General features: G+C 42.5%; 7 protein-coding genes across 12 annotated transcripts in view; 5 read left to right on the top strand and 2 right to left on the bottom strand.

The window, feature by feature from the left end:
• Positions 1–7,767, top strand: part of far1 (fatty acyl CoA reductase 1) — a 20,929-nt gene extending 13,162 nt beyond the window's left edge. For 2 of the 3 annotated variants that reach the window (XM_069715144.1, XM_069715145.1), the window contains exons 10-13: positions 1,500–1,671; positions 5,812–5,941; positions 6,629–6,756; positions 7,267–7,767. In XM_069715144.1, coding sequence (XP_069571245.1) covers positions 1,500–1,671; positions 5,812–5,941; positions 6,629–6,756; positions 7,267–7,426 — 590 coding nt within the window. In that variant the 3' untranslated portion in view covers positions 7,427–7,767. Of the gene's footprint in view, positions 1–1,499; positions 1,672–2,474; positions 2,647–5,811; positions 5,942–6,628; positions 6,757–7,266 lie in introns of all 3 variants that reach the window. The other variant, XM_069715146.1, reaches the window with a different exon arrangement.
• A 5,711-nt stretch (positions 7,768–13,478) lies between these two features.
• Positions 13,479–25,286, top strand: LOC138630711 (ovochymase-2). Its single transcript, XM_069715205.1, has 16 exons — positions 13,479–13,760; positions 13,878–13,975; positions 14,659–14,756; positions 14,869–15,041; positions 15,142–15,237; positions 15,334–15,512; positions 16,039–16,240; positions 17,267–17,296; positions 17,506–17,596; positions 17,796–17,929; positions 18,838–18,981; positions 19,440–19,564; positions 19,665–20,013; positions 21,187–21,264; positions 22,236–22,291; positions 25,113–25,286. Exons 1-16 carry the CDS (start codon positions 13,691–13,693, stop codon positions 25,173–25,175), a joined length of 1,986 nt encoding a protein of 661 aa, XP_069571306.1. The 5' UTR covers positions 13,479–13,690; the 3' UTR covers positions 25,176–25,286.
• Positions 25,287–27,051: 1,765 nt separating this feature from the next.
• cyb5r2 (cytochrome b5 reductase 2) lies at positions 27,052–33,730 on the top strand. Its single transcript, XM_069715147.1, has 9 exons — positions 27,052–27,096; positions 27,326–27,487; positions 28,058–28,130; positions 29,037–29,143; positions 29,881–30,010; positions 30,171–30,254; positions 30,644–30,729; positions 30,854–30,953; positions 32,496–33,730. Exons 1-9 carry the CDS (start codon positions 27,082–27,084, stop codon positions 32,666–32,668), a joined length of 930 nt encoding a protein of 309 aa, XP_069571248.1. The 5' UTR covers positions 27,052–27,081; the 3' UTR covers positions 32,669–33,730.
• An 81-nt stretch (positions 33,731–33,811) lies between these two features.
• poglut3 (protein O-glucosyltransferase 3) lies at positions 33,812–38,086 on the top strand. The gene is made up of 6 exons (XM_069715157.1): positions 33,812–34,084; positions 34,474–34,671; positions 34,882–35,165; positions 35,269–35,482; positions 36,722–36,918; positions 37,207–38,086. Exons 1-6 carry the CDS (start codon positions 33,856–33,858, stop codon positions 37,645–37,647), a joined length of 1,563 nt encoding a protein of 520 aa, XP_069571258.1. The 5' UTR covers positions 33,812–33,855; the 3' UTR covers positions 37,648–38,086.
• A 1,435-nt stretch (positions 38,087–39,521) lies between these two features.
• On the bottom strand, positions 39,522–42,420 carry rep15 (RAB15 effector protein). Its single transcript, XM_069715199.1, has 3 exons — positions 41,098–42,420; positions 40,480–40,813; positions 39,522–40,390 (listed from the first exon to the last, which is right to left on the bottom strand). The coding sequence occupies exons 2-3, from the start codon at positions 40,759–40,761 to the stop codon at positions 39,845–39,847; spliced, it is 828 nt and encodes a 275-aa protein (XP_069571300.1). The 5' UTR covers positions 40,762–40,813; positions 41,098–42,420; the 3' UTR covers positions 39,522–39,844.
• Positions 42,421–42,512: 92 nt separating this feature from the next.
• On the bottom strand, positions 42,513–117,119 carry ppfibp2b (PPFIA binding protein 2b). Of its 3 annotated transcripts, none has more exons than XM_069715183.1 (31): positions 116,941–117,119; positions 97,570–97,666; positions 92,804–93,012; positions 80,956–81,042; positions 79,058–79,171; positions 71,693–71,845; positions 64,696–64,929; positions 63,671–63,763; positions 61,705–61,833; positions 59,910–60,021; positions 57,942–58,003; positions 57,790–57,865; positions 57,610–57,692; positions 57,395–57,462; positions 57,066–57,131; positions 56,394–56,454; positions 56,024–56,071; positions 54,363–54,510; positions 53,773–53,805; positions 52,483–52,515; positions 51,284–51,419; positions 51,047–51,166; positions 50,384–50,534; positions 49,953–50,064; positions 49,778–49,866; positions 49,564–49,686; positions 48,726–48,851; positions 48,434–48,622; positions 47,082–47,282; positions 45,121–45,186; positions 42,513–43,480 (listed from the first exon to the last, which is right to left on the bottom strand). In XM_069715183.1, exons 2-31 carry the CDS (start codon positions 97,649–97,651, stop codon positions 43,418–43,420), a joined length of 3,267 nt encoding a protein of 1,088 aa, XP_069571284.1. In that variant the 5' UTR covers positions 97,652–97,666; positions 116,941–117,119; the 3' UTR covers positions 42,513–43,417. The 3 variants fall into 3 exon arrangements, with proteins under 3 accessions (XP_069571284.1, XP_069571286.1, XP_069571285.1); XM_069715184.1 differs by lacking the exon at positions 42,513–43,480 and adding an exon at positions 43,491–43,758; XM_069715185.1 differs by lacking the exon at positions 61,705–61,833 and having other exon boundaries at positions 116,941–117,118.
• Positions 117,120–119,852: 2,733 nt separating this feature from the next.
• LOC138630668 (basic helix-loop-helix ARNT-like protein 1) lies at positions 119,853–140,171 on the top strand. Of its 2 annotated transcripts, XM_069715139.1 has the most exons (20): positions 119,853–119,963; positions 126,904–127,094; positions 128,163–128,226; positions 129,391–129,538; positions 129,970–129,990; positions 130,223–130,255; positions 130,973–131,002; positions 131,763–131,920; positions 132,304–132,383; positions 132,844–132,936; positions 134,142–134,259; positions 134,887–135,036; positions 136,186–136,432; positions 136,877–136,983; positions 137,122–137,272; positions 138,111–138,190; positions 138,312–138,420; positions 139,019–139,112; positions 139,734–139,827; positions 139,917–140,171. In XM_069715139.1, exons 3-20 carry the CDS (start codon positions 128,181–128,183, stop codon positions 140,072–140,074), a joined length of 1,917 nt encoding a protein of 638 aa, XP_069571240.1. In that variant the 5' UTR covers positions 119,853–119,963; positions 126,904–127,094; positions 128,163–128,180; the 3' UTR covers positions 140,075–140,171. The 2 variants fall into 2 exon arrangements, with proteins under 2 accessions (XP_069571240.1, XP_069571241.1); XM_069715140.1 differs by lacking the exons at positions 119,853–119,963; positions 126,904–127,094 and adding an exon at positions 128,371–128,434 and having other exon boundaries at positions 128,162–128,226.
• The last annotated feature ends 2,064 nt before the right edge of the window (positions 140,172–142,235 follow it).

Here is a 142,235-nt window from a genome sequence, read left to right on the forward strand (position 1 = left end):
CTTCAGAAAGTAAACAACCATTGAAATAATTACAGGGAGACTGAAAGTCTGATGTTGACTTCAAAATGAAAACGTATTTCATGAATGAGTATTTTTTTGCTGCCTAAGCAATCACGCCTAAGCTGTTTTTTTTTTCTATGATAACTTGTGCAGTGCAGCTCTGCTTATTTTAGATTTATTACATACAGAGAGTTTCAGACAGGAACTAAATTGGGGAATTATCTCACTATAAGGTCCGAGCTTCTGATCATATCTGTTTCCTCGTCGCCTCCATTTTGGGGCACATTTTCAAAAGGAACAATACAAGTTTCATACAAATCTTTGAGAATATTATTACATATTGTGTTGAGAAACGTTGTATTAATCCTTTTTAAGCTCCAGTGGGAGTTGCACAAAGTCTGATCAATTGCCAAGGCTACTATAATAACACGCCTACTTCTCCAGTTACATTTTTGGTGTACACAAAAAGATTTGCAAGGATTTGCGTCAAAGAAGAATACCTTGTGTTAAAGACTGAAATGCTAAATTTAATTTTGGGTATTGGGAGTTCTCTTTGAAGGACTTCTTGTCCATTTTGTGTAACCAGCTATTTCTCTTTGTTAATTTTACACTGTTCACGCAGGAAAGGTTCCACAGGGTTCTGTGTTAGGTCCAATCATTTTCTCGTCTTAGGAAGCACTGCCTAAATTTCTATGCAGATGACACCCCGCTATATTTATCTATGAAGTCAGATGAAACAAATCAGTTCATCAAACTTCAAGTATGTCTTGAAGACATAAAGTCCTGGATGACCAGGAATTTTTCTTACTTTTGTAACCCAGAGAAATTTATTTTATTTGGCCCAAAACAACTCAGGAACTCGTTGAACAAACAACTTGGTTATTGTTTGATGGCTTTGACTCCTGAGTTATTTTTGACACGTCCTATAATTCAAACATAAAGATGAAGTCCCAACGACAGCCTTTTCAGCTTCAGAGGGTTCGAAGTTATTTCTTTTACTTTGTCGACTTTTTACTGTTGGCAAAACGTCGGAAAAATTGGGAAGCATTTTCATGACTCGGGGAAATCGAGTGATATGAAAAATATCATTATAACTACCAGACCGTGTTGTTGGAGATTGTTGTGCCAAAGAACTGCTCAAGTCTTCAGTGAAGCTTCGTAAGTATCGATTTAACTGGCAATTTAGGGATGTAGGTTTATATTTGCCTGCAACATATTGTGGGTTGTTTTCGTTCGGCCTTGCAATAAAATTGAGCGTTGAAGGAACAGATCGGCACAAGGCCGTTAATATCTGGCTTCAGAGAATTGAGGTGAAATACATCAGTTTCACCAGACGAAGCCCTGACTTCTTTTTTTTTTTTCCCGGTAGATGTTTTACCAGTTTGGAAGATTTATTTATACAAACCTTTTAGCCAAGAATAAAAAAACAAAAAGCAATGTGTCAAATCTTCAAACTCTGCTCTCTGATTCCTTGTGTTGAACAACCTTCTGTTTCTTAGAGTACCATGTAATATCCACATTCAAGAGGAACCCCCTTGAGCAGGCCATCCGTCGGCCCAATGTTAATCTCACATCCAATCACCTAATCAATCAGTACTGGATCGCCGTGAGCCACAAGGCTCCGGCCTTCCTCTACGATCTGTACCTGAGGGTGATTGGACGCGAGCCCAGGTAACCTCTACTGTTCTAACCAATGCAAACACCCCCCACCCCCCAACACTCCCCTCCTCCCCCGCCTCACAAACAGACACAACAACATCTCTGTCGCTTTACTCCTGTCACTTTTCTTTCTTTTCTCTCAATAGTAGTAGTAGCCTAACGCCGTAGCTGCGATGTGTTTAGAAGACGCTTGTGTGCGGTTTTGTCGGTGTTGGAAGAATGTATAACCCAGCCGCCCCCCCCCCACCCCTCCCCTCCCCTCCCCCTCCTGGACGTCGGAGGTGGTTTACCGATGGGTTCTGCAATCTTTCCATCTTTCTTACTTGCAATGTTAGTTAGTTTCGGTTGGGTTTCCGAAATGTCGGCACTGAGGATCGTCTCGGTCCAGTGTCCTGAACGGACCGAGGCGGGCTTAAGTCCGCCGACGCTTTTGGGGAATTCTGCTCAGGTGTCGGCTCTTTTTTTAATTTTATTTTTTTCCCCGCAAAAATAAAACCTCTGCTATCTGCTACATTTCCCCCGACCAGTGAGAACCAGTGTTTTTTTTTGGCGCTAATGACGGACTAGCAGAGACCGAGCGACGACACAGAGGGGCGGGGGGTGGGGGATGGGGGTTACGTCCGGGGTCTCCAACCAAGTCGATCGCGATCTCGCCGGTAGACCTCCTCAGAGGGGTAAAAAGGTCGGAGACCCCCCCCCCACACACACACACACCCGCCCCCCTTTGCCTTGTACCAACATGAGAAGGACGGTCTTCTTCATCTCGTCCTCTTCTGTCCTCCTTGTCCCGTCATATGTGTATCCCTCTCCTACAGAGTACCATATAAACATGTCCTTCAAGACCAATCCCTTAGAGCAGGCCTTCAGAAGGCCCAATGTCAATCTGCGCTCCAACCCCTTCGCTTATCAGTACTGGACGACCGTCAGCCACACGCTACCGGCGCTGCTCTATGACGGCTATCTCAGGCTGACGGGCCGCAATCCCCGGTAAGGTTTGCAACAGACCCCACCCACCCACCCACCCACCCCCGCAACCACCACCACCCCTCAACTCTTCTCCCTCCTGCCAGTCAGCAACCAATCCCCCCCTCCCCCTCCCCCACACATATTCCCACCCTCCCTCGCTGTTTTTAAAAAAAAAAAATTTAATTTAATTTTTTCTGGTCGGTTGTCGTGCGGGATGGTGGGAACAACGGATGGGTCAAGGGCAGAAGAAAAACAACAACAAAACAATGTTTGCAGTGTCTTTCCTTGACCTCATGGCATCAGCTGGACTTTGTCAGTAAAGACGGCGTGTCATGACGACACCGTTTTGGTTTCTGTCCGAGCATGCGTCCTTCTACGCTTGACTCTTTTTTTTTTTTTTTTTTTTTTGCGAACGAGCCACGCTGTGAACATGACGTCCATTATTCAGTACCTCCAGGAAATAAATAACACAAGCTCCTCAATATTTGCGGGAGCTTGCAACCTTTTTAAAATTCCAGCGATTAAAAAAAAAAATATATATATTTTATCTTTTCCCGCAAAAAAAATGGCATCAACGGAAACTCTGCTGACAGTATTAACGGCATAAAGTACGTCTTTTCAAACAAAAGTCGCTTTATTAACAAAAATAACTCCTTCATTTCCAATCATAAAAGTCTGTGCACCGAAGGAAACCGGAAGTGACGGGGTTTGTCGGAAATGTGGCCTTCACAATAAAAGTTTTGAATTATCGACAGAAGTGATTACGTATTACTGTATGCTGAAAAGAATTTATACACGTCAAGTTGTGAGAGAATGCACTTCGGTTTTGTGCGTACAGTAGGTCTATGTGTTGAATTAACATGAATTAAACAGCATCGAAAGCTCTTATTTTGACAGCAGGTGTAGTCGTTGTTTCTATATTAGTTGCAGATTGTCCATTTTGTAAAGCTAAGTTAATGTAAAAAAAAAAGTTACTTTTAGCCCCTTGTTTTTTTTTTTTACAAAATATTGCTACGATGTGCAGCACGATTATTATCACAAAGTGATGACATATTTAGTTCGTTATCTGCTTCAAAAAGTAAAAGACGACAATTTTCTTTCTCTACTTGCAATTTTTTTCAAATTCCAGCAATTTCACGCAAAAAAACAAAACGAACTTAAAACTCATTTTTCATCGCAACAATCAAATCCTGGAGGGACTGATTATTCCCCACTTCTCCCCCAGTCATGGAAAATCTCGAAGGCACCACGGGACGTTTTCGCCGGTGCAGAAAGTTGCGTTCAGTCGTTCTCGCATCCCGCTGAAAACAACGCCGTTGCGTGTTAAATCCATTTGCTCTCCACATTTCTGACTTCTTTGCTCCGGTGCGTTCTCTCGAGCCAGATGGTACTTCAGACGCTAAATGTTTCGCAATACCAACCCCCCCCCCCACCCCACCCCCCTCCCAAGGGCGAAAAGTTAATCGGCCAAATTTCACACCGCGTCTCGGCTGTCTTGAAATGAACTCGGCTTCGCTAACTCGCGCTGTCGGGGCGGGGCGGGGTGGGGGGGGGGGGGGGTGATGTGATCCTAATTGGGTTTGTCGCCAGCTGCGAGTAACGATTGTCCCTGCCTCTGTGTGCTAATCAACCGCGCATGTTTGTCACATCCTTTTGAATCATTCGCCTTCACAGAAGGAATCTGAGTCATCTCCGGCTGCCTCCATCAGTGGGAATGTTTAAAAGGACAGGAAGACATCCAAAATATAACGGGCCTAACAGTTTAGATAGGCCTGGGTTTTTTTTTTTTTTTTTTTTTTTACCTCCGAGATCAATTGAAAAGGTCGCAGCCATTCGGTACGAATTGGATTCGTTAGAGAACATTTGTATTTACTTGAATAGTTTAAAATGTGCAGTTTGAGAACTCAGATTCTTTCAAATTCCCCCTCAGCGTTTATTGCTGTTTTCACACGAATTACCACCGCAATGACATCAATTAACTGGATTCGTTCGTGTTCCCAGGAGGACAGTATCTCTAGTGAGTTAATGTCCCGATGAGTTGAAGATGTTTGTGTCTAGTTTTTTTTTAATTTTTTTATTCGGGGTGAAAATATTGAATCCGGCTGAGCTACATTTGGGTCACGGGTCCATTTTATCCTCCTGGGCTGCACTCCAACGAAATCCAGTTAGTCTTTGGTTGATTTCTGTGGTCAGGGGTGAAATCACATTCCTGACTAGTTACAGTGCTATGAATTAAGTTTGGGAAACCCTTTTTGATTATTTAGCAGATTTCCTTTGACGTAAAAAAATTGAATTGTAGCGTGTAAATAACCTCCAAATCCAATGCTGCCGTTTATATATTGTTGCTGTCGTCTTGAAAACCAACTTTATATTCGTTTTCTGGTGGAGAGTTTGATGAGAAAATTGGCATTCATGCCTCTATATGGTTAAAAAAAAAAAAAAATGAAACCACAGGAAGGAGCCAGTTTGGTTAGCTTAGCCTAAAGTGTATAATAAGATAGCGTGGATCTGCCCAAAAGCTCCAATAGCTTCTTTAAAACTACCCGAGTGTAGTTTAAAACTCTGCTGCTCAAAAAGGAAAAAAAAAAACAAGCATGAATTATAACTTTAACGCCTGTTTTTTTTTGGTGTGTGTTTTTGGAGCAGCTTCATTGTCCACAAAACAACCAAAAAAAAAAAGCTCCCGACGACGACATTTTTCGAGGTTTTTTCCCACAGGACGGCAACAATATCGAAGCCTGTAGCTACAACTTCAGATCCTTTTTAAGAGGTCTACAAACTCATAGCGCTGTACAGCTCAAATGATCACTTACTGGAATCAAAAACCTGCTTCGTCAAACCTGCTGCTGTAATTCAGTGAAGTCGTGCCCGCGGCATGAAAATCGGAACGACCGATTGAAACACCTTTTTTTCTTTTTAAGTATTGACACATCCTGTACTGATCATTTTCTTTGTAGTTAAACACTCCTGTTAGATTGTCCAACATCTCCACCCCCCCTCCCCACCCACCCAAACACCTCATCTTTACTTTTCTCTCCCGTTCTTTACCTCTTCATCCCACCTTGTGTTTTTTTGTTTGTTTGTTTTTTTATCTCTACTATCACTTTTTTTTTTACTCTTTGGATTGCCGTCTCTGCCTTCATCCTCCTCCTCCTCCTCCTCCACGTTACGGCCCGCGAATCGCAGGATGATGAAGACGATCACCCGCCTCCACAAAGCCATGATGGTCCTGGAGTACTTCACCAGCCACTCCTGGGTGTGGAACACGGACAACATCGCCATGCTGCTGGCCAACATGAGTCCCGAGGACAAGAAGGTAGGACACACACACACACACACACACACACACACACACACACACACACACACACACACACACACACACACACACACACACACACACACACACACACACACACACACACACACACACACACACACACACACACACACACACACACACACGACAGACCTTTTCCACACTGTTGGAGATGGCAGACACAGATTCACCCTCCCGGTGCGTTAACGTCTGATAGCGGGGCTGACGACAGCGGAGAGTCATTCATTCCTTCCCGGCTGACGTCGTCGGTCGGTCGTGAACGGGGGACATTGTTCGGGAGGAATCTGTTGGTGTCTGAAAAAGCCACGTTGGCGGACTCCAGTACGAGACAGTGATATTTTGTCCTTGGCCTCCTTTTATGGAAGCAATTCTGCTGAGAAAAAAACGGTCCAGTTCTGTACATTTTTTTTAGTTCAAGACTGCAGCTGCAGATACTCCAGAAACGGTGTAACATTCATTCACACAGCTGAGCTTCCACCCCAAATATGACCTTATATGACCAATATTGGTCAATATGTAGCTTACAACTGGATTGATGGTATTTTTGGCTGATACTCAATTTTCAAACCCACAAAAATCACTCAAATATCAAATTTCAAACCATAAATAAGCGTCACTGTCATCTTTTTTTTTCTTTCTTCTTTCTTCCCACCATTCCTGCAGATGTTTAACTTCGATGTGCGTCAGCTGCACTGGGCGGAGTACATGGAGAGTTACTGCATGGGCACCAAAAAATACGTCCTGAACGAGGAGCTGTCGGGTCTGCCGGCCGCACGCAAACACCTCAACAAGTAAGAAGTGTGCGGTTTTTGTCTCCGCACACACACACACACACACACACACACACACACACACACACACACACACACACACACACACACACACACACACGCGCGCACACAGGAAGTGTCGTACGCGACGACCTCTCCCTGACATCTGTTAAATCTAGGACACCATACAGCAGATAAATCTCTACATTAATACCTAAATATCATCTGGATTTTCAAGTACTTCACTTCATCCTTCCATTAACCCCTCATGTCTTTTTTTTTGTGTGTGTGTCAGGAATCCTGCCAGATTATTATTATTATTATTATTATTATTATTATTTCTAGTGCATGATATTTGAAACGGTAATCCTCTCGTGGGAATATTTTAAACGAGTAATTAAAAGGGAAAGAGCACTCACGAAGGTTGTGAGGAAGCAGGGCATGCTGGGATTTTGATTGTTGTTTTGTTTTTTTTTTTTTTTTTTTACACATTGAATTACATTTTTTTTTCTCCTCCTCTCGTTCCTCCAGGCTGAGGAACATCCGCTACACCTTCAACACCGTCCTGGTGGTGCTCATCTGGCGCGTCTTCATCGCCCGCTCCCAGATGGCGCGAAACATCTGGTACTTCGTGGTGAGCCTCTGCTTCAAATTCCTGTCGTACTTCAGGGCTTCCTCCACCATGAGATAATGAGGCGGGGTCGGCGGGGGGGGGGCGGAGTCACGGCGGGTGGCGGTGGTCGCGGAGGGGCGAAGAAACGAAGAAAAACCTGCTTGGCCGTGGACGAGGAGCGGCGGCTGAACTCGGAAGCCCTTAAAAGCTGTTTGACTTCGGCGCCGTGGTTTGTTTTTTTTTGTTTTTGTTTTTTTGTTTTTTTTGTTGTTGTTGGGTTTTTTTTTGAACGCAAGACGAGCCTGGGAGTCACCTGGGATCTCTCTCCGACCCCATCTCATCAAAACCCCACCGGGGCATCGTGGATTTAACTCGAAGCCTCGTTCTGGAGCACTTCTCTCCAAAAAAAACTTCGCTCCGCTTTCAACCAACAACAATAACAACAACAACAACAACAACTGGAAAAGTTCTTGGCTTGTTTTTTTGTGTTTATTTTTTAACCTGGTCCAAGGCTTTGTTCCCTGTTGGTCTAAAGTGTGTTTACAACTGCAGTTGTAAATTCTCTGCTGTCACTCCATTTTGTTTCCTTTTGGGTTTTTTTTGTTTGTTTTGTTTTTGTTTTTGTTTTTGTTTAATCCCTTGCACTCGTCAGTTTTATGGTATTCATTTAAGAGTGTGTAATCGGAAAGCGGCGTTTTGTTCTGTAGAGCTTGGTTGTTGTTTTTTTTACCCCCTCCACTCCACCCCCACCACCTCACCCACCCAATTCCAACCAAGCGCAACGTAGATTGTAAAACGACGGCTTTAACCCAGTGCCTACAAACTCTTGGATTTATTGTCGCGTCAGCAGATTCTCGCAAAAATCGAGCTTCTGCAGGTTCCTTTTTCTCGTCACGTCCGAAAAGTCTTGAAGCTTCTTCTTCTTTTTTTTTTTTTTTCGTCGTCGTCGTCGTTATTCGCCAAAGTACCTCTTAGCTAGCCCGACTCGTAGCTCAGTTTGAGGACGAGACGTTTGGAGTTGAGAGGAGAAATAACGTCACTTTCTTTTTCCTTTTCTTTTTTTTTTCGCAGTACGCTTGGAAATTAAACGCTTTTTTTTTTTTTTTCCCAGTTCTGTAATCGATGGTTAAACGTAGGCGATGGTGCTCGTACGCTAAAGTTTCAGGTAGCATCAACTGTAGCTAACCGTCTCGTTTTTCCTCCCCGCGAATAACTCGTGCGGGTCGTCGTCAGTCGCGTCATCGGTTCCTGCGCCGCCCGTGCTGCTTCTGTAAATACAGGTTCGATTTTCCTCGCCTCCGTGCTCCCGGATCGTCCCGTCTTGTATTTTTGTATCGCGACGGGAAAAAAAAAAAAACCCGTCACCATCCACGACACGATTTCAAGGCTTGTTACAGAGCTGAACACCAACGTTTTCTTAGATCGAATTCCTCGTGAGTTTTTATAGGAGTTTAACCCTCAACGCCATATCAAGTCTTATATTAACATGACCGAGGTTCACCTGTGCACTTTTTTTTTTGTGTCGTCATATTCTGGCTTTTCTGTTACTGCGACCGCGGTTGTGCTTGCATGCTTCGAGTGTCTTCGACCGCGCAGACGTGTTTTGTCCCGGAGTCATTAACGAATGTGATTTATTTCTTTGTTTTTGTTTTTGTTTTTCCCCTCGGCACTAGCCGTTTTTACATGCGTGATAAGCGGAAGAATAAAAAAAATAAAAAAAAAATAAAAAAACAACCTGAATCGTGCCTGAACCTTTCGTCGACAATGTGAAAAGAGAGCAAACCGGATCTATGTTTTTCTAATTATTTCATGTACAGTTCTATTCAGGTAGACTTCCAAATATATTAAAAAATAAAAAAAAAGCAGATGTATTTTTATGCTGACGACATCGTGTGGATATTTTACCGTCGGAGCTCAGTTTCACTGCAAGTCGCTCGTCATTATACTATAATGTGTTTGTAAATGCGCCTTTTCTCCTTCACAGAATGTAATAGAATAACAGCCTGATATCTTTGCACATCCAGATTTTTTTTTTTTTCCCCCCCTCTGACTTCGAAACCAGAAACTAACAATACTGTAATTGCCTGTAATTTTTTTTAATATCAAGCAAGCGTGTACATTTTCTTGTTTTTGTTTTGGGGGAGGACTGTCGGTTTTTGTTGTGGTTGTTGAACGGACGTCGTCACGCTCTTTTTGTGTTGTGCGTTGAGGAAGAAAGTAAGCGACTGGCTTTTCTTTCATCTTGTTCTTATGATTTTTGAGATGTGAGACGGATCAGTGGGTCCTTTTCATGTTCTCGCTTTTGATGTCGGGAACTCGGGACTACTGAATCGCAGAGGTTTGTTCATTAAAACCGTTAACATCGGCATCGACTCCCAAATGCTCACATTCGTTATTTAAATCATTTAAAGCCCCTGGAAGCGCGGTTTAAAATCTTTAAATATTACGTAAAATATTTATGACTAAACTATCAAAGTTGAAGGAATAATGTTAAAAAAAAAAAAAAGCTGACAAAACTGAAAAATGACAGCGCCTGGCCAATAAATAATTCACCACGACACATTGCTGAACCTGAATGTGGAAATTTATAATTTGGCTTTCTGTATGGATTAAACTGGGAGATGGTTTTATAGGTGCTGTCAAACCGGCTGCTTCCCGTTTGCAGTTTTTATGTTAAACTAAGCTAAGCTAACGGGTTTCTGGAAAAATAAATATATTTTTCCCAAAATGTCAAACTGTTCCCATTTTAGAGTTGGAGCATTAAACATAATAATATCATAGTATTTTTCAACAACAACAACAACAACAACAAAAAATGGCTAATGCTAATTTAGCTTCTCAGGACTGTATGGGTGCGGCTTGATCAGATTTGATTGACAGCGGTCTGAACTTTGACCTTTGACCAGTAAGAACAACAAAATTCTCCAATGTAAAATAACTAAAACGGCCGATCGACAAAAATATTATTTTAGGGCCCTTTTTATGAAGGCTTTATTCAGATCTGTCGTTTAACCGGGTTCATCTACAACGCTAATGATAACTCTGTATTTTCTTGGCTTCACATCGTTTCTTACAATTATTAAAGAAAATGTGTTTTCCTGCTAGAAGCTGTGTTGATGAACTGTTTTCATAAAGTAGAAATGTTACCCGTCTCAATTTTATTTTATTTTTGTATTTGTTTCTTTCCTCCTGTATGTTTTAGATTGGACGGCCTGTGTATTGATCACGTTACATCAAAGTAGGAGTGCTGGTTTTTATTTTTTTATTTTTTTTTTTTTTCCTTTTTACTGCTCAAAACTTTGTGTTTGCTTCTTCTTCTTCTTCTTTTTTTTTTTTTATTTTTTTTTATTTTTAAAGGTCAACAGAACGTGTTTACGAGGAGATGTCCTCGTTCGTTCGCTCCTACTTCGAGCAGCGTGATGAATATCGGCCACAGTGATCACTTTAAGGTGGGAAAGGAGTCCTTGCCGGTCATATTCAATGTGAAACCCCCCCCCCCCCCCCCCCTTATCCACCCTTCCCCAAATAATAACAAAAACAACAAAAAAAACACATCAATGGGTGCCTTTTTTTGTTTGTAAACCAAATAGAAGGAATAAACTGTTTAATCCTCCTGCTGATCCAGAATTTTTTTGATTTGATGTTTTTTCGGTGGCATCATCCGGAGTCGACGGTGCGATTTGACGGTGAAACCAAATGAAAAAGCGTCGGCGCTCGATGACCCGTTTCCTCCGGTGCGTGACGGATCTGTCCGCCACTCTCGCTCGCCGTACGTGGAAAAGCCAGATTAAAAGTGGAAGCTATTGAACGGCTCCATTAAGATTTAATGCCGGCGTTCGGGATTATACCCGACGCCGTGAATGGAAGGATTCGCCCCGTGCTCGTTTAAATTTTCTAAAAAATAAAAAAACGGGTTGTATTTCTGCTAAAGGAGGAAAGTAAAGAAAGGACATTTTAATCTTTGACTTCTGCGGATTTTTCCGGTTTTGTCGTCTATAAGACTCTGACTGATCCGTCCGTGGCTGCGGGTCCTCGCCCGGGTAGCGTAAATACCGGTTCAACATGAACGGTCTGATCTGTCGCCCTCGCTTGACTCCGGTTGCTAAGGAAACGGGACGCTGGAGATTGGGTCTGGATTTTGTTTCACGCTGGAGAGGTTGTGTTTCGCGGGTGAAGGACCACAGCCGTCCCAACCGCATTTTAGAAAACAAAGATTGTATCATCCGAAAGTGATTCTTGGCTTAAGTTTTGGAACAAAACGCCATAAATACACGCAGTCCAGGCTGAGATCAAATAAAAGTAGTTTTATTGGAACAATTAGCCTCAATGCCTGTCTTTAGCTTTTATTTTACGGTCTTCTCTGTGTGGCTCTTAACTGCTCGTTGGCGTCTCTCCAGATCGGAGAAATCAATTTTTAACAAAGAAACGAGCCTCTAAAAACTAACCGCCTCTCAATTAAACATAAATAATTAATGCACGTTAAACGGCTTCCTTTTAAAACCGTCTGATTCTCAGGAGGAAGCTGCTCTTGACACCGATCTGAATTCACCGCGCGATGGAGGAAACTTCTGGTTCCTGGAAGAGAGGTAAAGACAAAAGGCGACTGAACGATCTGTCGACGGGATGGCCTCGTTCTCGAGTACGGGTTTTTATTCCCTTCGTCCCGATGCTGAAAAACACTCTGTATTTTCATGCAACGCTTGGCAACAGCCACGCCGCCCTTGGCAGCTGTGGCCCCGGCAACCCGTGCCAAGCGCTGAGTCGCATCCAGCCGTGGGCACCCCCGGTGGGGTCGGGGGCCACTGGGCTGCATAAACAGGAACCTGGGGGGGGGGGGCTCAAGAGTGCGAAGCCACTGTGTGGAGTTGGGAAAATAACAAGAAGATTTACAATACAGATATTTAAATCGTTGTTGTTGTTTTTTTGTGGTCATTTGATTCAATGTCGATGAAAGATGATGTCACTCGTATAGCGACGAGCCCGCAGACAATCATCGTCCGACTCCACAGTTCCCCCCCCCCCCCCTCTCGGAGCCTTTCAGAGCGTCTTTCAGCCGGTTGTTTTGGTTTCCAGACTTCACCGCTCTCATCCAGCATCTTTTCAGATGCAGCAGCTGAACTCTGGGACAAAGATACGTTTTTTTGGGGGGTTTTTTTTCCCCGAGTGAAGAAACTCAAATATCTCGCAGCTAGGAGTCGGTGGAGCCCAAAACGGAGCCGAAAGAGGAAATCATGTTTTGTTTTTTTACTCACAAAATTGCCGCACGAGTCAATTTCACGATTTCCACCTTTTAAAATGTGAGAATTTGCTTTGATTTCTTTTGAATAGTTTTTATTTTTTTATTTTTTTTACCTTTTTCTGTAATGTTACAAGCTTCCATTCGTCTTTGTTCTTTTCTTTTTTTTATGACATACCAGAGAAAAACATTAAAGTGCAAGCGCCTTAAAATTATACTTATTTTGTTACTTTCTGCCACAAAAAAAACACAAAAAAAACCATGTTGCAGCCGCTTATCTTATTTCCCAGACGGAGCCGGGCGGACTTCTTGGAAATTTGTGTATCTCGGAAGAGCGGCTCAAAGATCGAAGGCATTAATTTGTAGAGAGGGTTTTCGAAAAAAAAACAAAAAAAAAAACACTTCTCGCCACAGAGAGCTGCTGCCTGGTGAGTAAAGACGACTTTTCATTTGTTGGCGGTCAGATTTGTCTTTTGTGTCTGACTCGAGCTGTTGTCCTTTCACAGATACAAAGCGGTTTAATCGTCACAAAGTGAATGCGGCGAGGGCTCCGTTTCCTGCATCTCATAAAGCTCTAACCTCAAATGTCAGTGTTTCACAAATGGGCTCTTTGATGGGAGCATTAACAAAAAAAAAAAAAAAAAAAAAAAAAAGCATTACAAGTGAAAGTCTTTGTTGAGAATAACACATTTGTTTGGACGTAATCTTTCATCTCGGATGTTTAAAAAATAGAAATACAAAACTTCAACCCAAAATTGATCAGATTTTCCACGTTTTTCTTTTTCTCTTTTATCTGCACGTACGTCACAAGCTCTCCTCCCTCGAATCTTTGTCTGCATTTTATGACTGTTTCTCTCCCTTTTGAATGCTTTTTTTTCTCTTTTTTTTTTTAGTTTTTACAGCAGCTGCCCTGTTTGTGTCTTTGAGGTAGGAATAAAAAAAACCTCCACTGGTTGACCTTGAGCTCACAAACACTCTCTTCGTTTCACTGCCGCTTTTGAACTCTTTACAGGCTCGTTATCGAGGACACCCTCGCGCACATAAAGGTGTTTTTTTTTTTTCCCCCGTGTCCCCCACTAAGAGACACTCTCGATGCGTTTTGAGTGATGAGGACCGCCGCCGCTCTGCTCTCTCTCTGTTTCTGGCTGAACGCCGGCCTCCATGCAGCTCAGACAAGTGAGTGACGGGATGCCATTTCCTTTCCCGAAATGAAATGAAATTACTAATTAGAGTTTTTGTTGTTGTTGTTGTTGTTGTTTTAAATCATCCTGCTCCTCCCTCCCCCTCCGTCAGGTCCGAAGTGCGGCGTCCCTCGGGTGTCGAGCCCGGCGGTTCACTTTCTGAGGGTCGTGGGAGGGACCGAAGCCGCGCACGGATCACACCCATGGCTGGTCAGTTCGTCTGCTTCTTTCAGTTTTTTTTTTATTTTTGCTGCAACTACTTTTTGTTTTGTAATTTTTTTTTTTATCTCGTCACTTGGGGAAGTTTCTTCACTTGTTCTGCTCCGATGTTATCAGGCCGACCACTTCCTCTGTAATTGTTGTTTCCGGTGCACCACGTGGCGATAAGAAGTACGGTAATGGACCTCGCGCTGAATCATCACAGTTGTATCAACTCACACAGTCATAATGTGGACGTTTGTGTTTATAGTTTGTGTGCGTGTGTATTTATTCTTTTTATTTATGTTATTGTCTACGTATTTGTAATTGTTTTTTTTAATTATTGTGTGCACCTTTTTCTTCCCGACTGTGTTTCTATAATATGAAATGCGGTTCGTTTACACATTTTATTCGTAACTGTATTGTAATATTGCTTAAATATAAACTGTGCGCACCGTAACGTGGCAACAAGCCGTTGTGGCTTCACAATATCATATTGTTGGCGCGACAAACTGCACTTTTTTTTTTTTTTAAATGGATGTGGGTATCAGAATGGAACTATAGTGTAGTATAGTGTTGTGGTGATGACGGATTTAAGTGTAATTATTCCTGATTTTGCTGAACTGGCAGAAAAGTGCTCGCTTGCTTAGCTGTTTCTCTTGATTTACTTCAAAATCGGTGTTATTTGTGTTCAGGTTTCCCTGCAGAACCGAGGCTCTCATTTCTGCGGAGGATCCATCCTGACCGACCGCTGGATCATGACGGCCGCTCACTGCTTCACGTCCCTCTCAGAGTATTAGATCGTTGCATCGTCGCAACATGTCGATACGAGTATTTCAAACGTGAGTGACGGGAGCCCGAGCGTTTTTCTTTATTTTATTTTTTTATTTCCTCCCCCCGTCTAGAGAATTTCTGGGTGGTCTGAGAGTCGTGGCGGGAGAGTTCGATTTGAAAGCAGACGACGAAGAGGAGCAGGTCTTCCCCATCAAGTCCGTCTCGGTCCATGAGAAGTACAGTCATGCTGTACCGATGAACTACGACATCGCTCTGGTAGAGCTGCAGCGACACATCCAAATGGGCAAGTTTCCCTTTTTTTTTTTTTTTTTTTATGATACGTTTCATATAGTTTGGTCTCATGATGAAATGGTGGAAGTCACTTGTTTTTTTTTTCAACGCAGGAGCTCGTGTCCAGCCGATATGTCTACCTCTGCCTGATGAGAATATCCCTCCTCTGTCCGGTTGCGTTGTGGGTGGATGGGGGAGGATGATGGAAAGTACGACAATTTCTCACGTTCGCCTTAAAAAAAATACAAATAAAAAAGGAAGGCTGAATCTTTTCCTCCGTTCGACCGTTTTCTGCTGTTTTCCAGGGGGTAGTCTTCCTGCGGTACTACGAGAGGTCCGATTGGACTTAGTGGAGCCGGCCAGATGTAAATATGTCCTCCAGACGGTCAAAAGTTCGATTCTGAGCCAGAGACTCGTCCGGCATCTGCCAGCCATGACCGTCGTGTGCGCCGGGCCGGAGAGAGGAGGGCGAGACGCCTGCCAGGTGCGTAAAGACCGATACCTTTCTCAAACAGGCGTCTCCAACCGGTGGCTCGCGAGCTACCGGGAGCCCGTTCACCCGTTTCCGAGTAGCTCGCGGGAGTATTTTTTTCAAACAATATGCGGTGCTTCTCACACGTCGACTTACTTGGGCAATCGATTTCTGCATTTTTTTTTTGGTCATTTATTTAGTATTTAATCTGTCCGAGAGAACGCATGAAAGCAAACGTTGTCAGTGCGGCTGAGGTTAAGCTCCGCCCATCGTGTAACACACAGAGATCAGAGGACACAAACGCAGTGGCGACTCTCTAGAAAATGTGTGTTGAGTGTCAATTTGTTATTGTTCACACGACAGAAGCTTGTTCAGCTAGTTTTGGGGTGGAGTTCAGCTATGTGAATAAATGATACACGCTTCGTTTTGAGCCCACTTCGGCCTGGAAGCAGTGGAGCTTTATTAACATGGGAATCAGCGGTTGTATTCCACCGGGCTGTTTCTCTGCTCGTCCCGTTACTCTCCGTCCTCTCTCCAGGGAGACTCCGGGGGTCCTCTGGTATGTCCGGCCGGGTCGGGAGGCGGTCTCTGGGTGGTGCTGGGCGTCACTTCCTGGGGTAAAGGGTGCGGTCGGAGCTGGGGGGACAACAACGGCCTCCCCCCCTCTGTCAGAGGATCTCCGGGGATCTTCACCGACGTCAGGCTGCTGCTGCCCTGGATCAAGAGTAAACTGAGAGATGGTAGGTTTATCGTGCGATTATAATAATCAGTCAGGAGTCCCAGATTATGGTTATATGTAAATATTTGACACTTATTTATTAACGTCCGGATCGCATGAGACAACATGAGAATTAATCCATGTTGATACACACTGAGCATTTGACTCTGTGGTGACCCGCGTAAAGTATTGAATGTCCGTGTTGAGGATCGGGTCGGTTGGTTGGGTTACTGTTGACTTGTAGACTCGTGAGGGACATTTTACTGTCAGACTAACGCTGACATCTTATGAACTTTTGAAGTTTGGATGGGAAGCTGTTCCTTATTTAACATCCAGAATTTTTGTTGTTGTGTTTGTGTCACCGACTTATGTCCAGTCCATTTGTGTCTTCTGTTGTTTAAAAAAACAACAACTTAAACCTGTTTCTCCATCTTGTTTTAACATTTCCTTTAGTATTGACATTTTATTAGTATTTACAGTTAAGTCCCTTTTGTGATATGCTTTTTTTTTTTTTTTTTGACGGATATTTTAATCAGGCTGTTCTTTGTGTTTCTTTTAACATTTTCTAAATTTAGTTCTCATTTTTTGCGTGTTTTGTTTAAGTGTAATGGGATCATGAATTAACTGTCACCACAATTAGCACAGTTTTTTTTATAAAATGAAAAGAAGGAGCGACATAAGAAAATACCGTTTTAACTGTCCAGCAATGCATGCTGGGATTTATGTAAATATGCTTGTTTTGCATCTTTAAAAACGTATTTTTCAAGACCTCAAATTAGAAGAATTATTTTTTTTGATATAATAAAAAAAAAATGCACATTTTAAATTAATAAACCATATCTTTACATAAAAATAAAATGATAAAGGAGTAGTTAACGCCACTAACTTCCCATATGATGCTTTAAAGAGTAATTTGTAGAATACATACAGCATCTAACGCAGGTGTTTTGTACGCAGTTAGACCAGGAAATACTCATTCACTGGTAAAAATATTTTTTCTTCCTCACATTTAACTTCTCTTTTCCTCCCCGTGTGTTGTTCGCTTCAGCCGAGCAGCAGCAGGGAGCGACTTCATCCGGTGAGTTGTTTTTCCGTCTCATCACAGCAACTCTTATTCATCTATATTTCATAATGTGCACATGCTTCTTTGAAGTATGATACCGCGTGCATGTGTGTTTATGTGTGTGTGTGTGTGTGTGTGTGTGTGTGTGTGTGTGTGTGTGTGTGTGTGTGTGTGTGTGTGTGTGTGTGTGTGTGTGTGTGTGTGTGTGTGTGTGTGTGCGCCAGCACTCTGCAGTGCGAGAGACGGGCCTGCATCTGACAGCGAGGGGCTAATCAGAAACCCCACCCACCCTGGCGATTGCTATGACAACAACCAGTGAGTGGCACTTCAGAGACGAAGACAGTTGTGATTGCAACTTAAACACAATAAAAAAAAAAACAACGATATTATATGTCATTTTACACCCTTTAACGTTTGTAACTTTTGGAAATGGAAATATGAAAAAAATAAACATCCAGAGAAGGAAATTGTATGAATAAAAAAAATAAAAAAAAGATCGTGCGTCTCTCCGCAGGTTGTGTTTGTGGAGCGTCAGTGTTCCTCCGGGTTTTAGCATCCTGTTGGAGTTTGATCATTTCCACCTGGAGAACGACTCGTACTGTCGCTACGATCGGCTCACTGTTTCCGTGGCGACCCACGGGCCCGTCGGTGAGTCTCACATCACCACTTTTGCGTTCACACTTTAACCTTTTAACCTTGTTCTGAAATCTCAGCGGCATCATTTAAATCACTGCCTAAAACTTCAATCTTTATCAAAACGCCTTTGTTGCAGCTTTGTCTCTAAAACAATATTGCTTCTGTACTTATTGCTTGGTTGCATTTGCATCCTGTACTTTTATTTGCCTGTTTTGATTTATTTCATTGTTCTGAATTGTTTCATTTAAATTTTTCCGATGAAAAACACTTTGTAAGATTTTTTTTTTTAAAGTAGTTTGTTATTTATTTATTTTTTTTACAATTATCAATCAAAACTGAACATTATTCTAACCTTAAACCAAGTCTTCATCCTAAAATGTAACTTATAATACGGGGACTTCAGCAATAGAAGTGAAAAAAACAAGAGTGGCACTGGTCAGTTGCATAAATACCTCTGGAAACGCAACACTTTAGGATATACACCTATTTGCTTTATTTCCATAAGAGAAATGAGGGAAAAATATATTGTCAAAAATAGTGATTTTAGAAATAGTTTGGTGTTTTAAAAACAAAAAACAGTTTATCCTTTCAAAACCAGTCAAATGCGATTTGAAAGGTTTTATTTTGACCGTATGAAGCCGTTATATTTGAGACTCCAGTTCCATATTTATTGCACCGGCAAAGGATTTATATCAATTTTGGGTATTTTACACATCATCGGAAAACAAAAAGGGGGGTTTGTTTCTCGAAATGTTCAACTCCAAAACAACCGAGCCGGACGTTTAAATATCTACAAATGCTAAGAGTCCATTCACCGAATCTAAAAAAAGTTTCAACGACATTTTTTTATTTTTTATCCTCTTGCCATCTTTGTTGTTGTTGTTGTTGTTGTTGTTGTTGTTGCTTTTTCTGTTTTACAGCGGTGTTCTGCGGAAGCGTCCGACCCGGTCCGGTGCTTCTAAATAATTCCCAGAATGCCTCGCTTCTCTTCTCCTCTGACGTTAGCGGAGCCGGGAGCGGCTTCGTAATCAGGCACCGTGCTGTCAGGGGACACGCTCATCCCGGTGGGACACGCAACACGCAACACACACACACACACGCACACGCACACACACACACGCACACACACGCACACACACACGCACACACAGTGTGTACATCATGCTCAGGGCAGTTTTTACAGTGTGATAAACTTTAAACTATATAAAACTACTTACACGGGTCACGCACAGTTTTTACACTTTTATTGTGTCTGTTGATTGCGGTTGTCGTAGCAACCAGCGAGTTGGGCGAGGCGGAGGCCCCGTGACACCATAATTAGCTGTACAAGACAACCGTAAACACACACACACACACACACACACACACACACACACACACACACACACACACACACACACATTGTCTGTCTTCTCTAAGTATTATTGCTCAGTGTGGCTTGTGTGTGTGTGTGTGTGTGTGTGTGTGTGTGTGTGTGTGTGTGTGTGTGTGTGCGTGTGTGTGTGCGCGCGCGTGCGACCAGGATGCGGAGCCGTCGTCCTGGTCGTCGATCAGACCGCCGTCCGCAGCCTGAATTACCCACAATCCTACGGCAACGACTGCGTCCTCCGCTGGGTGGTGCACGCCCCGCGCGGCCACGTCGTCAAGGTGACGCACGCAACTCATCCCCCACCCCCCCTCCCTCCCCTGAAACTCTTCCTCATATGTAACAGTTGGTGAAGATTTCATGAATTTTCACTTCTTCCAGCTGGATTTCTCTGATTTCGACCTGGAGGAGTCCGACGGGTGTTTGTACGATTCCCTCGCCGTCCTGGGAGACGTGGAGGGAACAGAGGAGATAGGCGAGGACGCGTTGAACCTCGATTCCTCTCCCTCATTTGCTTTCTTTAAGTTTTTTTTTTTTTATTATTATTATTATTTTGTATTCATGTATTCATTTCTGTCCTGTTGCTGTCCAGCGGTGCTGTGCGGCGGCGGCGGCGGCGTCCCTCCTCCCGTCCTGTCCTACCACAGCGTCATGGTGCTCCGCTTCACGTCAGACAGCAGCGTGACGCGCCGCGGCTTCAGGGCCGCGCTGACCTTCGTCAGCGCCGCAGGTTTGTTCCTGGTGACGCGTGCCGGGCCGCTTAACGAGTGACCGCTGAACTCACGGAAAGTCCGTTAGTCTGGGTTCAGAGAACGTGACGACGTGCTGCTGCACCCCGACAAGGATAAAATGTCATTTTTACAGTCTGGTATGTACATGTATAATAGACCCATCAATATAGCAACTGTTTTTTTTATTTATTCATATTTATATCCATATTATTTAGAATTTTTTTTCTTTCATAAAATTCAATAATTTCATAATTCATAAAATGACAAATTAATATATTTTTTTATTAAATTCCCAGTGAAGTTTACTATTTTTTTTTTTATATATATACTGTTTTACCCAGTGCATATATATATATATATATAAAACCATTTTTTTTGCAAGGAACCCTCAAATTTGGTCATCAAACACCTTTAAAACTTGTGACAAAGATGTTATGAAGGCCGGATATTTTACATAAGTGCCCTGAAACATCGGACGATATATCGATATCAGAATTATTATTTTTTGTACTCTAATATTGGTGTCAGCCTCAAAAACCTAGTTTTAGTTGGTCTCTGATGATAAATAACCGAATGGAGAAAAATGTACGCCTCGTGGAGCAATAAAAGTAAAACTGTCAAATGAAAATGATTAACAATAATGTAAATACTGTTATTGTTTGTGATTAGGGTATTTGTATTTGTTTTGCGAATACAATCCTGTTTCCCCAAAACATTTGAGACGCTGTGTGAAAATGTGATGACTTGCAAATCACGTAAACCCAAATTTAATTAACAAAATAGACCAAAAGCAACATATCACATATTGAAAGAGACATTTTCATAGTTTTATGAAAACCATGTGCTCCTTTTTGAATTTGATGACAGCAACACGTTTTTATTTACATTTTTCACACAGTGCCAATTTTTTTTGTTTTTTTTGGGGGGGCGTTATTTTTATTTTCACCTTTTACAAAAATCCTACTTTTTGCTCGTTTAAACTACACACCTGATATCATAATAAAACGTGCCTGCGCTACCTTCGAGCACCGACATGTTGGCCTCCATAAAAGTATTTCTTACCGACCTGGCAAACCCAAACTTTAAAATATTTAGACATAAATTAAAGTAAAAGCTAGAAATGAATAAAACTGCTGAATCCTGTTTTTAACTCTTTTTTTTTTTTTCTGCAGATCTTCATCGGGACAAAACAGACGTGGAGGATCCTCCAGATGTTTCGACAGCTAACCAGCGACACGCGACATCCGACGGTTTGTAGTTTGTGTCATCTTTGTTTCTCGGAAGAAAGAAAACGGTCAGTTTATGAGCAGGTTTAGTGTCGCTGCCGCCGAGGAGTCCTCGGGCAAGGCGTTAACCGTTCAGCCGCTGCGGGTGGAGCTGCTCGTTTGGTCTCCGGGCGGAGTCAGTGAACGGTAGTTTGACGGCTTCGCCGCCGCCGCTGTTACGCGCCCGGCGAACGCTGCGTCGGAGGCATTTAGGACGTCGGTGGGGAATTTAACGCCGAGTCGTGAGAACACGGCGGAGCGTTCACCGACACGCAACCCTCAAAATATTGTTTCTACCGTGTGTTTTTTTTTTTTTTTTTATTCATTTCAGACGGGATCGTTTCCTTTTTTCTATCTTTATCTCCGTGTTTTCTAAAAACAAACGTGTTCCGCAAACTAAATATTTCAAGTTTGGGCTGTTAAAAAAAAAAAGAAAAGAAAAGAAAAAAGACACAAATATAATTCAGTCTCCACATGGGGGGGGGGGGGCCGTACCGTAACGCCACGGCTAGTCGTATTTAAAGTCCTAGCGGCGGCCAGCTTGACCGGTTTGGCTTTTAACACGACACAGTGATAAAATCTTAAAAACTTATCGATATCTTTTTTCATGATATCTTACTTACAATGAGACGGAGCTAGCTGAGCAGTTTAGTGTTTCTTCAGTTTGAGAAACCATCTCCAGAAAGCAATAAAACAGACTAGATCTCGTCTCCGTTGCTAGGGTCGTTGTTAAGGGTCCCCCCACCCCTCCCTTCAGCCCTCCATCGTCGCCCTCGCCGCCCCCCCTCCACCCTCACCCCCCCGCTTATTTTCAAAAGCGTTTTCCACATTCACAGCTATAATTGTAGGTTGAATATGTCTAATTAAAAAAAAAATAAAAAATAAATAAATAAATACAATATTTGAATTGTCACGTTTCAAGACACTCGTACAAAACATCAACTTTTTTTTTTTAGCGTCTAAAATTCTTCGTGTGAGATCCTCCTCCGCGCCACCTCTGGATCTGCACACTGTAAGTACACAAACACACACACACACACACACACACACACACACACACACACACACACACACACACACACACACACACACACACACACACACACACACACACACACACACACACACCACACACACAGCATAAGTCAGTCATTCATTACAGTTTTTTTCCCCTTTTCAGTAACTGTACTGTTCATTCAAGGTGTTTCTGCTCGTCTTTATTCCTCCCAGAAACACGTAATCCCCTCGGCAGGCTGCGACTGATGACAGCAAGCCCTGAGAAACAGGTAGATACACGTGTGTGTGTGTGTGTGTGTGTGTGTGTGTGTGTGTGTGTGTGTGTGTGTGTGTGTGTGTGTGTGTGTGTGTGTGTGTGTGTGTGTGTGTGTGTGTGTGTGTGTGTTTTCGTTAAGCAAATTCACTTTTATCTCCTCTTCAATATCGTGCCTCCTCACTGATTTATTATTTATCTTCCTTTTAATTAGAACTCAAACTGGGTTATATTACTCTGCTTGGTTTCTGCATGATACTTTTTTTTTTTTTTTTTACCTTCAGACTCGTCCTGTTTGTTTGTTTTTCGTCGCTTGTTTTCCTTCGGTGTCTCTCAACGCTCTTTAAAACCTCGACGCTCGTCTCCCATGTGTCTCCCAACGGTTTCGAACCTCACCACGCCCTGCACAATACCTCCGAGATCACAATACCTCTGCTTTCCCAGTGTGTGAAACTGGAAGCTCCTCCCACTCAGGTGTGCCCGACTCAAAACGAGAATTAGGTCTAAAAAAAAAAAAAAAAAAAGCCCACATACGCACTAACCGGTCTTTGAAGTGTCGCCGGAAAGAACCTCAGCATGTGAACGCATCACCCGCCAAAATATCTGCAGCTTTAATTATTTTACCCAGAAATCAACGTGGTTTTGTGTTCTTTAACACACTCAATAAACACAACGACTTTCTTCTGCCCAGCAGCAGTTAGTGAAAAAAGAAAGACTTCTGTGTGGCGTTCAGGAGCAGCTGCGGCTTCCTCAGACACCTTTAATTTGAAAATCCTTTACGTCGGTAGGCCCCGCCCCCTCTTCCTCTAAGCAGCCAATATGCCGTTTTAAGGGGGAACGTGTTCAGCGTTTTCCCGCCGTTTTGATTGCGTCATCCTGTTTCTTGTTTCTGTACAAGAAGACAGTTTGAACGCACTTATGTGCTCAAAAAAGTGAGCGTTAGTATACAAGTGCAACATCTGGAACACAAGTACAACATCTGGAACGCAGCATGTGAGTGCAGTTCGTATCAATGAAAACATATGCGATGCTTTTGCTTTAATCTGGATTCGTCTAAATTCATCTTAAAACACACAAAAAGGGAAAAACAACAACAACAACAAGCATGATACTAACATGGGCCCCCAGGGCCAAACAAACACAACACTTCTCTGTTTTACCAGCCCCTCAGGTGCCAGTGAACGCAACACACGTCTGGACGTCCTGCAGGCAGAGATGAATATCACATGATGCAGCAGCACGGCCGTAACTCGTGTGTTTTTTGCCCGAGCGGGGTGTTATTGCTCTCTTAATTCAAGGATATCACAATATTCGACTCGAAGAGAATTCTGTTTCATCGTCCCATCAATGATTTATCATGCTAGTCAGTAAAACAGCCCGATAAACACCTTAAAATATGAAAAAGTGATGACATTCTTAAAAATATTTTTAAAAAAATATATTTTTATCGTTTAATTCAATTGTTGTGATTTTAACACGTTGGGGTGGGGGACTTTTATTTTAGTCAGATGTGATTATTAAGGACACATTAACATCCACCACCATCGTTAACACAAAGCAATAGGTTAGGTTAGGTTAGGTTAGGTAGTTACTTTATTAATCCCCAAGGGGAAATTTTTTCCGCTACAGCAGCATACAGGAAGCAATAAGATAATATAGAATAATAAAAAGCAATAAAAAGCAATAAAATAGCAGTAAAATAACGGGCCTGTTAGGTTATAATACATATAAACATTTGGTAAATGTCACTAAATGTGACCTTTGACCTCAGCAGAGACTCAAACTTTGGATGTTAAACACAACTTTAGGTTCTAAAGTCGGTCGAAAAATTTGTTCCAGGTAATGAGCATTGTGTGTATGTTGGTACAGGGCACCCTCTAGTGACACTTTATAGAAACTACAAGTGAAACCAGTAGTAATAAAAATGACATAATATGAATAATAATAGAACGACTCCCTGACGTGGAACCATTTATATAGAGTTTATTAAAAGTAAATGAAATATTCTTTTAATGTTTTATTTCCACTCATCTCACATTCCTTTTCCTCTTCCTGTGTATTTTGACCTCCAACCCCGTCTCACACAAACACGCAGTTGCTGCTGCTTTTTTTTTTTTTCACTTATCATTTTTGCTTTTTTGTTTGTTTTTGTTTCTTCAGATAGATCCGATATAAAAATGTCAGCATGTACCAACTGTGTTCACACGGGAGCTGCCGACCGCCGAGCAGCTCCAGCCGGAGAGCAGTGCCTTGCTCAAAGGGCACTGTACTGTGGCTGTAAGAGAAGGGAGTGTTGTTTTGTTTTTTGAATGAAAAATTACAAGTGATGTATTTTTTCATTACAAAATACAAAGCAGAGATATCATATACTGTTTAAAACTGTATGAAATAGTTTTACTTTTTTAAATTTTGATATTTGTCCCATAAAGTGTTCAGATTATTTCTAGTAAAACATTTTGCAAAATGGAGGGCTAACATAATGAGCCTAATGGATTATTCCAGGGTGACGTGGTTTATCCCGCCTGGGCCTGTTTATTGAGATAATGGACTCATTTGTTTCCAGGATGAAGTGGACCGCGAGACCTCAGAGGATCCCGGTCCTCACGTGGTCCGGGGGTTCGGATGACGAATGCTGCAGCGCTGGATCCTCAGAGACTTCACAGTAACCTGGAACCCCGAAGCAGGCGCCTCGCCTCCACTCTTTGGACCGCTTTTTTTTTTAGGGGGGGGACAGAAAGCCGGACATTTCAGTCATTTGTCCAATTATTTATGTGATTCTATTTTTCCGCTTGTTCGCAAACTACTTTTCAACATATTCAGATTTTGAAGCACTATAGTGGCAGTTTATTGGAGCTGGAAGTTCATAGTTGATTCATGTGAAAATAAATGAACCAAAGTTTAACCTCAGACCTGTTTCTCCTCCTATTATTCGCCAAGCCAGGTGTGTCTCCTTTGTACCAAAACTCCCATTACAGACTAAATGAGTTGTTGAATTGATTTTAAGCGAATCAACACGTCTGCAGGGATCAGCGTCATTTGTCGCCCCCGTTTTTAAAACCTGACTGAAACGTCTCAATAATAATCATAATTTTGGTGATTATCATGATTTTAGATGATTACGCCAAACAGCCAATCTGAACTAGATTGAAGTTTAAACAGCTGGAAATGGGAGAAAATAAAAAATGTCCATCAAAATGGACTCAGACAAACTTAAAACATCAGGACACGTTATCTTATGTTGAAATAGATTTGTAAAAAAAAAAAAAAAAAAATACTGGAAAATGTTTGATAAATTCATGAATTTAATCCCCCCCAAAAAAGAACCTTTTCAATTAAATTGAAACATATTTCACTTAATTAACAAATCCAAATAAACCAAACTTAATACAAAAGGTTTTACACAACAACGGTTGTTCCATCAAGATAAAAACAAAATCTGTTAGAAGAACAAATATTTTTTTACTTCACGTAAAATGAAGGCAGCTCTTTCGCTCGTATCTTTAAATTGAAACGAGTTTGATTTTGCAGTGCAAGGTTGACATTTGAGGAGCTGAATGTGTATTTGTGTCATACTTTTAATTTTTGACCAAATACCTACAACAACAACAAAAAAGACGCTCACATCAAAAATACATCAAAGCACAAGAACCACACACCGAAGCACAGATTCGACTCGACTTGGTCGTTTCCATTTCATGCTGCTGATGTTTAACTCCCCAATATTTAAATTTGTATTTAAATTACCAGGTTACTTTACAGGTTCTGATTTCACGAACAAAACACAGAGTGGAGCTGATAAAATATGATGCAAATTCAGTAAATCTATATCAGTAAAATGCTTTTTAATGCATCACTATGAGACTTTTGCATTAGTTATTGTTATTTTTCACTGCAGGAAAGTTGTACTACTTTTACAGTAAATAAACTGAATATTTCCTTCATCCACTTCTCCTCTTCAAACAATTTAAAAAAAAAAAAACATGATTTGTGACAGAATTATTTTTGCACCCTACTTTGCTTTTATTATTTATGTAGAATACTTGATCTGTTATTCTTTACAGATAAAGTTTGATATGATCGTTGGTTTTAAAAGCAATGGGAGTCTCTCGAGGACATCCTTCATGTCTAAATTATGCTTTTACACACATACAAATAAACTCTTTGAAAAGAAACGGATTGTGACATTTCTTCTAATAGTATTTTCTCTCCCCGTCGGTCTCAGCAGTGACATCGTCGTTATGTAATCCTCTCTCCCTCCCCCCTTTTCCCTTCCCTCCCCCCTTGTCCCCCTCCTCTCAGTGGTGTGATTTTGCACTCTGGGCTCTTTCACTTCTCTGAACACCACCTCTTGTACCATGTAGTGTCATGATCAGATCTCTCTCTTCCTATTGGTGCTTCGCGCAACACCGCTCCCCCGCCCCCCTTTCCAGCGGCAAGCCACGCCCCTTTAAAGCCCTGAGGTGTGGACTCTGGTCTCTCAAGTTGTGTTGGAGGTGAAGGAATCTCTGCCACACTTTACTGCAGGTTAAACTATGGAGCAGACTTTGGTGAGAATACGTTTTTGCTTAATTTCTTCCATTTTTTTTTTTTTAAAACATCTTCTCCTGAAAGTCCAGAAAACATTTAAAAAACAAAAAAAGATATTCGCCTGCTCTCAAACCGATGGTGAATGTTAAAATTGGCAAAATTTCAATGGACCCTGGTGGGGAAATCGTTTTTGCTGTTTTTGTGCAGAACTGGAGGACCATTTAGTGTGTGATGTTTTTGTCCATGCAGGTGACCCCGGCGGCGGCGGCGGCCCTCTTGGTGGTGGCGGTGACCGCGCTCTACTTCTTCCTGCGAGGCTCTGCAGAAGAAACGAAGAAGACGAAGAAGAAGCTGCCCGTCACTCTGCAGGATCCCACAGTGAAATATCCTCTCGCCCTGATGCACAAGCAGGTGGGCTGCAACTCACACACCTTTACGATCACACGCATCTTAGAAATAACAGAATGAGGTGGAATATTTTCTTCTTTTTTTTTTAGTTGGCTAACCATCAATAAAAGTAAAATCTATTTTTTGGGGGGGAATTCAACTACATGTGTGAAGAAAGTTTTGTGACTCAAAAAAAGTGAATTGTTTGTGAAATCTGACAAACTGAAGAGGACACTTTTAGTTGCTCTTCGTGACACCTGCAACTCTGACTGTTGCATTGTGGGGGAATGTAGGATCCAAGAATGAATGAGATGTAAAAGGCAAACCGTTTTGGACCTGTTTTAAAAAACAGTCTTATAATATTTGTCCTCGTGTGTGCATTTTGAATCCTTTATGACATGTTTGTTTTTTTCCCCCCGGAGAAATAAAAGACAGTTTAAAGAAATACCAAATCCGAAAAGACTTGACGTGTCGTATTTAACTGTTGCAATAAAACTGGTTTATCGTCGGACAAATATACATGAAATATATCGCGTAAACACAAATTTTGTTGACTTTGTGCGGACTGTTTATTTGCTTTTTGTCCTCGTGCAGGAAATCAGTCACGACACCAAGAAGTTTCGGTTCGGTCTTACGTCCGGGACTCACATCCTCGGACTGCCCGTCGGTACGGAAACACCGATCTTCTCTCTGCTCTCGTAAATATCTTCAGGAGAAAGAAAAAGAAAAAAAGAAGCGGTTGTAGTTCGACTCCCACATTTTCAGCAACGGCAGTTTTTTTTTTTTTGTATTTCTTTAGTTGCGTCTTCTAAATCTCTCGGCGACTGTCTTGAGCTTTCGTTTTAAAAGTGTCGTAAGCGACTAAAAACAATTATGAAAATGAAAAATGAACGATTTCCCTGATTTAAACACACTGATGATACTTTCTTAATAGTAAAAAGTCAAATGTGGAGCAATAAAAAGTCACAAAAGTTACATATTTTTTATGATTTAGAGATGCTTTAAATGATGCTCACAATGATGCTCCTCCCCTTTATCCTCCCCTCTGGTCCTCCCCTCTGTCCTCCCTTCTCGTCCTCCCCTCCTCCCTATCCTCTCATCCTCCCCTCTTGTCTTCTCACCCTCCCTTCTCGTCCTCCCCTCTGTCCTATCCTCTCTTCCTCCCCTCTGGTCCTCCCCTCTTGTCCTCTCGCCCTCCCTTCTTGTCCTCCCCTCTGGTCCTCCCCTCTGTCCTCCCCTCTCATCCTCTCGTCCTCCCCTCTGGTCCTCCCCTCTGTCCTATCCTCTCGTCCTATCCTCTCTTCCTCCCCTCTGGTCCTCCCCTCTTGTCCTCTCTCCCTCCCTTCTCATCCTCTCCCCTCTTGTCCTCTCGCCCTCCCTTCTCGTCCTCTCCCCTGTCGTCCTCTCGTCCTCCCCTCTGGTCCTCCCCTCTGGTCCTCCCCTCTCGTCCTCTCCTCTCATCCTCCCTTCTCGTCCTCCCCTCTGTCCTATCCTCTCTTCCTCCCCTCTGGTCCTCCCCTCTTGTCCTCTGGTCCTCCCTTCTCGTCCTCTCGTCCTCCGTCCTCTCGTCCAGGTCAGCACGTGTACCTGTCGGCGAAGGTGAACGGCAGCCTGGTGGTCCGAGCCTACACTCCGGTCTCCAGCGACGAGAGCCAGGGACACGTGGACCTCGTGGTTAAAGTAGGACAGATAACCGTCACAGGAGACGTTCATCAGAAACATTAACTGACACACGACAACATATTCAGAGTCAACTGTCAATGAAATCTGCAAGGAGATCATGAATTTAAAAGATAATGTGTTCTCATCACTTTAACAATCAGTTTACAAGGGGGACAATCATCACAGATGTATATATTACTTTATACGTGGCTAATAAATCATTATAATACTTTATATATCAGTTATAGCCAATAAAGTCTGCAGATATAATCATTAATAAATCCTGTGATCCATCGGTTCTTTTCTGCTCTAAATTTCTGATTGTTTAAAGAACTAATATACAAACTGTTACACAACCATAGCTCCTATTTATGAGTTATAATCTTTATGACAAGACAAAGGTCGTGATTTTTTTATTTATTTTTTTTTAACTTTTTTTGACTTCTAAATGCAAATTGTAATTTTTGGACAATACTCTCTCAAAGCTGATGCACTAATATATTAATATATATATTAATATCAACAAATGCCTAAAATGACTAAATGTAATGTGAAAAGGAGTCGATCGCAGTGATTAACTGAAAATGATCACAAACCTTGTAGTTGTTATTAAAATTTGTGTCCCTCTCATTTTTGCCATATAATCTTAAAGTGGTAATAAAAATCAGTGTTGCGTTTTTCATTTTAATGCACTATAGAGCTAATGGTGAAAATTAAATAATTCAATTTCCTGTCCTTTTGGGTGATGTCTCCAGGTTTACTACAAGAACTCCCACCCGTCCTTCCCCGACGGAGGAAAGATGTCTCAGCACCTGGACAACATGTCCATCGGGGACACCATTGACTTCCGAGGACCCAGTGGACTCCTGGTCTACAAGGGCAATAGTATGATGTTTGAAAAAAAAAATATCTAAAAATGAGTGAAAACGCTTTTGTTTTGTATGCAGTACATGTTACCTGCTGTGACCAGCAGGGGGCGCTGTGATACAGTTGAAGTCTGAACTGCTGCCATAACACTGAATGTTTTTGATCTCTTTTAAATCAGGTCAGTTTTCGATCCGACCCGACAAGAAGTCAGAGCCAAAAGTTCGGAAGTTCAAGCACGTCGGAATGATCGCCGGTGGAACAGGTTCATTTACAATTCAATTAAACCGTCGTGAATACATTATTATATCAAATAATGCATGTGCTTTGTTCAGAGGCTGAAATCCCTGCAGAAAGTGTATAAAATACCCTATAAAAGAGAAAAAGAAGTGATTCCAGCGATTGCATCGAGTCATATTTATGCTGTGTTTTAGATAACGTGGGTCAAGACAAAAAGAAAACTTCTGTGTATGTCGGTTTATGACTCAATCCTGCAATGAAGTTGAACTTTTAAGAGTTTTTACAGCTCCACAGTTGACAATTTGACTTTATTGAAAAATGAGAAAGAGACTCCATTTTACTTCTCCGTCATGCCTTCGGTTCGAAATAAATCTTCCCGTGAGACTTATTTCAGTGTCTCTGTCTCCGCCCGAGGTATCACTCCGATGCTCCAGTTAATCCGCCGGATCGCAGCCGACCCCGCCGACGGCACCGAGTGCTCGCTCATATTCGCCAACCAGGTCAAGCTGCGTGCTGGCATATTGTTCTGGGAATATTATTGTCTCATTGTTAAAGACTATAAACTGCACATGAATTGGGAAAACGCCTTGGAGAAATAACGCCTTTTATTTGCTCCTGTCTCAGACTGAGAAAGATATCTTGCTGAGGGAGGAGCTGGAGGAGGTGAAGAAGAACCATCCCGACAAAGTTAAGCTGTGGTTCACGCTGGACAGACCTCCACAGGGTAAGGCAGATGTGGCATTTTTACATCCAGAAGTGTGTATTTGACACCGTTGTGGTGTTTTATTTGCAGTCTTGATATCCATAACCGACCTGGTATCACGGTAAATAGACACGCCTGTCCACTACAGCAAAGCGTGAAATAGACACGCCTGTCCACTACAGCAAAAGGTGAAATAGACACGCCCGTCCGCTACAACAAAACGTGAAATAGTCACGCCCGTCCACTACAGCAAAAGGTGAAATAGACACGCCCGTCCACTAAAGCAAAACGTGAAATAGACACGCCCGTCCACTACAACAAAATGTGAAATAGACACGCCCGTCCACTACAACAAAACGTGAAATAGTCATGCCTGTCCACTACAGCAAAAGGTGAAATAGACACGCCCGTCCACTACAGCAAAAGGTGAAATAGACACGCCTGTCCGCTACAACAAAACGTGAAATAGTCACGCCTGTCCACTACAGCAAAAGGTGAAATAGACACGTCCATCCACTAAAGCAAAACGTGAAATAGACACGCCCGTCCACTACAACAAAACGTGAAATAGACACGCCCGTCCGCTACAACAAAACGTGAAATAGTCACGCCTGTCCACTACAGCAAAAGGTGAAATAAACACGCCCGTCCACTACAGCAAAGCGTGAAAAAAACACACCTGTCCATTATAGCAAAACATGAAATAGATACGCCCGTCCACTACAGCAAAACGTGAAATAGTCACGCCTTCACCCCAATTTTTTTTAAATTTTTTGTTTTACTCTCTCTTCTGATTGGTCGAGTCCAAGTCAACCATAAATCAGACGAAAATGGATCGCTGTGTTTGCTACATGATGCACGACAACGTATCTAATGTCTTGTTTTGTATTTAATGTGTGCACGTAATTATACAAGACATTTTCATAACGGGGAACATTTTCCATGACTAATTTGTTATCATCACGGGAAGCCGAGCAAAGTCTTTAAAACTCAGGTCTTTCCGGTCTCTCTCTGCTCGTCATTCATCCCCTTGAATGAATCTCCGGGACGTAACACTGCTGAATATTCAGAGCGAGAAGAAAACCAAACAAAAGGCTTTCTCAGCTGTGAGCAAAAATCCCCGCCGAGGCCGAGGAGGTAGGAGAGAGAGACTTCCAACAACGGTGTTACAGTATAGCTTCCTTTGCATAATCCTTAAGAAGCGAGCGGAAATTAACGGGCATAATATAGTTGCGTAATCTCAGTCGTGAGTTGCTCACTTGTGTTTTGTCTCGTCGTGTCTTCACTAGTTTACAACACAGAATAGAAAAACGCCGCAGCGCCCTTGATCATTATTCATTTGAAGGAGGTGTACCTGGTGTACCAGGGATTTATGTTTATATATATTTATTTTCAAGGGAAGTCCAAAGGGAAGTTAAAGATGCGAATAAACCATATACTTGTAGACATTTTTTTACAGTTTTTTTTTTAAATTGTGGTTGTTTGAATTTTTGCAGCTCAAAAAAAACAAACAGCAAATAACTGAAAATCTGTTAAAAAAAACAAAACTTTGGTCTTTTCCAGACTGGAGCTACAGTTCAGGATTCGTGACCTGCGACATGATCCGGGACCACCTCCCCGCCCCGTCGGCCGACGCCCTCATCGTCCTCTGCGGCCCTCCGCCGATGATCCAGCTCGCCTGTCTGCCAAATCTGGACAAACTGGGACACAAAACGGAAAACATCTTCGCGTACTAGTGTTAACTTCCACAGCAGTTTTTTTGTTGTTGTTTTTTTTGAGCCACAAAAATCAACAATTAGTGATCAAACTACTTTTCAAAATCACAAACAGGTGTGTATCACCTGCCGGCTTTCGTTTATGCATGTGTGAGTTTTTTGATGCAAGCAAAGCAAAAAAAAACAAAAAACAAACGCTGTCATCCAATGTTGCCGTCAAAATTTCAAAAGTTATGTTTCGATAAAAATTTCTACAGATTCAGGTTTTCTTACATTTTTTTTTAGTGAAATAAAGATGCAAAAACAAGTTGTTTTTAATACATTATGCTACATGTGTTAGGACAACAATTTTTTGCAGTGCAGTTTTTAAGGACATTTTTAATGCTGAATTGCCACTTTCTGTTTGTACTTAAGTTACTCACAAAATTCAGATTTTTTTTTTTTTTTTTTTTGCATAGTTTTCTCTTTTAATGTTTTTTTTTTTAATCTTTAATGAATTAAACTAGCTGACAGTTTGCAAATAGAACGTCAACAAATAGTCGAGTACGTTATCCGTCAAATGAAAGAATTGACTATTTTGATAATCAATCGTTACTTTTTTGCCCCATAATTGTAATGATTTAAAACTATCTTTAATTTATGGTTAATAGTTTTGGGTTTTGGACTTGATTGAAAGTTATGAAATACTTTTAAAAAAAGTAACAAAAAAAAAAAAATAGCTGCTTTTGTTTTATATCGTATATTTGCAGACCAAATCATCTTGTTGTCAGTGATCAATGTTCATGTAATCTCCCATTTCGTTGACTTTGAGACGCTGTATTAGCTCTGTTTATGGATTTCTTTTACATAAATCGCTCACTATTTTGTCGAGTACAGTCAAAAGCTCCCAAAGCAAGACATTGCTTCAGGTCATTAACTAAAAACTGCACAGTATTTGGGTGTCTCGTGGGGCGTTCAGAGTCTTAACAGCGACATTTCCGACGTCCCGTGAAGGCATCACCGGTCAAGTCAAGTCAAATGTATTTGTTTAGCATTGTCTTGAGTCCGATATTTCCGACGTCCCGTGAAGGCATCGCCGGTCCCGGATAATGGGGCGTGTCCTCAACCAACATGTCTGCCTAGTGAGTTTCCATCCCCAAAAAAAACCAACCCTTTTTTTTTTTTATTTTTTTTTTTTAACGTTTTTAACGCGTGGCAGTCGGCGGAACATGGCGTGCAGACGACGGGAAGACTCTTTTCGGAGAGGTTTCCTCTGTCGGTTTGTAGTTTTAGTCGCGTGCAGCAGCGCAAACTTCCCGGTTTTTGTCTGTGCAGGAATCAGCCCGGAGAGGTGCCTCGTTTGGGGTCCGGGGTTGAACCCCGACGTCGTTTTACCGGTCCGCTACTTCTACATCCAGGCGGCTAATTTAAAAGGAGACAACCTGACGTCATCTCCAGGTAAACGAGGCGCTGAACTCCTGTTGCGTCCTTTTTCTTTTTTTTTTATTATTATTGAAGCGAGAGGAAATGTCTTTTTTTTTTTTTTTTTTTTTTTTTAAGAGCAAGAACTTTATTGAACAAGATGTAAATTTATAAACGGTGTAGACAAGTACTCATTATTTTGTACAGAAAAGGTAGCAATGTGGAATTAACAGGACAGTAACAAAAGTCAAATAAATACATAAATTCAATTAAAAAAATATATATATTAGATGGATTTAAAACAACCATAAAAAACAATTAAAACAGTATAAAAGAAATGAGTTGATAATTAAAATCAGCAAAAAAAAAAGTAGTTTAAGTAATGTACATGTCACTAAAAATCCTCTTCTCCCTGCGCTGTCCAGGTAAAGACACCTTCAAAGTGAAGATAAGTGCGCTGGACAGTGACGAGCACATCCGCATCCACGTCTCTCCACCCCTGGACCGAGGAGACGGGTCCTTCCTGATGAGGTACCGGCTCTACAGCACCGTCGCCAAGGGCCTGAAGGTGCAAGTCCTCCACCAGGATGCGGCCGTTGCCAAGTCACCTTACGCCGTCCAAGGTTTGTCAAAAAAGTGGACGAAGTCCCATTTAGGATTTTGACATAAAGGGTCGTCGTCGGGGGAAAAAGATTCAAACTTCCGAGTGTTTCGCGTGTCCTCAAACGCATCATCTGTCAGGAGGATTCTGAAATCCTGATTATTTTACCTGATATTTTTGCTCCCCTCCTCCCCCCGCCCCGCCCACCCCCACCCTCCCCCCTTTTCGTCAGGTCCCGTCTATCACGAGTACTGCGACTGCCCCGAACCCGACGCGTCCGTCTGGCAGAGCGTCATGCGGTGTCCCGCCGAGGAGCCGCAGATCGAGGAGGACTTCAAGTCGTTCCCCGCCATCGACCTGCAGCACCTCCGGCGCGAGGGGCCGCCCCGCTTCGCCAACAGAGGCGGCTTCATTCACTACGCCGTCATCGGCCACCGGCTGTACCGCCGCACGCTGGGGAAATACACCGACTTCAAGATGTTCTCCGACGAGATGCTGCTGTCGCTGATGAGGAAGGTAAAGGTCTCAACGGGCGCGTCGGCCTCACGTATACGTACAAAGTGTTTTTTTTATTGGTGTGTGTGTGTGTTTTTTTTAAGCGTTTGAGTTCCGTCTGAAGGTGAGGCTGCCCGACGCGGAGTTTTACGTCAACGTGGGCGACTGGCCGCTGGAGACGACGAGGAGGACGCCGACGGACGCCGTTCCGGTGCTGTCGTGGTGCGGCTCCGCGGAAACGCGGGACATCGTCCTCCCCACCTACGAGCTCACGCACTCCACGCTGGAGACCATGAGGGGCGTCACCAACGACCTGCTGTCCATCCAGGGACACACGGGTAACTCGCACGCACGGCAGACTGCCGGCAAGTTTTATGGGGTCAAAGTTCATTTTTTCTTTTTTGTTTTGTTTTGTTTCCTGTGCTAAAAAGTTGTCAAAAAAAAAATGTATGGACGGTATTTTTAAAAAGAATTTGGCAGCACTGATTTATATCTTTTAATACTTTGGACCGCAGTAGCTGAAGATATTTATTGGCTCTGAACTGATATTGAACACGGACCTAAAAATACGCACGAGAGAATATACAAGGGGTCACTGTAAAAAGAAAAAAAAAGTGGAGTTGCTTCAGAGACCAACATTTTACAGTGTAATGTGCATATATTTCCCATTCAGTGCCACAGGGTTCAGTATCAGGCCCTCTTGTGTTTACGCTGTTCATAATGGATGATGTAGACCATCATCTAACTGCTTCTTTAATCGATTAGCGGATCCAACGATCTGTAGTTGGAAACGTCTGAAATTATACTTCTAATTTTAGCAAGACGGCCAAAATGTACAAATATACTTTGTCTGTCCAGTTGCCGATGTTGAAGAGACTTACGTTTTTAAAGTCCTGTTTTTAATTCATAATTAATTCTAGTAAAAGATCGGTGGGTTGGAGAGACGAGGAGAAACTGGGTCGGTCACTCTGTTTGGTAAAGTTTTAGTTATTTTTAAGGACTGAAACAAGGACGCGCATTTTTCACAACACATTTGCTGAGACGCATTGTAATTTAATTTGTTTTAAGATTTAACTTTTACATTTTGACCAGGTCTCTTTTCATTTACGCTCTTAAGAGAGGACCTGATCAAAATAGAAAAAAAGGAATGAAGTTCAAATCAATAAATAAAGCAATAAACACTCGTAGGATGATACTTTTTTTTTGGTCATCATATAAATACTTGAAACTATGTTATAATTTGCAGTCATAATTTGTGTGTGGATTTCTTTTGTCCTTTGACTGGTTTTGCCTCGTAATTGAAAAACACTGAATAAATTTGAATGAACAAAGGAATAGGATGTGTCCGCTCGTACCTCAGGCTTATCTCGTTCTATTTGATTGATTATTCACTTACAATTTCTGCATTAATATCTGCGCTCCTTCACACACCTCTTATACACCTGGGTCAGTTTAAATATGTCCTTTTTTATTTTTATTTATGTCAAATCATTATAAAAGTTCACCTCAAGCTTTTTGGACCTCGTATCCTCACATTTCTTGCCTTTTTTCTTTCTCGGGTAATATCCCTCTGCCAGGGCCTCCGTGGGCTAATAAAAGCGAGCGGGCGTTTTTCCGCGGGCGGGACAGCCGAGAGGAACGTCTCCAGCTGGTCGATCTGTCCAAGAAAAACCCGGAGCTGCTGGATGCCGGCATCACGGGCTGGTTCTTCTTCAGGGACCGGGAGAAAGACGTCGGCAAAGTGCCGCTCGTCGGATTCTTTGACTTCTTTAAGGTGAGGAATTAAAATACTATTTATACTTTTATACTTGTAGTCTATTTATTATATTTCTTGTTATGTAATTTTTTTTTAATTTTTTTTTTTATCGTAACTTATAGCTGCAGTGTGCAACTTTTATTCTATAGAAAGTGTCAAACAAATTCCTCGATGTTCCTCAAAGCAAACGCCGACAAAATAAATAGGTGAGGGTTTGATTACTAAACAAAACACGTATATTACAAAGTAGTGACCTTTAATCCCCCCTCCCCGCCCTCCCCGCCCCGCCCCCGCCCCTCCTTTCAGTACAAATACCAGGTGAACGTGGACGGCACGGTGGCAGCGTATCGGTTCCCTTACCTGATGCTCGGGAACAGCCTGGTCCTGAAGCAGGACTCTCCGTATTACGAGCACTTCTACGGCCGCCTGAAGGCCGGCACGCACTACGTTCCCGTGAAGAGAGACCTGTCGGACCTCTTGGAGAAAATCGAATGGGCCAAAGGCCACGACGGCGAGGCGCGGGAGATGGCCAGGGCGGGCCAGGCGGCGGCCCGAGAGCTGCTGCAGCCCGGCCGGCTGTACTGCTACTACTACAGGGTGCTGCGGACGTACGCCGAGCGGCAGGCGGGGCGGCCGACGAGGCACGAGGACATGGAGCCGGTGCCGCAGCCGGACGACCACGCCGCCGCCTGCGCGTGCGAGCGTACGAGCCACGAAAAAGAACCCGAGGTAAAGGACGAACTATGACGGACTCTCTTTTACTCTTTTTAGTCTTTATCGACGTATTTTTTTTTTGTTTGTTTGGGGTTTTTTTCCTGGAAAAAAAACATTCCCGACACGTGAAACGTGAAGATAACTGAATGTTCCCGGTGATCTGAGGAAAATGTGAATTTCACAGTTGACGAATTGACTTTACGATCACAGCCGTTACTTTTATCGCGCGAAGGAAGCCGCAGGAGGGATTTACAATATAAAAAAAAAGAAAATTAAAAAAAAGCGTGAGCCATTTTACCTGCTGGGACCTTTGACATTTAAATACTGAGTGTTGTTTTGTTTTTTTCTACCTTTCGGAAAGCTCTTGTTAGTCATGTAAGAAATGTAATTACTGTTTTGGAAACGTGCCTTTACAATAGAAATGTGCATACTGATAGTTATGTCTTAAATAAATCTTATTTTTTTGACAGAACATGAAACTTTCAGGTTTTTATTTTATTTTATTTTATTTTTTTTACAAAGTTCAGGTCTTTTACAGTTACACAGTTCTGTAAAGTTGCAACTAAAGCGTCCGTAAAAGATTAAAGGTTTTATTCAGTTATGCTGTTGAACCATTTGTCAAAACTAAGACGAATTTATTTTGGCAAAATTATATTCAACAAGTTGTTTTTTTTGTTACAAAGCTTTGAATATACAGTCGTGTAAGCAACTCGCTGACACGTCAATGTTTAGAAGGTGATATCTGCAATCGCAACAGCATACTTTAGCTTTTTAGCATGCTGACATTTGTTAATTAGAACAAAACATCAAGGTCACTTGAGACTGATGACGGTGTCGTTAGTTTTATAACTATTTGGTCTTAGAGATGCTCCGAATCAAGAGTTATTGTTCATCCTGAGGGGAACATGAAAGTTTGTACAAAATCTGATGGCGAACGATCAAATAGCTGTCAAGACGCTTCACTCTAAAAATGTTCGCGCAAAATTTTTGTGCCTCGGGTAAATGTTCGAGATATTTTACAAGTTTAGTGGCACCGCAGGGAGGGTCGAAGGTCACCAAATTCATTAAACTTCATCCTCTGGACACCCTCGGTGTCCGTGCCAAAGATGGACAGGCAAGTCAACATTGTTCTCCCTAAAGCTACACTGTTAACATCGCAAAAAATAATTTAAAAAAAATGCTGATTTAAAATTTTTACTATTCGAAGCTTTTGGTTTCGCTGCAGTGAAATCTGTTTAAGACTCAGAAGAACAATTTAACCTTAAATTCTGTTGGAAAAGCTTCGTGACATTTATGCACACAAGTAAAAAAACAAAAAACAAAGCGTACCAAATCAATTAATGAAAACATGTTAATATTTACATGAAATGTATCAACAATAAGCTTTAGATTTAAAAAACAACAACTTTGGTTTATTTCTTGTGAATGATGTTTGATTAAAAACGAAAAGATATTTAAAATTGTGTACTATTTTGTTTACTGGTGTCCTACGGCAACAATATTCAAACACTATCATGAAGAGGACAAAATCTTGCTTTCCTTGACCGTTCCATGTTATTTTCCACGTCGGTCAATTTCATCAACAAGTCCCGACGTATAACGGCACTCAAAGCCAAATAGGACACCGGTTCCCATCGTGAAGAGCAGTTTCAGGTCAAAGTTGCCACGCACTTAATCTCTCACCTCTTCCAGTAGTTAAAACACGTCATGCTAAATCACTCGGCTCACTCCTAATATGCAAAACATTCAAAAATGCAGCGGCTTGTTTGAATTTTTTTTTTTTAAACCAATCACGTTCATCCTAGATAATACTAAAGTTGAGAACTATGTCCAACTTCTGATAAGACCTTCACAGACACATAAAGAACATTTAAATTGGAAAAAACCAACACATCTTTTCTTTAACATGCATTCACAAACTGCGTTGGGGTGTATTTTAGTTACCCACCAAAACTTTCAAAGTCCGAGTCCAAATGTAACTGCGCCTATTTGTTCTCGTGTTGAAATACGTTTAATGAGCGACTGGATTACGTTGTTAGAAAGCAGGACTGCCGAGTAAAAAGCAGAAAGCTCGTCAAATATAAACGGATTTTCTGTCGAAGGCCTTTGACTCCATCCGACTCCAGAAGACCGAAGACGGCATCGAATAACCTCCAGATTTCTGTCGCGTCAAGCGTATCGCTTGTGTTCGTCAATCGCTGTCTTCACCGTCAGCTGTTTACGAGCTGGTTCAGTTGAATTTAACCGTGAGCGTGAGGGGATCGTCCTGTTTTTGGGTGACAATCGCCTGCATCATTCCCATAGGCGTGTGAAGGTACTTGGAATCTTTGAAGAAGTTCTCGATCAAAGCTCTGTCGATCTTGTTGCATTTTCCGACGGCCGCCTCGAAGTTGTTGCTGAGGACGCCGTAGATGTTGCCCTTGTCGTTTCTTTTCCCGAAGAACAAGAACAGGGCGTAGCAGTCCTTGCCGACGGAGGCGCAGAAGTCCACCATCCTCTGCTGCGCGTTCTTGTCGCTGTACTCCATCTGGGCCATCTGGACAGATTCGCTGCGAGCCTCCGGGGAGGCGGCCTTCGGTTCTGCCGACACCGTCTCGGGCAGATGTGGGACCTGCACGGCGATCTGCATTTTAGGGTTCTCGGTGGGCTTCTCCAGCAAGGCCCAAACCCAGTCGGCACCCAGGAGGACGCGCTGCTCGGGCATCATGGCCGTGCAGTTGAAGGTGTCTCGCTGGTTGAGGTCGACGCTCTGTGCGATGTAGGTCATCAGAAAGACCTGTTGGGAGGACGAGATGTTTTAACGGTTACTTGAAGGCAGATTTTCATGGATCATGATCGAATACGCCGACGATCAAGTTTAGCTACCTGAGTGAGCACCCGGGGGCTCGGGTGGAACTTGTCCTCCGGGTCTTTGAAGACGAGGTACTCCTGGGTTCTGGTCGAGGCGGCGGAGATGCAGCCGCTGAAAAGAGGGATGAAGTCGTTGGGCTTGGCGACGGTGGGCCTCCTCAGCGTGGCGAAGATGCTCGGTTGGGGGAACGCGTTGCGCTCGAAGGTGGGTGGCCTGGCCGAGCGGCGTTTGAAAGAGGACAGGAAGTTGGAGTTGTGGAAGGGGTTAGTGGTGGGTTTGCTGATTTTCTGGCCCATGGTGGGCTGAAGATGGGAGAGCAGGAGATCAGAGGTTGGTCTCCCTGATACACTGGAAAGACAGAATTTGTACCGTCACACCGAGTATAAAATGTTTGCTGAAATGAACATTTGGTGGGTTAACAGTTGATTCTAGTATTTTGATAGTCGGGTTCTTGGGGAAGGTCTGTCTGTATTACTGTTGTCCCGCCATATGGAACCATTTTTACCATCCTTTTTTTTTGGTCTATTTACCAACAACAAAATGGCTTGGATACCATTTAGCCAATTCAAGACGCTACGAATAACACGGTCTGTTCGCTATAAAACTCTAAACAAATTGATAGAGATACTCACCAGTACGGGTCTGGACGTTTCTGCAGTTCCTAGTCCCCTAACCGCCGTCCACTCCTGTCCCCTGCCCTGCCGAGATACACAATGTCTCTACGCGTTTGCGTCTGTATCAGCTCGGTCTCGGGTGTCCTGCCGTGTTTCTGAACTCTCGGTAGAATAAAGAGCGTTTTCCAGCGGTAGGGGAGTGGCTGTTTGTAACTCGTCAAATTTGAAGGCAAGTCAACAAAACACTCGTCTCGGTAGTTAACTGGCGGTACGAGCTGGAGGACTGGGGGGAGCCTGAAGGGTTTGATGGGTAAACAAACCGGTCAACTGTCTCTTTTTCAGAATAAAGCTCGAATAAGGACATGAAAGTGGCCACTTCCTGTTCGACCCCCTTCACTTAAGTTAACGAGAGGGAAGTTTTGCATGATAAGTTTTGACTTTGTCGTTTTGTAAAGTTGTCCAACTACGTCAGTGTGTTATCGCAGTAGTACAGTATGATGTCCATTCTTGTATTAGCCTTTTTTCTTTTCTTTTTTTTTTTTTTAAATCCTGAAATCTGATCTATTTACCACTCGGACGACTCAATCTGTCAAAGTTATTTTAATTTTGATTATACTTTCAACCAAATATCACAATCTAATCTCGTACTGTAACAGTTTCTTGTCATTTGTGCAGTCATATGTTTACTTTATAAAAGTAGTTTGATTTTTTTTTTTTTAATTTGTATTTTCTCTTCTTCCCGAAGCTGTTATAATAACACATGCATCAAAACGGTGCTTTACTAGAGCATATCTGTACATTGCATACTACGGTAGAGGGAGAAGAGGGTCAAAGGAACCTTCATTTCTGCTGACGCTGCACAGTGTTGCCGTCATGTGTAAATAGTTGAACGCACAAGACACAAGTTCACAAAATGTTTGATAAAACAGCATTAAAATATAGTTTCTAGCCACTTTGGGAGAAGGTTGAAAAATCTAAGTTTTAGCACCTTATGAAAGTTGAACAGATAATTAACCATTTAGCAAACAACTGTTTATTTATACAACCAGCAGACAGAGAAATGTTAGCATTCATTTAGAATTGTGTTTTATTTATTTTTTAGCTCAATTTTGGTCAATTTCAGAGGGAAATATCTGTCTTTTGAGCTGCTAAATGCACCAACACCTTCACCAGCTAGTTAACTTTGGCAGTCTGCTGTTTAATAGCTTTATCAGAGCCTTTTTTTTTTTTTTTTTTTTTGCTTGAAACCTGACTCCTGCTGTGGCTAAAAAAAACAACAACAACAACAACACTTACAGTAAAGTTGTCATCCGTAAAACCGAAACAATTCGCTGAAAGATGCTAAAACTGGACTGTGTTGACAGGTCATCATTGTAAATGAGAATTGGTTCTCAATTGATTTTACCTGGTTAAATAAAGGTCATATATAAAATGCCCCGTAGAGCTGCTGGAAACCGATGGGAGATAAAATTAATTGTGGGGTATTACTATAAACAACACCTTTGGCATATCTGTATTTTCACTTATTATCAGCAAAATATACGCAGACACAGTACTTTGAAATAGTTTTAGGCACTTTAGATGGTTCACGAAAACATTTGTCTCGGGCGGTTATTTCATATGTTCTCACATATTAGGAATTAGATTTTTTTTTTAAATCCTTAAGTATATAGATATTTGGGAGCTGTTACAGTAACAGACCATTTTCCAGAGTTTATTTTCCAGAATTTGTGGCGTCAATACATTTTTTTTTGTCCCATTCAGTCCGTTGTCATTACGTCTCCTTGAAGAAGCTCTAACGGTTCTAATAACTTATTTATTTCAGCGTACGAGGTGGTCGTTTTCTTTTTTCTTTTCTTTTTTAAACGATAATGTAGTGTAACAGTTCTCATTGTGTATGTGTGTTTGTGCTTCAGGTCATTGTGGTTTTTTTTTTCCTCCAGACATCCTGTGCGCTACTTGGCATATAGTTAAACAGGCGATAGTTCATTTGACCCTGTTCTCCCGTTTTGGATAAAACGGCACTATATTTACAGTAAACAGTGGTCGGTAGGATCATTAATGGGTACATTGCATAGGGAAACAAGGAAAGCAGTAAAAAAAAAAAAAAAAAAAAAAAATTCATAATGACTTATAAGTAGCAGTTCGGTTCATTATTATGGGAAGAAAAAAAAGATGCCCCTCGATTGTTCTCAGCATTGTGTCGGTCCATTTACGCGTACGTGGTGTTATGTGCGACATCGGCGGCTAGCAGAAGTGAAAGCTACCAGCTGGGTCGCCGCGGTGTTAGAGCCTGACGACATTAGTGAACTCGGCACGGCGTCCCGTCGTCGTCCTTTCAAACGAGCGCCGTCTGAGACCGCCTCAGGTCCTTCCGCAGCTCGTCCCGGCTGAGCAGGTACTGCGGGTGGAGGGGGGGGGGGCAAAGCATCATGGGAGTGGCAAAGCTTTGGGAGTCGGTGTTCGCTTACTGAGCTGGGATCAGTCCATACATTTTAATATTTTTTTAATTTGATTTTTTTAGCACATTTCAGAATATTATAATATCGCTAAATCAGAGAGTGAGATTTTCTTTATGGTGCTACAATATCTCTCAAGATTCAGCTCTGCTCTATATACCACTTATCGGGATGTAAAGTATGAGGAGAACTGATCCCAAGTCAGAGCGAAGCAGCTTCACTGCAGAATAAGCAACAACAAAACAAAACAGGCGTCAGCACACAAAAAGAAAAGCACAGGTGGAGAAATGAAGTAAACAGTTGGGTGAAGTAGCTCAGTTCATTAATTCAGGGGTCCCACTTGTGCAAGTTTCGTTTGTCTAATACGTTACACTTTCATTTCAAAGAGACCTTGAAGTATTAATACTTGTTTTACATTGAGGCATCACTCCTTTTTTTTTTTTTTTTTTTTACTTCTTCCCGGGAGTCAGACGGGACGATCCGCCTGGTCAGCACCTCCAAAGCTCACCGATTAAAACTCAGCTTAAGTTATTTGACAAAAAAGGCATTTGACATTTACGAAGTATAGATTTTTTTTAAATGGCGAAGAACGCGTCCACCTAAAGGACCCGTCGTTAAATGTTCCTGATGGTCTTTCCTGCTAAAAGTTTGATAAGACAGCTGACAGCTTTGTCACTGGAAAGAGCCACGCTAGCCATTTTCCTCTTTTTCAGTTCTTATGCTAAGCTAAGCCTTTTAACTTGTATTTATTTTGAATTGTGGTTTTACTACTTTCACTCCGGTTAGAGGGTCTGAACACCAGTTCACCTCCACACGCCGTTATTAATGGTATTAATTGCGCGGCAGCAAAATATCGGGTGTAGAAAAATATCTTGCTTGATTAATTTAGGCCAGAGACTTTTTATTTGTTGTCCCATTAGAGCATAATAACGGCAATCATTTCTGAAATGCATAAATAAGAGGCTTAATTTAATATTTAATAATATTCATATATTTTAAATCATTCAATCTTTACAAATTGAATATTTCACCTCGGAATCAAACTCTTCAAATGATAAATAATAATAATAACAATAATAATAATAATAATAAATGTGGGTTATGTTTTGTTTGACGTCTGTTTTCTGATTCTTTCTCCGATATTCCAGGATTCGGAGATGCCTCTTTAGGCCGCTACCAGGAAGTGAGGGGTCCATGTTTGTTATCCGAAAGCCTCGGGGTTCAATTACCAACATGACTTCAGCAAACACAAGCAAAAGAACCATCTGCGTGAAAACAGCAAGTCGTAAAACAAGTAAGTACCAGCGAGCCGGTTTCATGCGGTGTTTTTTGTTTTTTAGTTGTTTTTTTTATGGTGTTTCTCCCTCAGATTATACATGTATCTCCACTTTTCCATCCGAGTAGCTCAAACTTCTGTTAACAACAGACAAGGAGCGGTCACCCCAGTGACACGAGTCGTTAACCGGCAGCTCGTGTGTGTGTGTGTGTGTGTGTGTGTGTGTGTGTGTGTGTGTGTGTGTGTGTGTGTGTGTGTGTGTGTGTGTGTGTGTGTGTGTGTGTGTGTGTGTGTGTTGGTGCTTACTGTGAGGTTGTTGATGCTTTCAGACAGAGCTTCAATTTGCAAAATGGTACCCTCTGTGATCGCCATCTGCAACACACACACACACACACACACACACACACACACACACACACACACACACACACACACACACACACACACACACACACACACACACACACACACACACACACACACACACACATTTGTCCTACTGTATGAACCCATTACGGGCGACAAGTATAGTCACACTTTCAATGCAACAATTATAAGTCTTAATATAATTTTTTTTTGAAATAGCAAAACATTTGCATTCATGTCGATATTTAATGGTACTATTGTACAACAAGTAGCTCCAAACCCAGCGATCTGATTGGTCAGCTGTACATTTGGAACAAATCATCGTGACATCACACCTTGCTCATCACTAGAAATATCACTCCGCCTCCTCGGAGTTGCCCCACAATATGAACACGTCGTAGTTGCATAATTTGTATTTAGTTGGCAACTTGTTGTACGGCGACGCAATATTTACACGTGAGTAAATATTGCGTCGCCGACCGAATGCGTGAGGATTGTGCCGGCAGCTGCACGCCGAGCCGCACTCGCACATTGAAACCTCCCGTGTCACCTTTAACAGGGTTACCACGGTGACGAGAATCAGACGATAAATCTCGGCTCGGGCCGGTCAGGCCGAGGAAGTGTTGGAGGGCGGGGAGGAGGAAGCTGGCGTCATAAGCAGCCATGACAGCCATGATGATGACGACGATGATGATGATGATGATGATGAAAGCAGGTTAGTGAAGTGTTACTGCAGGCGTCCACAAAGCAGCGATTGATTGATTTCCTTCTGGAAGAAACATACGTGGCCCCTAATGTGTAGATGCATAAAGAAAATGCAGTCTTTTTTTTTATCTTTCTACTTCTACTCGGACTATTTAGTCTTTTGTGTAGAAAGAAGCAACCAACTTTACACACGTATAATTTCGTTTATTAAATGATTCGATAAAATCTTTTTGACATTTACATGATCAACCGTGTAAAGTTTCCGTTAGCAGATTTTTCTTCGCTATAAAAATACTATTACAGTTAAATATGAAAATAAGCGTACAAAATAACCACCTCAGGTTGTCAAAAAACAAAACATGCTATTTTTTTTTATTTTTTTTTTTTTTGCATACTTTGCTCCGCAGTGACATAAATTATTAAATAGAAATCTCTCCATAATATTATGCAAATATTGCACAAAGTTCATGTCAACCACGTTACAGAAAGAAGCGTATTCCAAAACCGGCGAGGAAAAAAAAAAAAAAAAATCAAAAGGTGTATATGATAGCTGACTCACACACATATATATATATATGAATATATATATATTAAAAAAAAAAATCCTCTAGTGGTGGTGCACAAATGTTATAAACAACAGCTTTAATACTGTACAACAGGAGATGTCCGTATATGCTGTGTGGATTTACAGGAAGTGATGTCACGGGACTCCGGAGAGAGAGAGAGAGAGAGGCTGCGTTCTCTCGTGATGATGTTAGGTTCATGGCACAGGTTTGAGTCTGAGGTCGGGTTAGTTAGGCATCTGAAATAAAAATTAAAAAAAAAAAAATACTTCAAGTGTGCTAGATTCATCGTCTCAGTTCGCCCCTGCAGCTGGCTGTATGACAGTCAGGCGGGTTTGAATCTCGTCGGGAGTTAAGGCACAGGGTCGGGCTGATGGGGGGGGGGGGGGCTTAAAGGAGCAGGGAGAGGGCGGGGGGGGGAGGAGGGGTGTTGAGGTATATACGGGGCTGCAAGCAACAACAAAAAAAAAAAAAAAAAAGGAAGCAGAGCAGTAGCAGAGAGAGCGCTGATTGGCTGATGGCAAGCAGTGACAACACAAGTCGTCCATGGCGTACGGACGCGGCAACGCCATGTTGTTGTTGTCACGGTTGTTGTCATGGAGATGAGTCAGCTCTGCTGTCCTCGAGCCCCACCTGGTCCCTGGAGCGGTCGGGCTCTCGGTCCAGGATGGGGCTCAGGCCCCTGAAGCCGGCGTAGGGACGCATCTGCACGCCGTTCGCCGCCGGCTGTCCCGACTGGGGCGAGGACGACTCGATGGGACACACGTAGTCCGTGGATTCGTCGGCGCGTCTCCTCCGGAGATGAGTCAAGTTGGAGAAGCCCAACTTCTTCGGCTGCAGCGAACATAAGAGAACAAAAGAGCACGGATGTCAAACAGGACGACAAGTTTGATTGACAGGCCCGTGGTGCAGTCAGGTTACAGCTATCGCTGGGCGGGACGTAGTGTCGGAGGGTTTCCAATCAGATCGAGTCAAACAAACAAACTCCAGGCAATATGAGGTCAATATGAACATTATGACAATAAAGGAAAAGTACAGTTTTTGATTTGTAGGTGTAATTCAGCTGATACACACCTCACACTCCGGGTGTTATTTCCTGGTTAAAGGTCTTTTTGTTTTCCATTTTTCCTCCCAAACATCACATCTGTATATTTAACAATTTTCTAATATCCACACTTCTCTCTGCCTTTTTAGTTCATGAGAGGAATAAGTGAAACCCGGCAGCGGCAGACTGCAGCTTTTCTATAAATGTGTCCTCTAAGCTTGCTTTTGCTGACAAAAGCCACTGTGATATTATCACAAACCACTATAGGATACCACTCGGTAGCTGGCTGGGCCTGAGGCAGGAAATACACACACACACACACACAAATCTATTATTGTGGTTGTTGTTTTTTTTTGTTTTTTTTAGATCTAATTATCATACCAGCTTATGTTTGTCCACGAAAATATTTATTGCATCTTCAGGAATTTAAGATCCCGAGTGTCCGAGGTCATAAACGGGCCAACGAAGTGCGAATTGTGTTTTTAGGGTGGATTATTCTTCCATTTAATTTTTTTTTTTTTCCTCCCCCCATTCATTGCAGAAGGAACTTAGAAGCCGAGTCTTAAATAAAAAAAAAAAAAGCTGTGAGGAAGAGCGGAGCAGCGCCGCGTTTGACTCTTCCCGAGGCTTTTAAACCCACTGAAGGGGGCTTCGGGGATTTAAAAAAAACTGAGCTGACACACCGAGGTCTCACCAGGGATTAAGGTGCTTCCTCTCACACACACACACACACACACACACACACACACACACACACACACACACACACACACACACACACACACACACACACACACACACACACACACACACACACACAGGTTAAACTGCGTGTGTGTTCTCATAATGCAGCGTGAGGTTGCCTCTGCCCTATATATATATATATATATATATATATATATATATATATATGGCTTTTTTTTCTCCTGCTTCTTCTTACCTTGACTTTGGCTGCGATGCTGAGCGGGGTGTACCCGGGCGCCTCCATGTACTCCCTCTTCTCCTGCTGCGCCTGCGTTCCCACCAGGTTGTTGAAGTTGGTGGCCAGGTGACGCCGCAGCAGCGTTTTCTGAGCGGGGATGTTCAGCAGCATGGCCAGCGAGTCCGAGTTGAACCGAGGCTCCAGCATCTGTCAAGAGGGGAGGAATGACGTCGGAGGTTATTTTTCACTACCTTTTTTTTTTTTTTTCTTTCTCGCCATTAAACGTAGCACCGATTTACGCTTGACTTACGATCAGCCCTCCGTGGACGCCGCTGCCCCGCAGGTTCGGCGCGTACTCCGCCAGGTCCACCGACCGCAGCCACTCCATGACCCGGTGGTTGGACCACTGGACCACCTCGTTGGGAGTGAACTGGTTCTGAAACGCACAGTAAACACTGATGATTACAGAATTGTATAAACGGAAAGGAAAAAGTCTGGATAGATAATATAAAGGCTCAAAAATAGGACTTAAGAACTGACAAGATTTACACCTTCGATAACAACATAGTAACAAACATAAGTTTGAACATCAATGCGTGTTTTAATGGCATTTTGACGTTTTTTTTAATGTACTTTATATTGGGTATTTTCAAAGTTTGTCAAGTCTGCTTTACAAAATTTTAGACAAAAAATTCCACAAGCAAGTTCAAAAAGTCTAAAACCAAATTTCGATTTTCTTTCTTTTTTTTTTTGATAGAGATAAATGGAATGGTAAAAAAACCACTTGCATTTAAAAGTTGGTTAGAATTTTCTTTTTAACTTTACATGATTTGGAGATGAAGGGAGGTTTATTTGTATAGCACCTTAAAAAAAAAAAAAAGCAATTCAAAATGTAGCATATGGGACGTAAAATGACATTAAAACAAGATAGAAAAGAAACAAAATGCACAAAGGAATAAGATTTATAGATAAATAACAAAAAAATAAGTTCAAATTTGAAGAAGGTAGAGTAGCACAATGAAATTGTAGCACAGTTGCAATGAAAATAAATATACGAATATATAATCTAAAGTTTAAATTAGAATTACAAGTTCGGAAACTCGTGGCTCCGATGCCGTCTTTGTATTTTAACGATAATTTAACCGCACCTCGTTGCTGGGCCGTCGTTTGAGGCCGTTCGGGTTGAATTTGTTGACGTGGAGGACGTGAATGGCGCACTTGACGCTGAGGTGGTGCAGCTGGCTGGTCACTTTGAGGAACAACAGGTCGTTCTGAGAAGAAGAAGAAAGAGACGAGTGAGCAAGGTTTTGGTGCATCGTTCGTAATCCCGTTGAACCGAATACCAGCGTTTTTAAAACTCACCACAGTGAGGTACTGCAGCATGTGTCCGTCCACTCGTCCTTCGTTGAACTGGTCTTTGTACTGAGGGAGGCCGATGTCGTCGAGCCAACCTGGAAGAGAGAAAAAACAGTCCGGTTTTCACACGGCAAGACACTTCGTGGTGAAGTTGTGCCGGCGGGCGATCCCAAGCACGTACGCGTCACCCAGACGTAGTCGAGCTCCGCCGATTTCTCCGGCTGTTTGCCGCCGAACGTCTTGACGGACAACTGGAGTTTCTTCCTGTGGAGCGGATTCTTCATCGCCAGCTCCTGCGTAAAAGACAAAACAAAACAAAACGTGGTTCACCTGAGGAAAACGAAGACGTGATGTTAGGTTGAATTATTTAATTAAAATGGTCCCGGTGAGAGAGACGGGGAGAAAAAAAACAAAAAAGGTTGGAGGGTTCAGCGAGGTGCGCGATGTGACAGCGTTGAAGGCGAAACTAAAGAGCGGGTGGAAAAGCAGAGACAAGCGTTACTAAACGGCAAACAGACGGACGGACGGCGGCAACGGTCGGACAGGTAGAACCGAAACGTAGGCGGCGGGGTTGGATGGAAGTTTACTTCGTCAGGTGAACTGTGCGCGTACCTTCTCCAGGTCTTGCGGCGTGGCCGACAGCAGAGTCTGACCGCTGGTGACCCAGTGGCGGGCGAGGATGCCGTACTGACCGAGTCCGATGTCCTCCAGCCAGTCGCACACCTGCTCCGCGGTCCACTTGGAAAACGGCGTCTTCGGATCTCTGACGTGGAGGTGAGAAAAGAAACATTACGTAAGCGAAGCAGGTTTTTACACGACGGACCCAAACACTCGATCCGATTGGATATCTGACATTACGACCTCCCGCCCACCGATAGCTCTAACCTGACTGCACCACAGACCTGTCAATCAATTAAAGATTATTTTCTAATTAATGACGGGATTATTTTTCAGATAGACCGCCAGAAAACGAATAAGAAGGAGGGACATTAGCTGACAACACTGAAATAACTTGTGGAAAAGAATTTATTGACTTTTAATTTTATGGGACTGGTTGAATGGGAGTCTATGGAGGCTTTTTGGAGCCACCCTCTAGTGGTCCTCTGCGGTATCGCACCTTAAGGCGCTTCCACATCGGCCTCATTTTCCAGACCCGGAAGCTACGTCCACTATTATATACAGTTTATGCTTCATCGATCCACATATGGCCCCTTTAGATACTTTTATTCTCTATTACACATATGCACTCGTTGGTGTATAGATGTGTTTGTGTACCGTGTTTTCCCTGAACGGGCCAGTCGCGGACCAGCTGTAGCTCTGAAACCTCCCCTCTTGAAGTCTCCGAGGTCCGGGTCGTGGATCTGGACAGGACTACCTGACTGACTGCGGCGGATCCTGAAGACAACAGACACAATCAACGAGTATGTCCCAGAAAAATGTAAAATACTGATTGGATGAAGATTCAATGTGAAGAATGTTTCGTACAGGACGGATATCGTCTTCAAAACTTACCTCCCCCAGAGTTTCTTGATGCCTCTGTGAGTCTTCCTGTTCTCCGGTGAGACGGGGGACTGTTGTCCTGAGTCCACTCCGGAGGACAGCGGCGACTGGTCGGACAGGACGGACTCGTCCAGCTTCTCCGAACGCCCTGACAGGAAAAAAAAAAAACACACGGAGAGAATCACCGACGCTGCAGTGAACCGAGGACAAAATCTGGGATCCAGAATAAATCTGGTGCTGTTTGACTTTGGAACAATGAACATCAGCTGCTCCGAGATAAAGCACACTGATGGAAGATTATCCCGTTTGGAGAAGTGATTGTCTCACATTTATACCCTTGTTTTAAATACGAATGACATGCAGCTGTTTAATAGTAAACCGCTTCCTGGAAAACACTCCACCAGAGCAGTAATAAGACATTTCCCGTACAGTCACAATAACACCGTATTTCTCAAACTCCTATTCAAACCTAGAGCGCCTTACGTTTAAAAAAAAAAAAAAACTGCTTTCATGACTAACTATACAGCTGCTACCGTGAAAAGATTACTGATCAGGCGTTACTCGGCGCAGCCCTTTAGGCACAAAGGCACCGAGGAGTCCTTTGTTTGAAAATGACAATTATCATTTGTTGTCAACAGAACACAAACGGAGACCAAAAACAAAAATCAATAAAAAAATTAAAAATAAAAAGCTTCAGAACTATGACAAATAGTTGCAAAAAAACAACAACTGCAAGGACATGCAAAATATCCAGCAAGAGATGCAAAATGATTTCAAAATAGACACAAGAACTGCAAAGAAATGCGAAACAACCACAGAGAAAAGTTTTAAAAAGTGACAATGAGACACAAAGGAACTACCGAGGGGATAAAAAACGACCACGCGGAGATGCAAAAATAACCACAAAGGAAAAAAGACGGTAAACAACAATAATATACCTACTATCGATCAATATGGCATCTGTGTTGTTAAATACGTTACATAAAGTACGCCCACTTTGATAGGAAATTGGTCCACTGACAAAACCCCCCCCCAAAAAAAAACACTGATTCTCGTTCTTTCAAGGCAACAAAAAAATATGAGTCACTTAAATATTTAAAGATGCAAAAAAAATACTAAACAGAACAGCTATTTCTACACTGAACCATTTTCACTCCTCTCAACGGGTTGGAAGATTATTTACACACCAGCGGTTGAATGAAAATACCCACCAACATCATAGATGTCGTGTTTTCCAGGAGATCCTGAGGCGGAGGAAGGTTAGTCGAAGTGAGAAGAAAGCAGGCAGAAAACAAAGCAAGCATTAGTCACACCCTCTTTTATCTTTATGTTGAGATTGTTAAGAAAAACGCTACTCTGGCGGGGAGGGGAGGGAGGGGGGGCAGGTGCCGAACGGGGGCCAGAAACTCAGCTAAGATTAAAAGTCATCTCGTTTACGTGAAACTTGTAATTGCAGCGCAAAGGATTGTGGGTCAGAACAGGTCGAGTTTGCATGCTCGGCCTGCATACTGCAAAATACGGCCGGGTGTAGTAGGACGTCCTGGTACTTTTGGCATCCTACGTTTAACATGTACCTATTGGGACATACTAAATCTACATAGTACGGTAGTATGGATACTGGAACGCAGGGAGAGTGGTAGAATAAAAAATTTTTGCAAACTGAAGCAACATAATGTGAAACAAAAGGTCCAAAAAATGGTCCTTAAAATAAATAAATCTTTTTTTTTTTTTCTAAGAAAATTTTCGTAATCTGAAATGCAGCTTTGGGATAATGCAGCTACGTTTTGAGTTCAAGCAGATTAAACAAAGTCTCGTTTGTGAGCATTAATAGCCGATTCTTTGAGATTCACTATTTTGTCATCATACTGTCAATTTCCATTAATTTAATAATCGGGATCGGACCTTCAGTGTATAGGCCGTAGATGAAAGGCCACCTGACGGGATGAACTAAAGAGGAACAAGGTCTTACGTTTAAAATTTCTTAGCATCTCTTCAAGAGCCAGGCCGGAAGAGAATCTCCTTCCTTGAGGAGTTTAATGTGCTAGAAAAACTCCCACAGTGGGAGCATTATTGCTATTTTCACCTCGAGTGTTTGAAACAGGTGACCTTTTTGTTGTCTTTTTTTTCTCCTGTTTACTTTGTGACGTCGTAGCTATAGCTGAAACCGCACACATCTCTGATTAACCCTCCCGCATTAAAGCTCCGGCTCCGTGGAGGCGGATACACGAAGTCGTGCGTTCGTTTCGGCGAACGCTGACGCGACAGAGAGCAGCCAGGCGTTATCTTTCCGACAGCTCTCTCGAGTCACGAGGGAGTCCTGATAATCCGGGCTTTAAAGCTTGCTTGATCCTCAGTGAAAACAGTTAGTCATCCTGACTCCGCTCACCTCGGAGCATTTTTTTTTTTTTTTTTTTTTTTTCCAGTCAATTCTTCTGGAAGCGTTTTTTTTTCTTTATCTTTTCAGCGTTGACATTTAGAGTTTCTGTGTGAGCGTACTGTACCTAAAGCCGGAGCGCTGGCACTCCTGCAGCGAACTACAGCCACAACACAGACGGGGAGGGAGGGGGGGAGCAAAGCATAGACAGGAGGAGGAGAAAAAGGACACGGGAGAGGAAGCGGTGGGAGCAAAGTTAGTCGACAAAAGAGTTATTCAACATTTGCATTCATTGTTTTTTTTTTATGTTAAATAATACCACTTTCCTATTTCAAGGAATAGTTCCAAGATTTACGGAAAATCCGAGTGTGCGGATCCGTTCCGAGACCGCTCCAATTACGCGTGAACGATGCGCAGCACCGTGACGCGCGCCGAGCAGGAGGAAGGTGCAACCCTCATGAGGAAGTGGGACAAATTTCACCGCTTGATCAAAATCGGCACCCGAGTTACGCAACTTTTAGTGAGCAGTGGTCCCGCGCGACAGCAGCAGTCTCGGAACTTACTGATCCACGCAATGAGACGACCGCTGCCACCACGAATTACACAACAGTCTTTTACCGGAGTATAGAATTATTCCTTTCACCCATGCGGTATAAAGTCATGCCGATGTTTTGGGTTTTAACAGCGAGATCTCCTTCGCTGATGTAGAAAACTCACCCAGGCTGTAGTCCTGGTCGTGGCCGCGGACGGGAGATAAATACTCCCCGTCTCTGTCTCTGTCTCCGTTCAGCTCGGCCTCCGGCTCGCTCTTTTTACTCCGTTTCCCCGGCAGAGTCTGGTACTTGCTCAGCTCCGTGTGAGAATTCTGCAGAATATTAAAAAAAACCAAAAAACAGTGCGTTAATTTTTTTTTGAGCTACGTCTAGGAAAACAAAAACGGCGAAATAAATGACTGTAATATCCAGTAAAGGTCTTCTTGTTGCGGAAAAGAACTCAAATTCAAATAAATGCTCTTGACTGTATCTCAAACACACTCAAACCCAGTGGGTTTTCGAGTTCTGCGTATCTTAACTCTTTCGTAAGACAACAGTCGGGGGGGGGGGGGGTCATTGAAGTCATTCGCCCTCTTTGCTCCGTTGTGTAACAGGGCGTTCCTTCGGAGGGCGAAACGTCTGACGGCGGTCGGGAATCCGACCAGGCATCAAAGTCGCCGGGGCTCCGAGAGAATCGCCGGAGAAAGGCCAGCAGAAAGAAACAGCTGGGAGGCAGCGATGATGCCGAGCACTACCGACAGCCACTTCAGGTGGGTCCTGGCCCTTCTCTCTCCGTGTGTGTGTGTGTGTGTGTGTGTGTGTGTGTGTGTGTGTGTGTGTGTGTGTGTGTGTGTGTGTGTGTGTGTGTGTGTGTGTGTGTGTGTGTGTGTGTGTGTGTGGACGCGGTGTGATTATGTGTTTTGCAGCATGATCGTTGGAGCATGAGAATATGCGGGCCGCGATGCACAACAGGCATCTTTTTTTTTCTCTTATTCAAACTCCTTGCAGAACAAGAGGTCAAAGGGCAAACCGGAGCGTTACATCACCGTGCGCGATAGGAGACTATAACATGCACACGTTTTTTTTTTTTTACATCACTCTCCGGGACATCTCAGCGTCTCTTTTGCTGCATTTTTCTTTTTTTATATTTTTTTTTACACAATTACCGGCAACAATTTTACAAGTTGCTGATTTTTTTTCCAGATAATTTCCCCTTGAAACTTTCCATATGTGTTTTTTTTTTTTTCAAAGAATCAGCTGGTAATTTATCTGTAAATTGCAAAGATATTTCTTAGAAAAGACAATTTTGGTAGTAACTATTAGGGAAGTGGAGAAAATGTTAGTCTCTTCTTATATTAGTGTGTTAAAGAAATGATGTGTTAGATAAATTTAAAAAAAAGTTCATTAAACTAATATAAATATACAATCAGTTTCCTTAAAAGACATTAAAAAAAAAAATCTTAATTTCGATTCTTGTTGATTTTGAACTGCTGTCCGTTATAGATCCGCTCGGCAATCAGAAAATATTGATTTAATCGACGTTCACGCAGCGTACTGGTCGGCTTCCTTACGTGCAGTTTTTGTTCAATCTTTCAAACTTATTTAACGATCAACAAATATAACGCACTATAAACTAAAACACGATCACAGGTTCAGCAGCGATACTTCCATTTCCGAACTCGTCATTGATCGACGTTTATCAGCCTGCGAGATTTTCATGTCGGTAAATAATTTGACGCTTTGAAGTTTCGTTTCCTTGGACGAGATCTCCACACGAGATTTCTCATTTGATTTGTAACGTGATCATACGATGTTGTTCGGGGTGTGCATGCAGCAGATCAGTACCTCTGCCACTACATCTGACTCCGTTTCAACTGGCTGGATCTCTACAGCCTACAGCCAACACAGACAAAGGAAAGACCAAAGAACACACACACACACACACACACACACACACACACACACACACACACACACACACACACACACACACACACACACACACACACACACACACACACACACACAAAAACCAGAATTAGCAGGTTAGCAATCACTCAATCACATTGAAAGAACGTTAGTTTAGTTAGGAAATAGTTAGTTTTGATGAGCTATCTAAGAAACGGGATTAGATTTAGTCGGTCGGATTAGATGAATATTAGTTGACGTTGACACAATTATGAAAGCTAATCTGCGGCAGCGAACGCTAGCAGACCTTTTGTCGAGATCCGCTCTGCAGCTCTTCAAGGCTGCTGGACAGCAGCCTGCGCTGATGCCTGAAAAAACAACAACAACAACAACAACAAAAAACAGTAAAGATCAGCCAATCGTGTCGTCGCAGTGCTAATTAATGACGTTAAAGCCCGCCCTCTTGTGTCCGCCACGCAATCACGGCAACAACAAGGAACCGACTGAATAAAATACGTAATCAAAATGTTTTCGTATTGCGGGGCGATTCGCTCGCGCGAGCTGTACAACTTTTTTTGTCCGTTCGATCTCCGTTTCCAGGGCAACAGATGGGGTGTGACTAGCAACTGGGAAACAATCAGTCGCATCAGTTGACCCTTATGCGATGTTTACCGCTCCAGGAAGTAGGCCGACCCTTGGCAACGACAATTGACTTTTATAGACATAAAAGTGAACGTAGCTTCCTCGCGCCTTAAGGACACGTAGTGCCTTAAGCTGCAATACCACCGAGTGCCACTAGAGGTCGGCTCCAAAATCTTTTTATGTCTCATAAATTTCTAAGTCAACGATTTCTCCTCGAGTTATCTCGCTGTTGTTAGCTAAAGTCGCTCCTTCTACCGTGGACCAATCGGATCGCCGGGTCGGAAACCACCTGTTGTGTAACAGATCATTAAAGTGTTGCGTAAATATAAGTACTTACCACGATCCATTAAAGAAACTGGTGTCGCCGGCGAAGAGCAGCGATGTGTCCATCGAGTTCTGGAAACTGCAATGAACAAGTTAAATCTAAGTTGTGTGTACAGTGTGTGTACAGTGCGTGTACAGTGCGTACAGTGCGTGCAGTGCGTGTACAGTGTGTGTACTGTGTGTACAGTGCGTGTACAGTGCGTGTACAGTGTGTACAGTGTGTGCAGTGCGTGTGCAGTGCGTGTACAGTGTGTACAGTGTGTACAGTGCGTGTGCAGTGCGTGTACAGTGTGTACAGTGTGTACAGTGCGTGTACAGTGTGTGCGTGCCGTGCGTTCACACCTGCAGTCCAGTTCTCTCTGATAAGACGACGAGGACAGCATAAGCGGAGAAGATCCTCTCGACGACATCTTCAGCAGAGACGGAAGACACATTTTTAAGAGTTTGATCGCGCCTTTGAATTTTCACAATAAAAAGAAAGAAAGAAAGAAAGAAAGAAAGAAAGAAAGAAAGAAAGAAAGAAAGAAAGGAAGAAGGGATGTAGTTCGTAATCTCACCTCTGATCTGAGGATGTCGGAGTGGGCTTTGTGCGTGATGGCTCGGAGCTTTAAGCTGCCGCTCAGCTCCTCTTCGCTACTCCCTGGCAGGTACAAACAGAAAGAAAAAAAAAAAACTTGTTCGTTTTTTTTTTCCCTCTTTAAATATCGAAAATTGCCGTAAAAGGACGTAGTCCTTACCTTGCGTGAGCGCCATAACCTCCCTCATCTTTCTGTATTGGCCGAGCAGGATGGTCAACTCCTCTATGCGACGATCCTGTTGTCACCAAAGCACCAATATTCAGGCTTTCAAATTTCAAACTAGAAATAATTAAAAGAAAACGTAAACGTACCTTTTCGTCATTGGAAGCTAACAAAGACTCCATCCCCACCTTCAACCTCTGGTATTCCTGGTCTAACAGAGAAAAAAAAATAAAAATATGAGAAAGTAAAAATAAAAAAAATAAAAAGGGCCTCGCGGTGAACTGGTGCCAGTTAGTTTGAGGGCGTCTGGTGGGCGCCTGAAGCGATGCTGGCGACAGACGTTGACAGCCATGCTAATACGAATAAACAAGCGAAACAAACGCACTCTGACAGCACACGACTACCCGGACACCATCACCTGGGACCGACACGGCAGCTTTACGTGATGCGCTACCCGTGTGCGGCGATGGTACCGAGAGAAAAGAAGAAAAAGAAAAGAAAGAAAAAAACCCCACAAGAGACACAAACCCGCAACCGAAGGACATTCGACATCCTTTCAAATACAGAAACGTCTCTTAAAGGGGAACTTTAAGGGGGTTTTCTGTTTGGTGGAACAGAGCGATGCTGTTGAGTTGCATTGTGGGAAATGTAGGAGCGAGTCGGAACCCGTAGTCCTCCAACCTCATAGAAAAGTGCGATAATAAATTGGTACAGCGGCCCTTTAAATTGTCTGTTTTTATTACGTTTTATTCGATGTGTTTTATTAAGGGAAAATAAAAACAAACAAACGAAAAAGATTCAAGCTAAAATCTTGACACGCTACATGGCGCTGATGTTCAAGGAAGTTTATGCACGCTGAAACCACGCCCACTGAGAGTTCTCTAATCTGATTGGCTAGAACGTGCTTGGTTGACACGTGCTTTTTTTCCAACTTCAGAAAATACGGTGCCGGTAAGAACAATATAGTGGGCGTTTCAGCTAAAGAGCTTGAAGCCAGGGTTTGTAAAAAAATTTAAATTAAACAGATTTTTTTTTTTTTTTGTCTTAAAGAGGGAAAAAAAACCTCTTTCCAATAAGCAGGACATCAATTTTTGTTTCAAATATGACTGATGTTGTGCAAATCTGTGACGCCAAAACAACTAATCAGAGCAGGAGAGTGAGGAATCTTTTTTTTTTTTTTTTAATGAAAGAGGGAAGAGAATATGCATGTCTGTGTCAGAAAGAGCTCTTAGTCAAGTTATCTCTGCTAGAAATACAGTTATAATAATATTATGTGGCAGGATATCCTTCTCTATTCTTGAGAATGAGATCATGAGAAATTCCCTTCCTCTTCTTGACTCATCAGCATTTTAAAACTCACGGTCCAGCGTGAGCCGTACATGTAGTTTAAAAACAGTACAGCGACATCACATCAGATCAGATTACATCAGTAATATGAGTAAATAATGTCGATATTCGTTAACGTGACGGCATTTTCTCGGCATACAGGCAGACGCCACGTTTTCCGACATTCTCCGAGATGCTCTTTTTTCATTTGAAAGGATGGAGATGCTCACTGCGTTTTTGATTGAAATGTTTTTTTCCGTGACACGCGCGCACACACACACACACACACACACTGAAGCTCGGCCGTTGGTCCGATCTCAAACCGAACACGCCAGCAAGACGCCTGATCAGGAGATGACTTCAATTAAAACACAAAAAGTGGTCACCGTTTTTTTTTTTTTTCAGATTTGCTGAGATTTCAAATCTGAATTGCAAATTATTTTTTTTAAAAAGTCAAACTGTCAGGTGTCTGTACGGCGCCGGGTTGGAAATCAGACCCCAGTAAACACACCATGCCTTACATTTGTTAATCAGCTGCTTGATATACACCTCCTCTACAGCAGAGGGCGGCAGAGAAGCAGAGAAGGGGACATGTTGATTAGATGTTACAGCAATCAGAGCTGACAGACATGCATATCTCTCTCTCTCTCTCTCTCTCTCTCTCTCTCTCTCTCTCTCTCACACACACACACACACACACACACACACACACACACACACACACACACACACACACACACACACACACACACACACACACACACACACACACACGAGTGGCTGTTGCGTACCTCTCTCCGCGTTGTCGTTGGCGCTGCCGCCTCTGGCCAGCAGCTGCGTCTGCAGGCACTCGATCTCCACGTCTTTGGAGGCCAGGAGCTGCTGCAGCTCGGAGATTTCGGCCTGCGGAGGAGACGGTTCGTGAGAGGGGGTGTAGGTTCGAGGAGACTTGGGGGGGAGGGCGAGGGGGGGGTATTGTCAGATTACTTGTATACCGAGTACATTAGATTGTAATTGCTGTCCAATAACAACTCGTCCTGTTGAGCCACGTTTCATTTTGACATTCATCATTCGAATCGATTTCCCATACTTCCACAACGTTTTTTTTTGTTGTTGTTGTTTTTTTTAAACCAAAATCCACCACAGCTCCCTCCACTACTTTTCATACCAGCATTTTATTTTGAAGGAGGAATCCCTCCGTAATCACAGGAATCACCGTCCCTGACATGCACCGAGCCCTCTGGCATTCAGTTGGAAGTTTCTCACGGGACTGACATGACGTGTCTTGTGACTAACAGCTCGGTCACACTTCAACGGTTGTCTAAAGACTTTTTCTTTTCTTTTTTTTCTTACAATTTCAGGAATACCTGCATGTTTTCTAGCCTTGTATCTCCGTTGCATGCATTTCCACTCTGTTTCAACACTCTTATTTACCGCTAACTGTCCGATAAATGTAAAAACACACCAAAAAAAGTCCACCTCTATTCGGTGACCTAGACGTTAAAGTGCCAGACTGGAATTGTAACATTTCAGTTTGCGGCTTGTGTTGCATGTCAGTCCTGTTATCTCTGTACCCGCAGCGGACAGATAAAGGCCCCCAAAAAACAATATTTAAACAAGAACATACGATATTAATGCCTGTAATATGTACATATGGTAAACACAAACCTCTTTTCTTGCATTTTTTTTTTCCTGATGAAAACAAGAGGACTTTGGCATTTTTCTGACAACCTAATCTCAGTTAAGATAAGAGTAACAAATGAAAAGGAAATTACGGCGATAAATCTGCCGAGGCAGCAGTTGCTGACAACAGGTGCCAGACGGCAGCAGGTGTGAGCACGCACTGGCACGTTTATCGCGCCGTGCTATAAATGCAAACCTAACACCTCCCGCAGCTGCTTTGCAATAAACGATTTTAAGCTAAAAGAGAGTAGAGTAGAGAGGAAGTAACTCAGAGAGACGCCGGGGTTGAGACTAAAAGCGACCCATCAGCTCGTTGTGCTGAGGCTAATTAATACTATGGAGCTCCTGAAATGATCTACAACGTGTGTTAAACTCCATTAAAGCCATCGTTAATCAACCCGGCGTCACTGTGAAACGTGAAATAGACACGCCGGTCCGCTTCCGCAAAAGCGTGAAATAGACACGCGTTGGCCGCGTTTCCTGTTAAACGCACTGCATGCAGGATCCTCCGTTACGTTACTTTTACGTGCAGCGTGTCTATTTCACGCTTTGCCGTGATACCGGGTTGCATCACCTTAAACTGTGTCTCTGTCTCTCCGGGTCCCCTTTTTAAACAAACCGTCACAATACCAACAACGACAACAACAACAACAACAACAACAACAACAAAAGAGCTATAATCAAGAAAGGAAAGAAAAAGAAAAGCTGGCCAAGCACCAAAATACGGAAATCAGGAAGAAGACGAAGATAGAAAAGAGGAGGAGCGTGAGTGCGGGTTTGAGGAGGAACTGAAAGGAGGGCAGAGGTTTTAGAAAAAAAAGAAGAAAACCGACACGGACGGGCGACACGGCGGTAAGAGCAGGAGAGAGAGGAAGAAGGGGAAACAGGAAGTGGGAGAGGCACCTGTGCGCCGCGCCAGCGCTCCTCCCAGTGCTGCTTCTCCAGCTGTGTGTGCTCCACAGTCAGCTTGAGGCTGGACAGCTGGGTCATGAGCGACTGGTAACACACATGGAGAGAGTAAGAGATGGAGAGCTGGAGAGAGAAGAGGCAGGAAGAGGTCGATGATCGAGAGATGTGGAGAGGGAGAGGAAGAGGAGCGAGTCGCAGAGGAAAAAGGGGTTAATGGAGAGGAAGATGCAGAGCGTGGAGGAGGGGAGAGGAAGAGAGAGGAGGAAGGAAGCAGTGTAAGCACAGAGGAAAGAAAAAAAAAAAGCAGTTTGACTTCCTTCAAAGTTTAACCAATGAACCAACAACGTGTTAGGAGGCGGACGCTTAAAGGAAATTAATATCTACGAATTCAACGTTAAGATGTGTTTATACTTCAAGGTGAGATGTAGAAAAAAAATAATATGTCAGGTTAACGCGGAAGGAAATGTTTATAAATTAATACAAATCGGTCGTTGATTCGATTATTTAATTCGGCGTTGGGAAAAATGTAAAATTTGACAGAAAAGTTGAGCATTTAAAAGGTTAAATCAGTAAGCGAGACGTCTGTTTGTGTTACTAATAAACTGAAGCTGAGGGAAGTTCACGGTGAATTATTTTTAAAATCACATTTGTATCATGACAAAGGCGTCTCTTCTTTCCTCGCTGCATGTTTCTCTAATTAGCCACTTTATCACCCTCTGCTGTGACAATGTGACACACACACACACACACACACACACACACACACACACACACACACACACACACACACACACACACACACACACACACACACACACTTGTGTGTCAGCTGCAGGCCAACGCTGGAGTGTAACCAGCTCACTGCCTTTTTAAATTTTTCTCACTTCAACTCGTGGAATTATTTACGATGTTGTTCTGCTGCGTGTAATGATCTCTACTTTCAAACAGCTGTTCTGCACATCGCAACGATGTAGTATATTGAGTTATTATTATTTTTTTTTTATTTTTTTGGGGGGGAGGGGGGACACTACGCTCTGCCCACTGGTAGCGGAAACCTGTCTGTCAAACAGACACGCCCCCAAAATGCGTCTTTTTTGTTGTTTAATTCCTAATTAATGACGGGATTATTTCCAGAAGGGCCGCCAGTAAACTAATAAGAAGGAGTGACTTTAGCTAACAACACCGAGATAACATTTGAAAAACATTTATTCACTTTGTATTTCATGAGAGAAGTTGAATGGAAGTCTATGGAACCGGAGGCTTTTTTTTTTTTTTGGAGCCGACCTCTAGTGGCCCTCGGTGGTATTGCAGCTTAAGGCACTTCTGCATCGGATACATTTTTCCGACTCCGAACACTTTTAAATGCGGTCAATGGTCGCTGCAGAAAACCCGCTGTCAGCTGGCTATTTAAAGGAATAGTCTAACTAGCGCGGCTAGCTTAGTTTAAGACTTGAATTAGGCGGAACAGCGAGCCTGGATTTGTCCAAGCTCCGCCCACCACCACCTCTTGCTCCCAAAATGAACACGCCACATCTTGTGTTTTTATTCCGTACAAACGGTAATTAAAATACTACATTTTGTGGTTTTAGGGGCTATTTATTGGTCTTGAAATATTTGCCTGGCAACCTTGGTTTTGTCAGTTTGATTGCAGCAGCTCCGTCGTCCACCGGGTGCTCTTTTCAGATTCACTATATGAAACCTGTAGTTCGACTCGTGCCAGCGCTGCTTACGGTCACATTACTTGTTAAGCTCTGTTAGAAATCTGATGGAACGAGACCACGTAAACGCCGCAGCTGCATTTCATTTTGATGTTTCTAACAGCACCACAGTGCCACTTTTCCACCCGTATTCCCCTCCGGGATCTGTAACACTAATACAAAGCCGATATTTATTCCTTATTCTACAGCTGTTCCTCGTAAAACGCACGAGTGCGCTTGCATGTTTGGTTTTTAACAAGTACCTTGGTAGCTCTTAGTTTCCTCTCATACTGGTTCTTCTCTCCCTCCAGTTCCTCCACTTTGTTCTTCAGCTGCGTAACTTCTTGAACCAAATCCTGCAGAACAAAAACCCCCAAAACACACGGCATCGTTTAGTTCGTTAAAAGCCAACGTTTTATGTAAATGTCAGAATCAACAGCGGGTTTGTCTACGTCACTGGGATCTGTGCATGCCAGCGTATAAACGGGAGGGTATTCAAACATCAGGTTTCACATTCAGCGCAGCTACAAAAGGTCTCCGGGGCCGGACAGCACAGCGGTTAAAGACGGAAACACGATCCTCCTGAAACAGACACCACAACGTGCAGTTATCCATAACCAGGAAAGGATGAACCCCAGAACTGGACTGAAAGACGTCCGGGCCGCGCGTCGCCACTCGTCCGAGGGAAACCCTGTACAGTAATGTAGGAAGTATTCAACGACCCATCCACCTGGTCAGTGAAGGAGGAAGCCGACACGTAACCTTTTGTTAGTAAATGGAGGAACCAGCGTCATGCAAGCAAACCACATCAAATCAAGTAAAAAAAACCACGATGCTGGTCCGAAACATCCTGAAAAAAATGCTCCAAATGTTTCAAATACTTGAGGAGTTAGACGGAGAAGGATTCCTGAGCATGGGGCGCTGTATGTCGCACCGCTCCGAGCTTTCCCGAGGGGGTCGATTAACTCCTCAAATGTATGCAAGCATTTGGAAAATCAAAACAATTAAAAAAAAAAAAAAAAAAGTTTCCATTTCTGCAAGAACCAGAGCAGAGCATGACACCTCCTCCCCCCCCCACACACACCCCGCCAAGCATCCTGTAGGAAACATGCAGACACACCGCAGACACACTCCAAAGAGAGGTTGTTAGCTCGATTTCTGTGGAAAATTCCAAATACCGGGTGGTGTGTGCGTGGACTGGTTAGAAGGGAGGAGGAGGAGGAGGAGAAGAGGAGGAATATGATGGGGAAGGAGGGGAAGATGAGTTCATCCATCAAGGCTTCCCTACGTGTACAGTCTGTCCTCCGTTGCGTTTCCGGACGTCAGAGCCGGACAGGCTCAGGTCGGAGCCGGCCGGCCCGACTCGAGGGCCGCGGCCCTGGGCTCGGCCGCATGCGGGCTCCCCCTGCTGGGCCGCCGCCTCCTTCTCCTCCAGGGCCCGTTTCTCCTGGATGCGAGTGCTGATCTCCTCCTGAAACTTGCACATCTGCTCCTGGAGCTCGCTGATGAGATTTACCACACACTGGGAGGGAAAAGGGAGGGGGGGTGAGGGGTGAGACAAATGGAGGGTGGCAGGAGAGGTGAGATGAAAAAGGAAGAGAAGAGGAATAAATGAAGGTCAGTGGAGAGGAGAGGAGAGGAGAGGAGAGGAGAGGAGAGGAGAGGAGAGGAGAGGAGAGGAGAGGAGAAAGAGGAGAGGAGGAAGAGGAGAGGCAGACATGAACTTATTTGTTAATCAAGTCAGATGGGAAATGGATGTTGCCTTTTCTTGATCGCTGTCGGCTGTTACAGTGAAAACGCGTAAAAGAAAACATCTGACCAAGTAAAAAAAAAAACATGATTTATTAGCAGCAAAACACAGAAAAGACCAAATAAAATTGCAAGAATCCCCCCCCCAAAAAAATGTCCAGATTAAGGAGAGAAAACAACACAATCAGCAGCACAAATAACAAGAAATCCATGACACACCGCTGAGGAACCCGAATGCAACTTCCCCCGCAAACATAAATTGTTTTGTGGTGATCCGACGTCGACCTCCTCGTAGAGAATGAGTCAGTGTTTGGGCGGTGAAACGGATGTAAGGCGAGGCGTCACGCCTCACCGTCTCACATTGTTGAAATAGTGTGAGAAATAGATACGAATACGCAAACTGAAAACACACACACACACACACACACACACACACACACACACACACACACACACACACACACACACACACACACACACACTCCGAGTCTTTCTGCCCCACTTCTCCATGTGACGATGACTTGACGGGGGAAATGAGCGGTGAGTTTACTCGCAGGTTATTCGGAGGTCAGTCGAGGAAGCTGTCGGTCCGGTGGAGTTTTGGAGAGGAGCGGCGGAGACGCAAATCCCTTGAGTCAGCAGAAATAGGAGCGGGGGGGAGAGGGGGGGCTGGTTTCGAGATGGGTCGTGTTTTCTTAATCTTAACGGGTCACAGTCCAATTAAATCAAAAGTCCAAAGGTCCCCAAAATGACAACTTCGTCTTACGGGGCTTTTGCAGGTCTGATGGCGTATTAAAACCATCCGGTGTCGGCACCTGGAAAGAGTTTGGAAAAAGTGGCGGGCGCTTTCAAACCATCGGCATATCGTCGTCTGTCCAGCCCGATGCCGCGTCCCTCAGTCCACTGGAGGGCACCATGGCGGTGTAATGTCTTCTGAGACCTCAAGAGAGGGGGAGGGGCGCGTCTGTTTGATTGACAGGTCTGCGGCGCGGTCAGTTTTCCACTACCCGGGCCCGATGCAGCGTCAGTATCGAAAGATTTCTAGCCGGCATTCACATTATCTTCCTTTTCGAAACTGCGGGGTTTTTTTTTTTTTGCACAGCGCCAACATGGAGAACATTTGAGGAGTTCATCATATTACTGTACATGTAGACGTGAAAAATAATGAGCAGAAAACACGGCGGGAACCGAGCTCTGTTAGTTGGACTTCAAAGCTTTTCCGGGGTCGGCCGCTAAACTTACTTTACATACTGATTATCGCTCTCGTGCGCGGGCTTAGTTTCATCTCGCGTACGCGTGGCATTCATTTGCGAGGATGTGCATAATCAGCGCTCCAAAAGAAGGCAGGTTACAGGAGAGCGTTTGAATTACAAATTGTACGCGCAATTGTGTTGTGGAAAGCGGTGTTTGCAGGTCGTAATGGATTCTCTTTTTGTTGACGTGCTCTTCCTCAGCGGCTGCTATCAGGTTATTACAGCTGCTAAAAGGCCCCATAAGAATTGCAAATGGGTGGCATACGGGCTTTTAAACCGGTCTTGTAAAAGTAATAGACCCACCCTGAGCACCTGTATAAGGTACAGCCAAGTCTGGTCGCAGCAGAAAACAGGACCGGGACCCAGAAATTTAGACAGAAGACGCTGGTGAAAGACAGAGGACAAAGAACACGTACGATCTCGTTTTTTGTTGTTTTTGCTTTATTGCAAATAAAGGGGTCTAAAAACTCCCAGCTGGAAACCTCGTCATCTAAAAAGCGCATTCCTGAAAAGCCGTCCCTATTTCGAGGTGTTCGTCAGACGGCGGCGGATTTGCGTGTCGGTGTCGTCGTGGTTTCCTGAGGTGAAAGTGCTTCGGCCCCCAGGAACGCTCTGAGTGGATGCCGGCCATTCCTCCCGCCAGCCAACCGGAGCCTCGCAGCTGTTATTAACCGCACGCACACGCACACGCACACACACACACACACACACACACACACACACACACACACACACACACACACACACACACCGACTTCCCTGACAAAAATCGTAACACGACCAAAGCAAAAAACAACAACTCCACAGCTGTAACATCGGATATGTCGGATTTGGACGGGAGCGTCTCGGTATCTCGCGACTAAACAAACTGGGCGTCAACCTGTCAGCGTCGGAACGGCTCGGCCGGAGACGTCGAGATTTACAGTTCAGGAGAAGCGGCCTCGTGATTTCCCCGAACCGGCGTGAAAGTCGAGTGCTTGCTCTTTCTTCCCTGAACGAGCCGCCGGGGAAGCGCCCTCGAGCCCCGACGCACGACAGCGGATGTGCTAGACGCCTGTAACAGTACGCCTGTAGAAAAGAAGCAGTACCCCGGGATGCCCCGCAGCTACCGCACCAGGTCCGCCTTCGCGTCCGGGACAGTTCAGTCTTGGGTTTTAGCCGCGCCGGCAGCGTGGGGTGGCTGCGTGTTCTCCCACTTTGATCGAGCTTTAAAATATACCAACAACGAGGCTGCTTGATATCATTTTGCACGTTTGCAGACAGGTCTTCGTGAAGCGTCGCGACAATCGAGGCCTTGTTTTCGTAAAAAAAATGTTTGGCATCGTTCTTACTTTTTCTAAATAATTCATGAAATTATAGGGGGTGAAAAAAAGTCAAGACGCTGGACAGGAACGGGACTCCTCAGGTGACCTGAGTATTCGGAGAGATGTTAAGGTGAACGATCTCCGTTTTAAACAAAACTGAGGTGGTTGAATGTGCTCTGAAATGAGAACAAAAGGTAACTCATTTTTATTTCCTTGGTTTAACTTTGGCACCGAAAACCTTGCCGACAATTGTCCTTGGGCAATGAAGGACATTTCGGGGGCTTTAATTTCCTAAATTCCCCCCCCCCCCCATACACCTCTCTCATCCCTCCCTCGCCCCCCCCCCCCCCTTCCTAAATCAGACGTGGCCGACAGTTGAAAAACGTCCTGCAGGATTTGCGGTGTGCGTTTCCTTTTGCATGTTCACTTTGTGTGTGTGAGCGCCTCAAAGGACAGAAAACAATATTTCCCCGGCACATCCTGTCATGTTTTATCTCTCCGTCTGTCCGTCCGTGTCTTTCATCTCTTCATTTTCTCTCTCTCACTCTTTTCATCCCCTGCTCCTCACTGCTTCCTCCTGGCTGTCTACTTCCGCTGATGCTTATCACGCTCCATCCATCCATCCATCCATCCGTGTGTGCGTGTGCATGTGTGTGTGTGTGTGTGTGTGTGTGCATGTGTGTGTGTGTGTGTGTGTGTGTGTGTGTGTGCGTGCATGCATGCAGAGTACGGGCCCCCGCATGTCAAAAATGCTGTATCGTGTTTATTCAATCAAAGCACGGCCCCGAATGCCTTGTGATAGCGTTTTACACACACACACACACACACACACACACACACACACACACACACACACACACACACACACACACACACACACACACACACACACACACACGCGCGGCGAACCGCAAGAGCAGCTTCGGTATCTATCGGTGCCAGTGGGGAGCAGCTGGGTGTCACAATGAAGCAGAGTTCACACAAAGAAACCAGTGAAGACAAGCGAAGACTGCTCAACCCGGACTCGGCCGAAGTGCGCGCGTACGTGCGCGCCGATATTTTACGTATTCTGTCGGCGAGAAATGAAACGCGTGAACTGCGAGCGGCAATTTGCTGCCGACCCGAACTGAAAGCGCTAAATTAGAAAACACGCCGCACCCCCTTCGCGATAAAAAAAAAAAAATGAAAGTATCTTAACGGGTCGTTATGACTGCTGTTTTTTTTTTTACATCCTCACTCAGAGAACCGAGGTTACAACGTAACCACACGTTGCGGATGCGATGCACGTTGTGAGACAAATGTTACAGTTCGAATGAGCAAGATTATTGAGGCTTATGATTTTATTTTATTTGTACTCTTTCCAGATTTTTTTGAATATTCTTAAAAGGTTTCTTAAAAAAACACAATATTTACAAGGAGGTTACAAGGACGAAATATATTTTGAAGGCCTTCAAAATAAAAGAAGGCATTCCGTTTCAAGCAGTGCGTCGGACTTCACTCGACGCTCCGAATGTCTACGTGAGTTTTTTTTTTTTTTTTTAAGGTGGATATTTTTTTTCGGAGCGTGAACGTTACAGTTTGGTGTCAACCGTCGTCTGCGGGGTGTTGTTGAAACTGTCTGGAGAGACCGTTTGATGTGTTCTGGCTTGTTTCAGAGGCTTCAACGCCGAAGCTTGTATCTCATCCAGACACATTTCGTTATAACCTCTGCCAGTGAAGTGGGGTGGGGTGGGAAGAGAAAGAGGGAGGGAGGGAGGGGGGGGGGCATGTTTCCACTGTTTGATCCTTCATCTACTGATTAGACTGCTGTATGATTTTCACTTAATGATGGCAAAGAGCAGTGTGTTTGATTTGCTGATTGGCTTATTGGGGAAAACCAAACCCGAAAGACGACAACTGTACGACAACTTTTTCCATGACTGCAGTCTTTAAAAAAAGGAACTAACACTTTGTGTTTCTAGTGAAAGCTGAGACCGTTTTTTTTTTTTTTGCCGGTGCTACGCACGGCCTGAAGAACCAGATGGTTTTGCATTGAAAATGCAGTTTTCTTCCCCGGCAGTCTGAGCTCGTTCAGGGTCTTCGTCAAGTCTGCGTGACGCTTCTCTCTCTGCAAATACTCAAACACAAGCTTTCGTGGAGTGCCACCTTTCTTCTTCTTCTTCTTCTTTTTTCTCTGATAACTGATTCGATTTTTTACACAAGAGCCTCATTTTTGTCCGTCAAGAAACCATAAGATATATTTTCTTCCGTGAATGTGCCAAAAAAAACCAACTGAAATATCCCTTCATTAACTTCACCAACATCCAGCTTGACAAATTGAAACGTTGGCTTTTGGGCTAAAATGTAAAAGTCGTGAGGTTAAAATGCTCAAATTTAGAGGAGGTTTTGAAAAAAAAAAAAAGCTCCAACCATTAAACACATCATATCTACGTTGGATTATTCACTTTAGTTAGTGTACAGTGTTGGATTCCTGCACAGTCTAGACCCGGTGTGGATTAGCTGTTGCCGCTGTAATGACCAGCTGACAACCCCGAGGCTGATAACAGATCTGTGAATAGACCCGGTTAACATCAAACACACATTCCACCAATCACACTCCCCCATTAGTGCGATCATCTGCCACCAGCCAACAGGTGAGTTCGCACCAACTAGACAAAAGGTGTGTGTGTGTGTGTGGGGGGGGGGGATTGTGTACGCACTTGTATTTCAATACATACATTAATACAAGAACATTTGTTCCTGGCAACGACCCTCTGGGAGAAATCGACCGTGTGTTTTCTAGCGGTAGCCTCTTCATAAAAAGGCTGGCATTGAAAATGTTACAAGATACAAACAAAAGACGTCCACATGTTCAAAATCCAAAGAACAAAAAGTACCCCTTGTTCGAAATCTAACCTCTGAAGAACCACAGCTTAAAAACCACGTCATCACCATAGTAAAACCTCAGCAAAAATAAAAGTTAGATGCAAGCCAGAATAGTTTTAACATTTTGTGAATCAGCCATTCCCCCCCCCTCCTTCCCCCTCCAAAAAAAATAAATCCTGAAGGGTTGTGTCTAGAGAACCGGCAATTTTGGTTAGCGTCGTGGCGGATTGCTGGGACCACAGTAAGGCAGCGGTGAACGACTTAAACCTTGGAAACCAAACAAAACAACCGACATGGGCGACATGTTGACGAACGCCCAAGAAGAACCCTCTCGGCGGAGTGTTTCCCGTTAGCATTCGCTAATTCGCACTACGCACACCGCTGAGACTGATGGAAACTTTTATTATTATTATTATTTTTTTTTGGAAGAAAAATAAACTATTTGCCAATAATGTTTTTAATCTGTTGATAAAACCAGATAAAACAAAACAAAAAACAAAAATCAAAGACGGCGCCGGACCGTCGTTACTACTTAGCGGCCAATGCGGCTAGAAATTTAAGAAACTTTTCAAAAACAAAAGCTTTTTCTGGCTTATTTACTTGACTTGATACCTGATAAATCAAGTTACGTAATCACACCGACGTGGAAATATTGTCAACACTGCCAATGAAAGCCCGATCAGACATCCTTAATCTCTCCTGTCAAGTTGGGTTAAATAGGCATAAACAGCATTAAACCGTCTGTTGTGTGATACTCAGGTTTTTCAAAGAAAACCAGGGGAAAAACATTTTTGATATTTTTTTTTCTTGCAGGTTGTGCAGATTTATCCTCCTTTTTTTTTTTTATTCAGCATTACGGTACATCAATAGCACATATGCAAATTTGGAGGGGGGAACTTTTTTCATTCGGGCAAATGCAGCCGGCATCATTTATAACTGTTAATCCCGACATCAAAGAAGCATCAGTCAGTTCTCACATCTTTGTGAATGAGCTGAGGAGCATTAGCTCAGCGACGCGCACACACACACACACACACACACACACACACACACACACACACACACACACACACACACACACACACACACACACTGGTTTGTTGACTTTTCGTACCTCTGCTTTGTTCTGCTCAGCGTCCGCCGGGTCCTGCTGGTGCGCGTCGTCGCCGTGCGTCTCCTCCATGCCGACCAGCTTCAGTTTGAGGTAGGACACCTCGTCCATCAGGTCCAGCTTCTGGGTCTCCAGATAGGTCCGGCTCATCAGCTCCTGTGACACACACACACATTAAAAAAAAATAAAAAAAAAAAAAAACCCACAGTAAGTAAGATCCAAATAACGCCCGAACAGCTTTTTAAAAAAAAAAAAAAAAAAATCAAAACAGACAGAAACATTTTAAAAACGCACACATATCGGAGGTCGATGGAGTGAGAATGAAGCATGCTTTACACCGACCCGGCACAATGTTCTTCCCACACTACACAGAGCAGGCTGTCCGGCCCGAAGGGGGGCCCAGACCCCACGATGCTAAATATACACAGTCACACACAATCACACACACAATCACACACACAGACAGACACACACACACACACACACACACACACACACACACACACACACACACACAGGCGTTTCTGCGGACTCTATTAATATATCCCTGTGCTCCTTTGGTATGGGAGCGGAGAAAAAGAAAGCATGTCTGAAAGAGAGAGAGAAGTGAAATCCAGTGGACGTCTCCTCGCCCCAACTCTCGGTCAGCTTTCACTTCCTCATGGGAACGACTCCTAATTCCTCATTTTGCTGAACTTGAGTGACTCTGAACGGTTGTTTTAAGACTCCCGTCTTCCCGAGTAGAAATGGAAAAGAGAAAAAACATGAACCTGCGAGCGAGTTTCGCGTCGCTCCAGTTTGATCAAATTAGGTTTCAGGTGGTGATTTTATAACTTAAAATACTGATTACAGCTTCATTTATTCAGCTGAAATAAACAGACTTTCTGGATCTTTTTGAATCGCAGGCAGAGTTAAAAATGGTGTGTCATGAAGGGAAAAAACAGATGGGAAGCTCGTTAGTAAAGTTGCAACGGTGACTTGATTAATCGGCAGCTATTTTAATAATCAATTATTATTATTTTTTTTTAATTTAGAATGACCCTTTAATCCTCCATGATGATAAACTGAGTATATTTATGTTGTGGACTGCTGGTTGGATTTGGTAAAACAACATTATTATTATTTTTTTTTGTTTTTTTTGCATTGCCGACTAAATTAATGGGGAAAATAATTTGAATTTTTTTTTTTTGAGTATTGAAATTTGAGTCGTTCAAGTCGTGTGTGGAATCGATGAACTGAAAAAAAAAACAGCAACCCTGATATATACAGAATTTTTAAAAATCTTATTACAGTGCACATTTTTATACGCGCACCTGTTTTTATAAAGCTCTGAATGTACAGGCTTTTTTTTTTATTGATATATAGTTGTGTCCTTGAAGATAAAAAAAAATAAATCAGGATCATCAAAGTTATTTAAATTTGTTCCTCGATGTCCGATCCCTCAGACGAGACGTCAATCGGAGGCGTTTCACCAAAAAAAAAAAAAAAAAAAACGTACCGACCATCCAAAGACCTGCGTAATCGGTTAATTGCCGATTTCTAAAATGCTCGTAGGTGTAAATCAGAACGTGAATGGTCGTCTGTCTTTCCCTTATGGGGCCTGTGATGATGAGTCAGCTGGAATAGGCTCCGCCCCTCCCCACAATAATATAGGTATCATATATATATATATATATATATAATAATCGCCATAATAATCATAATACTTATAATAATAATAAATACTTCAGAGCATGTAAGTCGCCTCCCTTTGACCACAGCAGGACACCGCACCATCCCAAACGGGAACATCACATGGTCGACAAAATTGTGTCAACACCACCGCCACGAAGACAGACAAGCTAAAACCCCCATAATCACTCCCGCTCAACACACACACACACACACACACACACACACACACACACACACACACACACACACACACACACACACACACACACACACACACACACACACACACACACACACACACACACACACACACACTCTCAGAAAATCTGCTTAGTTATGGCAGCTGACTGTCAGTTTTGTAATCTAACACCAGTGTCACTTAGAGAAGGATAAGCCGCCCCCCCCCCCCCCCCCGCCCCACCCCCCCCCCCCGCCCCGATCTTCAGAGGTAATTCATCACAACCCGCTCGGCTTCAGCTGCCCCGCCGTTCGTTAATTGCGAGGAGCGGCACGTGACAAATTATCTGACATCGTCTCCTCCTAAAACCGCAGACGTCGTGTCGACATGTTTGTCGCCGAGCGTACCCAATACGTGAGTTTCCTATTTAGAAAATTCGGCATAAATGGAGCAACATTAATTTTTGTAAGTTTGCTGGCGGTTTGTAGTTAAGTGGATTTTTTTTTTTTTTTTTTTTTCAGCGACGTGAGACTAAACCGAACCAGTAAAGTATGTCGCGTGCAAAAGCTTTCACGTTGCACTGAAGTCATTTGAGCCACTGTTAATGGAAAAAAAATAAATCAAAAAAAGATCAGTACAAGCTTGAAACAACTTGTCCATAAATGTCGTGCAATCATTGCACGGACGTACGACTACAAACAAAACAGTACGATTTCTGAATGATCTGCTTTGAAGTTTCGCATTAACGAGTTATGCAGCTACGTGACGTCTAAACCAGCAAACAAACAAAACACGGCAGTTGGAAGTCGGGTAATTTTTGAGATTGAAAATGCATCAGTGCGTTATGTCATAATGGAGTGAATGGAAACCAGAAATGTCCGGCATTATTAAAGAAGAGGGAGGAATTCAAACTGCTGGATTGTTTTCCAAATACGAACGATAAAGAAAAAAAAAATCTCCCGGTGTTTGATGGATGATGTGGAGTCGGTACATTTTTTTGTAATGAATACATCAAGGCGCGAAGAGATAATGACTCGTGACTGAATTCCTTATATATATATATATATATATATATATATATATGTGTGTGTGTGTGTGTGTGTGTGTGTGTGTGCTGACTAAGGACTATTTCTTACTAGATTAGTTGTGTTTCCCAGAAGCCCCTGCAGCTCTGACACAGTTTGACGTCACATGGCTGGATGGACTCTCTCACGCTCACACACACTGTTTTTTTTGTTTACACATGTGTACATAATATCTCGATTGTGCCCGCTGGAAATAATGCTCCCTTACTGTTGCATGTGTGCATCTTCCCCCGGTTTCTTTTTTCTGACATGACCGAAGGCCTCCTCTTCCTCCTCCTCCTCCTCCTCCTCCTCCTCCGGAATTCGGCATCTTTGCTAGTTCGGAGCGGTTTTGGAGCAGGAAGTGACCATATTTGGACGTGCCGTGGGGGAGGGGCGGAGCGAGCGGTGGATTCTGACTCGGTCTGATTGGATACTACGTCCCGCCCACCGATAGCCGTAACGTGACCGCACCACAGGCCTGTCAATCAAACAGACACGCCCCCCCCACCCCCAAAAAAAACAAAAACACGTCTTTTTGAAGATTATTTTCAGATGAATGAGGGATTATTTTCAGATGGACCTCCAGAAAACTAACAAGTAGGAGCGACTTTGACTAACAACACCGAGATAACTCGTGGAGAATTTTTTTTTACACACTTCGAATTTTGTGAGACTACTTGAATGGGAGTCTACGGAGACGGAGCCTTTTTAAAAAATTTTTAGAGCCAACCTCTAGTGGCACTCGGTGGTATTGCACCGAATAAGGCCTCATTTTTTCAGACCGGGAAGCTCCGTCCTACTTTCATATACGGTCAGTAGTGGAAACATCGCAGGCGCTTGCACAAACACCGCGCAGTAAGTCAGTAACTTTCTAGGATTAGAAGAATTAATCAAACCCGTGAAAAAAATAAAATAAAATCCTGACCGGGACGCTCACAATCTACAAAAAACACACGGAGTGACATCCTGCTGCAGGAGCAGACACGCTGCCACCTTTTAAATCCTTCAAACTTGCCTTTGTAATTACACGTTGAGAAGATTTACAAGGGGACAGATTTGGAAAGTTGTAAAAACTCCAAAACAGAATAGCGCACAGCGCAGCAGACGCAACCTCCCCCCTCCTCCACCCTCCTCCACCCTCCCAAAAGAAAAAAAAAACCCACAGACAACCGTTATCTTTTCTGCTCCACCTCCGTCTTCCTTCAGCCAAACATCTCGTATCGCATCGGCTGTTTGACCAGCGGGTCGTTAACGGGTGAAAAGGGAAGATGGGTAAGGCGGGGGCGGAGTGGGGGGGGGGGGGCGCGGCGCTCCGGACAAACACCGACGCACAACGGCTGCAAAATCGGTGCAGAGAAAAGCCAATAAAAACTGCTCATAACTTGTCACGACGGATTGTTAGCTTTAAAGCAAAAATGCTGACGAGGTGAATAGAACAATAGCGCAATTTCAGATTTTCATTTCAAAGTGGACACGACGGCTCGAGCGCAAAATTGACTTTCACTGTTTCCACTGAAGCTGTTCTTACTGCTGCAGATAGCATTCATTACCGGATTATAAAAAAAATTTAAAAAAAATTAAAAAAAAAGACGGCCGGATAAAGGAGGAAAAAAGAAAAAAAGACGTCACGGCCCCGGTGAGGTATTTCTTTTGGGGCTGCGGCCTTTTCATCCTCCGTGTTGCACAACAAGGAGGACAAAGAGGCCGTTGAGGGGCGTCCAAACAGAAGCCCGATTCTCTCCTGCTCCTACACATAAACTGTGGTCCTGCTGTGCCCGGGCCTCGGCGAGAGCGCATGAGCTTGATTCGGTGACGTCAAGCGAAGAACAACTGGAACCGCTTGGAAGACATTTCGTGGTGGCAAAAGACACATTTTTACCCATTTTCCACCTCTCGCGTAAAAAAGTCGCAAAATTACTGTCCAACAGAGCTTTGAGCTAAGTGCTGCAGTCGGCATGCCAACTGGCTCACCGATGGGTCGATTTCATCCCCATAAATTTACTCTCCCCCTCCAAAAGAAAAAGGGATTAATTCAATTGTGGGGGGGTTATTAAGGTGCAGTTTTCAAGGTGTCCACTAGGGGGACGGCGGTAGTCATCTGCAGAAAGAGTCTGGCGGCCGAGGTCATGAAAAAAAGAAGTTATTTAATAAAGAGATACTGTGTTTCGGTACTTTGTTGTTCAGGAGAAAGTTACAGAGGAACAGAAATATTTTGTATTTTACTTTTCGGTGCCAGCTTAAAACGGACTGCAACTCGTGTTTGTTTTCCTGACAGCGAATGAAAAACAAAATACAAAACGGTGGAGAGACACTGAGCGGTGAACAGAAGCAGAACTGTAGAAGAGATTTAAATGGGACCTTTTATTGCTTCAAAAATATTTGTCTTGTGACAGCAGAAACTGAACGGTGGGTAGTTTAATTTCCCCCCTTGTTTCTCTTAGTATCTGAATAATAATTACGAATGAAAGGGACTAATCTACGTTTGTTTGTTTTTTAAGACGTGTGAATGGAGAATTTTGTTTACATTTTCTGACATAAATTCACTGTTTTCACATTTTTATCTGACTTATCGTCCTCCTTATAGGACTTAAGATACCAATGTACAATACTGTATAACAAATAACCTTTTTCATTTTTGTGATTTCTCATACCCACATTTGCTATTCAGCGCCAAACAATGAAAACAGATGAGTCAGCACTTACAGTTTATATATATAATCAGGCAGGTTAACAGCCTCATTCTCAGTCAATTTCTCTCAGGTTTTCTTTTTAATGAAGGCTGAAAGAAATGCACAAATATGACTTGACCACCAGTCGCGTGTTCAAAAAAAGATGTCTCACGAAAGCCAAATGTTATATTTCGTATTCTAGTCCGAGCTTTATTTCTTTGATTTGACTTGGAGCAAATCCCTACAGGGCCAATAACAATTTTAGTGAACCAAAAACAGACCCGGCGAAACGTAAAGCCGATATCAGCGCATCAAACCGACAAATGGGACAACGCCGGTAGCAGAACAGCCCGGAGTCTTTATCCCAAATAAAGGTCACCTTGGAGCTCAGTTTGTTGTAACGCTAAACTTTGTCTCATCTCGTAACATTTAGAGAAACGCTGAGTAACGTTGAGCTTTTGACCTGTGAAATCGACTTACTTTGACGAGCGCGTTAAAACCCGCCACGCAACCGAGCCGAGGACGAGTCGGAGGAGGTCTAAAGCCAAGACGGAGTACACTCAATGAAAAAAAACCAACAAAAAAACCACTCCTGCCATTTATTTATTCACTCCAGCCGCTCCTTTATTTACTCATTTACAGACGCTGGTCTTCAACCGCTGTTTTTTGTTTGTTTTTTTTACATCTACATCCTGTTTGACGGTTGGCAGAAGTACAAACATTTTTTTTTTTTTTTTTTTTAAACGACACTGCTCGTGCCATCGCTCGACGTCATCGGCTTAATGTTTGTTCAATGGTAAAAAAAAAACAACAGAATTCAAATATGTCCCATTGATAATTGTTGCACCCGTTATTCAGTTGTTGTAATTTAATTTCATTCACAATATATAACTCAGAACCAAATTAAGAACGTGTGCAATGTTTCAAATCTGAGGAAATTCATGTTATTTAGTTGTTATAACTATGGATGTGCGTTTCAAGCAAAAACTACTGTTCGAAATTCGCTCTGAACTATTTGATTTTTCTTTGAACTTCCTGACGGGAAGTGTACGTTTTGAATAAACCCCGCGGGGGCGGGGCTTAATGCTAACATTCAGCACATATAGAGTGAACATATAAGTAAGTAAGGAAAAGATGCATTGTTGTTCTGAGGTTGCAGATTGCATCCAGACAAACCTTGTAAGGAAAAAAAAAAAAAAAAATCTACGGTGGCTGTTAAAAAGCGGGAAAAGTAAAAAAAAAAAAACATTTTCCTCTGAGAGCTAATTTTATAACATGAAAGTATCCCGAGAGCTGCTATGTGACATTTCTTCACATAGCTGCGCTCCACCAAACCAGCTGAATAATAATCTAAATTATAATATTCATAATATCAATATATTCCGCCCCAATGCATTACTCTTAATTCCTACAATGAACCCGTAAACGCATTGGTGAATAAAATAAAAGCTACCTGTCAACATTTCTACTTCTACGTTCCACCTCTTTACAAAAAAAAAAAAAAAAAAGCCCTTTGGAGTTTCTGATTACTAGAAGTGATATAGACAAACGTTTTGTGTTTTGTTTTTCTTTCTCGTGGACATTCGCTCACAACAGACAACAGCGATAAATCACAGCCAGCGGGTTTTGAGCGGTAACATTATTCCCCTGCGTGAAATGCATAAATCCACCAGAACGGAAACAATCCAGGGTTCAAAACTGATTCATGAGGTCTTCTAACATGGTTGTTAGACCTTTTTTGTTTTTGTTTTTTTGAGTGATGCGTGTTTTTTTTTGTTACCTGTTGCAGCATCTCCTCCGTGGAGGCCAGCTTCTGCCGGTGCTCCTCCAGAGAACTCTCCAGGTCTCTGATCTTCTCTCCCTGAGCCTCCACCTGGTCGGTCAGCACGCTCACCTGAAACGCAGTCGATTCTCCGTTAGGACCACACACACCAAAAAAAAAAAGGTAAAATCCCCCCCCCCCCCCCCGCACACACACACACACACACACAGGTAAGAGATGCAGAGACACCCGAATGTTGCTGCACGCGGAAAATTTGCAGCGATTTAGTTTTTAGTTTTTGTCGTCGTTGAAGGTACAGTTCACGTTTGGTGAAGACCTCTCGCGCACACATTCTTTCTCTTCCTCACAGAAACAACACACGTTTTCGCCGCGTCGCTCAGGAATGCGTTGGCACATTTACTATAATCTCCCTGACAACGCATTCCCCCCTCCTGTCCAACGCACCGGAATTCCTTCCCGATCCGCTAAACTATGCCAAATCCATCCGACAGCCGCCGAGTCTCCTGTCACTTCTTTAGCTTCTCTGATTTGTGTGTGTGTGTGTGCGTGTGTGTGTGTGTGTGTGTGTGTGTGTGTGTGTGTTTTTTTTCCACCCCTACGGCCGGCGTGCTCTCTCACAGCAGAGATGAACACAGAATTGAGATTACATAAAAACAACAACAACAAACAAAAAAACATCTTCACGATTAATAAACAACGAGGGAAGTTAGTCAATGAATGAACGAGCACGTGAATGAGTTACTTCCTAAGATCCCGTGCCTGTGCCGATTTCCGACAGACGCGACGTATTATCTGCTTTGCAGTGTTTTACGTGTCGGATTGGGTTGTACCACAAAGTAAACAAAAGTAAACAAACTGTATCAACTTTCTTAAAAGTTCAAAACAAGATTTCTTCTTACCGCACGCTCCAGGGAAGTTGGATACTAACAACACACACACACACACACACACACACACACACACACACACACACACACACACACACACACACACACACACACACACACACACACGGGGTCTGGAGCGAGACAATACCTCACACAAGCAGCTCTGAAGGACAGGCAGGTGAAGAGAAAGTAAAGCGAAGAACCTCCACGTTGGGGTGTTAAAACTGTCAACAGCCAATTAAATCCAAAGGAACAATAAGCCCCGGTCACTTTGGGTATCAGCCAATCACAGCGGATGTCGCAGGAGGAATGGGTAAACCAGTAGTAAACCACAGGAGTGAGACACGGAGGTTGCGATGACTTTACGGCTCATCATTTCTATTTTTTTTTTTTAAATTTTTTTAATAAAACATCCCCTCACATGGGGCTGACCCAGAGCATAAAACAAACACACACACACACACACACACAAGAGAGACCCGGGGAATGTAAAAAAAAAAAAAAAAAAAAAGGCAGATTGTGGAAACCGCAGCTGCATGAAGTGGCTATTAAAGCAACAGACAACCTGTTGACATCATACAGAGATGTATAATCACGCTGTGAGCCTCCGCGCTCGCACGAAAGGGTTTCGAAGGTGTCCGGGCACGTTTTTGTTGTGATTTGACACAAAATATCTGAAGTCTCAGGATTATAGACGAGAAGATTACAATGGCTGTTGTTGTTGTTGTTTTTTTTAAGACAGTGTGGCGCAAATCCTTTCCAGACAAAAAAGAAAAACGCCGGCTCATTTACTCACAGCGGGGATTCGAATAATTAAGTTAAAAAAAAAATGGATTCACAGTGTTCTTTGGAACAAAACAAAAAAATAGACAATATGGACGTCCCACAAAAATAAAAGCACAATGTCGGGAAAGGAAATGTGACTTTGTTTGCAAATGATGACTTTTAAAAAGCTTTTTATTGTCTTGTTAAAATGAGAGTAAGAAAAAAACAAAATTCAGTTCTGACCTGCAGCACCAGAGACTCCTTATCTCCTTCTAGGCGAAGCAGTCGTTCTTGGTAGCTTTCATTGTTGGCTGGAGAATACAGGTTCACCTGGACGAGACGCACACAGAAAACACACACAAGGTTCACGGAGGGGACGAAGGACGAAGGACAATCTGTGACTTTAAATGTGTCCAAAACAGATGCATCAGAGCAACACGACCTTTGACCTAAATCTTATTCACAGCTGGCAGGATCGTGATTTTATTTTATGTTTTTGAAGTAGCTCCACATTCATTCAAATTATTTTTTTTAGATACAAATGAAAAAGAAAAAGAAAAAAGTTGATAAAAAGTTTAATTTACACATTAAAATATTCCACCATCTGCACACAAATAGATTATAAAGAACGTTTTACATGAGAGCACAATACAAATTTTTGTCCTGGACCCTTTGAGCAAAAGACATTAATTATAATTAATTATATTTATCTATGGAGATTTGTCAGTTTAAATACTACAATTAAACAACTAAACAGTTATATCACAGATATATAAAATAGACCAGCGGGGCCAATTTTAGTAGTTTTCACAGACAAACGCTGTTATTTTGAAGGAACAGATTTAAGTCAAGATCATTCTGCTTCTTTATTTCATATTTTCATACTTTAAACGTCTTGAAACGCGTTGAGCATCGACAGTTTAAACCTGTCTGAACATCATATGTGATTTAATTTAAGATAATTCTGCCTTTTCATTTGGGGGGGTTTTCAGCCCCGGTTGCACTTTTTTCGTGCTTTCTGCTTATTTCACATTTTTAACAGAGCATGAAATGATTTTGTATTACTGCTTCTTCTTTTTTTTTTTTGTAAGAAATTGAATGGCATAGAAATTTCAATAATTTGGGTCCTGACTTAATGATTGAGGAAACAGGCCTGTTGAGATCCACTTTATATTAATTTCTCAGACTTCTAGCAATGGGAGGGAGATACAACAACAACAACAACAACAATAATAATAATAATAATAAACTATTTGTAAGAAATGCAGCTGAGAATGCTTTACAGTGAGAAAAGTTACATGCAGTGTTTCACACAAAGACAGATATAAAGGAACATTTCAATATATAGAAAAAAAAATAAAAGGCATAAGAAACAGATTAAATGCATAAAATGAACACAATTAGAGTTGAAATGTAAAACATATCGACATGCATTTTAAAGGCGAGATAGTTCAACTTCGGGAGTAGCTGGTTAGAGGCGCTGACACAGAGTACCCGAGTTACATCCATAACCACCGCCGCTTTGCTCTATTGTCCCGGGATGATCTGTGCGAGAACTGCTGACTCCCGGCCACAAGGAGCTCCTTTCAGCGAGCCCCATGACACCGAGTTATGAAACATCATCTGACTCCCATTCATATGGACCGCCGGGCGCTGAAATCACCGAACGAGCTCGTGGTTCAATTTTTTTTTCACAGTGACCGCGCCGACAAAACACGTCTTACATAAACAGGATATATATTCTAACACGGATAAAAAATAAAAAAAAAACACTGAGTCAGGCTCTGTCCAGAAATAAGAAAGTGATTTCTACTTAAGAACACAGTTAAAGACATATTTCCTTTTTGAGTCAGGAGCTCTTGGTTATTAGGGTTATGGCAGAATTATATGTTCCACTACTCAGGGGGGAAAAAAAATGAAAGTCAAGCAGAACAATTTGAAACGATGTGATGCTCGAACGGTGTTGGCCGTACAGTTTCCACCTCTCTATAAAGACTCGGATTATCCCGTCTTTTTTTTATTTTATTTTTTTTTTTAGGTGTCTGTGTCTCGGGGCTGCTGACTCCTCGACTTCTCAGCACGCCGCCGCCGCTGCTGTTAACAGGCACTTCTCATAAAAGAGAGGAAAACATTATTATCCAAGCCGTGAAGCCCCAGACATGATAACATGATGGAGGTTTTTTTTAGTTTTTTTATGCTTTTTGTCAGCTTCAGAGCAGGTAAAATTTTAAAAAAACAAAAAACCTCTGTAACCTCATTAATCCTCAATTTCATTCTAACAAAAACTCAGATTTTTATATATCTGTTGGGGGATTTGATTTTGTAGAAAAAAAAAACGACACTAGACTACAAATGTAGTCAGTTTTGATTTATGTAACATTTTTTTAAACGCGACATATTTTGACACAATTTGAGACAGAATCAAAATATAACACATGGAATCAAAAACAGTTTTCTACCATCTGAAATAAACTCATCAATAAAACGATTAAAGACAAAATAATGACAGGAAATGCCCGTGTTAAGATATATGCTTTCAATCAATATTTGATAACTGGTAGCGAAGTTGATGGCCTGATCCGGAGGCAGAGGCTGTTCCAAAGTTTTGGAGTTGCCATGGAGACACCCGGGTCGGCCCTAAGGGCCTAGACCTAGGAACCTGGACCTAGGAACCGCTTAACGTGGTAACCGCGGCTACGTTAACGATTCCACTATGAACTATGGGAAAGTCCCAACTCACAGAAAGACGGCACGTCACGGACTTGACGGAAGTGTATTTCTTATATAACTTTTGCCGCATTTCGACAGACGTTCAGGTGTATTTTCCCACGCGGACGTCGCCCCCTAGTGGCTCACGAAAAGTACCGCTCGTGACCAGATTTGCTACCAATCGCTTTAAACGTGACACCGTTGTGGCGATCAACACTCGGACGTGTGAGTTAAAGCCGATCATTCCAGTCGGCACCCGTCTAAACTCCGGTCAAAGTCGCCGGACTGACAATCGTTTGTTACGAGTCGGTTTTCCTTCCTGCTGTCGTGACGACGACCCAGATTTTGCAGAGAATCTAAACACCTGTATTTTTAGGCGTTTCATCTGAAACTCTTATCCGAAGCCATACGGACCGAACAACAACAAAAAAGCTTCACCTTAATAAGCCTTTAGCTTCTCCACCAACCTCGTCTTTCTTATCCTCCTCTGACTCGTCTTGAGAACGCAGAATAAAGAGCCGACAAATCTGCCTGTAATCCTGTTGGTGATCTGCCTGCAGCTGAGGTCAGGCCACCCGATGGCGACCATATGGATGCATTAAGCCTATTATCGACGCTTCTAGACTGAAGCAAAAGCCACAAAGAAGGAAGGCAGAAGAAAACTCTTCAAACTATTTCTCTTCTTTTAAGTCTCAACTCCTGAAATTTAGGGGTTCGCAATAAAGTTTTTGGACTTCTGGTTTATCTTTCGGGCGGGAAATCTGCCGCAATCGCAGATATTCCAGCAGGGTGGTGACACAGCACTTGAAACGGGCTGATAAAGGAAACCAGGCGACTTTTTCTGTTTCTATCCGTCTGTCTTCGCCTGATGGATCATGTGAGAACGGAGACAGAGCAGAGAGGGAGAATCAAAAAATTAAAAAAAGAGTAGAATATAAGTTCTTCTTTTTGGAAATGTTCCCCCCCAAAAAAACAAAAGAGCTGGTATTTAGCTGTACTTGGATTTTTGAGTAATTTGGTGGTAATTCAACCAAGGTTGACTTTTGTTTAATCAGCGTCGTGTCGACTTGTTTAGAAAACGTAACGAAACGAAAGTCTGAGTTTCCTCGAAAGACTAAACCGTAACGTGTCGCTTTATTTTTCAGCTTCTCTCTGAGATACGAATAAGAAGTAATAAAACAAAAAGAGACGAAGGAACCTCCAACGCAGCTGAAATCTGCAGGTAAGAATCCAAATTAATATTTAGCATATTAATCATTTTAGACATTTTAATCAAGACTTATAAAATTATAGTTATAGTTAAGCAACTCGTGGCTGACTTTACATAAAGTGAGAGCACTTTTTGTCTACAGCAGATCAAATATTAAAAGCTTTGCAAAAGAGGAGGGGAAGGAATTTAACTTTTGACCTTTTTTTTTTTTGGGTGTAAATCTCCTGCCGGCTGTTCAGTGAGTATTTTCTGAGTATTTACAGCCAAAGTTGAGTTCGGTGTCGTGGGTTTGACTCCCGGTGACACGCAGAACAGTTTGTGATCCCAGTGTCTAAGAATGCATGACAACATTGCAGAGCACCACCTACCCCCCCCCCCCCACACCCACCCACCCACCCACCCCCACGTGTTGCTCTTCAATTCGGTCGTGACTGTTTTTTGTTTTTTTTGGGATTCGGTACCGCAGCAGCACGTGTAACACATTACACACCACTGTGTCTCTCAATCCAATTTAAAGGCCAATTCAATTTAATGTCTGCACAGCATGACAGTCGAACAATCCCAGTGAGAGCGGAGAGTGAATTTGAAGGCGATTTGGTCGTATTCGGAATGAGTTGTCATTTCATTTTTTGATTAAACTATATTCTGATCTTTATTAGCGTAGCACCCTGTAAACCTGATTCATTACGGTAACCACGGCAATAAAAATGATTAAACACTGCTGTTTACTGGTGTAGCTTTTGTAAAAAAAAAAAACTAAAAAAAAACCTCAGGATAAACACAGCCGCGGGTGATGACTGGTTCAGTGTGCCGCGATAATAACTCTCTTTCTCTGGCAGGAAAAATAAAAGTGAAACCACAACTCATGCTGGTTTTAAATCTAACCAGCAAAGTTAAAAAAAAAAAAAAAACCGTGTCAAATTTACGTAATGGCTAAAGAACGGGTTTGTTGCGTCTGAATTAATCTCGGTATCGCACCAAATTGTGTAATACCCCCGTCAGTCCACCAGAGGGTGGCGATTTTCCCTCGACTAAACTTCTTGGGTAGGCGGAGGAAAAAAAACAACGTAGTTTTTTGTTAAAATAAGTCAATTTAAGTGTGTAACGTAATTTACTTGTGCAAGTTAAATCATGACATTATATAAGCAAATTAATTGCATCACTGCTCTCGGAAGGACTCGAACACTAATCGCCAAACACTTCGTCACGTGACCTCCGTCTTCAGCCTTTGGTCATACACGCGTGTGATTTTCACGCTTCGGTGACGCAAAACGTGACACTGACACAAATATCCTCTCATGGCCTGACAGGTGTATTTACACGCTTTGGCGTGCTGGATTTTGGATTTGCTGCAGATTGTAATGTGTTTGCAATTTTTTTTTCCCCATTACCAAAGTGAAAATTTGATATCATTTACTTTCGGTCTCGTGCATCACAGTAATCAAATATTTGAATAGGACCATTTTGTAAATATGAAAATTTAACTCCGAACTTCATATATTGGCAAAATGCAAAAAAGCAAGGAAACATTATACACTGCAGAGAACAAATCTCATCTTACACAATGAGGACGCATGCAGAAGATGTTTTTAATCCGCTACAACACGCGGCCTTCTTAAACGGACTCGTTTTCGGTCACCGAAAGCTCAAATCCGTTTATTTAACCTCAAAGAACTTCAGACTCCGACACGTCTTCGCAAATTTCAGCCTATCTATCAATCAATCTGCTGTGTCAAATAAAAAAAGTTAAAAAGAAAAAGAGAGAGTATAATGTGCATGCTCAGCTGATCACATATCACAGAAATCAGCTGAGCAACTACCCACAATGCAGCGCGTCACGACCGAGGGCAAAAAAAGAAATGCAACACGGTCTGAAATGAGGATCTACTTTTTTCTTAGTAACTGAAGAAGCCAGTTGTCATGAGGAGGGGGGAGAGGAAAGGGGGGGGGGGCACATTCCTGGATTCTTATCATTTCAATTGAATTCGATAAAAACCCCACAGAGGCCACATGTTGATACGAGCAGGAAAACAACATTTTTTTAAATATAAAAAATTTAGAGGTCCGAATTGAACCACGTCTGTTGGGTTGTTGTTTTTTAACCCCTCTTTGTGAGGACTTCTAATGACCCTGTTTGACAGTCGCTCCCCGAAGGTCAGTTTTAAAGGTCACCGCCTGATATGAGAGAACTTCAAAACCAAAAAAAAAAGCAGAAAGCAGGATAATACATTTCGGGGCATTAAAGATAATTATTTTAGTTTTAAAAGGGAAATCTTAAGAAAATGAGCAAAAACATCTCCCAAACCAAAAAAAAACAAAAAAAATCAAATTAAAACGACTCCCCAAGACAAACGGTAAAACACGGCTCGAACTCTTTCTTGGTGGCACGTCAAAAGGAGTCTCTGATTGAATCCCCGCGGCATCACACGCCGCTTTAGGGGTCGACCGCTAAAATCAGCTGATGGATGAAAGAAAGCCTGTTAAATCTGATAACAGAGAGCGCTGCCTTAATAAAACGTTTACGACGCAGCCACGAGGAATCTTAAAACTTCCCGAGAAGGAAATCGCCAGGAAATAACACAAAAAAAATGCAGGACAATGACTCACATCTAAAGTGAGTTATCTCCCCCCCTAACCCCACTTCTTGTTTTTTTGTATCTCTCTCTCTCGCTCGTTTCACAAAACATGCAAAAATCACCAAATCTGAAGAAATGTGAACGGACATGACATTTTTTTTAATTTTTTTTTTTAAACTGAAGTGTAACACTACTCACCTTTTTGAGCCAGGAGAAGTGCCTGTAGAAGTCAATGGGAGCCTCCATGCTCCCCGGCCCATCGCTGCCCTGCCCACTTCCTTGTGTGTTTTTTGTTTTTGTTTTTTTGGTCTGACTTTTTTTTTATCAGACTCTCGGATTCTCTAAAGTTTTGCGCGCGCGCGTGTGTGTGTGTGTGTGTGTGTGTGTGTGTGTGTGTGTGTGTGTGTGTGTGTGTGTGTGTGTGTGTGTGTGTGTGTGTGTGTGTGTGTGTGGCTGTGATGTTCACAGCTGTGGAGGAGGGCTCTTTACGATCTCTGGGACAACTCCCCCTTCCTCTCCTCGCTTTGTCTTCCTCCTCCTCCTCCTCTTTTCTTCCTCTCTTTTCCTCTCCCTTATATTTTCTCCCTCCCCCCCTACTTGGTTCACTTTCCCAACTTTATCTTTTCCTTTCCGTTGGACTCTCCTCTTCTGTTCTGGGTTTGGAGTCGTTGCTCCTTCCCTTTTTCTCTCTCTCTCTCTCCCACTTCTGTCTCTTTCCTCCCTCTTTTTCTTCTTGCTTCTCCCGCCGAGGTCCGTCTGACAGCCAAATGGCCGAGCCCAGGAAGGAGGTGGGAGGAGGAGGAGGAGGTGGTGGGTTGGGTTCGCTTTGCCGTTTTTTTTTTTTTTTCTTCTTCTTCTGTCTCTGTCATCTGTTTGGGTTTTGGCCCGTGTTTCCTCTCACTCTCTCTCTCTCTCTCTCTCTCTCTCTCTCTCTCTCTCTCTCTCTCTCTCTCTCTCTCTCTCTCTCGCTCTCACTCTTTCCCTCTCACACCCTCTAAAAGCAGCAGCAGCATCTGATGTCACACTCACACACACAAACAAAGCAGCAACAGGCTGTACTGTCTGCAAACACCAACCATGCCGGGCCTTCCTCTTCCTCCTCCTCCTCCTCATCTTCCTCCTCCTTTTTTTTGTGCTCTCTGTTAATGAAGTTACAGTCATGGTGCTGAGAGACTTCAAGGAGTGAACCGTTTTTAATTCGCTTCTTGAAGCAGTTCAGTTTGAGTTTTAGTGACATTTGTATGCAAGTTCTTCAAAAGATTGTTACTAAAGTCGTAACTTTAAAATTGAACTATTCGTTTTGTATCAAGTAACTTAAAGCTAAATGTGGTATTTCCCCCTCAGACAAGAAGCCTAGCTGCTTCGTAAAGTGGCAAAATCCTCTTAAATGTTTTTGTAACCCGCAACCGAAGACTCACATTCTCCTGACTGGTTTTGGGAAAACTGTTCTCCAAAAAAAACATAGCCAGAGACTCCTCAGAGAGGATCATCTGAAGACAGACATCTCTGGGTCGGCAGTAATGAGCAGCAGTCGCTGGGTATCTCAGTTTCCTGCCAATAATACACTTATGATGCTTCCTGTGTTTACATGAGTGTGTCTTGTGAGCTTATGTGCATCTCCCCGTGAAGTACCCCCCCCCTCCCTGGAGAGAAGCCCCACAGGGTGCAGGCTAATTGCAGAGCAGGAGTGTCTTTGATCCTGTTTCTGTAGGTCAGCAGGGAGGTGGACAGGATAAGTCCAGGGGTGGACGGGGGGACGGGTCCAACGACAGTTTATTTTCCTTTCCGTAACCTTACGCTGCTTCCACGTCAGATTGTTTACACCCATAGACTGTATGTATAAAAGTGGACGCAACTTCCGGGTCTGAAAAACGAGGCCGATGCGGAAAGCGCCTTAAGCTGCGATACCACCGGGTGCCACTAGAGGTCGACTCCAAAAAGCCTACCGGCTCCATAGACTCCCATTCAACTTCTCTAATAAAACTCTTAGTCAATAAAAATTCTCCACGAGTTGTCTCGGTTTTGCTAGCTACGGTCCCTTTTTATTATTCGTTTTCCTGGCGGTCCATCGGAAAATAATCCCGTCATTAATTAGAAACTACGAGTCAAAAAAGCCGTGTTTTTGGGGAGGCGTGTCTGTTTTGATTGACATTCCTGTGGTCCCTCTGTTCAGTTTACGGCTATCACAACCAGATCGTCCTTGTTTATTCTGAACTCAACGAGTGTGCAGCAGGAAACACAACAACATCTAAAAAAAAAAGTAGAAACAATGCTGCGGTTCGTTCACTTTGGTCTTTGCCAACTTATTGTTTTTTATTTAGATACAATATAAAATTAGCAGCAATTTTAGTGATCAATTACCTCGATTTTTTTTTTTTTTTTTTTTAAGTGATCCAAATATAAATCAGGATGAGAACTTATCAGAAACCCATAAGCTCCTATGTGGGAATAAAAAAAATTTGATAAAAATTGCAAAACAACAAAAAAAGACTGAATCTGAATTGCTGACTTAAAAAAAAAAAGACCCAACTGAAGTCCCTGGAGGTGAATTCACATGACGCTGCATTAATGCAACGTTAAAAAAAAAAAAAAAAAAAAATCACATTTAAATTGAAACATTGCTGCAGGGGGGTAAACCACTTTGACACTGAAGATGAATATTTTTGAATAATAGTTTCCAGAAAGTTTTACATTTTCAGCAGTTTAACAAATTATTTAAAAAAAAAAAAAAAAAAAAACGCATCAAATTTTCCAAACCCCTCCACATGACACCCGCTCAGTGAACTAACAGATTAATACAGACGCCCACATTACCTACACTCTCTCTCTCTATATATATATATATATATATATATACATCTCAAAACAGAGAGAAGTCAGGGAACTGGAACAGCATGGTGGAGGAGAGCAGCGAACAAAAGAGGGAGAAACAAAGATGGAAAGAAAAAAAGAGAGTGAGAGGTTTGGCTCTGAGACCGAGTGAGACATCTGCTGTTGAAACAATGCAGGAGCTCAAAGAGCCACCGAGCAGGATCCAAACCCCCCCCCCCCCCTCCATCCACCGCCCTCCTCCTTCTTTTTGTTCAGCCTCTAACCGTCTCAATCATCGAGAGTAAAGAAAACTCGGCAGCGCTTCCCTGGGGGTGGGGGAAGAGAAAACAGCGGCCTCTGCAGGACGAAAGTCGGCAACAGCAACAAACGGCTTCGGATAAATTGGCAACGGAGAGTTTTTTTTAGAAAGTCGGTCACGAGGTTTCAAACAAGCAGCTTGATCTTACCGACCAGTCCTCAGCAACACAATCCTGTTCACAGACAAACTTGACTGAATCCCAAAACTGTATAATTTAGAAAACAGACTCGCGTCAGAGAGAAAAGAAGCCGATAATAGTCGAGTTGTAATAGCGTCTCCGAGGAGAACTTAACGTCTCCGCTTACCCTTCCCTCCTTCCTCAGACTGCCATAACGCTGTAATTGTAGTGCAGCGAGTGTTTTGATAGTGATGAAAACGTGGGGAGTGATAAAGAGGCGGGATTCAAAAGGAGATATGTAGAAGAAGCTAAAGTATCTTTAGAAGAAAGAAAGAAAGAAAGAAAGAAAGAAAGAAAGAAAGAAAGAAAGAAAGAAAAAAGACAGACAAGAAGGAAGGAAGGAAAACAAAGGAAGGAAGGAGGGAAAGAAGTAAAGAAAGACAAAGAGCGGACGAGGAGGAGGCGGCCGTGAGAGCAGATGAGTTCATCCTCACAGAGACGTGCCAACCTTCAGCAGCAGAGAACAGCAGATCTGGAGCACAGCAGCGAAATTCCTTCTCCTCTGACCTCTGACCTCTGACGCCGTCTGACCCGCCGCAACTGTCCCTGAACTGTGGAAAAAACACTGGATGACGGATTACTAGATATAATGAGTCTATTCGCCGAATCACTAAATAATATGCCATAATTTAAAAGCTTGAACATCATGTTTACGTTTTTCCGTAGTCTCCTTGTATAACAAATTCATTTGAATAATAGCCCGTAACTCCAGTTATTTGTTGGGGAAAAATAAAAAAAAAAACAAGAGAAACCAAACTTTTTTTTATGTGTGATCCGCTGCACTAGTCGCTGCTGAACGAACAGATGGACCAAGCCTCTCTTTATTAACCTCACCTCAAAAAGAAGAGCGAAAAGGAAAAACAACCCACTTCAACAGCTGGTTTCTTTTTGTTTGCGCGCCGCACGTCTGATTTCATTTCATGCGACGGAAATACCGTGGTGTAATTTTTCTAAACCATCTGCGTCATCGTCTTCAGACGGTGAGTTGAGTTTCGCAGTAAATTTAAAACGACTTTTAAAGGGGGAGAAACATTTTCTTTAGTGTTTTTTTGTTTTTTTTTAGCCCTGCGTAGCTGCAATGTAACAACACGACATACTGACGTATTCTGTAAGTACGTCAACATCCGATTCATTATTAATTAATTGATGTTTGTTGTCCAAGAAAAATGTTTGTGAATTTATGTTTGCATCAAATACTCGGCCCGATAAAATTTTTCTGGTGTTTCTTATGAACTTTTGCGGTTCGTGTGAGGAAAAACACCGGAAGTCGCCGTTAGTCGTCCGCTTCCTGTTTCCGTTAGAAATTAAAAGCCCTCGTTTCAAAATAAAAGTCATCTAGCGATTCATATACGGTCGACCAATATACTCGATTTTGACTTTGAATCTAATAATGGAAATGGTTGTTTCCTTGATAGAATATATTTACGCTATGAATATGAGTAATATCTCTTTTATTTACTTTTGAATTTCCGAATGTAAAATTCGTAAAGATTTGTTGGTACCAGTCGATGTACACACCGAGTGAATGAGGGGACTGCTGGCACCAATCTTTTTCTACACTGAGTAGTTTTATGCATTAATTAGGTTTTTGATGTCAACACTCAGCGTTTAGATAACGGAGGAAGTCTGCATCGTCTAAAATAGACTTTCTCCGCTTACATCGGCAGAAATTAGGACATAAACTCTACAGTTATCAAGATAATAGTGGTGCCTCGTGTACATTAAAAAAAAAAACTTGGCGTTTAAACTGTAATTATTGATTACTTACGCAGAAATAAATGAATCTGGACTTTCTGTGCGTGTAAGAAATGTGTTATTTATATAAATAATCAAGTATAAGGCCTCATTCAAGAGAGCTGTAGTTGGGAGAGTCAACATGATATGTAACAAGTGGAGGAAACACAACATAACAACACTTTATGAGAAGAAAAACCAAAAAAAGAACAGCCTCTCCTGCTTAGAAAAGCGAGCATAACAAAATGAAGCGAGCAGAGTCTGCAGTCTGGACTGATGCTCTTTTTCAGCTGAATTTAACAGCAATAAACACCAAATATGGTCACAAAAGGCTTAAAAAAAATTAAAAAATCACAGACGATCTCACGATGCTGAAATACTCGTCTGCAGCCTGGAATCCAAATTATTTCTGACCGCTCGATGAAAAGATTTTGATTTGGACCAAAAACAATGAAAAAAACAAAACAAAAAATCATCCCAATTCCATTTGATTTTTTTTTTTTTTCCGGTTTGACAAATAATTCAAGTGAAGTAAAAGCAGACGATCGACTTACGATCCCGCTCTGGAGCCAGGCGATGAGCGCCTCCGCCGTTTCCGCGGGCAACTGCGCCCGGAGGCCGTCTCTCTCCTCCCGGTTGGGTTGGAGCTCCAAGGCCAGTTTGAGGTCCTCGGCCAACTGGACGACCTGCAGCGGACCGGCGCTGACGGGGGAGCCCAGGTCGTACATGCTGTTGGAAAACTCCACCGCTGCCGCTTTCGAGCCTGGAGAGGGAAGGAGAGGCCGTTAATTTCTAGCACGGAGAGATTTTTAATGGCACTATAATGCGACGGCAGTACGAAGCCGATCTATCGCCGGCGAAAAGCTCGGAATAACAGGACAGCAAAAGCCCGTACATCCATCTCATCGTCAACGCTTCCAAATGTCCATGTGTCACCTGGCGCACGCTGACGCACACATCTGGATGCACTCAAGTAATTATGACCCCCTAAAAAAAAAAAAAAAAAACAGCTGCACAATGCAGCGACTCCACACGGTACATGAAGGACAAAAAAAATGTATCATGAAAACAACATTTGCTCGAGTATCTTAAAAAGCAGCCTGTGCTAGAGAGCCGGAGAGAAGTGAGAGCCTCACAGCCCGAATGCAAAAGAGGGGAAATCCATGGGATCATAAAGCTTTATATATATATATATATATATATATATATACACATGACTGAACAAATATGGTGATGTTTAGAAAGTTTGACTCTCTTTGGGACTTGAATGTGACTCAGAAGAACTTTTTTTATTATTATTTTTTTTTTTAAAAGGTCTAAATAAAACTACTCTCAGTTTTTCTCGATCCGGTTGAAATTTATATTTGCATGTTTTCGAGCGTCTCATTTAAGAGAGCCAATGAAAACAACAAACACGAACGGTCAAATTTGTTACCACGACATTTTAAGGTGTATTAATCGATTCTCGACATCAACCTGAAGCCTTGCAAGGTGATCTGCCGCCATTATGCGCGGTCAAAGTTACTCAACTCTTCCTGTATTCTTTTCAAATTAAAAGCCCTCGAGCATTTTTTTTTAGGAGACAGAAACGCCCTCGTTTCTTAAAAAGGCCTTTCAAATGTTAAATGCTTGCAGGCGGTTGTGACCGAAGTCGCACAATCAAACTTTAAATTAAAGAATCTAAAACGAAAATAGCAAAACTCCCTTGTTAGCTTTATTCCATTTAAGCAACCGAAATATAAGCCTGACTGACTTGCCACCGAACAAATAGCACTAAACCCCCGAGGAGAAGTGAAAACGTGCATGAACATAGAAACGTGGATTTCAGTGTGTTCTGGTCTGAAGCATGCAGAGGAAAATATTATTTTAACACACTGCCTTTCGTTTGTATTCCCACAGGGTGCTTACCACCCAAAAAAATAATAAATAAATAAATCTTGATCATGGACTGCAATAAGACCCACATATCAAAATTCTGTTGATAAGTGGCTCTAATTTCCTCGTTGGTGATTGGCTGATGTTATCGCTAATGGGCTTTTTAATGTATTTCTATTTGTGGTCGGTGAGAGCCGGAACAGCGAACTCGGAGCACTCGATGAGGTCGGCATGTTTTTGTTTTTTTTAGGGCGAACAGCAGCAACGGCAGTAACTGCAAAAACCCTCTTTTGTCGACTTCTGCTACACATGAAAATGTGGTGAATACGGCTGCAACTGACAATTAATTCATTGCGAATTAATCCGCTGAGTATTTTCTCAATTAAATGATTAAATGCCTCGTGTGATAACGTATCAGAAAATGGTGAAAAATGCCAGTAATGTATTTATACTGCTCGTTTTATTGACCCATCTATCTTTACCCACAGCCCCACAGATATTAAGTTTACTATTGTATCTGTTGAAGAAAACCCTTCAATTATCACGTTGGAACCAGAAAATGTGTGAAAAAAAAATGACTGAAGTAATATTTTTAAAATCGCAGCTATAATTGTGAGGCTGAGATTATAATACAGTGAACCTCGTCAAAAATGTGATTTTTGTTTTGTTTGTTTTTTTTGTCACGTTGCCTCTCGAAGGCGTGAAAACTAAGATGCATTAGATTTAGGAAAAGTTCATGGCTTGTGATAAATGTGACACGGTTGCAATTTGGTTTGGTTTCCGCACAAAAACTACTTGGTTAGGGTTAAAAAACAAAACAACAACAACAACACAGTTCGAGTTCAAATATACAGACCGGGAAATGGTCACAAAGAGAAGAAATATTTTCATCGAGGCCACATTTTACTACAGTTCACCATGTTTTGATGAATTCATTGCCACATTTTGATTAATTCGCACAATACAGTAAAAACGTGGCCTTGATATAAATATATTTTTTATATTTTTCCTCCATGATGAGTCCTGGGCTCTGTCCAAATAAAGTACGCAGATTTTACCTACTCTTTGTACTTTGTCACGTAAACCTTCTTCTCTGACCGTGTTGATATATGCGTGTACTTTTCACGCCTAGTTGAGGCGAAACGTGACACTAACACGCAAGTCCAATGTCATGCTTCGACTTTATATTGGACTGGATTTTTTTTTTAAATTTTTTTATATCAGGTAAATTATGTGATGATAAAAATACTCAGATTGTATTAATTACACACATAACGTAACAATCGTACAGTAAGCGTGAGTCACACCGCTCATTTAAACGCATTCCTTTATCTCCTAAATCTATCCAAATCAAAATTTTATCTAAATTTATCTTCATCGGTCACAGAAACTTTCTAATTCTGAGGAATTTACAGGAAGTCCCCCGTCCACGTCCTCTTTCGCCGTCTCCCCTCGTGACTGGACAGACACTCTGTGTTCTTCCCACATCCTGCTGGCGGACCACATTAAACATTTACCCCCACTGTTAGTCGAATGTCGTTTCCCCAAGGCTGAGTTGCCTGCAGCAAACACAACCCTTGTTATACACACACACACACACACACACACACACACACACACACACACACACACACACACACACACACACACACACACACACACACACACACACACAAACAAAGGCAATGTCACAGTTGGAAGTACAGAAGTCTAGTTGGTCACTTATTAACTTGCTGTTATCAGCCTTTTTTTTTAAGGCTAACAAGCGAACAAAAGTGAAGGCAGGATCTGAGCCCAAAATATATTCTCTATATTAACTCTAACTCTGCGCACAGATTGTCTTCACTTTAAAAAAGAAAAAAAAATGCTTTTAAATTAATTCTTAAATCCCTGAAGTTTTGGGTGGGCTTCTGACTGGCCCTATTTTTTTTTTTTTTCTCACTTATAAAACTTTGAGATTATTCACACACAAAAAATGTAAATGCAGTGAAACACCAATAATAAATAAATAATAACAAATTGGGGAGAACATTTTTGGAACTTTCACAACATGCAATCACTTCACTGCACATCACAAAAAATAGCTTCGAAATATTTGAGTTCTCATCTATTTTTACTTATTACTGACAGCTGAGGACAAATCACAGAAATTTGCCCCAAAAAATAATTCTTGGATTTCTCCATCAATTATGATGACAGTGAGATCGCAATTTCCTTCTAGTGCTGATTAGTAAAAAAATCAATTGTTCTGTGCCTCTGTGCACAAAGTGGTTCCCATTTGATTCTCGATACCAAACGTTAATGCTAACTGCACAAATTACAGCTATACACAGCAGCGATACGAACAACAGCAGAGTGTATGAAAGAGCTGGAGTTGTAATTTCTGTAACAGGGTCGCTCTACGAAGCCAGTTTGAGTACAGACACCGATAGCTGGGATGACTCAGGATGATTCAGCAGTATTACACGAGAGTGTGCTTTAACGTCGTTATTGTTTCTTCAGTGATGCTTACGGACCTCGATGCCTCGGTTCTGACCGCATCACCGAAGTGCCAATAATCACGTTAAAGCATCATCCTCTCGTGTAATATTGCGATTATACAACAAGTTACCAACTAAATAAAACGCGTAATCAAAACGTATTTCATATTGTGGGGACCATTCGCTGTCAAAATATAAAAACTTTTTGTTAGCCCGATCTCCGTTTCCGTGGCAACGCGTGGAGGGTGTGACTAACAAGCGGGAGCAAATGTAACGTACGTGACGTTTACCGCTCCTGGGAGTAGGCCAACCCTTAGCAACGGCCCTAGCAACAGAGGCCAGATCGAGTCCCGTTTTATTGCTTTCCAGAGATGGTTTCTCAAACTGAATAAATGCAGCGAGTAGAAACACTAAACTGCTCAGCTAGCTCTGTCTGGTTGTAAGTAAGATATCCGCTGAGAAAAGATGTCGATGGACTCGTGTATTTTTAAGATTTTAGCACCGTGTCGTGTGTTAAAACCAAACTGGTCAAGCTAGCCGGCGGCCAGACTATCCGTGGTGTTGTCGGAGCGACAAAAATGGATTAAAAAAAAAAAAGACCCAATTGCACCAAATGGGTTCCAATTAACAGACCTATAACAAGTAAAAACAACATTGTATTGAGTATTATAACAAATTCAATTCCAATTTTGTATCCCCATTGAGAAGGCGGAGTGATATTTCTGGTGATGAGCAGGGTGTGTTGTCATGGTGATTTGAGCAAATGTACAGTTGACCAATCAAATCGCTGGGTCGGAACTACTTGTTGTATAATTGATAATGATAATGTGACGTTAAACCTCAACACACAGGGAACAGTGTGACTTCCACCTCACTCAACACCCTTCATCCAGCACTGTCACTTTCTCAAAACATCCCTCCCCCCTCCTCCCCCCCAAGTAACTGCCGCGTCATTATTATCTTACCCGCGATGATGTCGTCCATCTGCTCCAGTGCCGCCTCCAGCATGTGACTGGCCTCCGTTTCCATGGCGATGGCGGGAAGCATCAGATCTCAGGTGTTCTGATGTAGGGGGGAAAAAAAAAAAAAAAAAAAACAAAAAAAAATTGTGTTCATGAGTATAACTTCCTGCAGATCGTCTTATTTGAAGAATTTTTCGTCCGCGAGAGATGTCGATAGTTTTTAAAATAAAGACGGGATTTTACAGTCTGAGACGTCTCTCTAAGGAACATCTAGAAAGCATGAAAATAACTCCCGACAGGCGCACCGGCTCTGCGTTGCTCGCTACATCCTGCATGGAGACGAGATAAAGCCGCAGTGGGAGATTTGGATCCTCTAACTCGCTGTAATCCAATAAGGGTAATGCATCTCATTTGTGTGGCAACTTTCTATGGGCTTTGAGAATCAGAAAAAAAACCACATGACTAAAGTCGGTTTCCTTTCATTCTTGCATATGTATTTTTTTTTTTTTGACACCTCTGCAGTGAGTGTATCACGGTATGTACTATGACTCTTTGCAACAAGTGCGCACGTGTTGATGTGAGATGACATTTTGTGGAAGAAAGAGATTTTCGGTCCGTATTTGCCCGTTTTATCATAAAATAATTCAGATAAACACACCAAGTTTAACGATTCATGACCTGTGTGCTCTTCCCCTAACCGCACCCGCCTTTTCGTGTTTACCGTTGACCTACTGTATATATACTAACACACCTGTGCAGTCCAAGTGTCGCCACCAGGTGTCTAAAAAAATAACACTGCAAAATATCTTTAACAAAATAACACCAAGATACCAACAATGAACATATATAGCTATAAAACACAATTATGTTTTGCATCCAATTAAATGCCGATGTTTAATATACAAAACCTTTCTCAGCTCGGATAATAAGATCATCTTTTAAATTTATTTTTAATAATAGCAGTCCTAATTAAAATGGGCAACAACTTAAAGTTAATAAAGTTATTTGAGAATATGTAATTATTACTGATTAATACCACTAACTCAGTGATTACTTTTAAAAGGACAAGGAATCGTTTGGTTTTACCGATGGTGCAATTCCCACCGATCACCAGCAGGGGGTCCAAAAAGTTTTGAAAAAGTCACTTTTAAGTCAATTTTAATCGAACCAAACTCCACAAGTTCGACTTTTTTTGTTACATTTTACATATTTTCCCCCCACTGATAGACATTTTACACAAATGCACATGTACTGTGCATGCACACCGCTGCACGCAAACATGAAGAGTACATACGACCAAAAAAAGGCCTCAAAACGCATCCCACCTCCCACACACTTTTTTTTTTTTTTTTTTAATTATTCCTCGAAGCAGCGATGACTTTCCGTCTTCGCCGCCTCTGGCCGCCCCCCTCCGACTCCTGCCGTCCTGTTTTCCAGCGTCCCCCCCCCCCCCACACACACACACACACAACTCTGTCATCCCTCCTTTGCCTGGCGCTCATCCCGTTTCCTGTCATCTCTCCTTCAAGGCCCTCGTCTCGCTGTCATGCTGTCGCTCCGACTTACGGACAAATAGACGTCAACGTGTGCAAATGGAAGAGGAAAGGGCGGTGATGTCGTCTACTCACGCCTTTGGGAGACTGAAACCCCCCCCCCGCCTACCCCCCCACCCTCCCACAAATCGGACTAATACTCATCTACATTAGCGCCGACTTCCACTTCATTATGGCGGCTGACAATCTTCATAAATTTAAAAATTAAAAAAAACATGTCGATGGAATTTCAGTAAATGTGCCGTCGTTACTGGAGCGATTCTACCGTTTTTTTTTTTCTTTTCCCAATCCCAGGCGTCCCATCATACACGTGTGCGGATACAGATGTGTGTGTGTGTGTGTGTTTAAAGAAAGCCTGGTAACTGATTGTTTATTATTATTAGTTTTTATAAATGGCTGCATGTTTTTTTTTTTTTTTTTTGTCTTGCTGAGACCGAGGGTGACGGCGCCATTCAGCCGCTCCGACAAACCGACTCTGTTTGACAGCACTGCGACAACGCTTGACCTCGACAGAACAATATCGCCGTTGTCTCAACGTGTGTGTGTGTGTGTGTGTGTGTGTGTGTGTGTGTGTGTGTGTGTGTGTGTGTGTGTGTGTGTGTGAGCGAGGAAATGACCGTTTTATCGTGAGACTGCACGTATGCAAAACGCAACGGCCGAACAACCCGTGCAACTGCTGAGTGCGGCGACGTCGTCCGTGCGTGTTGTCGAGTGGGAAAGACATTGAGCGAGAAGCGTGTGTGAGTGGTGAGGGTGTTCTCTTCCAGATAAATGGTTGGATTGGTTGTGATGAGAGCGGACGTATGACACGAGTGGGAGTTTGTGACATCACAAATTTGGGGAAGTCCCGACGCTCTACCGAAACCGCACAGTTGCTGAATAAGCTTTTGACACTTTCACAGTATTTATATGGCACCCAGATCTGCTGTAGATTAAAAAAAAAAAAAAAAAGGAACGGAAAACTAAATTGATAACTTATGGGACCTTTAAACTTTTCAACTAAGTTTCTCAATTAAGAATATATTTTGCAATCACCACTGATCAAAAGAATAAGTAAGCGACATGTACACTTGAGATGATATTTGTAAGGTGTTTAAAACTGCACTGGTGTTTTTTTTGTTGCTGCAGTCAAAAAGATTAAAGAGCAATTTCAAGTTGTGGCAGCGACAGTATTACAACATCCACCTATTTCGAATCTGGATACAAGGATTATCTCCATTGTCCGTGTTCCCTGATTTCTCTGTTGTCAGAAAAGAGACACGCCTTTTTCCCATGAAGATGGAAAGACTCCGGAAAAACTAGTTTGTCAAACATGACAATGCGTGACCTGTTTCTTACAGCTGCACCCGCCTCAGTGCTGACAGCTCTCGCTCGCTCTCTCTCTCTCTCTCTCCGAGTTCAAATCTGACAACTTTAACAGAGAAGTGGAGAAAAGCTGTCGATGTCTACATCTACAAAACGTTCACTTTATTCCTTCTAGGAGACGTGTTTCACGGACACGTACCGTTAGTTGCTACTTTTACTGCTTGAGAAGTCAAATACCCCCCCACCCAACCAAAAAAACAAATCTTCCCAGTCACGTGATTAAGAAAATGGCATCAACCTCAATCTGAAACTAACAGGATTTCGTTAAACAGTCTGTCAGGTCGACCGTGTTTCCACTGACAACAGTGCACCATTACTCAGCACCTTTCTGCAGAGCCTTTTCCCACACACACAAATACTCAGCCGCCCTGTGTAAATAACTACAGGCCCCGGCCTCCCGCTGTGAGTTGGAGAAACAACTAAAGACCCTCAAATCCAGCAAACTGCACTCAAAGCGCATTTGCTTCCAGAAATCGACATTATTTCTTTAGCTTTGGTGAGAAACATAGTCAGAAGCATATCTTTCTCCTGGAAATATTCTTCAACTTAAAAAAAAAAAAAAGCCCAGTAACAGTATCCACTGGTGCCGGATTCAGGTGTTGGAGAAAGGGTTCGCTCGGCCAACCGCTTCTTCAACGTGCTGATAAAAATCAAACATCTGCTAGGTGCCCCGCGTGCGATCGTGTCGAGAGATCTGTTACATTTTGCGTGCGAGGACAGAAAACAAAGCAGTACGTCGAAGCCCTTTCGTCACCTCCAGGCTCAGTCCGACTGCTCACAGCTGACAGCAAGCACGTATCTACAGGCTGTGGCTATCATCCTGCCCGGTAGGCTGTTGGCTGTGCTGCTATCAGCTGTGCGATACGCACCGTCAAGGGGGGGGAGTGTGTGTTGGGGGGGTGGAGGGGGGGGGCTACTGCAAACGCCTCGGTACATCACCGTCATCCAGCACTGCGGGATGATAGCAAATGTCATGTTAGCGAACCTTATTCTGTCCACTGACAAGCGTAACACACTCACAGCGACATCGGCATCTATTTTGAGTTCTGCTCCCGGTAAGATAAGTCCGGTATTTTATCTCCGTTTAGCTCTGTTTTGGTCTCAACACCTTTAACTGCCGAACGCCCCCGTACGTTCACAAGCTGCCTCGTGGTTTCTCCGTTTTCCAACAACAAGGAAGCGATGCAGCAGCTCCGTGCTGGAAGTAGGACTGCGCCGCTTTGCATGAATTGACATCTTCTGCCCGTATTCATTTTTTTTTTTTTTACGTCGTAAGACTATTCGTCTATAAGCGGGCTACTTTCTCCTCGGGCTTATTCTGAGACACGTACGAGAGAGAAAAGGCCACGAAAAGTAGCATCCCAGAGCCGAGTCTGAGGGCCCGAACGCTGGTTAGATGATCTTTCCCTGCCGTGTGACTGTGGGTAGTGTGTCTATAGAATATATATATATAGTTTAACGTGACTCCCGGCGCTGCACCCCTGCTCGCTCAACCCGCTCTGCTCTTGTTCGTCCTCTTTGGTCGCCGCCAAAGTGCGTTTGATTCATCTCGGTTCTGCCGATGAAATATAGCTCTCTCTACTTTCATCTGATTCTTCCCTCCTGCGTTAACACACTCCGGGTCCGGTCCGCTCGACTTCTGCTCTCATTTCTACTGTAATCTATTTTGCCCCCGCCCGACCCCCCACCCCGCCGACCCCCCCCGCCCCCCGCCCCATCACAGTGAAGGGTAATGAACCAGAACACGAAACAACACATGACTTCCAGTCAACGATCATCGTGAGAAGTAACAAGCAGCAAAATGAACATTCAGACATCACTTCAAAAATAAAAAAAAAATAAAAACTACAGCCGCCATGAGCTGTTATTTACTTGAAAGTCAGTGAGTTTGAAATGGGGAAAAAAGTTGGTGCAAACGGATCAAGTGAGCTGTGCTTTCAATGACTTATTTTTGGAATCGTATTTTCATTATTCTTGGAACCTTAATACATCATCTCCATATTGGTCATGAGCCCCCGAGCTAAGAAGAAGAAACAAAACACCAAAAGTAAAAAAAACAAAAAAACAACGATTAAACAAAACTGTAAACAAATCAATAAATATACTGTTTAGACTCTCTTGCTGATCCAACGTACCCTTTTTTTTTTCCCCTTTTGATGATATCGTTCAGATCTCTGGGTACATAGTCCAAACGTTGTTGGTATTTCCCTTTAACTTGGCACTGAACCCCCCCATTGGAAAAACACTAAGAATTCCCACAACACTGCTGAGTTGTTTTTCTTCATTAATCGAATTAAATAATATAGATTTTCAAGCCAGAAAAATACTTTTTTTTTTTTTTTCCAACAGATTGGATTGTCTCACGTCCATAAATCTGTTTCGCGGGTGACAGATGTAATGAAAGGCTGAAATCCCGGGTTTTAACGATCTGTCCGTGTCTGAACTAGCATGCTGTGTAACAGCAAGGGCAGATACAACTAACAGCCCGCAGCATGATGCCGTACTCTGATACCTGATTTCATAAAACCTTCATCCAAACAAATGGATTTTGACCACTTTCTATGAAATGATTTAGTCTCAGGAACCTTTTAAAACAAGAGTTTTGTCGTTGATTTAATCGTGCAATGAGGAAATGTCAATGCTGGGCGTGAAGAGATAATAATAGCAAGTAAACCTCTATTGAGACATATTTGTTTCCTGATTTAAAAGTAACTTGGCAGACGGTTGGATTTTAGACCTGTGAAGCAAATATAAATATAAACTGTGACTGTACACTTACACTTCTAGCATTTAGCCTGAAGGAGAGTTTACAGAGTTTACTGTTGTTTCAGAAAACACAGTCACACCTGGCAGGTATCCAGTACTTCCACTTTCTTGTACTGTCAGTTGCGGAGCGGCCCGACTGTGGTAATCACCGGTGCCGCAATTTGCCCGAGGCCACCAATGGCTGGGATCAATAGATTAAAGCTGGGAAAGAGCTGTGGGCCTTGTTTGTGCCAACAGTTTTGGACGGACAGAAGCCGGTGTAATAAATGACCTTCAATACGGGACAGGGGTGTGAAGTTAAGGGCTATATGAGGAATGTCAGGTTGCAGAAGTAGACCATTGGAGAACTTGTACAGCAATCTTACAAAGTATTTGGTCCTTTGATTAATGAAAAAAAAAAAAAAAAAAAAAAAAAGCCAAAAGTACAAGCTTATCCACATCAAATTTTTGGAGGAAGTTAACTACAGCTCCCAATGTGCATTTTAATAAATAACATCCAAAATTAGCTTTAAATTGTTGTCGTCTTGTGGGCCACCAACCAAACTGAGCGCTAAAGGTTTTGCTGAAAACTGACAACACAATTCGTAGCTTTAATCGGGACACTTTTAAAATTCGAGGTTAGTTCTAAGAGAATTCAGCAGGTACGAGGCCACATTGGGAAAATGTTCCCTCCAATTCTCGTCGCCGCCTAGCTTATAATCCGAACCAACTGCACCAAAGGCTCATGGGCATTGTAGTATCTAGACCAAAGGGGCTCTCCAACCAGTAGATCGCAATCTACCCAGGAGATATAAGAAACTCTCCGAGGAACGAGGTCGGAGAACCCTGATCTAGACCCATCCGCCACGTCAAAATGACAAATGTAACTTCTCCGAAAATGAAGTTGACATAATTAAGAACTGGTGTCAGAAACCTGCAGGGTAATCATTTTATCCAGGAGAGTCATACGAAACATAAAGTTTAAAGTAAAAATAAACCCAAAGAAAAAAACACTTCCAGAAACACTTCACCGCCCTACCAGTCCATCAAACGGCATTTAGCTTCCAAACTTCATGGCTCACGTGAATTTTAGGCAACTTCGGACTCGATTGCAATGATTAAAAGTAGCGTGCAATAAACAAGTGGTCACAAGTCCACACCAACACGCCATCACCCACACAGCGGTTCAACTCAATGAACTTTGAGATCCGAATTGATCCGCGGAGATAGAAAGACGAGAGATGAAGAGGCAGAGCCGAAGTGAAGACGAGATAAACCCCCTCCCCCCCCCCCCAAAAAAAAAAAGGGGACAGTGGTTAAAGAGATTTCCCCCACAAGGCAGAGCTCCCCCCAACAAAGGCGAACAGCGGCGCTGATATGAGCCGACACTGAGCGGATTGATGTACGACACTTAGCCTCTGGACTGTTATCGTAAGCATAGCTTATTACTAATCATCAAGCTGACTTACTGTAATCAGAAGAGGACGGAGACGCTCCGACACACACACATACACACTCAACTGGGCCGTCAGTGTCAGCGAAACACATTCAGTTTCACATTAATTTCCCCAGTGTCAGCCCACCATTCATTCAGCCCAGAGAATCGCTGGTAAAGATACTGTTTTGACAGCTAATTCAGATCGTAGCTTTTGTTCTATAAATGTTTCGAAGAGGCAGCGCGGCTCTGGAGGCGGAGGGGGGGGGGCATGGTTGAAAACAATATGGGAGGATCTCTTATATGAGCGATTATGAATTTTTAAATCACAGGCTGCACTGAAAATACTATCAGTAGCTACAACTTATGATAATATTCATTCATTATGAAGGTGTTATTTACTAACTAACTAGTTTGAACTTGCAGAGTTTGCAAAGCTAGTTTAACCATGAACAACTTAAATTGGGAACACACTAGATTTTTGTTCAATGGGAGCGGGTAAGTAGGTTGAAGGTAGTTTGTACTGACAGTGAGTCTAAACACTGTTTTGATCCAGCTCCTACGTAGAAGGTCAAAACTGAGTATTGGATCAATGAGTGTTTTACTTTTTTTTTTTTTTTTGTCTGCTCAGAATATATTTTAACGCTCTGCTAAAGGTAGCCAGCTAATTTCAAATTGACTTTTTTTTGTTTTTTTTTCTAAGTTTGCCTGTGTCACGATCTCTATTTCTGATGTCATGTTTGAGTTGAATTATTCAAGAAACAATCTGTTTCAGCAGGACTTTCACTCAGACTGCAACAAACTTTCCTCATTAAAATAATCTTGACTTCATTTTTCCCATTAAATTGCCAATAAAGTGTCAGAAAAAGAGTGTAATATAAATTAAATGAAATATAAATTAAATGACAATCCTGCATATGAGAAATTATTATATTTTTATATAATTGACCTCAACCACCAAGATAGTAAGAGTTAGAATGGCGCAGTATTTTTATGTTATATTTTTCAGTACATATATAGGTGAGTTCACTCATTATTACACTCCTGATTATAATACAAATGGAAACTTTAGAAAGGTAAAACAGTAAACAGCTCAGGTAGAAAAACCCCAGTTCCATCTGCAGGTTGTTTTCTAATTTGCCTAACAGGACCAGAAGGTTGGGAACATTATTCCAGTGTGTTCACATATGCAAAGACTGTGGACAAGACATTTGAATGTGCATACATTACATATGCAAATAATAAAATCTCCTTTAAAAAAAAGAAAAAAAGAAGTGTTTACAGTTATATAAGAGTATTAAAGCAAGAGCCTACCTTCAGTGACCAAAGAATGGCCTCAGATTAAAAAGTCATCTCAGTAGCACACAAGAAGAGAGTTCAAAATGAAGTGAAACTCAGTGTGAAACACATTGTTTTAAATGTAAGCGGTGAAACGTGGATCTCGACATTTGGAAAAAAAAAAAAAGATTAGTGGGAGGGGCCTGTAGGAACAGGAAATGCCAGAATGCATGTGAACCTTTAACGGTTGAGAGAAAAAGGGTGAAACATTAACATAGAGAAAAGACAAAAGAGAGATACACACACACACACACACACACACACACACACACACACACACACACACACACACACACACACACACACACACACACACACCGAGAGAGGGGTGTGTGTGTGAGAGTTTACCGTTCCTCCTCATTTAGCTTAGCCTGTTTGGATTAGTGTCACCAGCTAGAGGCCAGACCTAAGCCCCCCAGGCCCTGCTGTCACACAGGGTAAATACAACTGTGTGTGTGCGCGCCGAGCCGAGCCAACAAGAAACACCAGATTCTTCACCAATTAACATCAATGCGACAGGACCACTGACATTTAAGATGAGGATGCTCCCATGTTCTGTCCTTTAGTTCGGCTGGAAAAAAAATCTACCTCTCTCTCTCTCGTCCTCCCTTCTTTTATCGCTCTTTGTGTCTTCCCACTGGACGTCGTGAGATATTGTATTCTAACAATTTCCACCAATTTCCAGTAGTAACTGATGCAAGTATAAACCAAAGTTGGGTTACTGACTTCTGGTTTTGATTACAAAGGAGTCAGTCACTTCTAATATAAATAAGACATCACATAGTTTAAGATTATTATATCTTTTCTGAGAATTAATATCACGTATTAGGTTTTCTACTGTAAAACTACCTGATTGAACTCTCAAATTAAATTCCACAACTGTTACTGGTTGGAAATAATTACGTTTTGCATCGCCACAAGCAGCTGAACGCACGATAACTTTGCTTAACTGCCTCAAATTGCTAAAAATTTTTGAGTGAATTGCAAAAACCAAACCAAAAAAATTTAACATTTATTGCCATCTTTTAATACTTGACACATTTGGTTGAATACAACACTCGACCCCAGATATCCTAAAAAGTAGAGCAGTCAAAATGTTCATTATTTATCTTTTGTTTTGCGTCTTTGCAATTGATTTCTCTGGAATGACCATGATGGGGACATTTAAACTAAATTCAATCTTAATCAACTTCACTGGTAGAGCATATTACGTCAAATGATACTGAATACCAAATTTCCCCTCTTTCTAAAATCTAAATAGTAGCTATTAGAACGTCAATCAAATTCTCTGGTGTTCATTTAAAACCATTTAACCTTAATTCATACCACCAATCAATATGCCGCCACTGCAAATGCTATTTCCTGATATTTAGCGAGCTTTGTTAGTAACTTCAAAGCAAAAATTCAAAATTGTCCAGAAGCCTGAAACGTGCAATTTGGATTTTTGTTCAGTGCAAAACATGTTAAAAATTACCCTTTTTTTTTTTTTTCTCCAAATAGTCAAGACATGTATAAAAATATAATCCAGGATTTTCGATTGTCACAGTTTCTGTGTTTTTTGGGCGTAAATATAGTCTGTACAGAAGAATGAGGAGTTGTTTGATTAAACTCCAGCCGTGGTTGATTTGTACACAAACGTCTCCAGAGCTATATTTAGATCTTCCACCTCACCACACCAGCTCGCTGGAGAACGATCGTTAGTTGGGTCTGATACAGTACAAGCCCATGTGCATTTCTATGTGTGTGTGTTTGTGTGTTTGCGTGTGTGATGACGTGAGTAAAATCACTTTGACAGGAGATGTTGTCTGGTCTCGTCCAACACATTCACAAACAGATGCAGAGTCGACTGTGCAGCAGCGACGACAACGAGTTTGTCAGGCAGAACAACACAATGACGGCTTCAAGAACCACAACCGGTTCTCAGGTTTTCACGTTCTGCCCCTGTTCCGCTTCCTCGTCACATTTTAAACCGCGGGTTTACAATCCCGACAGTCTTCAGCCGACAATGATTATGTTCGAGAGGACGACTGATGTGCAATGTTTCAAAACTAAACGGAAAAAAAAAATATATATATATATTGTATTTATGTGACAATTATTTTAATTGCTACGGAAGCACATTGCAATCACGCAAGAAAAACTAATTTGACAGGTTATCTCGTCGTTATGACATCTGGATCTCATAATTATGAGGAAAAAGTTCAAATGTAGCCTGTCGGCACAAACGTTAGCCGCTACGGTGAAGTTAGAAACATATTGGCGGATTCGAACTTCCCGAATCAATAACCTAATATTGCCATTATCTTTTTAACTTTATCGTAGTAGCCAGCGTTAGTACCGACAGGCTAACTCTCATAATTACGAGATCTGGATCTCATAATTACAAGAAAAGATCTCATAATTACAAGATACAGCTCTCGTAATTATAAGCTAAACTGTCCATTTTTTTTATTCTTATGTGGATGCAAAGCGCCTTCATGAATTTGATTGTAGGTTTGATTGTACTTTTTTGTGTTTGGGGTCCACAAGTTCAGCCAAAAACTTTCGATACGCAACATATATTGAATGAGTAGGGCTCAGTAGGAGGCTACCAAACGTCAGCACTTCCATGGCACTGATTGGACAGATTTGGTAGTGTTTCGCAACAAGAAACGCCAAGTCATTCGATAGGTGAGGCGTTTATGGACGTTGGTAAATGGTGGCATCATGTGCCAGCTTCCACGTGAGGCGTTTCGGGAACATCGGTAAACCGTTGGCTCTAGCGGTAACGTTTTGCGGACGTCTGTTAATTGTAGCTACAGAAAACAAACCTGGCTTACAGTCTCAACCTCTAAAGTACGTTAAAACTTAAACCTAATTTTCTTTTTCTTAAGATGGACTTCATAAAATTGGTATCGGAAAAAGCACCGGTATCAAAGCCAAGAATAACGACCAAAAAAAATATAGCGGAAAGTCACCGGTTTCATTCCAGTATTTTCTTTGAAAAGATTGTAAATGAAACCAAACACTGTCGAAAACATACGATATAACTTTAGGCAGCGTTCTCAGCATGATTTTAAGGAAATAAAAAACCACAGCCTTTCTGTGAGCACCCCTCAGTTCTGGCATTAATCTAAATGCAATAAAAGAAAAAGTTTTATAGTGGTACAAACAACGTGGTTCAGCGCTGCTCCAGAAAACTGCCTCCAAAACACAAAAATAACACACAAACAATACAAACCCAGGTAGAAATTAAAACAATTATTATGGACTTTTAAGAGTGGAGATGGAATAGATTTCCTCGTGCAAGACTTGTCATCTCATCTTTCCCCTTAAAGACTCCAGATAAGATATCAAGAAGGATACGCCGTATTTATTAAGTTATGAAAGACAAATTTGTAAGCCCTCCCTCCTCTCCAAACCAAGCCTGGCAAAGTAATCACAGGATGGTGGCCTGGTTACATAAATTCCTTGCCCGGAGTAAAAAAAACTTAAGAATACTTTATTCTTCACATAATGATACGTAAATATCTTGTGTGTCCTGTTTCCTTCTTTTAACCTTCCAACCGTTGGCCAAGGAAAACAAGGAAACTCAGCAACACCTGGAACAGGAAGTACGAGCTTACGTGGGTATTTATCTTTTCCCAAACAGATGCCGATTTTATTTTTCCAGCTTTCTGTTTCTGAAGCCACTGAAGCACGGCCTCGGGCGCCGAAACCAGCTCGGAGACCAGTGTCAGCATAGCCGACCCTGTAAAAACAACATGTCAACACCACTTAATACATACACATTCAAGACGGTCACGACCTCGTGTGACAGCTCTGCGACCGGCCAATCAGCTCCTAGTTGGGAACGGAGGGGAAAGAAAAAAAAAAAAAAAAAAGCCAATGGGAGTCGGCGTGAGTAATGAAGTGCTCGGTTAGAGTACTGGACTCATTCTGCCATGTGTTGAAGCTGATGAGATGACACAGCAAAGCATGATGGGTAGGGAAACCTGGCAACACCTGCCCCTCGAAGCCCGTCGACAGGTGCGAGCTTATGCAATTCGGATCCGTCCCGCATTTTGTGCACTACGAAACCAAAGTTCAACTTTTAAAAGGTGCAAATTTGTCCGCTTGTTGTTTCGTTATTAGTGAACTCCCAAAGGAACATGCGTGATGCAAAACCAAGAGTTATGTTAAATAAGATCAAACAAAGTCCCGCAGCTGTGACGCATCGGACACTCGACGAATGCATTTTGAGCTGAACTTGAATAAATCAGAGCTCTTGTCCTCCCACGTTAAATGAAGAGGAACATCCTGTACTGGAATATATTAACCAGGCTTTTTAACCTCCAATGCTGTCTTATCTGCCGACGTTTTTCTAATTAGCACTAAAAACACAGCACAGAACGATAAGAGCTTAAATCGTCACGTTTTGCGAACATCTGGTGAAAAGCCAAAGAACTGGACGGATTCAAATTCGACATAGATGGAAAGTTCAGGTATGCGATTGAATGAATTATTGTACCAAATTTCATGGCGATCCACCCAGACGTTTAAAGAGATATTTCACTCCAAAAAAAAACACAGATTTGAACACAATAACCGCAATTAAAACGAACAGAATAAATTCGTCTGACCCCAACCAACCGGTCAATCAGTCCCAGCTCCTCGTACCCAGTTTTTAACTGTAAAGTTTGCAGCCCTCGAGCTAAGATATCATTCTTCTTTTTTTTCAGACTTCACAAAGCTTCTTTTTTGCAGCCACGGATAACGTCGTATTTCGCAGACTCCCTCGTGGCGAGAAAAACTGACCTTTGAGCGTAAAAACCACCGGGACGGTACGTCAGGCTGAAACAGAGCCGGGTTTCATAAACCCGTTTCGCTTCCGCGGCATCGCCCACCAAAACTCCATCAGCCGTCTTGCCGAGCCGAATCGGTCCTGTGACGATCATCGGAGAAACCCGACCGCGGACCCCACGCAAAAAAGTAACAAGAGTTTGGGAAATGCCAGTACCCCCCGCCCCCCCACCACCACCACCAATGGCGCGAACCAACTGCGGCCACGATACTTGTTTGTGCTCCTGGCAGCCGATTCGGAGACGGAGCTCAAGCGTTCTGGCCACCAGCCTCGTGAGCGCGGTCAACTGGCAATCCTGGTTTTTAAGTCTCCGATCCAAAATTCAGGCTTAAAAGGAACGATTTTCCACCGAGTGAAAGAGAAACAACACAACCTGGCAGGGTGGTAAAAAAAAAAAAAAAAAACTCACAATCTTCACAGTGACTGTGAAGCAGGACTTTGAAAGTGTTACACTTCAGAGGGCCGCCACTATGGCGACAGGAGACTAGGGTTACTCAGAGTCCGCCCACCACCACCACCACCACCACCACCACCGAGTCGTGAACCCGCTAACAAGTCGCCCGGATGGAGAAACGGAGTTGGATCGCGTTGCAGGATAAAGTTACAGTCACATAAGCTGCACGCGTCTCTTCAAGAAGACAAATGGTACCCACAAAATACGCTTCATTTTCAGCTCTCCCATTCACAACACACACAACCCTGCATCGCAGCTCCAGAAAAAAACACACACAAAAAAACTGATGCTCCATCTGTTTTTGGGAAGGAACTAACAAATGACTTGTTTGATTTTCATTTTCCAATTTGGATTCGAGGGAGGAGAATAATTTATAATTAATGTCTTGCCCACGATCCACAGGCTTCAGAAGACGACGATAAAATATATTTAAAAAAAAGTTTGATCCGCTGACGTTTGTAAACTATCTAAAATTCCCAGAATCAAACAATCGAGCACAAGGATCAGCCAGTGCGACAGTATCTCAAATTCTTGCCACAGTGGGGAGAGTTAAGACAAATAATAGAGCTTGAAATAAAATCGCAGTCCAAATATTGACACTGGCCGAGTCACTCGGAGGAATTATTGGAACTGGTTCTCTGTTGATCTACGGATGAGGATTACATGCACAGAAGAGGAAATATAAACACAGAGGCACGTTGATGGGAGAGTAACTGAAGGGAAGTAAATGCACACTGTATGTTTTACATCAAGCAGACGGATACTTCGCCGTTTTGTTTTGAGTTGCCGCATCATTTTTCAAACCGGTATCACGTCAAAGGGGTGTAACGCACGCGTCGGCCCACCGGAGGGCACCGTGTCGGTGTCACGCTTTGCCTCGCCAAGCCAAGGCGTGAAAAGTACACGCATCATTTTTTTTTTTTTTTTTTTTAAACACGTGGAACACGTTGAAGAAAATGAACATTTTGGTTAAATGTGACACATTCGCATATTAGGTGCGCGTGAGGCACCAAAAAATACGCAATTAGGGGGTTCGGAAAAGAAACGCGGTGTGGGGTGATAGAAGTAACTTTATGTAACATTAACAGTGCACTTACAGTTAAATTGACCTAATGTGCGTGTTTGATTCACATAATTAACTTAACGTTAACTTACGTTACTTAAAGGAAAAAAAAAATAGACTTTTGCTTCCCCACGGACTCAAACGCTGTTGTCTGGGCGAAAGTGCCATTGTCTGTCTTTCTTTTCTGTCACGTGACCTCCGTCACATGACTTTCTTCTTCACTGTACACGCGTGTGCTTTTCACGCCCACCCCGAGTCAAAGCGTGACCCAGACACGGTGTTATTTAGCGAAACTGGCGGGTGTACTACGCACACTTGAACAAGTCAATTTGTCGTTTTGTCTGTAACGTAAAAAAATAAGAGTAAAAACAAAATGTCCCATAATATCTGATAAAGAATGATAAAAGGTGACTTGTCGATATGCACTTCTGATAATTCAGTCAGACTAAAAATCCACCAAAACAACATTTAAATTGGGAGTTTTTGATTACAGTTTCGGTGTTCTCATTCAATAAAAGTTTTTTTTTTATTATTTTGTTCCTCCTGGGGTCAAAACGTCCTCTGATCTCCCTACCTGTCACTCATAATCCAGCACTGATCTCCCCACTTTTTTTTTTCCCCTCCCCTCCCTCCTCCATCCCTCACCTCGTCTCTCCTCCATCCCTCACCTCGTCTCTCCTCCATCCCTCACCTCGTCTCTCCTCCTTGCTCGTCAGCCGGATGGTTCGGGATCGTCTCCGACAAGTCAAAACCGTGAAATCTGACTACGGAGATGCTCACATGCCGAGTTTCCAGGGCGGAATCGTGTCTTGTGTGGGCTGGCTGGGTATTTCACGTGTTATATATATATATATATATATATATATATATATATATATATATATATATATATATATATGCATATATATATGTATATATACATGTGTGTGTGCATGTGAAACTTAAAAAACACACAAATACTCGTACAAAATAGCTTCCATTACATAACAATTTTGATATTCCAGTGTTGGTGCCCTGACCTTTAAAAAAGCCCATATTTACTTCCATTAATGCAAAACAACAGAAACAAAGCGAACACTATTTACCAACTGTTACATGTGGTAATATATTGTCCCGGACCCTAAAGTGCTCCCTGGTTTTCCCCTCGGAGAGCATAGCGAGATCTGATGGAAACGAAATTAAATAATACCAGCTTTCGAGCCGTCACTTATTTTGTTAACAGCGCAGCTGATTTCCCTTCTTTTTCCATCCAGTTCAGAAATGCCGCACAGAAATAAAATGGCGAAAATCGATAGGGCTGAGTGCAAACACACGTCAACTGTGATTTACATGAAATGAAAAACAGCGGCTCCATTTCGTCCAAATTGTCTTCCCGTACTTTTCGAGATTTCCACCCGCCTGCTAGCCGTCCCTCTCTCGTTTCCCTTCCACGTCGTCGTCGTCGGAGGCCTCTCTGAATAAGAGGAACCCGCTGAACAAGTCACGGATTCAAAAATGACGAGCTTTCGTGACGTTCGGTGCCTCAAACGTGCGTGAATACGACATGTTCGGTGCGTCGCGGCACGTTGGACTTCAACGCGTGGCAGCTCGTGTCAAATTTAAAGAAACTGCGATCGCTAGACATGGAGAAACCTACGCCACCACGATAGGTGTAAAAAAAAAAAAAAACAGAAAAAACTACAAAATAAGAGCATCAAAAAGTGGCATCTGAAATTCAGCTGAGAACTGCTTGTATGAAGCCCGACACGTCGCACGATTGAACATTGATGTATGTCGGTCTTTAGGTCTCGGCATAATGTAAACTCCTGCAGACGCGATTCAGGGCTGTAAAAACACCTCAAACTCTTCAGCATGTTCTGCCCGTAAAAAAAAAAAAAAAAAAAGTGTTATTACTGTATTATTTTACATTCAATATGGCCCTAAAATTCGGTCTGACGAAGATAAGGCTGCAATAAAGCACTGGGATCTTTTCTCTTAAATGGCGTTAGCCGTATCAAAAGTGATTTTTAAAATGAGAAATGCTCTTTGATTAGAAAGGCTGAACGCCAATTCAATCACAACATGTCATTTTTCTAGATTGATATCAATACGTGGTGCAACTCTTGTTTTATTAATAGAGCACCTTTCCATACAGGGATACAGCCCACGTTAGAGCGACAGCACACAAACAGATTTTTTTTTTTTAATTATTATTATTTTTATTTTTTTAAAGGCAACAGAACAAAAAGTTTAAAAAGAAAATTTTATAAAAATAAAATACTTTTTTTTGTTGTTTTCTTATATTTTTTAAATCCTTTGACCTCCTTTTCATTTCTGAACTATAAGAGTTGTTGGGTCTGAGATAATATCAAGTTATTTCAAAGAACCGTGTGTTTGCTTCACAGGTCGAACACCACAAGATCCATAAATATATATATATATATATACAAATATATAATATATCAAAATAGTCATATATATATAATTTCCACTGGTCGTGCAGCGTTTCCACCGACTCAGTTTCTTTTTTTTTTTATGGTTCTCGGCCGCTGCAATGTGGAGCGACTGTCAGATAACATATAGCGCGGCCACGAAGCATCAAAATTTGTCTTTCCATATTTCCGTTTTTCCTCTCGGACGGGACTGCAGAGCGCGTTGCATCCATCCTCTCCTCCTCTTCACTCGCCGCTTTTTTTTTTTTCTCATTTCCTTTCCTTCCCTTGACAGCAAAACCAAAGATAACCTCTAGTAAACTACACTCCTTTTATTTTTATGCTCTTTTTTTTTGTTTTTTTTGGTGTCCCTCTCTGCTGCCACTATCTTCTCTTCCACTCCCCCAGCAAAAGCAGAGGATTATATTCTTTCTAGATTAACAGCTTGACTTTGTCTTCTGCGGTGTCTCAACGCTTTGCCTCCTTTTTGGTTTTTTTTAATTTGTTCCCCCTCTACTCCCATCCCTCTTTTTTATTTTTTTTATTGCTGCTTTAATCATCACCTGCATCTTCTTTCTTTCTTTCTTTCTTTCTTTCTTTCTTTCTTTCTTTCTTTCTTTCTTTCTTTCTTTCTTTCTTTCTTTCTTTCTTTCTGTCCTCTCTCTTTGCCATCCGGGGGAACACCGGATTACCTCCAGTGAATTTACACCAGCGTGGCGGTTAAGATGACAGAGCAATCATCTGAACCTACACGGCCGCTCTTGGAATTACACCAGCCGGGGATGCGAGGGGGTGGAGGAGGATGGAGGAGGATGGAGGAGGATGGAGGAGGATGGGGGGGGGGCTTTGATCACAGGGATGAGTGCCATCATCTTTGCTTGATCCAGTGCGCGTGCACTATACGCACGCATATAGTTAAAAAAAAAAAAAACATAACCACGAAACACACTGCGGTATATGGCCTCTTCGCCGTGTAGCTCCGGGAGCTTTTTTTTTATTTTATTTTTTTATATTTCCTTCTGTTTTCTAAAGGGTGAATTGGTTGCCACCCCGAGTGCCAACCAAAGCAGCTTTAATCAATTCACTCAGTGTCCTCAGTGGCAATGATGCCTTTCAACTCACCCCCTCACCTCCAACCCCCCCCCCTCCACCCCAACCTCCCCCTTTTTTCTTTTTTTTTTTTTTAAATGAGATTTGCAATAGAAAAGAGGCACCGGCCTGCCTGTATTCACTGGCAGGAGGCTCCTTCAGCTCTCTCAAGTTGTCTGTGATGTCTCTGTGTGTGTGTGTGTGTGTGTGTGTGTGTGTGTGTGTGTGTGTGTGTGTGTGTGTGTGCGTGTGTGTGTGTTGTGGGATGCAGCAGATGCTTTAGCAGAGGGGAGCCACACATCAGCCCCCGATAATATTCATCTATTAGCATATCAGCACCCTCCTCTCTCTCCTTTACTCACGCTGTCAGAAATTGATGATCTGCAATTACACAGCATGTGTCAGTGCGACTAAGCATCATTTAATAGCTGCAAGCTGACAGTACATGACTGAGCAAGCAGGGGGAAGACCAGTGTCACAGCACATGTGACATGTTTTTCCTCTTGTGCAACAAGCCAAATGTGCTGCCATGTAGATAAATAACCCAAAACATATACGTGTGCTTTCAACGTTACACCAAATAGATCTCGAATTAAAAAAAACACTTGGAAGTGACGACAGAGATTCATAAAGTCACGATTAAAGTCCCTCTGGGTTTATTATAGGAATATACCCTATCAAAAATATTCTCGTGTTCGTGTGTTTGTTGACACTACGGTGCCATCTGACACGTAATAAACACCGAAGGTTTTTTTTTTGTTTTTTTTTCATCGCTTCTCCTTAAAGTCATCGAATCATAAATTCACTTTTACCAGGAAAAAAAAAACAAGCTGACAAATATCAAACTTAGCTTTCAAGATCATATTAAAGTTAGTTATATTCTCAATACGGTTCAAGAACTGAGTTCCTTAAACGGAGCTTTATGAACTTGTCGATTGTTTTTGTGCTATTTGGTCTCTCCTGTAGTAACACGTCGAATATGTAAACACTAAATATGAATAACGTTTTCTAATAATAAAAAAAAATAAAATAAAATAAAAAGTACACGAGTACAGAAGCTGGAAAACCCGCAACAGTAATTAGTAGTTTTATTACTTACGATGTGCGACTCCTCTGAAGCTTTATCGACACAAATCCTTTTTAATTTTGTCTGGAGGATGAAGTGACCGCACAAAACACACACACACACATGGTCCTCTATCACACGCACACGCACGCACACACACATGTATATGACACTGACACGCGCGAGCCGCTGTGACCTGAAGTCGTCCCTCGTCTGTACTCTCTCTGCGCCGTACTGTAGCGCGAGCTCTCTCAACTCCTATCACCTGCCATGTGATAGCCGCGATGCCTTCACGTGCTCCTCGAAACTCGTGTGCCTCATACAAAGTCGCTGACTTAAGATTCACATTGGACCATTTTCAACTACTGATTTCCGGATATCGTCGTACCATAAACGCACATCTGCGTAGTGGCCTAAAATAAAGGTATTCAAATAAATATTGTAAAATAAAAATGTAAAAAAACAAAAACTGCAATGTTTATTCATGCCTAATATTAATCAACAGCAAAACGTCACAGTAAATAGTTACATTGTGCTATTTATATTCCACCCTAATATCATTTTATATGTTATAGACCTATTGAAGTCTTAAACATCACATTTTACAGGCTTATGAACACCCGTATCCCTAAATCTATTTGAAATCCGACAGTACCTGAAGGCAGCAAACGCAGGTTTTAGAATAATTAGTTGGCTAATTTGAATTAAAAGACATTAAACTCAACAGTCTCCCTAAAAAAAAAAAAGTTATTCCTCACATGCTTGTACACCAGTTATATCTTCAATGTAAACCTCGGGAAAAAGAGGGGGAGTGACCCTTTAAAAATAAAGAATAATGACAGAGAAAATATATTGTCGGTGTGTTGATTTGCAAATTGTTTGCAATACACCAATAAATATTACAGTAGATGCCAAAGGCACTCGGCGTATCGACTAATAAGAATAAAGCCTATTTAGTGTTTTTTCCGATGTAATAAGAGGTTAAGACAACAATTTGTATACATATATTTTTTGGGGGTTGATAAGTCTGTCTTTAAAAATAACTTTAAAGCTGCACAAATAAGACAGAAAACAGTGAATAAAAAGCAAACAACATGGGAATTAAAACTATATACATTTTTCTTTCGCACCATGTAATCTATATGACTCAACACTCCCATCTAGTGACACAATGGTACACAGCATTCATCTGAATTATGTTCTTACAGTATAGGCCTTGTGCTTGTAATTAATATAACACATTTGTGGCTCTACTTTTTCATGTAAAAACAAATAAAAAAAATAGTGTAATCAGTAACTGTTTTTCACGCAGGTTTGTTGAACTTTAATTTACACTCAGCCACTGTATTTATATTAACCTATATATGTATTTTATAACCTATAAAAAAAATAATAGGACACACCCAGACAAAAAATAAAATCTGCTGACATTCTTTATTAAAACCAATTTCTTATTCATTTGATAATTTGGATTAAAAGGTCTAACTATGTGTTTTGATATGCCATCAGGTGTGACCGTTCCTACAATAACATGTATTCCTATTGTGTCCAAGATAAAAAAAAAATTTTTTTTAAAAAGGTCACATTTCCAACATGATAATGATTTGGGAGCTATAGTTTTCATATATTCAGCCAAGTATTGCAGTGATTAAATGATGAAATCCTCCAACATTCAATATCATGTCAAGTGAGAATGTGATTTTTATATTTTGCATTTTAATCTATTCATTTGTTTACAAAAATGTATCTTGCTTTTATTGTTATTTTATTTGGCACTGGTATTAGAAGTTATTCCTTGTACAGGTTATAGTTACTACTCTTTTGTGTTGTTGCAACATCTGAGCAATTTCTGACACAATAATTTTCTACTATATCTTAACAGCACACTAGAAAAGGGCAAAGTTAAAATAATGTTTTTTTTGTAGGTGATGTCCTGAGCCACATGAAATTCCCAAGTTTTCCTGGATTACATAACTCAAAGACCCAAAATTGACATATTAGTAACTATGTTACTCGGTTTGTTGTAATTTCATTAACAGCAAATTTGTTTTGCAATATCCTAAAATACAACTAAACCATAATATTATCTCTTGTTCTTCGAGGAGCATGTATGAAAATGTTACATGGTGCATTTTTATGATTACATTTCTGTTTGATCTATTTTTATCACAAACACAGGAGATCATCAGGGACCCGCAACTATTTAATTTAATTTTTTTTTATTATGTGCAAACAGATTATAGTCTTTAAAGTGAAATGACCAACGAGGTAAAAAAATAATAACAAAAAATAACAAAACAGCAGGTGGCGCCAACGTGCGACGTGATGGAAAATATCTTATGCTCTCGATGTGTAAAGAAGTTACACAACTTTGAAAAAATATGATTCATAAAATTTTGAATGACAAGTTAACGTCACCATCTTTACAGGTGAAAAAAAAAATGCAAGTAGAAATTCAGAGTAAACGAGCAGAGAAACACAATATTCCTCCGCAGTCTTACAAAACATTACAATTCAAATATATATATAAAAAAAATAACAATTCTGCTTCTTTTTTTTTATACTTTATTCTATTCACATTTAATATACATAATTGAAAACACGAAAAGGTCAACGTAAAACTATTTAAAGTATCAAAATACAATGTAAGTCAATTAGGCGCCGGACCAGGTGGTGATGTAAGGGCGGCCTCGTATGCAGTGTTCTCCTCGCACGCACGTTCACACACAAGCTACCCCCCTCCCCTCCCCTCCCCTCCCCTCCCTCCCTCCCCTCCCTCCCGCATTCCGTTCTACTCCGGCAATTCATTGGTCAAACGGCACGTCCGTCATATTTCCCCCCAGCCTCAACTCGCACTCCGATTGGCCGCGGGGGTGCACCCGCGGCGGCGGCCCGAACGCCATTGGTTGGAAAAACTAGGTTAGTGGTCCGACAAGGCAATGACGGTGAAGAGAAACTGGGTCACCGATTGAAAATCGTTTATGTCACAGCTCCGTGTTGCTTATTACACATTACCAGCGGCTTTAAATGGAGAGGCTAATGTCACCGGATCTATTGTGAGTACCCGCCGCTTCTTTCCCTTTTTTTTTCCCCCCCCCTCCCCATCATTATTGCACATCTTGTGACTTTAGCGATCCGTCGATGGGAGGTGGTGTTTTTTTTTTTATTTTTATTTTCCCGGCGCGGGACGAAGGGGGGGGTGGGTGGGGGGGGGGGGGGGGGACGTTAGCTCCGCTAGCAGCTGGATGCTAATATCAGCCAACGGGGACGATAGAGAGAGAAAAGAAGAAAAAAAAAAAAATGCTGTTGTGGATTAAAAGGTGTGTGGAGGTGGAGGGGCGCCTTTAAGGATGTATGTCATACGCATGTCAAGCCGTTACCGGAGGTGGTGGTGGTGGTGGGAGGTGGAGGAGGAGGAGGGGGGTAAGTGCCGGTCCGCGGACAATGCTCCGGTGCTAGCTGCCGCTAGCCTTCCAAAAACAGGCCTCCGTCCGGTGGGCATCTCACGGTTTCTTCGACAGCATCCATCCCGCCTGAGATGAGCTCCTGAACACCCCCCCCCCCACCCGGCACGTCGCGTATGTCTTCAAATACCACCGCGACAGAGACCCCCCCCCCCCCCCCTTTTTTGTTGTTGTTGTTGTTGTTGTTTTTTAATATGGAAACCCCGTCTGGTTGTGAAAATAATCGTGTTTTTAAGCATTTTGCGGTGTTGTGGTGGTGGTGGTGGTGGTGGGGGGGGTGGAGGGGGAGGATGTGGCGACCCTGCAGTCTGCGCAGTGGTTTACCCCCCCCCCACCACCACCAAAAAAGATGGGCTCGATATTGGGTTGCATTGTGCAGCAGGAACAGATAGTACCGTAAAGACTGTGTTGTAAGGGAGGAGGAGGAGGAGGTGGAGGAGGTGGTTGGTGGGAGGGGGGCTCAAGGAACAACGGGTTCCCATGAAGAGGGGGTCCTCCGGCGGGCTCCCTAATTGGTCAGAGAGTACTCGCTTTCAGGACAATACTTTTCCTACGAGGAGAGCAGGATCTTTATTGATCTATTTGGGGGATAATTGCTGTGAAGATTTGGCCATTTTCTGATGTACGTGTGTTTTTTTTTTATGTTTATTTTCCCTTTCTATATCGTATTATTATGTGTTTTGCAACTTGTATATTTTTCTAATGCAAATATGTTTTTGTTTTTTTAAATCACTTCTGCTTAAATCTACCTCTGCCGTCTTCTTGCCTTTTACTGCAGGGCTATCAGTAGTTAATGTATTAACCTTTCCGTGACACAAAAGACATCTGCTTTGAACTTCAGACTTTTTGTCTTTCTTTTTTTTTTTTTTTTTTCGAAACAGGTAGTAACCTACATTAGTGCTTATCTGTACGGATGTGTTGCCATGAAGGCATTTTGATAACAGAAGTTTGTGGTGATGATTCAGCAGGGCTGTGGTTGAACATGATGGTTGTTTTATACATTTACTTCTAAAGGAAATCAAGTTTCCAATGACTAGAAATAGTGTAAAAGGTTAATGAGATGAGGAAAAAGTGAATTGGGGAAACATTAAGAAAACAACGGTCTTGCTTGTCTGCCTCACTATGACTTATAATGTATAATATATTTTTTTCTTCTTCTTGATTTGGAAACTTGGTGAGTCATGCATTATAGAGATCAGTGAAGCACACATTATTGGTCAGGAGGAGTCGGTGGTATTCTTCTGTAGAGCATCCAAGACTTTTTGGTAGGGATATTAGGCTATAGTTGGATGTCGGGCTACTACGTTGAGTCAGGTGATTTTTTTTTATTTTTAATTTTTTTTATTTGTAGCATGAAGTGTCTCTGGTAACATAATTTTTCCACTTGGGTCAGCTCGGTAGACTCTTCTTGCTGATTGAAATGAAATAGATATCTCCGCACGGCCTATCTGCCTGTTGCTGCTAACGATTGGGTGTCTCAAAAGTTTCCTCGTATGTCATCAAATTATTGTTTACCGAGGTATTTATTCAAAATATAGTGATTTGATGCTTGCCGTTTGTGTCATTTAGCCACAAATGACCGCTGCTTGAGATGTCAAATTCTAGCAATTTTCTCGATTGGGTGGATGAGATCACCCTGACGCTTTTTCTTCGAACAGTAGGCTTTGGCTGTTTCCAGAGGAACCGACCCAAGTAAATGAGATACTTCGGTGACGGTGTTATACGTTTTTTTATATATATATATAAAGACAAATGCACGTCTCTGCGGGGCAACACTGGTGTTTTCAATCATTGTGGCTGGTTAGACTTCACTTTCCGACATGTTGTTAGGCTAAGTGCTCTTTTGGGATTTATGTGAACTGACCAAAATCAGTAGTAGTGAAATTAATTTTCAGGTTGTCATTATCCACCTTCCTATTGTTTTTTTTTCTTCAAAATGCGTCACTACAACAGAAGCACTTTAATTGTACATCTCCGGCCGTTTACTCTTTCCTTCTCTTGCGTTTTTCCTCGATATTTTCCTTTTTACTTGACCTGGAAGTGTTTTTCTTTGTCTGGGAGGTGTATAGATTGCGTTGAAAAGCAGGGAGAACGAGAAGTAGCATCGTTTGGGGGTCGTAAGCGTGGATTGTTCATTGTACAAAAAGTTAAAAAAAAAAAAAAGCTGTAAATTCACAGCTTCAATCGGACTGAACTTACAGGACAGGATATTAACTCACGATGGGGGAAAATAGATATACATCCCATCCCCATCCTTATTCAAATTAATAGGCATTTTAGTGTAATGGCACCTTTTCGGATTAATAACTGCAATTTTCCCCGTCCAAACTGGAGAGCCGGTGTGATGCCGGTGACGTCTGTAGATGCCACTTAGAGGTGCTGGTTGGTGGGTTTTGTTGCCTTCGGACAGCCGGCTCGTTATTTCACCCCCGTTTTCCCACCTTGAAAGCGAAGCGAAGTTACTCGGCCGTTGACGGTAGCTTCATATTTATGTATCCGTGTTCTCATTTGAACCAATTTGCCAAAGTGGGAAGCTTTTCCTTTTAAGTCTCGAGATGTTTTTGCGCGAATACGGTCGTGCTCATCCTAAACTTTAAAACCACATCGTCATAAAAGTAGTATATCCGGAGGAAGGCCCTCGAGGAAAAAGGGTGAACGGCATAAATAATCATAACCAACCAGCCGTGTCCAGTTAAAACAGGCAGGAAAATGGCCTAATGTCTAATACCGGATTAAAAAAAAAAAAAAACAATTATTGGCCTTATGACAAATCATCGACATCCTGCCACCCTGTAAACACAGACACGACCCTCCCGCCGCTTATGCAGTTGAGAAGATGTGACGTCTTGTGGAAAAACACAATTAGGAAGTACTGTATTTCAGCCCTCGCACATCTACGGCAGATGCAAACAAGTGGTCGCACCCTTGACTTATTGCCTCAATACCTGCCACCCCTTACTTATTCTGAGAACCTGGACTTTGGTGACCTCAGATACAGTCATTCCCAGTATATAGCCCCTCCCTAGTTCAACATAAACAGAGGTTCAGCATAGGAATGAGCCGGTGTGAGTGTGCGTAGCTTTAAGCTACACATACTAGTATATCAAGTTTCGGTGATGACGGTCATTCGGTATATTTCCTATTGTCGGGTGCTCGTCTTAGGTTTTAGTGGCGCGTCTGACTTTTGTCAGTTCCCAATCGCATAAGTGATTTATTAACACCTTGTGGAAATTGATTGATTGATTGATTGATTGATGAATGAAACGGCGAGCTGCCTCGTAGTTGGAAAGCTGTTACACACCGACTGCACCCTCGGAAATAAAAACGGCTCATTCGTGTTACTACAACCAGAAAAAAAATGTATAAACACCACATTTTTTACCTCACCTGGTTCCATATTTAATTTTATTGCAAAATGTAGATCGTAAAAATATGTTTAGTGCACGTGTTTTGAAGGATGACGTCGTCACGTCCGGACCTGCCAAAATTTCAGTTACGCCGGCGTTGACGGATGACGGATGTTTAGACGCGCTCGACGGACTTCCCCTCTGCGGCCACGCCCGCCGTGCCGTGACGCCGGTACTACGAGTCAAATATGCGGATCGTAGCGTACTGCGGGTTTTGCCTCGTGATTTATTTCCCAACCCGTCTTGCGTGTAGCAGAAGCAGTTAACATTTTTAGACGAGTGTGACCTTGTTGTAAGAAACCCAGATGAGGAGGAATTCACAGATATCTTGTGTGTGTGTGTGTGTGTGTGTGTGTGGAGCAAATTTAGTGAGCAATTTCATCGTGTTTACTTTTATGAGGGCTGTATATTAGCTGGATCGTCGGTTACCATGGATACCAATATTGCAGAAAGGAATTTTCTGAATTTATCCTCGAAGGTAGATTTGAAGTCACTAAAGCAAGTGACACCTTTTTTCTTTTTTTTCCCCTCTTGAATATAGTATAATTGTGAACGTGCACATTTATAGGCTGAACTGCTTATAAAACTGTTGTAAAAGGATTTTTTTATTTTGTTTTATTTTGTTTGGCAAACACAAATAGACAAAAACATGTCACGTCTGTTTTTTTTGTTGTTGTTGTTTTTTTTAAGACCTACATGTATTCATAATATATACATATCCCAGTTGACCAAGGAAAGGCCATCATTTCAAAAATCAATAGATCATTCAAGCAAAACTTGTTGATATTTTTGGTCTGCAGAGCCGGGCTGCAGTCGCTCGGCTTTCAGCGGCACGCCGGCGTCCGCTCACACTTTGCATTAAAATGTATGTGGGACCATTAAGTCATCGGCGAGCAGCTGCGCGAGAGGCGTTAATGGAGCCGCACTGCAGTGTTTTAAATGTGGCAGGGTGAGGACATGTGACCGCATGCCGCACATTGTATAGCTTTTTCTTTTTTGACAGTTTGTGTTAGTTCCCTTCTGCTGCTGAAAACGGAAGCAATCACAGACATTAAACCAAAACCAAAAGCAAAACAGGAGCTGAAAAAGGCTAAAATACATCAAAAAAATAATTTATAAAAAAAAAACAGAGTCGGGTGAAAATTCTCTTTGGATTAATCACCGTAACACTTATTTGATTCCTTTGTTCATGTGACAATATTGATAAGTGTAGTTTTAAAGAGGCTGGCTTTAAAGATTTTAATATCTTTAAAAGTTAGCTCCGCCCATTCCCCGTTGGAACAAGCGCTGCCGGGCGACGATGGAAAACGTGTTGCTAGGCGTGCGCCTTTTTGTGTTTCTTCACCACGGACACGCTGCTTATTCTATTAGTAATACTTGAAATATTTCATCAGTGGGTTTAACTACTATTGTGTTACCTCATTTGGGTTGTAGTGACTCAACAGACTTTTTATTTAGATAAAAACACACGAGGTTATTACTTTAAACTTAAATGTAGGTCAAACAGCAAAGTACATGCATTTGAAGGGTTTCTAGTGTAATACAAAAAAAAACAAAAACATATCAGCAGATATGTGGCTTAACCTCAACAGTAGAGAGAGTTAGATGCAGTCAGCTTCAGTGTTAGACGCTGAGGGTCCACCACGGAAAAATGAAATAAAGTGACATATTTCAAAAAGCTTGTGTCTTTTAAATGCAACAAATGAGCCAAACTACAGCGACAGAATTTCTCTACTTTCCACAAAAACAAATTTATTCTCAAGAAATCCAGCTGATAAAAACCTATTCGTTGTATTTTTTTTTTTTTAATGTACCACGTTTATCACCAACATAACTGAATTTTCAGAGATGCTTTTTTTTTTTTTTTCTTTTCACTATTTAATTGTTATCAACACTTTTTTTTTTTTCTTAATTGTGAAATTTTTAATAGTATTGCTTTGACACCGGTTTCAGTATTATTTTTTTTTCTATTTCCCCCCTCCTCCCTTCCCACTTTTCCAAAACCGGTTCCATCCCCCTTGGTCGCGGTTGGACAGATTTTGGCGGCCGACTCGGTGCCTTGACGTTTCCCTGGTTCGCGAACAGGCTTCGCCGGCTGCTTTCCCGGCTGGTCGCGGGTGGGTGTGCAGTGTGGAAACAGGGGAACGGAGCTGAGTGGCTTGCTGACTCACTGACGAAGCAGAAGTAGGTGGTGGATGGAAATTGAGGGCTGGCTGGGTTTGAGACCACAGAGACTGGCTGACCCAGTTTCCACTCCGGCACCAGTTCCTTTCAATGTTCAATCATGACATAGTGGTTCCCCCCCCGCCACCTCCTCCTCCTCCCCTTCTAGCCCAGAGCTTTGTCCCAGTAAAAGAGCCTGTCCTGACGGACGCTTCTTCAACGGGGGCTTCTTGGGCGTCACTTTTTGTCGACGCTGCACAATTCATTATTAATTTCGCCCACTTGAAGTGTTGTTTGTTTTGTTTTTTTACTTGAGAGTGATTCCTCTTGAACTTATTATTTCTTTATTTTCGATTACAAACCGATGCACGCACCCACCCACCTCCGTAGCTACAGTACCACTGCTACTAGGTCTGAACGACTTCGATCGGAGATGCTTCAGATATCGTCCTTCTGTCCGACAGACCCGTTCGCTCCACCCCGGTCCAGAACAGCAAAATTGCGCAGTCATCACGTAACAAATGAGGATTAAAGCGTGCGTTCGGTCCATCGTCACGGTTCCCGCTACGGAGCCGTCGGCCCGACGTAGTGACAGAAACCAGTATCACGCATCTTATGGTTTTTTTTTTTCTTTTATAATGCTTGCAAGGCAGCGCCGGTACCTGTTGGAGCCCGTTATCGATTCTCCCCCCCAAAAAACCGAAAAAAAACCGAGATGACGACTAGAACGGGAAAAAACATTTAGGCTGACTTCTTTTGACACGGTTCTTTAAATGATCTCAGTGTTCAGTCAGTAAGATTTAAAGTGTTTACATATGTGGCCTTTAAAAAAAAAAAAAAAAAAAAAAGGTTTTATATTCTCTGATTTTATTTAGTTTACTTTTTTTTTTTTTTTTTTTTAGCTTTGCGTCCGATCCGATTTTGCACTCGGCTGACGGATTTCTCCTCGTCCCTTTCCGCAGAGGTCGACGGGTCGCGCCAGCTGCTTAAGGTATCAGATCGTGTCGGGGCAGGACCGCGTCGGACCGGGTGAAACTGGGTCAGGGCTGAATCCAAACCAGACTTGAGACCAGAACAAAGAACGGAAGCAGGACCGGACCGATCCAGAGCGCGCCGGGCCCGTCCAGGAGGCCTGTTCCAGTTTCCTATCCAGGTAACCGAAAACTGTGTGTGTGTGTGTGTGTGTGTGTGTGTGTGTGTGTGTGTGTGTGTGTGTGTGTGTGTGTGTGTGTGTGTGTGTGTGTGTGTGTAAGGTTCCCACTCTTTTTTTCATTTTTCTTTTTCCAGAGAGATGAATTGGAAGCGAGGAATCTTGCGCATCAGTCTGACTCAGAGCAGAATACATTAACAGGAAAATACACACTTCAAGTGACCTATTTCTCTCTTTAGTGCGTTCTTTGCAGATAAATTGAAAGCTGGCTTTTTTTTCTTGAGAAACGGGTAATCGGCCTCCTCTGATTGGCCGACGTCAACGGACTCCCATTTTTAAGCGGAGCTCTTTTTTCGTTTTGCAAATTACACACCAGTCGTCAGTCTGATGAGCCGTAAGATTTTCATGGTGTTTTGCGGGCCGGATAGTAGTGACCGACATCGGTCCCTCTGTGAGGCCTCCAGTAGGTCAACCAAGTCGATATTAGCGAAAATCAATAATGTGCGAAAGAACATCTGTTGGAATTAAAACTACACGTTAAAAAAAAAGAAGAGATTTGTTTTGGTCAATTTAATACTCCGAGAACTCCAGTCGAGTCATTTTTTGTGAACACAAATTGAATCTGATGAAGTTTTATATTCTCTCATTTAAGAATAACTTATTTTCATACAGGTGCAACAGAGCAAAAAAACAAAAAAAAACATCTGTTTGCGTCCTGTTTTTTTTTTTTTTTTTTTTTTTCTTAAAGGCTGAAATCTAAATACCATCTAATTAAACACTTGTCTGGGTTGTGAAATTGTTGAAATTCACATCACTCATCTGGAGCACTTGCATTTTATGCCCGTCGTGTAACTGATATAGCTTGACCTAAATTTGCTGGGGTAATAATAACAGTACATCTATACGAGGCAGTTAATGAGACCGTAGTGGCTTTCCTGTTTATCCTGCCCGTGTACTTGACCTAGAAGCTGTGATGTTTGCAATGTGTGTCCAGGCAACAGTGTTATGTTTTTATGTTGTTGTTGTTTTTTCTCCCCACTCTCTAAAAGTGACACGTTTGTGTGTTGACAGTTGAGGGCTCAAGAGTGGATGGAAGGAGATGATTTTAACACAGAGGCTGTGATGAACATCTGTGGTGAGTGTGACGTCATAATGTTCTCGCTTTAAGCAGGCACCATCTGTTAAAACGGCAAATGTTTTCACCCGTCTTTGTGTTTGTCTATCTTTGCCCTTACAAGTTATGCATTTACTCACCCGTGAATTTCCGTCATCTCTTCAGTTGCCACGGAGACCTCCTTGGTTTTGACCATAAACTGCTCACCCCTCAGTTGTTTCTGTTAAATGTGAGTTTTCCCTTCCCACGGTTTGTGTTATTCCTTCTTCCTGTTAAAAGGGAGTTTTTCCTTCTTCCTGTTGGAGGTTTTTGTTCCTGTTAAAAGGGAGTTTTTCCTTCTTCCTGTTTTTCCTTCTTCCCGTTAAAAGGGAGTTTTTCCTTCTTACTGTTGGAGGTTTTTCTTCCCGTTAAAAGGAAGTTTTTCCTTCTTACTGTTGGAGGTTTTTCTTCCTGGTAAAAGGAAGTTTTTCCTTCTTACTGTTGGAGGTTTTTCTTCCCGTTAAAAGGAAGTTTTTCCTTCTTACTGTTGGAGGTTTTTCTTCCTGTTAAAAGGACGTTTTTCCTTCTTACTGTTGGAGGTTTTTCTTCCCGTTAAAAGGGAGTTTTTCCTCATGTGGGAATTGTTGAATTGTTTAGTTCCTTTGTATAATGCTGTAAAGCTCTGTTGTCAGGACTTTACTATATTCATTTCCCTGAATTCTCTTTGGTTGTGATTTGGTGCTACATAGATCAATTGAATTGAAACTTAAAACGAGATTTCACGTCGGCAAGCTCTGCAGGCAGATAACGCGACCCGTCCTGCTCTCGCCTTCAGTATTAGCTGGCAGGTTATTTACATACGTGAACACGTACCCAGCGGAGTCATCTGCCCCTCATGATTAATGCTGGAGTGCGTTCGGTCTGGCTCACTTATGCGTGCTATATTTAGAGTAGGCCGTCCTCCGGGTCATTTACATTTCCTTCTGTTGACCCGCGATTCAATTAATATCCATGGGAACAGTCTGCGCGGTACCTCGTCTTTGAGCTTCCTTTTACTTTTGGAGTTCAGAAATCGGGAAACTGTTTTGTTTATTTCTGCTCGTACATGATTGTATCCGCCCACGCTGGGAATACAGCCGTCGGTTATTATTATTACAAACCGCCTGCACCCGATACCGAATAACAAAAGCCGCCTCTGCCGCGCAGATGACCTGATGGCAGACCAAAGGATGGACATCTCGTCTACAATGACTGACTTCATGTCCCCCGGCTCCACTGACCTCATCTCCAGCTCCATCAGCACGCCTGGCATGGACTACACCCGCAAGAGGAAGGGCAGCACCACCGACTACCAGTAAGGAAACAAAGGAGGAAGGAAGGAAGTTTTTTTCTTTCTTTTCTTTTTAAAGCTCAAAACACGCACAATCAAACCTTTTAATCAAAACATTGAAAGTAGATCTCACAAACACATGAAAGAAAGAGAGAAGGAGGAAGAAAAAAAAACGACAACCAAAGAATGAGAATTGAGGACAAAACGGAGGAGAAAAAAAAAAAAAAAAAAGCAATGAAATCAAGAAAGAAAACTGAAAGAAAGTCAGTTTCACAGACATAAAGAACAAGAAAACATGCAGCTTCTTCTGTCCTCGTTCAGCTCACGACTGATTTTACAGTCGACTTCAATCCCTTCTGTAATTGCGACTGTGTTGCTCTACACGTTGTAAATATTTAAAATCTTTCAATACCTCGGTGACAGAAATTGACGAATACATTTGTGTTTCTTTGCAGAATTGATGGCTTCTCGTTCGAGTAAGTACCGACACGACTCGATGGGTTAATAGATCGTAGCGGGTTTTAATGACTTGAATCTGAAATACCAAATGACCCACACTTGATTGTTTTTGCACCGTGAAATATCAAATTAGTCCGGAAAGCGAAAGCTGCTCAAACCCGGTGAACTCCAGTGATTATTGCTCACGTTTTTTTTTTGAACGTGTTTTCCGATCTCCTCGTTGAAACTTCCGTCTTTCCTTCTTTTCAGCGACATGGATCCAGATAAAGACAAACTGGGAAGGTAAGACGTCGATAAAAGCTACAGCTTTAACGCGCGGTGTGGTTTGTTTATTGTGCTATTTATTGCCTGCTTCTGATCCACTTTCCACAACTCCCAACTTCAAAGGGTGGTTTTATCCAAATTATATAAAAAAAATAATAATAATCTTCACTCGCGTCTAGTCTGTAGGACAACTAACACTTTTCCATCTGTGGACCAATACAGTGGAGGTGAATGGACGTTTTGTCGGTTGTGCTGCGATCACAAGACTCGGTAAATTACATTTACGGGTTGTTATTTTTATTTATTTTTTAAACAGCGTCAAAAAAGGGAAATAAGACAATTTAAAAAAAAAAAAAAAAAAACTTTGCGACCAAGTAGATCAAGACTTTACCGATTTACTGAGGATCATCAAGTTCAACAAGGATGTTTTATTTTTCATGGCATTAAGTTTTTTTTTTTTTTTTGTACAAACCACTTGCGCTAAATTCGATAGTTCTTGTATTCATAATTTTCATAAATTGCTCAATCAGTAAGGCGCAGTGTTTCTGGAAGGATGTTACGATGCGGAGACCACGAGTGACGTTCAATTCACCTCCTTCGTGTTGGTTTGGAAACCGAAGTCTGAAAGATGCCCTACATACCTTTATACGGGTTTTTTTTTTAAATTTTTAAATTTTCCCTTCCTCTCTAATATTTCTCCTGTATTGTTTTTTTGCTTTCTCTTTTTCTCTCCAGTGACCAACAGGGCCGGATCAAGAACGCCAGGTATTGAAACTCCTCTTATTTTGTGTGTGTGTGTGTGTGTGTGTGTGTGTGTGTGTGTGTGTGTGTGTGTGTGTGTGTGTGTGTGTGTGTGTGTGTGTGTGTGTGTGTGTCCGTGTGTCCTTTACCTTTCTAATCTCCCTCTACATGAATTAAATGTCACTCCGTCTGATCCGGCGGGACAGAGAGAGCTTTGTGTAACGAGAAACTTTACACATCGGAGTGTGTAGATCGGAGCGTTATGTGGAACCGAGGCACTGAAAGAGCATCGCTAACGCCGAGCTCTCTTTCTGTCGGAGAGAGAGAACTTCCCCTTTTTTTTTTCCTTCTTCTTCTTTCTTTTGTATGTAGCCGCTCGCGTCGCCGAGGTTAACGCGGAGGAGCGAGATAGACGTAGGTTTTTTATTATTTTATTTTTTTACGCTTCTGAAGGATGGACCGGAAAAAGACGAGCCGCCTCTTTTTAGAAAACGATGTTTTCTGAGCGCCTCGCTTAGCCGATTCTCTATCGCGGGAGATCAGGCGACGAGGTGACGGATAATTGGCACCGAGCGGGGAACGCAGCCAATCGGGAAGGACGGCTCGATCTCGCGTTTCCTGCCGTCTCTTTCAAACTTGAGCTTTTGTCGTTTTCGTGTTCGGATTCACAGCCAGCAAATCGGAGAGAAACAAAAAAAAAAAAACAGACTTAAACCGGTGTCCGCGAACGGATTTGCGGCTTCGTTAACGCTCCTCTTCCTCCTTCCTCCTTCCTCCTCCTCAGAGAGGCTCACAGCCAGATCGAGAAGCGTCGGCGGGACAAGATGAACAGCTTCATCGACGAGCTGGCGTCGCTGGTGCCCACCTGCAACGCCATGTCGCGCAAGCTGGACAAGCTGACGGTGCTGCGCATGGCCGTGCAGCACATGAAGACGCTCAGAGGTCAGAGAGAAGACGAGTTTTAAAACACCGGGGGTCGGGGGGGGGGGTTAAATAACAATAGAGGTAATAACACCGCCAACATTCAAATATCGTACACAATCATTGTCACAACGCGGGCAGCTTCTTAGGCTCAACTTCCAGGGTTGGTTGGTTGGTTGGTTGGTTGGTTGGTTGGTAATAGAAACGTTTTCACCCTCGACCAATAATCCCGTTAACGTCTAAACGAGTATGAAACTGAATTTAATCCGTATTAAAAACACTAATTCGGAGAGATGAAATTGAACAGCTGTTTATTACTGGAAGGTGGAAGTGTGTGAGGTATTAAGGTCTGAATACACTCAGGTGTGTGAGCTGTGTGTGTGTGTGTTTGCTGTTGTGCGCAGGTGCAGCCAACCCGTACACGGAGGCCAACTACAAGCCCTCCTTCCTCTCAGACGATGAACTGAAGCACTTGATACTAAGGGTGAGTCCAAATATCATCAGACATATGTTACAGTATTTTTTTTTTTTTTTCTCCAGCTATAGATATGCTTATAAACAATTCAACAAAATAAACTCAAATTAAACCCAAAGCATAATTTCTCTCCAGTTTTAATTTTTGTACTTGGGACAAAGATACAACTTAGAAAATGATTACAAATAGGAATCCAAATGTAAAACAAACAACAACAAAAGAGAGAAACTAAGGATCAGGGGGATGTTACGGTAGTTTTACGATATTTTTTTCTCATATTCATTTTGTGCTTTTGTTTATTATGACACTCAAAACCTCAATATATATATTTATATTTATAAAGCTGGATTCTACTAACGACCGGTTTAAACATTTGACTGATTTTTTTTTTTTTTTCCTGTTTATGAAGGAAATAGGCTTCTGAAACCTGGTTATTTAAGGCGTTGTTTGTCTGTATTTACTCCTGCAGGCTGCTGACGGTTTCCTGTTCGTGGTCGGGTGCGATCGAGGCAAGATCCTCTTTGTTTCTGAATCGGTGTACAAGATTCTCAACTACAGCCAGGTAAGCCGACGCCGTTTTGGAGCACAAGGAAGTGAAGTCTGTCGTTTGAAGTAGTAGTGAACTAAAGAGAGGCCTCGTAACGGATGAACCGATCAGCTGTAACAAATAAAACCCGCTGACAGGTGAAGCATGATACAACTTTCCCAGCCACAAAAGAAACAAAACACCGCACATAAATTCTCCCAAAATGACCATTAAAGGAGCTCAGCACCTCTCTGGATGTGATTGAATAACAACCGAAGATTATAATCCTCATTTAGGGAGGATTTACTGCTGGGTTGTGTGTATATATATATATATATATAATACTCAATGATTCACCTGTCAGTGGTTTTAACGGTGTGCATTTCCTATTTCCACCTCCTGAAGTCCGTGAAATCGTCCTTTAAATGGATGTTGCATTATCGAAGACTTTTTCTATGTTTTGCCACCTTGTACAATAACAACCGTGCTGACCTCGTATTTCCTAAAAGAAGGAAAAAAATAAATAAAGAGGGTAGAAAGGATTTTCGCAAATTTCATCACCACCAACCGTCTAATTTTAGCAGCAGATAATCACAACTTTCCTTCTCGGGTTGGACTTTTGGCCCGAGTCAGCGGCGCCGTTTGCGAGTCGAGCTCGCCAGGAACAACTTGTTACACAATGGAACCGGAGCAACGAGGAAGGAACAAGCGTCGACTCCGTGTCGGCGGCGACGGTGATTACGGAAACGCCGCAGGTGCGGGCGTGTAACGCCGCAGGTGCGGGCGTGTAACGCACCTTTTCCACCTTCGGCCTAAAACTCTTCGACGCTACAGTCTTGGCAAAGCAGTCGCTGCCGGGTGACGTAAAAAACAACAAAACACATCACAGTACGGACGTTTATTTGTTTGTAGAAGTCCTGAACTGTCGCTTTAAGATCTAATCACAGCAGTCGCTACACCGCCAGCCCCAAATTAGATGTTTTTTTTTTTATCCAGTTCTCGGAAGCGTAGCTGCACGTACATCGTTACCACGGCAACCCACGCAGGATCGGTTTGGCGACGTCCGGACGCGGCCAAAAATTCGGGTCTTGTCCCTAAAGAGGTTGAATTTGGAAAACTAATCCGATTTGCCTGCGGTTTGAGCACAAGCGTTAGAGAATCACGCGTCACTCGAGTTCATTTGCGAGATCACATTTCTTAGGTCATTCATTTTTGGGGTGTTTTCCTCTCTCTCGTCTTAGAACGACCTCATAGGTCAGAGCCTCTTCGACTACCTTCACCCCAAGGACATCGCCAAGGTCAAAGAGCAGCTGTCGTCCTCGGACACGGCCCCTCGGGAGAGGCTCATCGACGCTAAAAGTAAGCAGACGTACAAACACATGTTGTCTTTTTATTTTTTTATTTCTTTATTTTTTTTTTTCATCGAATCAACAATCTGGTTCATGTTGTCCTTCTGAGAAATAACTGCAGCAGTGAAAACTCTCAAGGACTCTTCATGACCGCGATGTGCTAGAATTCACACCTGCCTTTTATTCACAGGATATTTTTTTTTAATTTTTTTTTTAACAAATAAAGAGATAGAAGCCTGGTTGAATATATAATAAATAATATTACTAAAAAAAACTATCACAAGGAAATCAAAAATTCACAGCTCGAAATAGTTGGAATACATTTTTCTCAAAGGAAGAAACTCCATATTTCAAGACTGCAAACGCAGCAGGGAGGTATAATGGGTGAAATGGGGCGTCATTGAAAGCACAGAGAATTGAAAGAACAATTGATTTTGGCTACGAGAGCTTCAACAGATGATTTTTTTATTTTATTTGATTTTTATAGCACATTTCCCGAATTTGGTAAAAAAAAAATAAAGGGATGAACAAAAATAAAGAAGTAAAAAAGAATCGAGTTATTCTGGCCAAATTTTTTTTTAATTAAATGTATGTATATAGTTACGTTAACTGTGTTTTGTATTTTGTGTATTCGCAGCCGGTCTTCCCGTGAAGACGGACATCACCCCCGGGCCGTCTCGACTCTGTTCCGGAGCCAGACGGTCGTTTTTCTGCCGGATGAAGTGCAACAGGCCGTCCGTCAAAGTAGAGGACAAAGACTTTCCCTCCACCTGCTCCAAGAAAAAAGGTACTTTTCCTCCTCCCAGAAGCCCTTGCAGCAGCAGAAGAGGCTCTCTTACTGTAACATCTCTCATGAAACCGAAAGCCCCCGATTTCCTGTTGTTCCTCTTTTTTTTTGTCTATTTTTTTTTTTTTTTTAGAGCTACATCCTTATTAGAACAAGGAATCGCACCTCAGCGAGCACGAGAGCGTCGGCGTTGCACAACCGAGGAAGTCTGCCGATACGGCTCATTGCTAAACGATCCGTGGTTTCTGCTAATATTTGAGTAGAACTTTCAATAATGGTAAAAAAAAAAAAAAAAGAGGAATTGCTGGCAGATTATACAAAATTCGGGCGCCTCAACATTTTTTGTTTGGCTCATTTGGTTTCTTCAAAACCAAAAGAAATAGACGTCGTAGTCTTTTAGTGGTCTTGAATTTCACGGACGACTCGATTGCGCCCGTTGTGTGGAAATTACGTCGAAGCAGAGTCGCGCAGCCCGGCGTCGCCGTTTGAACGTTGGGTTTATTTTTGGGGGGGGAGGAATCAGCGACGCCTCCAGAGAAGGATGTTACTCCTGTATTAGGTGACTAAACTGTAACTAATCAAAAACAGTAAACTGGACAAGTAATTATGGCTTTTTTATTTTTTATTTAGCGGAGTAATTTTTACATCAGCAATTTTGTCATCTCAGAATAGGCTACACGTGAATTTCTAAAAATGTCAAAATGCTCCAAAGAACGTCTTGAATGATGTTTTTGTCCAAATTATAATGACACACATACACAAAATATATATTTTTATGAGTTTTAATAAACATGTAAATGTGCGGATATTTTGTGTGGTTTTTTTTTTTTCCAAGCGTGACGTCACCCGTCGGTTTGTGAACGGCCGTTGCGAAGCCTCGAGTTCTGATTTTTGTCTGGCGCCATATTTGCTAGCTTGGGAGCAGGAAGTGACCATATAAGGAGCGTTGGTTGAAGCGTAACAAATGCTTGCTGTGGCTCTCTTGTTTTACGCCACGTGATCAGCCAGTCAGAACTGGCTTCATAATCCCCAAATCAATCCAGGTTGCATTCAGTTCACTGAATTGTAAAAGTAATTTCCACTTTCTAACCTCTACCCCCACCCACCCACCCCACCCCACCCCATCCCATCTCTTCCCTCCCTTTATAGCGGACCGTAAGAGTTTCTGCACCATCCACAGCACGGGCTACCTTAAGAGCTGGCCGCCCACCAAGATGGGTCTCGACGAGGACAACGAGCCCGACAACGAGGGCTGCAACCTGAGCTGCCTGGTGGCCATCGGCCGCCTGCACCCCCACATCGTCCCCCAGCCCAGCCTGGCGGACATCCGGGTGAAGCCCACCGAGTACGTCTCCCGGCACGCCATCGACGGCAAGTTCGTCTTCGTCGACCAGAGGTGAGACGCAAAAAAAAAAAAAAAAAAAATTGTATTTATTTTTTTCAGGCTCCTCAGTTTATCTCTGTTGTCGTTTTCAGAGTCTTTCTGTCTTTGGTCTTGTTACATTTCATTACTTTATACTGAAATATCGATCTATATATATCTGTTTGTGTTTATTCTATATCACCTGACGTTCAGCTCCAGAGTTGAAAAACGTTGCCGATATTAACTAATGGATGGATAAAATATGAAATATAATAAAAATGTAAAAATGCACATTATATACAAATAAAAGTAGAATAATATTCAATTAAACTAAATTTAAACAAATTTCTAATGTCGCATTTATAAAAGCTCGACAACTTGTTTTTGCTGCCTACTTTGAGGACGTCTGAGGTGCTGAAGCTGCACGTGAAACATCACCCTCTGTGTTTGTTTGTTTGTTTGTTTGTGTTTGTGCAGAGCCACAGCTATTCTAGCCTACCTGCCCCAGGAGCTGCTGGGAACCTCCTTCTACGAGTATTTCCACCAGGACGACATCGGCCACCTGGCAGAGTGTCACAGACAAGGTACGTCCGCCTCGAGAGGGATATAAAAAAATAAACTAAAAAAACAAAAACAGCTTTAAACCGTCGTACTCATCGTGTACCCCCCCCCCCTCCGCCCCCAACCCAACCCTCCCACCCCCCTCCCCCGTCGTCCCTCAGTGCTGCAGATGAGAGAGAAGATCAACACCAACTGTTACAAATTCAAGATCAAAGACGGCTCCTTCATCACGTTGAGGAGCCGGTGGTTCAGCTTCATGAACCCGTGGACCAAGGAGGTGGAGTACATCGTCTCCACCAACACCGTCGTGTCGTAAGTACCCTCGCTGTTTTTTTTTTGTTCTTTTAGTGCAGAACCCGAATCGCACACCATTTCCTTTTGACTTTTAGTGCGGAGCGCAGCTAGCCTTAAAAAGTACGTACTGTTGAATCTAGTACGTAAACAACTCGTAAACGTAGACATGCTTCATCGTTAAAAATGCGTTTTGTACTTTGACCCTCCGGGTCGTATCCGTCGCGATCCGTTTTTGTAGTAAAAAAAAATTGTTTTTAAAAGGATGTGATTTGTGGGCGGAGCCTGTCGACGAGGCGAATCTTCCGCCATGCAAAGGATTGTGGGTCAGAACAAGTGGTGTGCTTTTTTTTTTTTTTTTTATAAAACATAGGCGTACTACATAGTACGTTACTATGGATACTGGAACGGAGGGGAGAAGTGTGAAACTCTGGACACCATCTTGGCTACGTAGAGGAAAGGGGGCGTGGCCACTAAAGAATTTTCAAAATAAGGCGTCCTGAACGCCTTAAAAAAAACAACAACAAAAAAAACGTTTCTTTTTTTAACACTTAACTGCTGCTGGACAGAAGAAAATCCGTGTGTTTTATCGAGTGTGTTAAACGGAGGCCACGAAAAAAAAAACATCGCTTTCTGAGGAAACAAAAAAAAAAAATGTTAACGCCGCGGCGACGTGTTCACGCGATTAGGTCGTTTTCCGGTCCAAATTCCTAGCGAGAGAACCTAACACGTAAAGAGCACTCGTGTGTGTACTGAGGGACGTGTGATATTTGGAAAACGATTGTGGGATAATTTAAACTCTCAGACGCACCACATTGACACATATGTGTGTTTTTTTTTTTTTTTTTTATGTCTTCAGGTGTCCCATGATGGAGGGATCAGATTACCCTCAATCCGCCATCTCTCCGCAGAGTATGGACAGCGTTCTAACCTCAGAAGGTAAAACGCTTCGTTCACACACACACACACACACACACACACACACACACACACACACACACACACACACACACTCACACTCACACTCACCCTCCCTCCCCTCCTCCTCCCGGTCGGTTAGGTGGCGGCAGGCGGGCGCTGCAGACGGTGCCGGGCATTCCCGGCGGCACGCGAGCCGGAGCCGGGAAGATCGGACGTATGATCGCGGAGGAAGTGATGGAGATCCAGAGGTCAGTTAAATCTTCGCTCTTCGATCTTTTAAAAAATAAATAAAAAAAAAAAAAAAGCATGAGACGATAAAATATGAGAATCATCGCGTGTTGTGTTCAGTGTAGAAGTACATACAGTGTGTTGACTCTCCGGGCTCTCATGCCCAGGTCTCGTACGGCCAGAATAACACGCATCGCCCCCCTCTTGATCGGTGTGATGTTTTCTCATCGTCATGGCAACGCCGATAATTCTCTCTCCTCTTATAGTTTATTCTTAAAATATATTTTTCTTATCATGTTAGTTGTTCTGTTTTCTAAATCAGATTGACGTTTAAAAAGAGAAGGTAGTTTTTCACACACACACACACAATGAGAATGGACGTTTTATTTATTTATTTTTCAAAAGAAGAGACATTTTAAATGTCTTAATACACATTTTGAGGGGTGGCGAGAAATAAAATTGCAAAAAAAATGAATTGCTCGTAGGTCACTTGTCTTCTGGATTTTTTATTTTTTTTTAAAGAGTTAAAGTGAGTTATTTAAATTTTAAAATAATATGAAGTGTATTTCAAGATGCACCAATATCTTTTCTTTTTTTTTTAAATTTCTCTCCCATCAGGATTCGAGGCTCCTCCCCCTCCAGCTGTGGCTCCAGCCCTCTGAATATTACCAGCACCCCTCCACCCGACACCTGCTCCCCGGGAGGCAAGAAGGTAACAAACACACACACACACACACACACACACACACACACACACACACACTGACTAACAATCTTTTTCTTATATTAAGTATTACACCAATATTCCAAATATTCCGCGTTTGACATTTGGCTAGATATTAATATCGAGTTATTGCGCCACATTAAAGAAATATGATGTTAGTTGAGTAAAAGTATGTCTTTGAAGTCATATTTATTAAACCAGTTTGCATCAGAGCCTCATTTCATTTTTTTTTTTTTTTAATTGTTTTTACTACCATGACTTTTTTTTTTTTTTTTTTTTAATCAGAAAAACTTCAGTTTTGAGAGGAGGCTTTGATTTTTAAATTTTAATAACTTGAAACTGTAATTAGAAAACGAAGTAAAGAGTGTCGACCTGTTCCTTCTAAAGACACGTTAAACTCTCTTGTATGGCGTTAAGCTTTTGCCGTGACGACCGGGCCCGTCTTTCCCATGAGCCCCCGGCGTCCGCTCTTTGTGCACGAACAAAGATGTTATTTTTGAGGACGGGGACGGAAAACCACGTCGAGCTCAGACCCCCCCCCCCCCACCCCACCCTCACCCCCCGACACTCGCAGTAAACCCGATACCGTTCGTTTGCCGCCTCTCGTAGATCCAGAACGGCGGGACACCCGAGCTGCCGAGCACGGGGATTATTCCCGGACCCGACTCCGTCGGCTACCCTTACTCCAACCAGTCCATCATGAGTGAGTCCAGCAAACAAAAACACGCCGTTTTCTTTTTTTTTTTTTGGTTGTTGTTTTTTGTTGTTCTCATTTATTTCTTTCTGTCTCAGGCGACAACTCCCACCTGAGCATAGACATCATGGACGATCCCGGCTCGAGCAGCCCCAGCAACGACGAGGCGGCCATGGCGGTCATCATGTCCCTGCTGGAGGCCGACGCCGGCCTCGGCGGCCCCGTGGACTTCAGCGACCTGCCCTGGCCTTTGTGAGGAAACGCTTTCGAAAGGGAACGATCCGGAGCCACCGACGGAGGGAGTTCGGTCCGACGGACTTCTTAGCTGCCATGTTTTTCCTGCGCCCTTACGACTACACTGTAAAAAAACAACAACAACAACAACAAAAAATGCTCATCTTAACAAACGAGGTCTGTAGAAGGAGAAGAGACTTGACTTCCGGCCGACTGTTCTGTTCATCATTCCCTGTAGGTCGGCTTCGATCGCGCAACGGGACGGTTTTCCACGTCGATCCTTATTCCAAAACGACGAGTTGTTTGTGAGCCAATTTTTTTTTTTTTTTTTTTTTTTTTTTTTAAACAGTGTTGGCCCTGCAGATCGGGCACCCACTGCACCCCCCCCCCCCCCCGCGCACACACACACACACACACCCCTTCCCTCGGCATCGCCACGGTGACGGACGGAAAACACACGGCTCTCGGACGCCTGACGTCCGACCACGAACCGACACGCACGGCGACTCCTCAGACGTTTCACGGACAGTTTTCCACGTGTGGGGAGGCGGGGTGGGGAGGGTGGGGGTGCTGGGTGTGGGGGAGCGCTTGATTTCTGCATCCACTGTCGTCGTCCCTCCCCCCTCCGCCCCGCCAACCCCCCAACAAAAAACAAATGGCCGCTTTATAGTCGGTCGACCACCAAACGCAGGAAGCAAGACTCAAGACCAGGACCTTTGTTCCCCACCGAAGTATTTAAATTAAGAGAATTTTTTTTTTAAATAATTTTTATTTTTTTTATTAAAGCCACCTTGCTGCTAGCCGCCTCCCAACGTTAACAACTTCTCCGAGCTGCTCGTCTTCGTCGAAACTAAATTCTCCCAGAAAAAGTAGAGCGGATTCTGTTTGTTTCAAACTTTTAGTTGAAAAAGACGAAAACAAAAGTTTGAAACAAACAAAATAGAAAAAAAAAATACCGTCGTGAATGACGACGGCTGTCGCTCAGTAGAGAGTCTTCACAAGTCCAAGACAAACCGGCGCAACAACCTGACCTCGATTAGTCATTTTCAAAAAACTTAAGGATCATTTTTACATATGTGTATATATATATATATATATATATATATATTTATATATCTAAAATGCTGTCAATCTAATCAAGACACAAATTGGCAGCCGTTTCAGTTCCAGTCTGCAGAAAAAAAACTTCCCAATTTGGTTCTTGTCAACTTTCCAATTTCTATTTCGACCAAATGGCTCAGATTTGAATTAACAGCGACGTGTTTATCAACCTCGTTCTGTCTCATTGTGTGAAAAGAAAAAAGGGTCTTTTGAGGACAGCGAGCGTCATGTGACTCCGCTCTACAAAAACATCAACTCAGTCCGGCTCTGTTTCCGGGGCGATGAGCCGTGTCCCAGTTCTACACCACAGATGACGTAAACGGGGGTTTTGATGTTGTGTTCAGGGACAATCGGTAGGCATCCTTTAAAAAAAAATATATATATATATATATATATATAATAATTCTCCCAGAATGCAATAGATAAAAGAAGGAAAAAAAAACTTGAGCAATTAGCCCTGGCCCCCCAGGTGCATGCTGGGATGAGGCTTTCAACCTTTTTGAAAGGATTAGATGGCAGGATGAGTCTGAAAAGGTCAGTCGTTTCCCAGAAAGAAAAAAAAAAAACCCGAGTTGGACCTGCGAAGACCTCCTTCCCTTTCTGTCGGAGCGCGACGCTCCGGGCGACAAAACGGGAGGTCCCGACTTGAAACGGAGAAGAAAAGAAAATTAAAAAAAAAAAAGACGGTTATCCGGTGGGATCGGCGGCAGCTTGGCGTGCAGGTGTGTTTTCACGCAATGCACCCCCCCTCCCCCTCCACTTCCACCTCCTTCCCCCTCCCCTAAAAAACACAAACAACCTGATAATCCAAGTGCTCCTCCATGAGGAAATGTTCTTCACTGCCATTTTACCTGAGGACAGCTTCCATCCCAGGCTGGACGGCTACATGGCATCAGCTCGCTAATTTATATATATATATATATATATATATATATATATATATATATATATAAAAAGTATTGGTCACAGGGTCTCCACCTCATCGTCCCTCCTCCCTGAAACGGTCACAAAAATCCTGTTTTCTCAGCAGCAGAAAGCGGACCCGGGTTTTTTGTGTTGTTTTTTTTTTGGTTTGTTTTTTC

Source organism: Brachyistius frenatus, unplaced genomic scaffold (assembly GCF_029030835.1).
Source record: "Brachyistius frenatus isolate BFR_SWC_R1_liver_20210118 unplaced genomic scaffold, ASM2903083v1 Contig_139, whole genome shotgun sequence".
NCBI lineage: Eukaryota > Metazoa > Chordata > Actinopteri > Embiotocidae > Brachyistius > Brachyistius frenatus.

Excerpts from the sequence above, each read along its gene's own strand:
- LOC138630711 (XM_069715205.1), top strand. The coding sequence starts at position 13,691 with ATGAGGACCGCCGCCGCTCTGCTCTCTCTCTGTTTCTGGCTGAACGCC. Across the intron at positions 19,565-19,664 it reads CGCGCGGCCACGTCGTCAAG|CTGGATTTCTCTGATTTCGA; the intron begins GTGACGCACGCA and ends CACTTCTTCCAG. Across the intron at positions 21,265-22,235 it reads GCGACACGCGACATCCGACG|CGTCTAAAATTCTTCGTGTG; the intron begins GTTTGTAGTTTG and ends TTTTTTTTTTAG.
- cyb5r2 (XM_069715147.1), top strand. Across the intron at positions 30,011-30,170 it reads CCTGGTCTACAAGGGCAATA|GTCAGTTTTCGATCCGACCC; the intron begins GTATGATGTTTG and ends CTTTTAAATCAG. Across the intron at positions 30,954-32,495 it reads GCTGGACAGACCTCCACAGG|ACTGGAGCTACAGTTCAGGA; the intron begins GTAAGGCAGATG and ends GGTCTTTTCCAG.
- poglut3 (XM_069715157.1), top strand. The coding sequence starts at position 33,856 with ATGGCGTGCAGACGACGGGAAGACTCTTTTCGGAGAGGTTTCCTCTGT. Across the intron at positions 35,483-36,721 it reads GTCCATCCAGGGACACACGG|GGCCTCCGTGGGCTAATAAA; the intron begins GTAACTCGCACG and ends TCCCTCTGCCAG. Across the intron at positions 36,919-37,206 it reads GATTCTTTGACTTCTTTAAG|TACAAATACCAGGTGAACGT; the intron begins GTGAGGAATTAA and ends CCCTCCTTTCAG.
- rep15 (XM_069715199.1), bottom strand. The coding sequence starts at position 40,761 with ATGGGCCAGAAAATCAGCAAACCCACCACTAACCCCTTCCACAACTCC. Across the intron at positions 40,391-40,479 it reads GCCCCCGGGTGCTCACTCAG|GTCTTTCTGATGACCTACAT; the intron begins GTAGCTAAACTT and ends TCCTCCCAACAG.
- ppfibp2b (XM_069715183.1), bottom strand. The coding sequence starts at position 97,651 with ATGCTTCCCGCCATCGCCATGGAAACGGAGGCCAGTCACATGCTGGAG. Across the intron at positions 48,852-49,563 it reads AACGACGGCCCAGCAACGAG|AACCAGTTCACTCCCAACGA; the intron begins GTGCGGTTAAAT and ends TGTGCGTTTCAG. Across the intron at positions 45,187-47,081 it reads CCGACCGCTCCAGGGACCAG|ATGGCGATCACAGAGGGTAC; the intron begins GTGGGGCTCGAG and ends TGTGTGTTGCAG.
- LOC138630668 (XM_069715139.1), top strand. The coding sequence starts at position 128,181 with ATGGAAGGAGATGATTTTAACACAGAGGCTGTGATGAACATCTGTG. Across the intron at positions 131,003-131,762 it reads GGCCGGATCAAGAACGCCAG|AGAGGCTCACAGCCAGATCG; the intron begins GTATTGAAACTC and ends CCTCCTCCTCAG. Across the intron at positions 138,191-138,311 it reads CAGCGTTCTAACCTCAGAAG|GTGGCGGCAGGCGGGCGCTG; the intron begins GTAAAACGCTTC and ends CCGGTCGGTTAG.